Source organism: Mixophyes fleayi, chromosome 7 (genome assembly GCF_038048845.1).
Source record: "Mixophyes fleayi isolate aMixFle1 chromosome 7, aMixFle1.hap1, whole genome shotgun sequence".
Taxonomy (NCBI): domain Eukaryota; kingdom Metazoa; phylum Chordata; class Amphibia; order Anura; family Limnodynastidae; genus Mixophyes; species Mixophyes fleayi.
Window position 1 is genome coordinate 10,752,866 of NC_134408.1, and position 144,179 is coordinate 10,897,044.

The 144,179-nt window shown below is 40.5% G+C and overlaps 1 protein-coding gene across 1 annotated transcript; it reads left to right on the top strand.

The window, feature by feature from the left end:
• Window positions 1–5,785: 5,785 nt before the first annotated feature.
• Window positions 5,786–59,040, top strand: LOC142098452 (uncharacterized). The gene is made up of 9 exons (XM_075181298.1): window positions 5,786–5,968; window positions 13,262–13,591; window positions 18,873–19,172; window positions 23,083–23,382; window positions 23,998–24,105; window positions 31,046–31,117; window positions 33,728–34,075; window positions 49,526–49,873; window positions 58,652–59,040. Exons 1-9 carry the CDS (start codon window positions 5,920–5,922, stop codon window positions 59,038–59,040), a joined length of 2,244 nt encoding a protein of 747 aa, XP_075037399.1. The 5' UTR covers window positions 5,786–5,919.
• The last annotated feature ends 85,139 nt before the right edge of the window (window positions 59,041–144,179 follow it).

The following is a 144,179-nucleotide window of genomic DNA, read 5'->3' on the forward strand; positions in this document are numbered from 1 at the left end:
GCAGCGGATAGCAATGAGCAAACAGTCACATAGATGTAAAATAACGTAGAAGTGGCTTAGAAGACTGTAGTGCACGGAGGCAGCGGATAGGAATCAGCAAACAGTCATGATGATACAGTTGATGGTAGAAGTGGTATGAAACCACAGTAGTAGAAGTGGTTTGGAAACCACAGGAATCAGCAGCGCTGAATACACGAGTAATACAGGAACACCTTCAGAGACTCATGAGGAATGAGACTCCAAGATCAGGCAACGTGGTGTTGACCACAGGTGCTTAATATAGGGAGGTTGCCTGATCTGCCAATTGAGTTAAAGGGGTATACACTGAAGTATAGAAAAGGGCTGCGCATGCGCAGACCCTCAGGATGGTGGACGACCACGGTTCCTAAATGTCCGGGAAGAGGCACTCACGGTCCGGTGAGTGACAGAAGGGTTCCTATATAGATACATTTCAGAAACTAGTAGAGAAATATGTGGTAGAGCTACCTAATAAGATTAAGTTTTAACGCCACTTATCTCAAGGAGAGATGGTAGCTATGCAACAACTTAAAGCCAATAACAACATAATTATAAAACCGGCTGATAAGGGAGGAGGTATAGTCATTATGGATGTTCACAAGTACTCTATGAAATGCCTGAGACTCCTATCTAATGAATGCACCTATAAGAAACTAAGTGGAGATCCTACCCTTCAATACCAGATAGAATTGAAAGAACTACTGGATGAAGAATTACATCTGGGAATTCTGACTAATAAGGAGTATTCATATATCTTTTCTGAATGTCAGAGAATACCTGTATTTTATTGTCTTCCCAAAGTACATAAAGATAATAACAATCCCCCGGGTCGCCCCATAGTTTCTGGCATAAACAGTATCACTGCCAATCTCTCAGGTTTTCTTCTGGGCTACCTCTTTGGTAAGTTAGCTCTCAATTTAAAAACACATATGTATGGCCCAAAATATATATATGGGACTCTCATTGTTTAGAGTAGGACCACCCTATTAGCAAAAGCGCCGTGGAGTGGTGGGTGGCTTTAGCATACATTTGCGAATATGTGCAACTAAGACTTTTGCATTTTTATCTACAGTAGAAATAGCAGATCTGTTGCTGGCTATAGCAGTGTGCTGGGGGATCTTTGTGTGTTTGTTCCTTTTAGGATAACCCTACCCTTTCACGCACCTGCTATAGCCTATAAATTGATTGAGCAATTTCCATTTCTTTATTTGTCTGAGAGGCATGTTGGTGTCAGTAGCTGAGGGGGAGTGCTGACATTGGATTGCTATTTGGAGGCTTCTGGGGTACCTCTTTGGTAAGTTAGCTCTCAATTTAAAATACAGCTCAAGTTAATTTCATTATGAGTGGCATAGAATTTATATTAGAACACAACTATTTTTGGTATGAAGGATCATTCTATAATCAAGTAACAGGCACTGCTATAGGCACTTGTTTTGTGCCTAGCTATGCAAATCTATTTGTAGCCAAATGGGAAGATGACTGCATTTGGTCTAATAATCCATATCAAGAACATCTCATAGTCTGGAAAATATATATTGATGATCTCTTCTTCATTTGGGAAGGAGATGCACCAACTTTGGAGAAGATTATTCAGTATATCAATAGGAATCAACTGAATATGGGATTTACGGTGGAAAACAAGTCAACAGCAAGTATCTTTCTTGGATCTGATTATCTATGTAGAGAACCATTAGATTAAGACCAAAACTTATCACAAAGAGGTAGATTGTGATCAATTTGTGCCTCCCTATAGTAATCATTTAGGGAGGTGGATTTACAACATTCCGGGTAGCCAATTTAGACGTATTAAACGCAATTGTTCAGATATGGAATTGTTTGACACACAAAGTAAAACACTCAAGGAAAAATTCCGGAAACAGAATTATGAGGAAAATAGAGTATCAAGGGCCTTGGGGGAAGTAAAAACAATAGAAAGGAATACCCTATTGAAGTATAAAGAGAAAGTCCATTCTGAAACTGAGGATGTCAGATTCATTATCCAATGTAACAGCAATATAGGTATCTTCAAATCCAGCATTCAAAAGCACTGGCATGTGTTGAAGATGGATGAAGATTGTAATAAAATTATTACAGACCAACCCCGTATAGTCTATAAGAAAGCGAGAAATTTGAGGACTATTCTGACCAACAGTTATATTCGCCCTATTGTAGCCAGTCAAGAGACCCTTTATTCAAAAGAGTTTTTGAATTGCAATGTCTGTAAAAATGTAGGCATTAAAGTTACCAAATCTATTAATGAATCTACAAGTAATGGAATTAAATCACACATTCCATGTAATACTGAGGGGGTTATCTATGTATTAGAATGCCCGTGCGGCCCTCAGTATGTCGGGATGACCAAAAGGAAATTAAAGCAAAGAATAACTGAACACATTTACAATATTAAAAAAAGATTGAAAACGCAGTGTGCCAGATCACTTTTGTAAAGTACACAATCAAGACCCAAAGGGTTTTGTGGGAGTAGAGTGCATTCCGCCTGATTGGAGAGGAGCGGATCATGTACAAAAGATTGCAAGGACTGAATCCAGATGGATTTTTAATATGGACTAAATCTGGATTTTGATCTAAGCCATTTTCTCTGATTTTTATACACAAATACAGAATTTTATTTAGTAAATACATTTTAATATTTCCCTTTTTAATATTTTTAATATTTTCCTTCTAATTTCTATTGTTTTTGATAATTGCTCATCATTCTACCTGTCTGCATCAAGTTGCATCAACGCATATAGTGACAAAGTCCTAGAGTGGATGAAACGCATTGAAACTGATTGAACATCTTTTGACCTAACGAGGACACCGTTGTAACAGGAAGCTACCATTGAGAGAAGTTGCAAACACACAGAAGAAGCGTGTGTATCTGCCGATCCTAAGTGGTGCCGAGGAATAGGGTAAGTAAAGTTAGTTCGGTTGAGGGTGAGAGCTATCTGATTGAATTAAGTGGACTCCGGAATCCTGGCAAAAGACTATTGACATTATACATTGTACTGTTCAATACACTGTTTTTTGCATCTCTCTATCATTGTCTATTAGTGCACCTATCCACCTTTACGCTCCTTTTTTTCTTTATTTTGGAATCTGGTACATAGGAGCAGCATTTAGTTCTCTAGAGAGCGCTTACCTGAAGTGTATTATATATAGCTTAGGCATGATGCCAAAGAAAAATACCGAACACTCAGGTACACTGAGCTGGTGGATAACCTGAAGAGAACCCATGCAGTATCAAAGCCTTCTCCAGAATTAGAAGAGGAAAGAGGTTCAGCTAAGTCAAATGGTGAAGGACAAGTCATGGTTGCCAGCAGCTGACTGTGTTAAGATTTCTGCAATGACTGGTTCATTGTTCATGTCTCCACCTTCCATTCTCACTCCTTATTCCAAAAATACCGCCCCACCAAGCAATGCACAGAAATGTCAGTCACTAATGGTGGCTGATGATGCTTGTGCTTTAGAGCACCCTCATTTAAATTCCCCACCACCAGCTACAATTGTTATTCCACTACCATATGTATCAGTTATTCTCCATAATGCTCATTTCTGTTTCATGTCATTGTATGTTATTTGATTGTAACTGATCTCCTCAATGTACAGTGTTGTGTAATACGTTGCCACTTTATAAAGAACGTACAATAATAAAACTAGGTTTCTCATTCACAATAAAAAGAGACACCAGGTTTACAAAAAGGTAAACAATAGTAAATACATACATTAGTAAAATATTGCTTTATAACATTGCACAATGCATTTTTTTTCTCAGTTTGCTTAATAAATATTATGTACATAAAAACACTTAATTCATATTGACAGCCATGTTCTTAGCAGTTGAAGTAGTTGGGCGTTAGTTGGCATTTGACTGCATAACTTAATTATCATGTTTTGAGAATTTCCTCCTGACTAAGATGACGTCTATCCCAGGTACATAGACAAGAAAAATAACATAATATTGCATAGAAAATAAATGGTGCATTTATACATGATGATATAGTATAATGAAGATGAATTGTATATATAGTATTATATTAGAAAAATAAAAGAATGGCACCCATAGAGTAAAGTACCTTTAAATGACCTGGGGCCTAAACCATGCAGAACACAAACCAAATAAATAATGAATAAAGGCTTCTCTGAGAGCGACCATGAACCTCCTCTTTCCAGGATGTTTGTGTGCAGAGTTTCCATTCTATATAGATGGATGTCACCATGGACCAGAATCTCTAAGGAATGTTTATAGGACCTTGTTGTATCCATGCCACAAAGAATTCTGGCTGTTCTTGGTGCAAAGGGGGCTTCCATCCTACTCTATAAAGTTAGCCTAATAAAGTGGCCACTGAGTGTATATTACTACATATAGCTAATAGTGTTAAAATAATATACATACATCAGGGACAATTATGTCAAATATTAATATGGACACTTATTCCACTATACACTTGTCTAACAGCCACTTCTGTTCGCCTTGACTATCAGATTTTTGCCATATATCTGCCTTATTATACTTATTCGGGGTCTGTCAGGTCCCCTCATGCCTGTATTGGTCTAGTCATGATCTCCTTGCTGCATGGCTGTTTAAGAATTGCAATGATCTTGTCCAGCCCCTGTTCATCAAACTTCCCATTCATGCAAATATGAAGAATTTGGATGTGTGTCATTGATAGCATGCTACCAGGGCCCTCTTAACAACATTATGGGCCCCCTGGCAAAGCAGTGCACCGGGGCCCATATATATATATATATATATATATATATATATATATATATATATATATATATTATAGATATAGATGTATAGAGATAGATAGATGTACTTGCTCAGTGACCCTTGAAGGTTTTTTTTGCAGGATTATTTATTCTAATTAAGAGCCCTGCTTATGGGGCCCCCTTGCCCGTGGGGCTCCCGGGCACCTGCCCATTGTGCCCAATGGAAAAGATGGCCCTGCATGCTACCTGTTAAGGAAAGAGTGCCTCATTCTGATTGGAGAAAGCGTCACTGGGCTCTTACAGACATCGGAGCACCGACATGATCAGAATTACTATAGACTCCATGTAAGTAATAATCAGAATTATTGTTTAAATGATTGAACTCTACCCAAAATTGAATGTTCTATTGGGGATATCCTATATTGTTACTGGTATATTGGTTATCATTTATCATAAAGACTAAAGGTTAAGATGAACAACATTCAAATTAACTTCTGCAGCGCGTACGGTAACATGGAGTTACATTCTGAGAAGTATTAGTTCACTGAAACATTAAAATATTTTTGAGCAGCCTGGTGGTCAATTAGGAGTGAAAATACAGCCCCCTCCTACACTTGCCAGTTGACCTCCCCCCTGGGATCTCTCATAGGGGAGAATGGAAAAATTGGCAAGTATGTGGTAATTACATGTACACAAGGATATAAGCTTGTCTTTTGTACAAGGATAAATGTCATATTTGCCAACTTTCTTATATAAAATAATAGACACATTTGGCATACATGTATAGACACAGTTTAATGTAACAATACATATAAATGTACATTCGCACACTATATAAAACATGTCCATACAAACACACAGGTACAGACTGACTTCACATTTCCATATGACTCCTTGCATTGACAATTCAATACAAGAACTACCAGTCTGTTCTTATCAGAAATGTAATGAAGTTACAAGTGTAGATGTTGTCTAAACAGAAAGTGAAATCTAGACATGTTACTCATTACCAGGAAACTGATTAGATGAATCATCAAATCTCAGCCTTTTATGCAGGTGTATTTATTGTGTGAGCAAGTTTACTTTGTCGCTTAAAACAAGCAAGAAATCACAGGTACAGGACAGTGTGTCCTACGGGAAGTGAGTGACCAACGATAGACAGATGACAGACATCTGACTTAGGAGATGACCAGTGGAAAGGAACTTCTCTGCCTCCTGCTCCTGTACCACACAGGTCAGTATGACTTTAATTCCATTTTTATGAACCGCTAAAGTGCAAATATGCAGCCTTAGTGATTTCTTATGATGTCATGCGCCAGTTTTATGGGCAATCACAGTGATTTGCAGACCCAGATGTCTGCATCTGGTGGGGTAGAAAAAAATTCATTATCCAACGTAGGGATGTGCACCGCCACTTTTGGTGTCTCGTGTTTTGTGTTTTGGATTCGGATTTGCTTGATGTTTTGGGTTCGGATTTGTTTCGCAAAACACCTGTCGAAAGGTTTTGGTTCGGATTTAAGGTTTTGGATTCGGATTTATTTTGAAAAAAGCATAAAAAGTTCCAAAATCAAGTTTGTGGGCTTATTTTCACTCCTACGCTATTCTTAACCTCAATAACATTCAATAACAATCATTTCCACTAATTTCCAGTCTATTCTGAACACCCTCACACCTCACAATATTGTTTTTAGTCCAAAACGTTTCACCGAGGTAGCTTTCTGGACTGCATAGTGGAGTGGTCCCGGTACCCAATTTGGTACCGGGGCCACAATATATCACCCTCAACTGGTCTGAATTCCACCAAAAAAGTATCTGGACTGCGTAGTGGAGTGGTCCCCACAATATAATAAAAAATCCATCAACTGGTCTGAATTCCAGCAAACAAGTATCTGGACTGCGTAGTGGAGTGGCCCCGGTACCCAATTTGATACCGGGGCCACAATATAATAATAAAACCCTCAACTGGTCTCAATTCCAGTGCACAGATGGCGGACACCGGATGGATGTCTAAAACCAACATAGCAGTTAAGGGCGCAGTTCCTCTTTTTTGTGACTGCACAAAAAATTAACGTAGTAATAGAAATGACAGTTTTTGTTTTTTAAAATATAGAAAGAAAGAAGGTAGTACTAGAAATGGCAGTTATTCGAATCCCCAGGAGAGTCTAAGTGGGGTGAGCCACAGAGAGATTATTTCCCTCAGTTTCTCTAACAGGTCGTCAGTGTTGTGCGTCTTCTTAAAACCTGTGATACATAACTACACACACTCGGCAAAGCTTTTAAAAATTATATGCGGCACAGGAGAGTACCACTGGACTGGAGTTATACAGCAGTACCACTGCAGAATCAGTGAGATTTGTAATATGGCAGTAACAACAATGGACTTATACTGCAGAATGAGTGAACTTTGTAATATTGCAGTACCAATGGACTTATACTGCAGGATTGTTTTGGGATTTATTTTTTATTTTATTTTTTTTTTATAATTACTTTTTTTGTAATTTTTTTTTATAACTTTTTTGAAATTTTTTATAATTTGAGAATAATGGTGAAATAACAATGCCCTTAGAAGGACAGAGCACAGGACACAGCACCACTGCACTGAACAGGACACAGCACAGGACCCAACAGCACGACTGAACTCAGAAGGACAGAGCACAGGATACAGCACCACTGGACTGAACAGGACACAGCACAGGACCCAGCAGCACCACTGAACTCAGAAGGACAGAGCACAGGACACAGCACCACTGGACTGAACAGGACACAGCACAAGACCCAGCAGCACCACTGAACTCAGAAGGACAGAGCACAGGACACAGCACCACTGGACTGAGCAGAGCACAGCACAGCACAGAACTGAACTGAACAGCACGAGATATAGCAGGACAGAGGACCACCTAACACACCCTCCCTCTACCCTGATCAATGCCTGAGTGAAGATGGCGGCGACTAGCGGTGAATTTATAGGATCCGAGTATCGCGAGATCCGACAGCGGGATTATGACTCAGAGCCTCGATTTCAGTTTTGCAATTGGCGGGAATACCCGGATCTGTCTCGGATCCAGCTCGGATCGGCAACGTTCGGGTGGGCTCGGATTTCAGAAATCCGAGTGCGCTCATCTCGAATCCAATGTAAGAAGCTGGGTGAACCGGGTGTGTTTCTTGCTGAGTGCGATTTATGTATATATCTTATATTTGAACCCAAAACTGGAAAAATATGATTTTGATTTGCAGAACGAGATTATTTGAAGGCGACAAATGGGTAGAGATGGTCCGTTTACAGGGTTGCTTCATCGTTTATAAGGGGATTTACAGCCTTTATCTCCCTGAAGTATCGTATCCCTAACTGTCTCTGGATCATGTACCTATACCTATAACTGGAAGCAGTTAGTACAGGGTTAGACAACCACTGGCTAACTACAAGCCACAGCATGCTTTGCCAGCCAATAGACAGCAGATAACATGCAGGTTAGGCAGGGACTTGTGGTTTCACAAAACCTGGGGAGACACAGGTTGTCCTGGCATGAGTTAGTAGTTTGTACTCTGAGGTGACTTTTCCCTCTTTCCCCCAGAGACAGTTTCAGGTGAATCTGCAAAGATTAACTGCACGGATTGATATTTCAGCTCAAGGTGGATGAGCACTTTGAAGTACACTTGGCAGATTAGTTGTAGAAGTAAGAATGCTGCATACATAGAACACTACACACATAAAGAAGCATTGCGGGTCTGCACTCTATGCAGTTTGTAAATGACCTTTACTCTGCAGAACCTTGAATAGTAATAATCATCTCTGAAAAAACCCTGCCTGTCATTATTTTACTATTTCTTTTCGACAGTAATAACGTTTGAAAGTATATCTATAGTACCTAAATGAACACAAGTCACTTTTTATGCAGAATTTGAAAATGATTTGTAGGGCAGAATTGCTGCAGCACTGCATGCTGGGTATCTATGCCAAGTGGGTCCACAGAACCAGCAATGGTTTTTAACTGTGTAAATAAAGGTTATGTCTTACATAAATGTATCAAATACTCAATCTTTACTCTTCATATTGTATCTCCTAATTTATTTGTCCAAATTATGTATTTCAGTCACAAGCAATGGCATAGATGTTGACATTAAACATTTTTATTTTTTGCCAGGGAGATATTGCTTATTAGTCGATACATGCAAGCATAGCACACTCAATGCTTTCTTGGTAGACCTTGGAGAACTACAATTCCCATCATGTCATATTTGCAGAAGTTTACTACAATGCACTTTTTTATTTTGAAAATTCTACAATAAATAGCAATTTATAAGACCCAGGGAATAATAACACATGGTAAGAGTGGGACCTAACATGCAGAAACAGGCAAGATTTATAATATCCAAGCTCATCCGTGCTGCGTTGATATAGAAAAAAAGTGTCATTAACCCCTTGAGTGCTAAGGACGAGTGAGACACGACCACTGCATGGCCCTCTAAAGTGTTAATGGCAAGTACCACTCGTCCTCTGCATTTAAGAGGTTAAGAATACCCACTGATCTCTTCCCACCATGGTCTGTGGGTATTCTGATTCTGCCAGGAGAAAGGAAACTTTCCTCCATTAGAAATGCGCACAGTCAGGGCTGGTGCTAGGGTCCATGGCGCACTAGGCATTTTGAAAAAATCGGCGCCCCCCCCACGCAAAAATCGGCGCCGCCCCCCCCTCCCCGCAAAAACGGCGCCCTCCTCCCTCCTCACCCCGTCTTTCCTTACCTCACCACCGCCGCCTCTCTGCTCCGTCTCCTCCCCTCCACTCACTGACACTAGTGAGTGGAGGGGAGGAGACGGAGCAGAGGGGCGGCGGTGGTGAGCAATAGCCTCTTCCCCACTCCCCCGTGCATCTGAATGCTGTGCGGCGGCCGTGACAGGTATGGTCAGCGGTTGCCGCACAGTTTTAAAGTGCCTAACCTTGCCTAATGGGAGCGCCGGGCCTGCGCACAGTCAATTAAAGTCTGTAGGGAATGCCATGAACAGGGTTGGCTCTTGTATAGACTCTATTTCCCGATGGAAATTCTGAAAAGAAAACTCATGGGCTACTAGAGTAGATAGTGGTTTCAAGTAAGATATAAAATAAAGGTAAAACAAAAAGTCACCCACAAAAGAGAGATATGGCATCTAACTAATGGCTATCCAGTGTAATCACCAGAAAGGTAAAATGCTTCAAGCATCTGCAAGGAAACACTTCTTTGGTAACAATTGTGTATGATGAGCCCTAAATGTGCCCAGTAATTAGTGCTGGTTTGATTTAATAACAGTGCAGGGAGGGCTGGCAGACAACGACATAAGTGAAGGGGAGAGCTATTCAAGGGTTTGCTGGTGATATAGTAAGTGCAAAGCAAGCAGGAATAATAATATTGTCAGTGCAATGGGGGCTGGCAATATGTTCAACAAAGTGGTCTGAGAATGGGACCAATGCAAGGTAGAAGGCAGGCAATGGAATTAAGGCGAGAACCACTAAAGTATCACCAGAGCTGGAATAAGGCTCCGGAGGGCCCGGGGCACTTAAGACAGGAGGATTATCATATATGACAAATAAACAGGCAAAACTGTGTGCACTACTGTTAGGTATGTGCAGCTCTGCCTTCACCAGTAGTACAGTGTGAAGTGGGACATACCTCCCAACTTTCCTTTCAGTCGGACCAAATCCTAAGGAGACAGTCACCGAAATTCTGGACTGTCCCACCAGATTCAGGACAGTTGGCAGACTGTTCTGCTCTCTCCTACCTGTTCTTTTGTTATTTGCACTTTCACCACCCATGGCTGCTGGATCAGATGCTGCTCATCTGGATCCTGGAATGTTGGAGGCCCTATTTGAAAAAAAAATAAAAAAAAATGGATACATGAAATTTAGAAAATTCCAACCATCCCTGGCATTTAATCAATAGCACCCACATTTACTAATTTGGCCTATTTCCCTCCCTCCAAATAGCCCCAGCAATACATTAATAGCATTTACGTTTAATATAACTATTTTTTACAAACATCACGGCATTAAATAATTAATATTCACATTTAAAAAATAGCTCTCCTCCCCAAATCATCCCAGCATTAAATAAGAGGTCCCTTCACTCCATATTACTTTAATAGGCCCCAGTATTAAATGAAATTATCCCATCAATAAATTAAATTGGGCCAACATCCCCCCACAAATAATAGCACCCATTAAATAATTAGACTCAACCTAAACTCCACCATTAAATTAATACCATACCTCCCACCCATGAACTATTAAGACAGCCCCCTCCCTTCCCTCTTATCACACAATATATTAAGACCCTCCCATTCCAACCTTTATCAGCCCCCACTCCTATCCTACACACCCTTTAGTAGCCCCTCACACCCTTTAGTACACCCCTCACACACACACACACTTTACCAGAGAGACACACACACTTTAGCAGAGAGAGAGACAAACACACACACACACACACACACACACACACACTTTAGCAGAGAGATACACACACACACACTTTAGCAGACATACACTTACCTTGTTCCTTCTGCAGTCCCCCACACTGCACACATGAGATGGCAGCTGTCTGGTGACACATCCCATGTGACCTGTGTAGGAGACTGCAGCAGCCACAGAGGAGGGAGAGACCGATCGGCAGAGGAATTTGCGGCCACACTGCTCCACTCCCCCCCCCCCTTGCTGGGCCAGGGGGGGGGGGAGTGACGGGGCTCTCCAAATTTTTTTTCTTTTAAAAAAACCTTTAAAAAGATACCAGTCGGCCTCCTGAGGCCGTCAGCCTGCCGGGACTTTTCCTGGTAGGTTACATGGCCAATCCGCCCCTGCATGTAAATATATCAGGGTGATTGGCCACGCTGTTTGTAATATCGCTAAAACATATTGAGAAAAATATGGTTGCAGCTCATTATAAGTTCAGTTTCGGAATAGAGAAACTGACATAAGTATATGGAAAGTCAAGTACCCTGGTGAAAAAGGCAAATATCGGGTATTGTACCAATTGCTTCATACCAAAACTAATCATCCAGAGGAACTTTTTTTAGTTCCTAACATATTTTAACAACCGTTATTGATCTGGTTCTCTCTTTAAGACACAGTTGAGGTAATAGCAGTTTTAATTGCCATATACAGTATAAGGTTGGGAACCTATTAACGGTGAGGGAATCCCCAACATGAATACACCGAAGGTGTAATCCCTGACAGAGTGCTATTAGCTGGAAACACACACCTGAAACACTTCAAACCAATGAAGATCCCATCAGGCTGCGCTGACGTCACTTGAAGAGCCACACTATGATTCCAGTTATTAAGCTGGCAATTTAAGGACCCGTTACCTGTACAATATTCCATACTTGCCAACTCTCCCGGAATATCCGGGAGACTCCCGCATTTCGTGGCAATCTCCCTGATGCCCACTTCCTAGTGAAGTGGGCAGAATTTTGTTCAAACGCCGCGATTCACCGCTGTAAAATGATGCGATTTGCGTCATTACGTCGCGGGGCTAATATGACGCAATTTCCGGAGCCCCGCCCCCTACACGCCCACCTTCCTCCCGCAGCTCCCGGAAGCCATATGAAAAAAGTTGGCAAGTATGCAATATTCTTTACAAAGTCTAGTACATTGTACAGGCGGCGCCTCCTTAAATTACCTGCTTAACAGCAGGAATCATAGTGTGGCTCTTCAAAGTGACGTCAGCGCTCATTATCGTTATAATGACTACCACCGACAGTATGTATGTCAGTTTTTATATTCCAATACTGGACCTGTAACAAGGATTTATAATGAGCATTAACATACTAGAGATAATAAATTACATGTTTTGTTTACACTGGTTTCTGCTTACTATAACCTTCTATATATGTTTTAGTTATATTACAATCAGCAGGGCCAATGTTTTTGATGCTTCTATCTCCATGTCCCTGGCACTTTGAAAGTACTTTGTTTGAAGTGGAAAGTCCTCTCTTTTCAAATTAAGGTGCCCCTTTTTTGATCAGCAGGCATTAAATAAATATATGATGAGCCCAAATGTGCTCAGCATAGGGGTGAGAAATGCCTCAGCAATTAAAGGGTTAATATATATATAGAAATCCCTGTAACTAAAACATATGTACACTAGGCTTACATGTTATTATTGCATATTATCTGGTGTTAGTAATGTCATCACTTCACTATTTAATAATATTTCCCTTTACATGATGATAAACCTATTTAGTGACTTTTAAGGGCATATTTAATTATTGGGAAATCCCGCTGCGGAAAAACGAATACATGTAATACGGTAATTTGTAGCTGTATTTCAGCTTGCGGCTCAGGGAGCTGCGAGCTGAAATCCAGCGAGTAAATTACCATATTACATGTTTTTCCGCGCACGATTACCGTAATATCGGTAATCGTGCGCGGACCGTGGGATTTTCGGCAATTCCGCGGACAATTGAATATGCCCCTTAGTGTCCTTGAAATTTACACTAAGCAGTACCTTATCCCATGCTGTATTGTATATAACCATTATATATGTTTCACTATCTACAGGGGGGGCTTTGGAGCTGATTGTTCCTCCCACACATCAGGCCCGGGTGGGGTCCAATACTCAGATTCCCTGTAAGTACAAAGTGGAGAAACTTCCTGTGGATGTTAGGTTTTTTGCAATACATTGGTACAAAGGAAGAAAGATTATCCTGAGCTATGATGATATTGTTACAAAAACTGACCCTAGATATTCATTAGTCCCAAAGACAGCATTAACTGGAGTTGCTGATCTGTCAATATCTAATGTATCTGGATTTGATGTTGGAGTCTACACGTGTTCTGTGATCTACAGCCCATTGAAGGTAGAGAAGAAAATCCAATTGGACATTCAAGGTAATTCAGCTTTTCCCCATTCTTTATTTTTCAAATGCTAGAAATTTCAAAACTTAACAGAATGTGATGCACCATCCAATACACTACTATTATGCTTAATGGTTCATCCACCTTGCTACATTTAAGAGAAAAAGCGTATTTTTGCGTATTTTTACTTGTGACAATAAAATACTTTCTGCTTAATAACTTCTTTTCAAAAACTGTTAGGAACATGAAAACCTATCACAAAGTATGGCAGATTTAAAAGGCCTTATCATTACTGTCAGACCGTGGTTAATTGTCTATAATCAGGTACAATATCAGTTCAGGGAGTGCTGAAGTGCAAATGCCTTCCTTAATCTGCATTTACTGGAAATATTACTTTTCTATAGGCAGGTCCACGTATCTGGAAAGTACAGGGACAGCAAATCTTCTATATTTATCCAAAGGTCAATGGTGACTTCCAAAGTGTCTAGAATAAGCTTCTAAATTACTTCATATTGTTTGTTCCATAACAGATAATTAAATATTCCTGTTTGCAAATTGTGTAATGGGTAGTGTTCAGCAAAATCAGACACAAATGTAAACTATGGACTGAATAGAAAACTTGATGTAATATATGCATATAAAACTAGATACATTATATGTTTCACATTACAGATGTTATATTGATTCTAAAATGTGTTGCTTCTAATATTTACCTGGGTGATTTTCTCCAATTTCCAAGCATATTATATAACTAACTGCGGGTTGATTCTCCCAATAACAGTGAAACCATGAGCAAGGGGTCCCCCTATCATAGTCATATCAAGTACTCAGACTGTTCATCAAAGGGATAGTACCTTAACTACAGTGACAATAGGCATAAAACAGCTTGAACTCCTCTCTGGAGGTCTATCCGCCCTATGCTGAAAAGCTCTGGGGCATTTTTAGACCTCCTTCCTGTGTGATTTACTCTGCATAGTGGTGAATCCACTGTTGCAAATGTTGCCAAACCTATGGTTCATGTATAATGATCCAAAGTTTGTAAAACATAAAACACAGAATAATTTACAGTCAATACATTTCATTTGAATAAAGAAAGCTAATTGCCCAATCCCTCGTGCCAAAAAGTTAAAAGCAAAAACTTCATTTTCTTGATGTACTCAAGCACCAACTGTGACTTTAAACCCACTGAAGTCTTCTGTTTTGATCAAACATTCTCCAATAGAAGTAGGACCCCCCCCCACCACAGAAACATTTTAAAACCCTGAAAACCATATTAAGATCAACCACCAATAAATAGTGCTGTCCAGCTCTGAATAAATGTAACTGAGAGTATCATACACATCTTTTTTGAATTGGCAGATCAGTCAATGAATTGAAAGCATAGGAACATTTTGAAAATGTTTCTTATTGGTTGGTCTGCCCAACAATTTTAAAAGGGGAGTGTATGATACGCACAGTTCCATTCATTCAGCACAGTGTGGTATGAGTGAGATGAGGGAGGGGTAGCTGGGTACCCATTTCCCTTGGCCTACATTGGATCAAGAAAGAAGACTTTAGTGGGTGGCAATGAATATTAGTATAGAAATCACGTTACCAATCTTTGTGAAACATAATACAAACTAAACACAGTAAAGTACAGCCGAGAACTGTGGTAGGGTATAAACAAATAACAAATAGCAGAAGACTTGGTCAGGTAGGCCCAAATGTTGGAGGTCATAACAATTGACAGTCATGTTGGTAGAGGGCTCCAGTACCTGCAGAACAAAGAACAAAAAGACACAGACAAAGAGCACAACATAGGCAATGTATTCAGTAAATACAGGGGGGATTGAGTCGAAAAACTATATTTGCTCTGCCAAGCTGGAATGCCTCCCCTGAGGCCCTTAGAAAACTAGTATCCCCAAAGTGAGTTGTGTTTCTCTGGCGCCTTGTTAGAAGTTAACACAAGTTCTTGAGATGGATTAACGTAGATCACTAGGAATTGTTCAGGTGATAAGAGGGTTGCTTGATTTGGGTGAGACTACGCCAATCTGATCTTGGAGCCCTCTGAGTCCCTGGGGGAAATGAAGAGGTGGGCAATTGTAGGTTCAAGTTCTGCAGAAGCGACCGAGCATCACCATGGGATTTACCTGACAGCACCCGGCCATCTTTTTGGACTTGGAGGGAAAAGTGGAATCCCCACCTATATTTATTGCTATTTTCATGTAGGGCTTCGGTCACTTTTTTCAGTTCTCTACATTTAGTTAAGGTGGTGGAAGCTTGATCTTGGAACTTGAGAATTTTGACGCCATTCATCAGGATCTCAGAGTATCGCCTTGCCTCCTCAAGAATTTGATCCTTCGTCTTATAGTAATGTAGATGGAGGATGACGTCTCTCAAGGTGTTGGAATCTTGAGAGCCGGGATAGAGCGCTCGATACGCTCTATTGAGAATAAACATATCGTCAGATATGGAGGGTTACCAATGGTTTCTGGAATGTTTCTGAGGTTGTTACACTGGCCTCTGTTTTCCGCATCCTCTTGTTTGTCCCTGAGAGCTAGGAGGCCATTTTGTATATGTGCAAACTCTTGTTCGGTTGATTGTAGAAATTGGATGATCTCTTCTTGCGATCTCTATAGTGTGTCAACCCGGGTGCCCAGATCCGCAATTTCTGAGGATAAATTGGACATGGCCTTGGCAACCTCCCCTTTAATGGTTTCTTTGATGTTTTTCATTTCAGAAAGGAGGGTAGCGAAGTCCACTTTAGTAGAGTGAGCAGAGTACCTCCAGTACAGATTCCGGTTCCGAGTAACTGCCATGGGTAGATGTTGAAGATGTCCCTCTAGACAGGGTGGTATGATTTGAAGTTGGATATTTGCCCAAGGGTTGTGAGTTGATCTTTTTGTGCCTAGGCATTTTTGCACGATACATGAGTGAAATTGGTATATCAGTAATGTTCCAAAGGCGGGAGGTCCACACACCAGCCAAAAGGATAGTTTTACAGCATTTTTATAGCCATATTACGCAATAATGGTCTCCTTTTTAGGAGAGAATTTGTAGGGAAAAAAGTCCAACTTTCAAAAATCGAAATGGCCACAGGGTGGTATCAAGTACAGATTTTCAGTATCTTGCTTGCAGTTATGATATTTGATCACAAGATGGCGCAAGATGTAGAGCAGGTGGACAACCTAAAATTAAAGGCCAAAAACAACCTGGTTCCCCATCACAGAGGATGGTGATGGAGGGAACGTGGAGACAACACGTCTCTGTCTGGCATCATATAGTGGTAGTACACCGGCATTTCGGCCACCCGCCTAGTGAGAAGTGCACTAAGCTGCAGGCGTCTTCTGGCGGTGATGACAGCAGACAGCAGTGCAAAATCCTGGGTTTCAGCATAGCCGCTGCATCCAGGGAGCCCAGTAGAGGACAGCAGCCACTGTAGCAGGTAAGTGTAGATAGGAGCCATAAGTGCGTAGCTGGACACCACGGGTAGATAAGGGATCCAAGCAGCACGTCAGTCACCGCTCTTCTTCACTTCTTTGGGTCCCTACTTGCAGCATAGTCCATAGGGGGGGGTCCACACGGCCTGTGCAGTCAGGAGAACATTGGCTCAGGTCCACAGGACAGCACTCAGAGAGCAGGCGCCCACCGAGTCGGCAAGTTTGTTTTGCACCAAAATCGTGCTGCGGCACAGTAAGAGTCTTCAGGGGCAGCAAATCCGGAAATGATCATGGCCAGGTGTAGTATTTGAGTCTCCGCTGCCAGGGCCATCTTAACAACATTATGGGCCCCGGGCAAAGCAGTGCACCGGGGCCCCGAGATATGAATATAAATATAGATATAGATATAGATGTATACAGATACAGATATAAATATAGATATATAGAGATAGAGATAGATAGATGTACTTACTCAGTGACCCTTGAAGGTTTTTATTGCAGGTTTTTTTTTCTTTTGCAGGATTATTTATTCTCATTAAGAGTCGTGCCTATGGGGCCCCCTTGCCCGTGGGGCCCCCGGGCCGCTGCCCATTGTGCCCAATGGAAAAGATTGCCCTGTCTGCTGCCAGGTGGTGGTGAATTATCTTGGTTAAACTCAGATGCGGGCTAGATGTCCGGAGTGGAAGGGCACTTTGCGATCAGCACGGTTAGGAAAGCTGACCAACCATCTTGACTGCCAAGCCATACTCCCTTTAAAGTAGTTTTTAATTTTATAATATCTGACTAATTTGTTTCTTCGTCTGCAAGCTTGTTATAATACTGATGAGAGAAATAATGTGCGCTGAGGCAACATTTTAAATGTAAACTCTGCTGACAGAATTATCTCATACTTACCAACTTTCTGTTGGTGAAATCCGGGAGCCTGCAGAGGAGGTGGGCGTAACGGGGAAGGCGGGGCTCCAAGTGACGTCATTTCGGACCTGCCCCCATGACGTGATGACGCAAAATGCGTCATTTGACAGCGGGGGGCGGGGCCAAACGCCGCGATTCACCGGGAATCGCGGCGTTTGGGACTTAATTCTGCCCACTTCACTAGGAAGTGGGCAGAATTATCCAGATGCGGGGGATTGCCACACTCGCCCGGGAGCCCGGGAGACTCTCGCAAAATGCGGGAGTCTCCCGGATATTTCGGGAGAGTTGGCAAGTCTGAATTATCTGTATGCTGAGGCACAATTTTAAAGTACACACTGCTGAGAGAGAATCTGCTGTATAAAGCTTGGAAAGGTTTGGCTACAGACCATTTAAGAAACTACTGATCCCAGCCAGGAGAGCTGTGCGGGATCTGGGAAGCTAAGTGAGTAAATCCTGTCTGTAATGTGAACTGCTTTGAACTGTATCTGCACCTTAAAGGTAATGTGCAGGAGAAGGGGAGCAAACTTGCCTTTACAAGCCATCGCCACTTTAAATTTTAGCTGCAGAGACGCCGATCTCCCGCGAGATGAAAAAAACGGAGTTTGATACATTTACCCCCAGGTCTCCTGTCAGACTCGTCCAACAGTGGATACATGTCTAGACAGAGACAGGGTTACAGATATTTTAAATGACAACAGGTGTTATCATATGCTGAACATACTGCTGTCCTTACCATCCTGACAGTAAACCTGGACACTTGATTTAGCCATCCTGGGGTGAAGTTTTATTATTTATTTATTTTAATTGTTGCTCCAAAGACCACAATCATTAATAAAATATTTGTAGACGATAGAAAATAGAATAGAAAGAATATCTTGTACACTTTTATGTTGTGCTGTTTTAGACAGTCTTTAAACACCTTATCATCAATGTAAGAACAGATGACAGGAACCAGATATCACGTTTATTATGATCTGTTACAGCTCCTCCACAGATCCAGATCACTAATAAAGTCATTGCTGCAAATGAAGAGAGTGTTCTGCGTAGCTCCATCACCGGATTCTACCCAGAGGACATTGACATTAAATGGTTCAGGGATGGAGAGATACTGAATAAGGTCACAGTGGACAAACCTCAGAGAAACCCGGATGGGACGTACAGTGTGAACAGCTCAGTAGTAATAACACCCACTGAGGAGGACAGAGAGCGGATCTTCTCATGTAGAGTCCAACATCAGTCTCTAAATGTACCTCTCCAGGAAGACTTCCAGCTGGTGTATGGAGGTAATAATACTATTAATATCCCTTTACACATGGAAATATTCTTGTATGTAATTAGTGTTCCACCTCTTGGGGAAAATGTTAAACAAATGTACTTTGCTGCAACTAGACACATATCTACACTATTACACAAAAAACACACAATATCTATAATTATATTATTAAATCTATTTTGCCGAATGCTTCTGACTTATATGACAAAAATATATTTCTAAAAATTGCCTGTTCTTCCTCCTCCCCTGACATTTCCCTCCCATTTAGGCATTCTTTTTTTAATGTTTGTAGTCACCTTTATCGTGTTCTTCACAAAAACACAAAACAATTTTGGATATTTATATCAGAGATCGTTGTTTTTCCTCGTTTTCCTGACATTTCAGATTTTCACATGAAAACACATCAAAGTAAATAAAACATTTATATTTCTTCTATTTGTCAAAGAGCGTACTCATATTTACAAATGTGCAACGGATTTTACAAGGAAAAACTTTGACAACCCACAATTACTCTTTTTTTAAAAGCAGACAAATGATACAAACAGACACCTCATAAAAATTCAATAATTGTATAAAATGGGCAATGTTACAAAAATTACAAAACCCTTTCAGTGTACGCCGTAACCTGGCATATGGGAGCAGCCGGACGCATGTGCAAATGATCAATCAATTAATTACAGCACTTTGAGGCTGATTGTCTCTGCTATGCCCGCTGGTTCTTATTGGTCCCACTATGTACACTATATGGACAAAAGTTTTCGGATGCTTGACCATTACACCAACAGGGACTGTAATGACATTGTATTCAAATACATATACTTTAAAATGGAGTTGGTCCCCCTTTTGCAGTGATAACAGCTTACACTCTTCTTGGAAGGCTTTCCACAAGATGTTGGAGTGTTTCTGTGGGATTTTGTGCCCATTCATTCTGTAGAGTATGTATGAGGTCAGGCACTGATGTTGAACGAGAAGGCCTGGCTCACAATCTCCATTCCAGTTCATCCCATAGATGATCAATGGGGTTGAGGTCAGGACTCTGTGTGGGCCAGTCCTACCAAAACTTCACAGTTTGCATCATGCAGTCTGGCACGTAATGTTCTCCTAGTATCAGCCAAACCCAGACTCACCCATCTGACTGCCAAACAGAGAAGCGTCATTCGTCATTCCACAGAACACGTTTTCACTGCTCCACAGTCCAGTTCAGTGTGCTTTACACAGCTCCATCTGATGCTTGGCATTGGTCTTGGTGATGTGAGGCTTGCTTGCAGCTGCTTGGCTATGGATACCCATTCCATTAAGCTACTGACGCACAGGTTTTCTACTTGCAAATGGAGACTGCGTGGATAGGTGCTTGATTTTATACACCTCTGGCAATGGGTCTGATTGAAACACCTCAATTTAATCATTACCAGGTGTGGCCAAATGCTTTTGTCTATATAGTGTATATAAGGCAGGGAGTTCTTAGCCTCCATGACAGTCATAGCATTCAGTTCTGTGGATTTGCTGACCTGATTATTTAGTTCTCTGTCTCCTGATTGACCCTGTGTATGACCCTTGGCTTGATTTTAGACTTTGATTCTATGCTGATTGCCCTGACCTCTGGCTTGTAATTTGGATATTCTTGCTCGCTGTCAACCCTGAACCTGACCTCGTTACCCACTATGGATGCCTGACCTCGCCCTCCTCCTGACTACCTGCTATCATCCTGCTCACTACCTCATATTTCTTGTTGCACTACGGTTGCCAATGATAAATTTCTACTACGCTAGAGCTTAAGACCTGGGGCATCTGAGTTCCTGCGAGTGTATTATGCTCTACGGAAAGGTGGTTGCTAAAGGTGAAGACCTCTATTCCACCAGTTTTAAAAGTTTATCCTGATAACCATGAGACTTAACAATATCTAGCTATAATGTGACAACTTACATACAATAGCCACTTTATTCGGTACACCTTTTTAGTACTGGGCAGGAGCCCCCAGAACAGCCTACATGTTTTTGTGGCATGGTTTCAACAAGATGCTGGAAACATTCCTTAGAGATTCTGATCCATGGTGACATGTTGGAAACTGTCATTTGTACATTATTGCTGCAAATCTCCCGTTCCACCACATCACAGTGGTATGCTATTGGATAGAAATCTGGTGACTGTGGAGGCTGTTGAAGTACACTGAACTCATTGTCATGTTTGTGGAACCAGCTTGAAATGACATTTGCTTTGTGACATGGTGCTTCGTGACATGCTGAAATAAGCCAATAGAACGTGGGTTGACTGAGATCATAAAGACATTCACATGGAAAGCAACAATACTCAATAGGCTGTGGCACTTTAATAATGCTCAATTGGCATTAAGGGGCCTAATGTGTGCCAAGAAAACATTCCCCATGCATACACCACCACCAGCCTGCACCATTCACACAAGGCAGTATTGATGCATAGGTTCATGTTGTTTAGGCCAAATTCTGACTCTAACATCTTCAGGCTACAGAAGAAAATATGGTTTGTCAGACCAGGTGATGTTTTTCAATATTCAACTGTGCAGTCAGAGATGCTATTCCGCATACCACTGTTGTAACACATTGTTATTTGAGTTACTGAACCCCATCCTGTCAGCTTGATTCAGTCTGGCCATGCTTCTATGACCTCTTTAATTAACAAGGTGTTTTAGCCCACAGAACTGCCACTCATGGAATGATGTTTGCTTTGCCCACCATTCTCTGTAAACTCTAGAGACTACTGAGCATAGAAAACCCAGGAGATCGACAGTTTCTGAGAAACTGAATCCACCCCATCTGGAACGAACAATAATTCTAAGGTTAAGGCCAATTAGATCATATTTCTTCCCCAGTCTGGTGTTTAGTCTGAACAACAAATTAACCTCTTGACTATGTCTGCATGTGTTTATGCATTGAGTGGCTGCCACATAATTGGCTGATTAGATATTTGCATTAACAAGCAGGTGTCCAGGTGTACCTAATAAAGTGGTCACTGAGTGTAGATATCTAACCTTATAATGTCTGAGTTAAACATTACACTAATATACCAGATATAATCCTAAAAAGTTTGTCTCATATCTAATCCTAATATTCCTTACTTATTTGAAACCCTAATATGGACACATTTGAGCACATAGAGATTCATTGCATTTCATAAAAGTCCCTCAATTGTAGGAGGAGACACTTGGTGATCATGTCTCTGTACATGAGATTATCAATGAGCACCAGTGATTATTTATACATTTTTTTCTTTCTGTTTTTTGAAACTTTCTGGATAATGGCTTTCAAGAAATAGAATCTCATACCAGAAGAAAGACAGGATGATTTGGGTGATCAAGACAAAGAGTAGAATGTGTAATATTACTTTTGTCATGGGATCAGAATGCTGGGAGACTCGAGACCTCAAGTGTGAGGAGCTTCTTCCTCAGGAAAACATTGAGTTTCCCTGCGGATGAGGAAATGAGTAATGAAGGCATCACTAATTGGATGGCCATATTAATTGTCTATTTTCAATACGCTCCTCCCAACTATATTGAATGTTCCATCTGATTTATGGTCTTACCAACCTGGTCACTAGGTTTCCAGTACTTTGTACACAGTGACAATAAAGCACCTGTGGGAAATGAATCCCCAGCTACCAGCTACACAGAAGATATAATGGTGATATTCAAAAGTGGAGTTTCCCTTTAAGTAAGCTATTTGCTGTCATATATTTCATACAGATAACATAATTTTATTTATATGTTTAATTGTTGTTCTAAAGATCACAATCTATAATAAAATATTTGTAATAGTGCAGAAAGAATATTTGGTATATGGCATGATCTAGTGTTTCATGCTTGTGTTCTGCTGTTTTGAAGCTCCTGATCATCAATGCAAGAACAGTGTAAGGTAACCACATAACATGTCTACTCTGATCTGTTACAGTTTCTCCACAGATTGTGATCACTAATAATATCATTAGTGTAAATAAAGAGAGTGTTCTACGTAGTTCCATCAGTGGATTCTACCCAAAGGACATAGACATTAAATGGTTCAGAGATGGAGAGATACTGGATAAGATCATAGTAGATAAACCTGAGAGAAACCCAGATGGGATGTACAGTGTGAACAGTTCAGTAATAATAACACCCACTGAGGAGGACAGAGAGCGGATCTTCTCATGTAGAGTCCAACATCAGTCTCTATGTGAACCTCTTCAGAATGACTTCTATCTGATGTATAAAGGTAATGATACTATAAATATCGCTCTACCCATGGGTTCAAAACCCAAGTAATGCAATAGTGTTGTTTTGAGTTTAGTGCACAGTATATCATTATGTATTACTATACAGTGCAAAATGCCAGCTCTAATTGTATTTATACCCTAATCCACTTGAATTCTATATTTTGCACTATTAGACTCTATCTCAGTATTTTAAACTTTCCCTAAAAACCCAGTTCCAGAAATAGATACACACCTTTATCAACCTATCTGGGAATGTATGATGATTACTTACAGCCATGCCTCTGACACAGTTTGTAAATATATATTCTGTGGATGATCGGCTGATAAAAGTGAATGTGATAGAGGTGTCCTGATTTTTATGTAGTAGAGGGAGAGTTGTCACTTTAATGTACATTACATATGGTTTACCTGTTTACACTGCGTCAAATTAAAGTAGGAAAATCTATTCCTGGGGTCTACTGCTGAGTGGAAATAGATGTATGATCTATACAGTTCTGTGATTTAAATAAACAATGCAATATGTTATACGGGGGATTTTCAGTATGATTTCAAAGTAGCTCTCATATGTACATAATAGTTACTGTGATTTATATTTATCTTATTTATTTCAACAGATGTAACGGATAATTCTACACTGATAATTACTGTGGTTATTTTCTCTGTGTTTGTCATTGGATTAGTAATTGCTTTGATATTGCTTCATTCCTTGCACAAGCGACAATGTAAGTACTTTCTCTGCTTTCATATCTGAAGTAGGAAAATATTAGTAAGTCAAATCCATAATAACTATTAATACAGTTGGTAATTATTGGGTTATAATTCAAGTTGCAAATTTCACGCTATTTCAAATTGCATTAAATACACGTTACCGGTGACTACACTGTACAGATGTCCTAAGAGGCATCTTCTATGCAACCTTCCTAAACTTTCATTTAGTATCATTACCAATAATAGACAGATAGTCTTTACTATTACGCATAATGGGTCATAAGGAGAAGTCAATGGTAGTTACTACACAGCTTCCTTCTTTGACCAGGCCCACCACTACCCAAATATCACACATCTCTTAGCCAATCTGTTAAGTAACTCAACATTACCTGTTAATCACTCGAGGAACACAAATCTGTCATGACCAAAAAGTACAATTACTGAAGACAAATTATTTATAAATTACATACAGTGATGTAGTTCATACACTTCATATAATACTGTACATTTCAACAGGTAAGACAATATATGATACCACTATGTCACACTCAGATTAGAGTTTCCAGTTTATATTCTGTTGCTAAGTTAATGCTTGTATTTCAATTATCCTTTCTTTTATATAACTCATTTATCATGAATTCTTGTGTGAGTATGGGTGTATATGTGGGTGTGTGCACAGGAGAGCATGACCGTGATAGAAATTGTGTGAGTGTACTATCAGGTGTGCCTCTCTGTGTGAGTGTGTCTATGTATGTGGAGAGAGAGAGAGAGAGAGAGAGAGAGAGAGAGAGAGAGAGAGAGAGTGAAGGACCACCAGGAGTGTAGTGTAGAGAGAGTAGACATAAGTATGCATGATTTTTTGTTATACCACATTACTGTGTGTTGAGTAAATCTTATTGGAATTCATGTATAGATCTGTGTGTGCTGGCTTGGCTTGGGATGGCCTTTATAATATGTATAAGCAGAGTTAGCGTAAAAGTATATATATATAAATTGTGGCATATTTGCCACAGTTCCCCTATAAGGGAACTGGTAAAAACACAGCTAGTCTGAAACAGCAGGCTGCAGACATGGTTAAAGGTTCCCTGGGATCCTCTTTTAGCACATACACACATAGGTGTTCCACCTGGGTGTGTTTGGTTTGCTTTGCTGTCATTTGTTTGTAGTGCTTGGGGTGGAGGATAAAGACACTGGGCCTGATTCATTAGTGATTTTATCTGCCGTTTTTTGCTTATCTTAAGCAAATTCACTCTGTGCATGCTCAGAAAAGGGAGATAAGAAGCAAAACCCACTGTGTAAGTGAAGAATTTCTTAAGTTAAGATGAAAATCCATCTTAACTTCACTCTTATCTCCCCATTTCTTCTTAAAAATAAGCATCTTAACTTTTGCACAAGATAAGATCACTAATGAATCAGGCCCACTGTCTGTATGTGTGGGTGGGACCGCCGATGCCAGTAAGTGAACCATCGCTGGAACTGTTTACCATTCTGACAACTGCTAATAAACAGTTAAATGGTTCAGCATATCTGTGTCGGATTCCTGTGAAGGCTGTACTTTCTCACAATATATATATATATATCAGAGATGGGAATAGGGTTATTTACGGAAAAAATTATGCATTTTACACTCCTAGAGTCCTTTGCACTGACGTGTGCGTGATGACATTAACACACACATTAACGTTCTCTTAATCTTACCAGGTGAGTTGACTCATTGTATCTGGCCTGGCATGTTCATTGTGTAGAGGTCTGCTCTAGCTGGCTTACACTATGACATTGCACATGCACCGAGATCTTGATCTTTTTATGGTTTAACATGGTTATTAAAAATAAAGTACAGGAGACTTAATTAATTAAGATTAATTGGTTAATTCTGTTGTTAAACTGGCTGCTATTTTAGTGAATAAGGATCTTGTAACATATTACAACTATTTGAAGCCATCAATTATTTAGTGAAACTGTATGGTGCTTCCCCAACTCTCTGCAGTTCCTGCTGATGGTCCTTTGATAACATCTTGTAGAAACAAGGTGGACACTGATTTCACTGTCCAAACTTTTGAATATTTAGGTGTACTTAAAAGGAAAAGATTGAAATATTTATATTTAACACACTATTTATATAATCTTGTACAATCTGTATCCAGGGAGGGAGGGTGCTGAGTTGTTCGTCCGTGAAGTTCTGCTTTGCACTTTATTGCATGTGCACGGAAGAGGCTTCACTGTGCATGTGCTGCTCACCCAATCCCCACACTTGCTCCGATGGGTGGAAAGTGGAACTGCATCCGAAGAGACTCGCACACCAAAGTAAAACTAATTTCAGAGCAGGTGGACTGACAGGGTGCCCTGAAAGTGTGGCAAGCTCCAGCCACACTTACCATACTTGTTGTATTCTACCGGCCCTTATATGTATCAATATTTCTGAAATATCGCAAGTGGAACATGGAATGCAAATGGGAGATAAAATCAATCAGAAGTTAGATCAATGTAATGTGTATAATTATATTTAATTTGCACAAAGAAAGATTTGTCTCACTATTTTTCCAGCCAGACAGAAGCTGTTCTGCAAGGAGGAACTTCCTCTCTGGTAAATAACAGTAAAAAAGGGGGATTGATTTAACAGATTTTGAAACATGTCCAAAACTGGATTTAATGTCTGCAAATTATTTTGCAAATCGATCCTAAAATTGCTAAAAATTTGGGAAATAAATACCTACTATCCTTATTAAAAAAAGCTTTCAGACCCTAACTACAACATATGGACTGCTGCAAATCAAAATAGTTTTCTGTATTTGTCATTAGCATGATTATCTATATAGATACAAAAAAGGCAATAAATTGGAATATCAACCTGTTTTTTTAATCCTCTTTGGTCGCGCCTGAGTTTGTGAAGAAAGATGGCTGCATTTGTGGAGGTGCAGAAGTTTGCATCAGCTGATTTGAGGAGTTGGATAGAGTTAGAGCGGTCCTTGTGCTACAACTGTGAGGCTAGTTTTGCAGACAAGTGCAGAAACAAGACTGAGAGTATTAAAATAGGTTAAAGGGGTAGATAGGCACAGTTTGGGGAGCATTCCTTCTTATGTGGATGACTACAAAGCCGTTTTCAATGGCAGAAAAAATATTTGATTTTTGTATAAGCTCTGAGCTCTTTAGAAGCTCATTTTACATATAAAACAAACCTTCAAACACATAAAAATGCCAAGTGACCTTGGATGTGACATTTGAACATATTGGGCCTGATTCAATAAGGACAGTAAAGCAGAAAAAAAGGTGTACATTTTCTCCTGAACAAACCACTTTACAATGCAAGGGGAGCAAATGAGTTTATTATTTTGCACACAAGTTAAATAATGTCTGTTTTTTCAAGTAACACACCAATACTTTTACCTGCCCCAAATATAAATCTGTCCCTACATTTTAAATTTACCTCCCCCTCCAAATCAACATGGTTTTGTCAAGGTGCAAAGTTACTCCTTTTTTGCTTTACTTTCCTATCTCCGCCTACCCACAAAACAAAGTTCACTTCTGTCTGTGTCTCCTGAGAGTGGAAAATAGACGTGAACCTTAATGTGCGCAGGGAGGACCATGTAGGTGCACCTATATGCTTTTTCATAGGTGCACGTCTTTCAGTACTCACCAAGTGCACCTCGTTAATGAAGTTTATGTCACTGGTAATGAATGTAATGCAAAAAAATCAGCAAACTGTGCAATGAGCTTCCTCCCAGGAAAAGAGAAAATCTAATAACAATCAAAAAATATATTTTGAGGAGAATTATGCAGAATGTTTTTTTGAATATTCCTTTAACTTATGTACAGGAAATTGTGTAAACGTACCAGAAATATCCAGAATTGCCCTATATTACTTCCTGATAGTGATCCACTGGAATATTGGCAGAAGAAGCTTGACCGGTGTCCAAAATTCTAAAAATGGCACTTGAACGTGTTAACTGGCAATGTTCTAGTGCAGTAGCTGAATGTGTATTTAGTGCTGCTCATAAAAAGCTAACCAAAAAGTGTAGACAGTTATTCCCCTAATATTTTATAGCACTTACATTTATAATAACATTTATTATTATTCACAATAAATGTTATTGTAATATGTAAATCATTTACTATGCTTTGATAGGTGTCACCCTTCATTGATAAATTACATGTTCAGCAACCAGTAAAAGCAATATTCCAGGCAATTGACTCAGCTGGATTGCCCTTGATCCAGCCCTGACAGTTTGTGTCTTACACTCATATTGTATTTGGGCAACACATATGTAATGTAAAGCATTATATACTTGTATCTGAAAGTGGACACTGTGAAGGAATGGAATAGAGTAAAGCAGTGAGAAACAACACAGTGGGGTAAGGTAGAAGTAATGCCGAACCAGGGAATAGAAACAACAACAACAGCTGTGAGAAAAATATTTCCCCAGGTAACTAAAGAGAGGAATGTAATAGCAGTACAAATACAAACAAATAAAAAAGTCCCCCTTAGGGTTCCTTCTTGCCTGACAGCTGATAAATAGCTACACCAAACAACTTACACTGGTTAAAAAATTATGTGTAATTTACGTTTAAAAAGGTGAAAGTAAAAATATCATATTTACACCCATATGGTGAGTCATGCATATATGCATCTTATTCCAGTCTTCATCAGTTCATATTGCTCAAGCACACCCTTACTGCACTCAACCTATAATAGAACTCCCTTGTCCTGCCTCTCCAGGTTCAGGCTAGCAGTATCATGTAAATCTTCATGGGCTCACATGCATGGGTCTCTCAGGACAGTGCTTACTTGGATTAATTATTCCTGTCAGACTGGTCCAGAATTGTGCCTGTGTGGACATAGGTGCCTCCACGTACATGCTTTATTTGTGGACCTGTAAAAAACAGGAGGACATTGAGCTCTATCCTTACGACGTGGGTAGACCAGTGAAAAGTCTGGCTCAGCAGCTGGGATTGTGCATTGAAGTGACTGAGACAAAGTCATCAATGTAGTATAGGAGTGAACAGTGAGCAGTGTGGTGAACCCTCTGGCATTGTCCAAAATTTACAATTATTTTGTGTGCTGTGTGTTTTACATATATAATAAAAATGGTGTTTCTTTTACCCACTATTTCCTTGTACTTGACACTGAGAAAAAGAGTAGTCACGTAGTTGAGTACTGTTGCTATGGTGTAATTAAGATGTGGGACTGCCAGATCAGGACAGGGAGATGTATAAATTTGGGAAAAAGTACTTGAAGAAAGATAGAAAGCAGATGAAAATTAATAGAACTGAAACTTCTGCGGGTATAAGGAGGCTTCGTGGAGTTAGGCACAGTATATCTCTCCAGGCACATCTAGAGATCTCATTTTATGCACAAATAGTAAATTAACCATATTATATAGCCCATCTGCTAATCTCAAAGAAAGGATGCCAAAGATTAATAGCAATAAAGACAGCACCAGGTAGTATAAGTTGCCATTTAAAAATATCTAGAAAATAATGCATAAAACCCAAGACTTTACAACCAAGTATGGCAAAGTTTAGGCAAGCAAAGATGTGGTTCCAGCATGCTAAAGTTAAAAAGTATTTATTAAAACACAATTGACACAAAAGAATACAAACTATTATTCTGATTAAATCTTCAATGAGGAAATTGCCTTTATAGGAAATTATAAAGTTCAATATTTTTAGCTCATACTGACAGGACTGCTGCTCAATTAAATGGACAAGTTTTCCTGATTTGCTCATTGAAATACAGGAACCAGCAAGAGATCATTTACACAAATAGGGAAAAGTATTTGACAGAAATGATTTTGGTAAGCTTGTTGTTCCAAGGGAGATCACGAAGCGCTTACAACAAGAAGCTGTACTAACATAAGAAAAGTAGAAGCAATGAAAGAGGTAAATATGACATAAGTACCAGAAAAGTCTTATAATGTGTGTTTTGATACTACAAAACGCATTCACTATTAGGTTTGATTTAAATTAAAAACACCTCAATAACACAGCAGGTAACATCTTCCTTCTTGTGTATGAATGAACGTTGTAAAACTTTCATTCCAAAACGTTCCCACAAAATCATATAATATAGGCACAAAGATAAAAACATTATCAGCTTGAGGTAAACAATCAGACAGTTAGAAGTGGGTAGCTAGTGCTGGCAAGTGACATGGCTACCGGCAGGTGTATCTGCATCTCGGTGTGGGTCTGCCTCAGTCACAATTACGCAAACACGCCCATAATGTACTGTGTGTGACTGTCCCTTTCCTCCCACATTCAGCTTCTCCAGTCATAAAAAGGTGCAAGTGTCACATGCGACCAAATCTGCATATGGAAGTGTGTGTATGCTTTTTTTGGTAGTGTGGCATGCAGAGGAAAAATGTATATACTTTATGCTAAACAAACAGGCACACGCCCAGCTCAGCGTCAGTGGGCTTGATTCATTAAGGAATGTTAAGTAATTAAGTAAGGCAAAACCATGTTGCATTGAAGGGGGATGTAAATTTAAAATGTGATGGCAGATTTATAGTTGGGGTAGGGCATGTCCTAGATCAACATTACATTTCAGTGTACAAATAAGCTATTAAGTGTTTGTGTGCTACATGAAAAAATAGACAGTATTTAACTTATGTGCAAAATAATAAACTAATTTGAACCCCTTACTTTGTGACATGGCTTTGTCCGGAAAACTTGAGTAAGAAAAGTTACTGAATTTTTTGCTTAATTTTCCTTAATGAATGAGGCTCAGTGAGTGCATAGAACACTTTTAAAGTATCTTCAAACTGACAAAAGACAGATTATATGATTGAGGTTTTGCTGGATTTCCATAGTATGAAGAATCAAAATGTATTATGCATCACCATATCTATCTATCTATCTATCTATCTATCTATCTATCTATCTATCTATCTATCTATCTGTCTCATATCTATCTCATATCTATGTATCTAAATTCCTTTTTCCTCTATTTATTTACAGCAGCAACAAGAGAAACAAGAGAAAACTCAGAGATGACAAGTTTGATAAACAGTAACAAATCTAAGACTAAAGGTAATAATATCCAAAAGCCAAATGTCAATAAAAATTAAAAAACAATAAAACACCCCCGAACAAATGTAAATAAAAATGATCAATTCATCACTTTGACCAAGTAGATTAAATAGTTGTGAAGATGACAGCCCATGCAGGGCATTTTCCATCCAAATTAGTGGCCACACCTGATGATGATCCCATAGAATATTATCAGACCCATTATTGACACACAGTCTGTGATGTTAGGGTAATTGCAGCATGTTTGGTCCCTTTCAGTGATACTCTGTCTTAATGGTGATTGTCTGATAGTGATATGTGACCAGTTCAACCAAACAGAGGTCAAAGTGACACATTGTGGAATCTTGCGGGTATATGTACTGTTAATATGGCTTAATTAAAAGCATAGAGACAGTGGGGTACATTACAAAATGAAAAAAATAAAAAAAATGTGAAGACTGTGGACCTTTATTTTTAAAAAATAATTGACTTTACACTTGTGCCATGCACATATACTGGTGTGCATCCCCATTCCACTGTTATTTGATCGTCCATACAGATCCTATCCATAACATTGTGTGGGCTTACAGTCCTTGATGGGGAGTCACATTTGGAAAAAGTAAACATTATCTGTGAAAGTAGCATCTTCTATGACCACCCTTTATAATTTAGAACTAACCCTTTCCATCCCCATCGGGGCTGTCTTTATATTAAATGTCTCAGTTGTGCATTTTGATTTACAAATTGTACTCGCTACTATAAATTTAGTGTTGGGGTTGGGGTTTGAAGTACTGTTAGGCTAACAGTACCGTAACTTAGAATTCTAGCGCCCTGGGCGAGAAAGACAAATGCCACCCCCCTAGCCCTCAATTTTAACCAAATTAACCTAAATTATTCCTAAATTGCACCCCCCTTCAGCCTTGCGCCCTGGGCGGTCACCCCTGTCGCACAGCCCTAGTTACGGCCCTGCTGTTAGCACACTAATATTCTGTCCCCTTAGAACACCAGAGAACTAGTAATTATATAACTGTAGATTAGCTGTAATTAGATGCATTGATCGATTGTGTAGCGCTATAGCAAGGTGGTTTAATTTCACTGGTTATTATATTCAGAGTCAAAAGTCTTTCCAGAATTAGCACAGATAAGCATTTAATACCGAAGCTGATGCATTTCACCAATGTGAAAGGTTTCTGCAGAGGGTCTCAGACCCTGTAGCGTTATACAATGTATCTAATTCCATCAGCCGTACCTAAGAGCTGAATTGCGCTATATGGAACATCAAGACATCTATTTACAGTAGTAGCAGCAGAAGCTATCCGGTTATCATCTCATGGATGTGCCAATTACCTGGCTGAGCTCCATACTGAAGAGCCACACTGGTAGGAGATTTCTTCTATTTGTTTTTTGGGCAACATCATTTCAGTAAACATCACTTTCATTTGTGTTGTTATAACCGGCCGGTGTTTGCAAAATAAGGAGGGAGTTTTGAATGAACTATAAGTCCTGCTGATTGGAGACTTTTTGTTCTTACTGGGTAATAAACACAGGGACGATTGTACAGATTAAAATTGGTTTATTGGATTACTGCTTCCCCAGATGAGGTTAGGATTAGTAGTCTCCTAGGGACTTTATATCTGATATAATTTCAGACTATAGTTATATGTATTGATGAGCAATTATGAGCATTTGATATATGGTGACCATGCTAATGGTTTTATATATTGTTCAAGTTTTTATTTTGCAATATATATTTTATCTTGTTATTGGTATTGATTTAGCTCTCCTTATATTATTTTTTTTGTGTTGATAATACAAGGGGTCAATTTCCCCTAATTAGGAGATGCTTTGTCTATACCTATATTGTATTTAGTAGTGTGTTTTAAAAAGCGCCTGATTAAGTTTGTCTTTGTTATTTACATTTCCTAAATACAAGAGGGAAACAGTGACTGCAATGTAAATGGTATTAAAAAAACTAAAACATGAATACAAGTGGTTTATTGTATGAAATGACTGTATACCCAAGTTATCTAATACACACACATCTCTCTCTCTCTCTCTCTCTCTCTCTCTCTCTCTCTCTCTCTATATATATATATATATATATATATATATATATTCAATAAAATTCTTCTGAAAAATTACAGCAACTGTCAAATACAGGCAAAATGTAACATATTTCTTTGGGGTAGTAGTGCTTAGCACAATAATATTCTGCCCCCCTGTGACAGTAGAACCTTTATAGGGGAAATCATGTTTCCACATTGAGAAACGATGTCTCTCTCATCTATAACACACACTAACGGAAATGTGTAGTTGTGTAATCTACAATATAGCACATAAATATTGAACCTTTAATCACTATAACTATCACTATGAATATGTGCATTTTTACATTTTCAACCCCCCCACAATGCCCAAAAACCTGCTGATAGACAGCAAGGGAGGACCTCTGTCCATTAGTTATAAAATGTCCTCAGAGTGGAGATCTACTTAAAAAGCTAACTGTTCTGTGAGATTCTGTGCTGTATACCTCAGTACACGTGTACGCTGAGTAACTGTATTAGAAATAGCCGTGTATATGTATAGTATATACTATATTTACTCCTAACCTCAATGTCTGCACTTTTATAGGAAATCTGCCTCATAAAAAAATTGGAAAAATAGAACTTGAAACTCTGGTTCTGGACAAGAATGCCACATTGAGGTGTAATATTTCTAATTATATTGCTGTTAAACACACTGTAAAGTGGTTTACGAGACAGGAATGCACAGGTAAACTAATTCCTGTTAGTTCTGACTGCAAAAAGTACGCTGATGTAAGGATATATGAACAGCCTGGACACCGACCCATCTACACAGCTTGTCTGACCTTCTCTCCAGTACTAAGATCAGATGATGGAACAGAATTCCTCTGCAGAGTCAAACTTTTGGACTCTGAGCACATGATACAGAGTAGTACAGGACCGCTCCATGTGACCGGTGAGTAGTACTGAAAAATGTATGGAAATAAGTGAACTTACATACAAATACAGTACAGTGTTTCATGCTGTAGATAATTGTAACATTATAAAGAATAGTTAAAAACATATTGAGGTGAGATATTTTAACTCACTTTTCTGACGAAAACAAACTGTTACTATTGATATTATTTCTCTAATATTACTAAAATATATTATTATTATCATTATCATAGATTTATCGTAGTAGGGAAAACAGGACATACATAAAACACAGACATACAAGGCAGACAAAATATATGCAGTCATGAAAACAAAAGGTATGGAGGACCATGCTCCTTAGAGAGCTACATTTTAGGTGGAGGAGGGCACAGCTGAAACATGAGGAGTGAGTGTGGCTTAGAGTGGCGATTGGGACAACTGTGAGGGTGTATTAGAAAGCATTAAAAAAGTGTTTGGTTTTTAGAGAACGTCTAAACGATCTAAAGGCTGTGGGAAAGTCTGATTTTTAAGCGTGGTGGGGAGAGTGGCGAGGCAGCATGGGAGAAGTTTTGTAGGCGGGAGTGAATGGCGGTTACCAGAGACGAGACAAGATGTGGGTCAGGGTTAGATCTAAGATGGCGGGAGGGAGAGTAGTTTAATATGAGATTTGAAATGTAAGAAGGAGTGGTGTTGTTGAGGGCTTTGTAGGTAAGGGTGAGTGATTTGAATGGGAGTCTGGAGGACAAAGGAGGCCACTGTAGGGATTTGCAAATTGATGCAGCAGATGTGGAACGGTGAGAGGAAGATCAGTTTTGCAGCAGCATTTAGGATGGATTGAAGTGTGGATATATGGTTGTCAGGAATGCCAGATAGCATAAGGTTGCAATAGTCAAAATGGGAGACGAGATAATGGATAAGAGTTTTGGTAGCATGTTGAGTAAGAAAAGAGCATATTCTGGCAATGTTTTTAAGATGGAGTTGACAGGACTGGGAGAGAGTCTGGATGTGATGAATAAAGCAGATGGTGGAGTCAAGTGTGACACCAATGCAGCAGGCTTGGGAGACTGATGAAATTGTGGTATTGTTGACAGTGAGGGAGATTTGAGTGCATGTGGTGACTCTGGCATGAGGGAAGATAATAAGCTCTGTTTTGGATATGTTGAGCTTTAGGTAGCGTTGGGAGATGCATGTGGAAGTAGCTTAAACACAGCTGGTTACACGAGATAGTAAAGAAGGGGAGAGGTCAGGGAAAGAGATATATATTTGGGTGTCATCAGCGTAGAGGTGGTATTGAAGGTCAAATGTGTGAATTAGTGCTTCAAGAGAAGAGGTGTACAATGAAAAAGTAAAGGGCCAAGGACAGAGCCTTGTGGGACCCCAACAGATAGTGGAAGTGGAGGAAAGGATGTGCCGGAGGTAGAAACACTAAAGGTACGGTTCGATAGGTAAGAAGTGAACCAGGAAACAACTGTGTCATGAGAGGTGTAGGAGAAGAGGGTGAACAACAGTGACAAAAGCAGCAGAGAGGTCCAGGAGATTGAGTGTGGAGAACTGACCCTAAGACTTTGCATTAAGTAGATCATTGATCACTATTGTGAGAACAGTATTATTGGAATGTTGAGAATGGAAGCCTGTTTGCAGAGAGTCAATAATGGAATGAGAGGAGAGAAAAAGGAAGTGAGACAGGTGTTTGTACACTAATCGCTCAAGTAGTTTGTAGGCAAAGGGGAGAAGAGAAATAAGGCAGTAGTTGGAGATAGAGGCTTGATTGAGAGGTGATTTATTAGAATTGGTGAGATTAGACCATGTTTAAAGGAGGATGGAAATGTGCAAGTGAAGAGAGTGGTGAGCTAGAGATGGGCATGCAGTGCAGTAGATGGAGCGCGGAAAAGTTGGGAGGGAATGGGGTCGAGGGGACAGGTTGTAGGGTGAGATGATGAGATGAAGAGTAGAGACTTTGTCTTCAGTTACTGGAGAGAAAGAATTAAGAGTGGATTGGAGAGTGTGGGGGAAGGTGGGTAGACTGGGTGGAGTGTGTGGAATTTGGCATGAGGAAATATCTTGTCGAATGGTGTCAATTTTTTCTTTCAAATAGGTGGCAAAATTATGGGCTGTATGGGAAAAAGCAAGAGGAAGTGCAGTCGGACAGAGAAGTGAGTTGAGTTGAAGGTGGCAAAGAGGTGACGTGGGTTACAAGACTGGGTGGATATTAGAGATTTCAAGAATGTTTGTTAGGCAAATGAAAGGGCAGTGCTCTAAGATAAAAGGATGGATTTATAGTGGAGGAAATCCTCCGCCATTGGTGGGGCTTGGATCATCGGAGACTGTATGTGGTTACTGGAGCTGTATTGTCTAGAGCTGAAGTGAGTGTTTTGTTGTAGAAAGAGACAGCCGGATTAGGGCAGGACAATGCAAACATAGGAGAACATAGTTGTTTTAGTGAAGATGAGAATTGGATTATGAGTACTTAGGTGTCGTTGTGTACTTGTGGATTTGGGTGCAGGGGACAGGGCATGAGGTAAGGTGAGGCTGAAGGAAAAAAAGTTTTGGTTAGAGAGTGGGAATGCTAAGTTGGTGAAACTAGAGATGAGCAGTAGTGGAAGAAGACAAGGTCAAGGGAATGTCCATCATATTGGGTGGGAGATGAGGTCCACTGGGCGAGACCAAATTAGGAAGTAAGTGAAAGTAGTTTAGTGGTAGAAGAGACAGTGGGATTATCTATGGGAATATTGAAATCACCTAGTATGAGAGTAGGCAGGTCAAAGGATAGGAAATAAGTGAGCCGGCTGCAAAATTGTCAAGAAATTGGGAAACTCGACCTGTGGACATGGGTGGTGATAAATGATAGCAACATGAAGGTGGAGAGGAAAAATAGGCGGATAGTTCAAAGGAAGTGAATGAGAGTGTAGTTTCAAAGGGTATGACTTGGAAAGTGGAACTTGGAAAAAGTAGAATGCCTACTCTACCAGTCCATTTCTGGGTCTAGGGGTATGGCTGAGGGAGAGTTCCCCATAGGAGAGAGCTGCTGGGGATGTAGTGTCAGAGAAGGTGAGCCAAGTTTATGTAATGGAAAGGAGGTTGAGGGATTTAAAAACTAATAGATCATGAATGGTTGCAAACAGATCTGGAGTTGCTTAGTGCACATGAGAAGGGAATAGAGGGTTTTGGAAATATGTGTATAGGCTTATCAGGATTTCAAGTACGGGGTGAATGGAAAGGAGTGGAATGAGGAGAATGAACAGAGAGTGGGGATTGTACAGGGTCCAGGATTAGGTGAGATGTCACCAATAGCTATGAAAAGGAGAAGAGTGAGGAAGAGAACATGCGAGGAAGATTTGTGAGTGTGAGGTTTATTTCTGTCTGTTGTGAACATAGAGAACTTACAGTTATTTATAAGGGTTAACCGATCACATAATTGTGGGGTATATGGCCTAAATCATAACTGCAGTGTAAATATGGTATATCATATGAATCCATTGATAAGTTGAGTTACTAAATGGTAAAATTTGAGTCTGTTGTGCATGTATTTGGTGGCTCTGCACATCCCAGAAGATAGCAGTATCATCTGTAGCAGCTTCAAAGGGCCCCTGCGGTGAGCTATATCTTGAGACAAGTTAGCTTTTTGGACACCTTAATAGACTTCGTGGGGCCGTTCACAATTTGACATCCTTGCAGGCAAAGACAGCATTTGATGTCTGCCTATACAGGTATATAGAAATATGAAGTTCAAAGTAAATGTCCTCATACTTCATATTTTGGGAAATCTGTGTGGCACTCCATACTGAGGCGCAGAAATCACACCAGGGTTGTGAATGACAGGTACTGGTGGTATCCAGGAACAGCTACATGTCTATGAAATTAATAAGTGGCATCCTTGATACTCTAACGAATCCATTAGCCTGCTAAGAAGAATATAGCTCGAACAAGTTAACCCTTTGAATGCCGGTGTGTGATTTGTTAATACATTTGACTAACAAGCCTAGTGTATGCTTGCATTTACATTTAAGTAACAGTCTGGAGGTTTGATGAGTTAACCCTTTGATTGCTGGTATGGGCTTTGTTAACCTGTGAACAGCTATTATCACATGTCTTTGGGAAAGGTATGTCACATTGTCATAATTCCATCATGTTTGGTATTTAAATGTGTGGGAGATTATGACCGGTTTATTGAAGGGGGAAATACGTCTCTGGGATATATCTGTGAAAAATTACCAAAGGTCAAAACTTTTGGACTATTTATGAGGAAACTATAGTGACACCCAGGGGACATCTCTGCCCCCCTATTAGCATTAACACTGCCCCTCTGAAGGACGTCCTATTTAATTTTGCTTAAAAAACCTGTGTTGAGAAGGGGCAAATTGTCAGTCTTTTGCGAAAAATCAATCCACATTGATAAACTGTCCATCTTCCAAGCCAATTTACCATTACACAATTTATACAACTCATGTAAATAATCTGAATGTAATTCCTTTTATTTTAAACTTTTTTGCTTGTGTATGTTATGTCCATTGTTTATTAATTGTTTTTTATATCTGAATGCCCTGTATCGTCTATAACCTGTGTAATAGGTAGAGAGTGACTGAGTGCTGGAATCATGTATAACCTCATGCAGTAAACAGCCATAGTCACGGAAGCTGGGAGTGTGTTCGTGACAAATTGGCGGCATAGCGGTGGGATTATTTAATTTCTTAGAGTATTAAGTGCATGGCTTAAGCAATTAACCCTTGCACTTATAAACTGATTGTAACCTTGCGAGGAATACAATAGTTTTACAAGGACAAAACTCAGGGCTTATTTTTTAAGAGATACGTGCAAAACAGTTTTCCATTCCCTATTTTTCTTTTCTATCTCTTATTTTGCAACTTAACTGAAGAGATGGCTGCACCATATAAACGCATGACAAAGGAAGCGCTGATGGTACAATGTGAGGAGGGAGGAATTTCCAATAGTGTCAAAAGCAAGGAGCAATTGATTGAAGCCCTAGTGCAGAGAGATCAGCACCAAGTTGTGGATGTGTCACAGGAAGGGCACATCCAGGATTCAGAAAAGGACCTTACTGTGGATATTGTTCAAAACCGGAGACTGTTAATTTTTGATAATTCTAATAGTTCATGTTGGACACTTCTGTGGACGATTATTTTCCAAACTGCACTAAAAGTTTTTGGCCCAGCGGACATTACAACAAAAATGCAATTTATACAGCAATTCCAGGATTAGGAAGCTGCAGTGCACCAGGTTGCGGAGAGGCGTGCTGCTATGGAGGCAGCGGAGCTCCAGGCAGAGCCTGGAGCCCTGGAACTTCTCTTTCTCTGGAGCTGCGCCTGGCAGAAAGAGAAGCTGTGGAGCGAGAGGCAGAGAGGAGATACCAGCTGGAGCTTGCCAAGCTCCAACGTCAGCTAGAAGCCAGAGACACTGGTATCAGCAGACCCCGTCCAGAGAATTTCCCTGTATTGGAAAAAGACAGGGATTTGGATGCTTTTTTGCGAGGATTTAAAAAGACTTGCTGACAGTATGGACTGCCCAAAGTTGGTGCAGTATTTAACCCCTGGTTTGCGAGGGAAAGCATTAGAGGCCTTTGCAGATCTCCACTTGAGATGGACGGAGATTATGAGGCTATCAAAGTGCCCTGTTGCAGCGATTTAATATCATGCCGGAGGCGCACAGAAAACAGTTCTGGGATTTAAAACACAGTGCCTCCCCTCCGACACTTATTCAGGACTTGTGTCCCAACTGTCTTCTTCCTTCAAACAGTGGATTGGGTGGTTAAAGATCACCACCTTTGATGCTCTATAAGATTTAATAATTCAGGAGAAGTTTCTCACTTTGTGCCCAGCTGATGTGAAGGAATGGGTAGTGGATCGGGACCCTGAATCATCTGTGGAAGCAGATAGACTGGCTGACAAGTATACTGTCACCCAGGCACCTGCAGCTTAAAGAGAGACTTTTGCACCAGGGCAGTCTGCCCGGAAAGGGGGATGGCCAGGAGGATCAATGCCTCACCCCTCAACGCAATCACCCACTGTGGTGGGGTTGGGGCAAAGCCTGTTTTGGGAGACACCCGCCGATGTTTTGTGTGCAACCAGGTGGGGAACATCAGTACCGCCTGTCCAGAAAAAAAAGAACACTTCTGGGGGGGGGGGGGGGGAACCTTCCCTGCAATCTTATTCAGCTGCCCTGTGTGTTGCTGGACCACAAGGGAGCAAGAAGGACAACCTACAACCAGTCACTATGGGTGACAAGGTAACTGTGGGGTTAAGAGACACGAGGGCTGATGTTACACTGGTGCATTCAGAACTGTTGGGGGTTAGTGGACTTCATTCCAGGAAAATTTATTTCTGTGCAAGGCATGGGTGAAATTCACCTTACTGTGCCTATGGCCAAGGTTTACCTTGATTGGGGTGCAGGAAAGGGCCTAAGAGAAGTAGTTCTATTGGACAATATTACTGCCAATGTGTTACTTGGGACTGATTTAGGTAGAATGCTCTCTTAGTATGTTTCCACTGATGATGTTGTAGAATCAGCTGGATGTAACAAGGTTTTTTTCAGGTACCAAGAGGTGACAGGGAAAAGGTCTATTCAGCTAACCCTGAAATGTGTAACCAGAATGTGACAGGGAAAAGGTTTGTTTTACTGTACCTGAAGAATGTAAGGATGTTAAAGTCACCCATGTTACTGTGTTGTAATCAGCTGAGAGTAACAACGTTTTTTCCCTGGTACAAGGAGGTGACAAGGAAAAGGTCTGTTTAGTTGCACCTGAAATGTGTAAACCAGGATGTGGCAGGGAAAGGGTATATTCTATTGTATCTGATGTGTGTAAGGATGCTAATGCCACACCTGTTACTGTGTTAGAATCTACTGAGAGTACCCATGGTTCTTCCCAGGTGCCAGGATGGGACAAGGAAAGAGAATGTCATATTGTACCTGATGCGTGTAATGATGATAATTCCAAAAATAGTATTACATTAGAATCTAAACCTGTTTTTACACTGACATCTTGTCATGAGGTAGGGACAGATGACCCTGTTACTGCAAATATTGGCATTGATGCAGGTGTAGATAATATGCTTGCTAGAAATTAAATATATGACAATGCGATTAATTCTTTTGGGTTAGATAACAGCAACATTCTTAACCAGGTAATGTGTTCAGAAGTGAGGGTACAGTGTCAATGGGAGGGAGGGCAGAGTGAAACTGTGTGTTCTGTGCTTGAACCAGCCGTACCCAGGGGTGTTGAGAATGTGGGGGAGACACATAGACATGACCAACGGGAAATAGCGAGTGACAGCAATCATTACATTGCTGCTGTGACCTGTAGTTCAAATGTTCACCAGTCAGATCTCCACCTGAGTTCTGAACAGTGGAGAGGTGAAGCGTAAGCTCTTGGAGCCAGCGGCACAGTGGAGAGATGGAGCATAAGCTCTTAGAGCCAGCTACACAGTGGAGAGTGTCGGACCTCGGTTGTAGAAACCGAAGGACCGCCATGTGACACTCAGGCAGCACTCACAAAGAGACCCAGGCAGTGAGAGGTACAGAGAGTGTAGCTAAGAATGCAGAGGTTAGCCCACAGCTATTGAAGGATCAGAAGTCCCAGCCGAATGAGGTATTTATCCCCTTCTTAACACTTCTTACCAAAGACCCTGGTGAGACCCAGCTAACAGCTATCCCAGTGGAACCTGGAGGAATCTGTGGGAGATGGCCTGGGCAATGACCTGTCAGTCAATCCCCATGCCATCACTTAAAAAGGGGAGGTGTCATGAACATAGAGAATTTACAGTTATTTATAAGGGTTAACCCATCACATAATTATGGGAAATAAGGCCTAAATCGTAACTGCAGTGTAAATATGGTATATCAAATGAATCCATTGATAAGTTGAGCTACTAAAGTGCAAAATATGAAGCCAAAGCGTCTGTTGTGTGTGTATTTGGTGGCTCTGCACATCCCAGTGTTAGAAGATAACAGTGTCACCTGTAGCAGCTTCAAAGGGCCCCTGCGGTGAGCTATATCCTGACACAAGTTAGTTTTTTGGACACCTGAATACACTTTGTGGGGCCGTTGACAACTTGACATCCTTGCAAACAAAGGCAGCGTATGAAGGCTGCCTATACAGGTATATAGAAATATGACATTCAAAGTAAATGTCCTCATACTTCATATTTTGGGAAATCTGTGTGGCACTCCATACTGAGGAGCAGAAATCACACCAAGGTTGTGAATGAGAGCTACAGGTGGTATCCAGGAACAGCTACATGTCTATGAAATTAATAAGTGGCGTCCTTGATACTCTAACGAATCCATTAGCCTGCTAAGAAGAATATAGCTTGAACAAGTTAACCCTTTGAATGCCGGTGTGTGATTTGTTAATACATTTGACTAACAAGCCTAGTGTATGCTTGCATTTACATTTGAGTAACAGTCTGGAGGTTTGATGAGTTAACCCTTTGATTGCTGGTATGGGCTTTGTTAACCTGTGGACAGCCAGAAGCCTTGTGTGGCAGTGTGGGACAGTATATTGGGGTCCTATTGCCCATATTCAATAGGTGGTGGCAAACCTGAAGTTTTTCGGGGGTGTGAGAGCGCTGTTGTGGGGCGAATCTGCAGGTCTATAACCTGTGTGATAGATAGAGAGTGACTGAGTGCTGGAATCATGTAAACTCATACAGTAAACACCCAAAGTCACAGAAGCTGTTCGTGACACTGTCTATGTAAGCTGGTGAGTGTGGTGAGTGCAGGAGACATAACACCTCATGTGTGCAGACTAGTGACAAAGAATGTAATGAAGGGTAAATCATAATAGGGTAGGGAGACTTAGGAGGATGGAGAAAGCGAAGTTGGTGACAGTGAATAGGAGAGAGTGTAAATTGAGCAGGTGCATGATGGAGAGACTCTATTAACCCATGCCACCTGGTATGAGTTAATAGAGTAGGCAGTTTCTGCTGCTCTGACATGACAAGGTCCATGAGGATGCTGACAGTTTGGTGCAGAAGGTCCATCAGCCAAACAGAGATGGTAACTGCAATCACAACTGAGGTCAGCGAGCAGCTAAACAGATGTTAATACAGCAATGACAGTTGAGCTCTGTGGGTCCCACAGCTGAACAGAGATAGTAGTTCAGTAGATCCAAATACAGCCTTGTTTTTTTGGTATGAAGTCAATCCTCAGCGCTGCTGTGACATTTGTCAACAGTGTTCAGAAATACCCAATGCTTTTTATTTGTGAGAATAAGGAAAAGTGGGAGCTTGGGCAAAGAGCTGAGCCAGTGTACAGCTTACTCCAACTACCATCTGTATGCCATATATATACTTTAAAATATAGAAAATATAAATATAAATAAAATATAAAATATACTATTTATATTATTACTATTAGTATTGAAATCACCTCTTTGTATTTTCTCCCCGGTGAAAACAATATTATATGTGTAGACAGATTTGCGATTGCTTAAAACTGTATTAATAGCACAAATTGGCTTTATTCTCAGGGACGGACCAATCTCAGCAGCCAGGTAACTGATGCACCAAATAAATTACTGCTGGCCTCTAAGTTTTGGGAGTAATTTCCCTTGTTGTCAATTTCTGTACATCTTGACCAGCTCTTAAACTAATTCTGCTGACTCCTAGATTAGACTGACTGTCTCCTGAATTCTACATCACTTTGTCCAGTGGACAAAGTAACACTTAGTAAAGGGGGATCACAGCTATAGGAAAAGGTGATTCAGGTAAGCACTGTCAGCTGACATGTGGATAGGTATTGTCGTGGAAATATCACACTGGAAACATTTGGGGCATGAATTGATCAGACTTTGCTTTATTCTATGGTTCAAATGAATTAATGTAGGATGGAACATATGACAGTTAGCAGACGTGACAACGAGGAATTCTTCTCCATCCAGTCATCACACACAATACTTTCAATAACAGAGAGATGTAGTGGGCTTCTGGGCTTTGTCATATATCACCAGCTAAAAGGAATAGAAGGATTGAGATGTAGAGAAGATGATTGAAAGATTTCAACGGTCTTATTTCTTGCAGATATACTGAGAATTTTGTGGTTGAGGAACAAAGATAAGAAAGAAGTTCATGAATGTAAATTAGAGGGGAATGTAGTAGTAAGGGGACAATATGGACAGAGATGTGCCATTCAGGGGGTGAATAATGTAGTAATTCTAAGTCTAAAGCCATAGAGTGATAGAAAACAAACACAATTGTTAAACATATTGGGGATTGATAATGGGTAACAAGGATCCAAGACACATAAATAACGAAAATAGTGAAAAAAGTTCAGCAAGTTTCACTGTTTAGGGCAAAGATGGAGAATGGATGTAGATTTTGGATGTAGCAGATGAAGATTTTTACTGGTGATCCTCAAGTTCTTCAATGGTTGTGTAACTGTGTTTATCCATATCACTTTGTTAGTAAATCCCTTAAATAGGAAATAACAATTGCACCCTTCCTCCAGCAATTGCATCCCCCTAGAGAGATTTGCAAGGTATAGTGGAATGTAACTACAAGACCAGGGCCATATTCTAACCATTCATGGCTTCAGTGATTTTACTTTGCTATCTATGGTCTGTGATTTCTCTATACAGTGGGGTGTTAAGTCTCTAATCTGATCACCGTATAAACAGTACTTTAGTTTTATACATCACTGTAAAAGGGTGATACTAGGGGATGTATGGGTCCTAATATTCCGGCAAATGTATGGATGACCATTTAATAATGTTATTTATGACTATTACTGTTAACCAACTCCTCGCAAAGGTAATTCTGATTTAACCTAAGGAATAGAGTTTTTATTTTCCTAAATACACAGGACCAATATTTATATAATAACTTATACTTATATATTCAAGAAAAACTGCACACAAGGTGTAGATTCATTTAAAATGTTTTGTATTCTTAATTAGCATTCTAATTGTAAAACTTATATATATTTTAAAACAGTATAAGAGTATATTATACAAACGCAACAGATTTTGTTTGCTTTATTAACATAGGTGGTATAGCATAGATGTTTATACAATACATTACATTCATTGACTGTTTTATAAATATACAAGTTATTGTGTGTGTGTGTGTGTGTTTCCCAGCTATTGTGTAATGTAGAGTTGTGTGAAGCTTGCACTATGTGGTGGAAGGGCATAGTATAAATCAGTAGGTGTCAAAATTATAAATTATAAAAAAATAATATATATTATGTTAAATCAGATATTAGTTTCTATCAAGAAACCAAGGCAGAATACATAAAACGGTCACTCCAGACATGTTATAAAATACATTTTAATAATCCATCACAATAAAATGAATCTCTATAAAAAGAACACACAATACCAGCCGATAGATATAAAATTAATAAATAGCTCAAAATAAAAATGAAATTGCTGTAAATTGGTCAGTGATGATTGCCTTATATATATATATATATATATATATATATATTATATTATATTAGACGGATGTGACCCTCAGAAGTGCTGGGTAATAGAAAATCAATGTTAATTGATATAAGGGAGTTCTCTCCCAATTCCACTTATCTCCTATGAATTGAATGCTTCTCCAAATGGAATCAACAGCAAACAAATAAATAGATGTTGTTCAGATTAGCAAGCCTGCTTATGTCCAGATGTAATATATATGGAGGGCCGAATTAGTAAACACTTACAACCACCCTGGTATTTTCATCCTCCCACCGCTCTCCGGCTGTAGCTCTACTCAGTGGAGTGGTGCGCACAGAGTTATTCTGCCTGGACAGAAAAAGAATTGGAGTCTACTGGTTCTTCATGAAATCAGTTCCCAGCAGTATAGTAACCATATATACGAGGGTCCTCAAATCCGTAGTGTGTCAGAAAGGCAAAACTGGCTGAAGAATTTCATCTCTTGAAATGAGACTTTCTCAAAGCGAAAGTGGATGCATTCTCACTGTTTAGATTATCTTTAAATAGGGGAAGGAATCCCAAAACGCATCAATCAATCAATTTCACTTTTGGACAGCTGGTGTTAAATTAAAAGTACATAAACAAAAAACAATTCATACTAAAATGAAGTAACTAATTCTGGTAATGACCGAAGCTAGAGAAGAGAAGAACAACAGTATGTAAAAAAAAAAGGAAATTAATTAAAATCTATAGTGCTCAGTAATCAGTAATGCCGGTATCAATAATACTGTTATAAAGTTAACTTGCTAGTGCCCTCCTATTAAAAAAGCGACGCATACTCAAAGAATTATATTATATGTATAAACACATACAAAATACAAAATAGAAATTTCTTATAAATAGTGAGTAGGTAAATACTGAAAATAGATATATCTAAACCTTAATAGTAGTAACAGTGTCATCTTCAGACACAGTTATGGCCAAATCCAATATAAATTTGTCAAAAAATATAATAAAATACTACACAATTAAATAAATATATACGCCTAACTAAATGTTTTATCATAGATGGCCTGGGTTGGCTGGGACTTGTAGTTCCACAAGAGGGAAAGAGGGCACCCCTGACGTGTGCATCTAGACATAGTCAGAGGCAGACCCGTGATGCCATTAACCAACAGTGATGTAGTAAGGGAAGCATAGAAGAAAGCAATCAAAGCTCTAAAATCATTGTTAAAATGTATATGTGAGAGGACCTCGTGGAGGAATGGCCAGGCCACAAATTCAAACACCTTCTGAACATCTCCGCTGAGAAGCATATTAGATGTGGAGCTAGAAGTGGATGCCACAACCACCGAGATCACCGATCGCACGCCTTTGACCAAGTGTCAGCCATTAACAAACCCCAGCTGATGGGGGGAGTGAGCAGGTGTGGGAGGATAGTCTGCAGCCTTTCAGCCATAATCTTGGCCATCAACTTGTAGTCTAGATTTAAAAGGGGTAATTAGACAGTACAACCCCTCCATTTGGGAATCCTTACCACGTTTGGGGATAAGGCCTATTTGAGCCATGTTGAAGGAGGGATAGGATGGGCGGTCTCTATGGAGCATGCAATATAATTCCTACAGAATGGGGACCACATCTCCCCCCGAATGATATACTGCGATAAGACCGTCCGGGGCTGGTGCTTTATGAAGCTTCAAGTTTTTAATTGCGAGCTCTACCTCTTGAGGCGTAATATCCCTCCCACCAAGAGTTCTCTGATCTGGTGTTAAGGGGAGTTTTGCTTTCGCTTAGAGTTTAGATATTATTTGATGGCTACCTCTATATTGTTCAAAATAATAATCCTGAAAAGCTGCAAGTATCTTTTCCGAGTTGGTGAGGAGCCCTGGAGCAGATGATAATTTAAGGGCTACTATATGGCCTCTTTGCTTTTGGGTTTGGGCAGATTGGTTAACAACTTACCAGCCTTATTGCCCCACCAAAATAATTTGTTTTTCCATGAAGTCGTTCTGCAGCTTGGCTTGTCTAACTATGCATTCTACCACTGTCCATCAAATGACCTCTGCCTGTTTCTGTAGTATCAGTGTGTATCCCCTGCTAGGTCTCTCTTTTGCAGTTATTTAGTGCTGTGTCCTAGTCATCTGTGCCACACATGAATACAGTCATTGTGTCTGTGTGTGTTTAATCTCACCTGCTGTGTTGCAATGTCAAGATGATACAGGTGTTCTTCCGCTTTGGCTGTAGCTAATACTTTCCATCCATTCTGGATGATGCACATGTTATCTTGGAAGTTGATAACATGGCCTTTAGCCGCCATGCACCTTACAGACAATAGTCCGCCTTCCAATCTGGGATCATATAATACATCTGTTACTGGTATTGGTAAATTACTGCCATTTGCATTGGAACATATTAGCAGACCGTGCCATATACCCTTCGCAGTGACATCTGCAAGATAGATTTCATATCAAGTTCAGTAAAGAAATCTGTCACTTGTCATGTGGCTTGTTGCTCCTGACTCTATATATCAACCATTGGTCAAATGAGTTACTATCACTTTAAAAGTTCCACTACACTTTTTTTGTGCATAGGCACCTTGGGCTCCAAACACCAAGGAGACCCACCCTTTCAGGGCGTCCAGAACCAACCACACTAGTTCATATTCTACACTTGAGCTTAGCCATAAAGACCTATCGAGATTGACATTTTAAACTCAAAACACATGTAGATACTTTATGCACACTGCAGTGCTACTAGGGATTGTATCTTTTATTAAACTATCATGTATTTTGGATTCTACTCTGTCAATAATTTTAGACAGCCAGTTTGCTGCAGACTTTGGCCAAAATTGGTGAAAATTTGGATAGTTGTGAAGAGATTATTAGACTGCAAATGAATGTTGGTGCTATAAATAGAAATATAGGAGAAAAACATTGAATGAACTCCGATTACTGCCTCTTAATTTTCCATGAGGCTTGCTATCTAACATTCAAAATATTGTGTGCGTGGGTACCCCTTTTAGGTCTATCTACTTGTCTAAAATGACCAAACTGTCAGCCAGTCCTCTGTCACTATGTTTCATAGGGATTGTAGCATGCTTTGCATACAAAACTTGGTTGGTTGTTATCCTCCTCCTCATCCTTTCAGCATAGTAGTAGTACTAGGACACAATGCCAGGTCATTTCACAGGCAAGCTAGACTTTGTATCATTGCTTTACTAAAAAATATACTGGTGTCAATCTGTTTGAAAAACTCAGGAATGTCATTTCCGGTATTCAGCGACCGCATGAAGATAATTTATGCCCACTGCTGTGTCTCTAGGTATTGTGTCTTTTATTAAATTGCCATGTATTTGTGTCGTTGCTCTGTCACTAATTTTAGCCAGTCAGCTTGCTGCAGCCTTTGGCCAAAATTGGTGAAAATGTAGACAGTTGTGAAGAGATCATTAGAAACTAGATTGCAAATGGCTGTATATGAATGTTAATAATATACATAATAATGTAGGAGCAAAAACAGCTAAAAATCACTACATTTAACCTATTTTTCAAAAATTTTAATTAAATCCAGATCCAAAACCAAAACCTTTCATCTTAAGCTTAAAACCACATCCAAAACCAAAGCACGTTGGTCAGCGCCAATCTCTACTTTAAACAGTGATTTAAAACTGGAGATTGGAGGTGGGGGAAGTATTGTTATTGTTAATTATATTATGTCCCCTTGTGACAGTAGAACCATGATTAGGGGACAATCATGTTTGCACTACCACGCTGAGAAACTATGTATTTATCATTTGTCTCACAAACTAAAAGAACTGTGTATTTGTGTAGTGTACTATATAGCACATACAGACTGAACCTTTAATCACTATAAATTGATTTTCCACTCCCACACAATCCCCAAAATCCTTCAGAAAGACAGCATGGGCGGACCCAGGGGAATTATTTAAAATATGACTTCAGCACGAAGATCTACTTGAATAGCTAAATGATCAGTGAGATTCTGTGCTGTACACCTCCTGTACACATGTGCACTGAGTAACTGTGCTAGAAATGACCATGTACATGTGTAGTATATATACAATACTTACTTCTTACACCAATGTCTGCACATTTATAGGAAATCTGCCTGATCCAGAAATTGGAGAAATAGAAGTGGAAGATCTGATTCTGGATGAGAAAGCCACATTCAGGTGTAATATTTCTAATTATATTGTTGGCAAACACACAGTGAAATGGTTTAAACAAGAGAAAGACTCGGATGAACCCATTGCTGGGAGTTATGACAGGAGCAAGTGCGTAGATGTAATAACACATGAGCAGTCTGGAGACCAGCACATCTACACAGCTTGTCTGACTTTTGCTCCAGTAAAGAAATCAGATGATGGAGCAGAATTCATCTGCAGAGTGGAACATCCGGGCTCTGAGAACCCGATAGAGAGCAGCATAGGACCGGTACATGTGACTGGTGAGTAATACTGAATATTACATGGATGTAAGTGAACTTATATACAAATACAGTACACTGCTCCAAGCTGTAGCTAATTGTAACATTATGAAGAATTTTTATACATCAGACCATTCTGGGCTTCTCTGATTTTACTTAGCCAACTAAAATCATTGATTTCTCTGTAGCAGAGTGGTATTAGATAGTCATGGATGGGAGCGGGTACATCTATTAAAAACAATCTGGTGGAAGGCAATGCTTTAGCGTTCTGATCACCATGGCATTCATATACACGTAAAAAAATATAAAATAATATTCAATAAAATAGATACACAATATTCATAATGAAAATGAAGATTATGACTTACTAAGCTGTATTACAGTATTTGAAAGGAAACATAATATGATATAAGTATATCCCCTACATACTGTTATTTGATCACTATATATAGATGATTTAACTGTAGCAATGGGGTTCCTGGGGAAGGACAGAAGTGGGAGAAGTTACTTTTGTTACAACTATTCTGGGGCTAGGGGATGCTTTAAACTTCTCGTCTCTGTGACAGCCTTATACACAGAAATATATAAATATTATCCATTACAATAGATGTACAATACTTATAATTATGGATGAAGACTTACTAAGCTATATTTTTTGCTAGCAAAGATTGAAGTCATTGCTGAGCAAGGTGGTCAAACTAGTTCCAGAAAGCACAGGTTCACATTCTTTTTCGGACAAATAAATTACATTTTGGACAATTTTGATGAATGAATGAAAAAGTGTATAATTTTGTGTGCTATTTTATTTTTCTTTATCTATTTTTATAACTTTCATTAAGATCTGAACACACTTAATGTCAAATTTATGCAGAAATAAAGAAAATTCTGAAGGTTTCACAAACTTACTAGCAACATCTGAAAACATTAGTGAAGAATTTACTATCTTTTTAAAAATATTTCTCTTTTAAAAGATGAACATATATAAGATTATTATCTCTGATTTTAGTTTTCTAACAATGATCAGTGACTTCTCTGTAGCAGAGAGGTCTCGGAAAGGTGTGGACAGGAGTAGGTACATTTGTTATTAACAATGTGGGGAAGGCAATGCTTTAGAGTTCTGATCTCCATGATAGTCATTATCAAGGAAAAAAATATAAAATAGTATTCAATAAAATAGATAAATAACATTCATAATGTCAAATAATGAAAATTTACTGACCTGAATTGCATTATTCATAGGAAACAAAATACGGTAAGTATATATGTGTATCTATAGCAGTGGGGGTACCGGGAAAGGGCAGGAGTGGGAACAGATACTTGTGTCATATATAATCTGGGCTTCAGCTATGCTTTAAAGTTCTGGTCTATATATATATATATATATATATATATATATATATATATATATATAAATATTTTTCAATATTAATTGTTCAATAATTCAAAACAAAGCTGAAAAACCCGAATGGATTACTGTGAATACAGATAGCTTCCTCAGTGACACACATCCATTCATTTCTACTTTAATCATTTTTCAATGACACATGAAAGTCTTTTTAGGGACCATTGGATGCCCCATTGTTATTGGAAATGTCTGGATCACTGAAGCTTTATCCAAATATCTGGACATACAATGGTGCTGGAAAGAGTGTGAATCTTTAGAAATTTCTGTATTTCTGCATGTGACCATAAATGTGATTAGATCTTCATCTAAGCCATAAAATAAATAAAGAGAATATAATGCATCAAAAAATATTTTTGGTCATTTTCTAAGTATGTAGGGGAAAAATTATTCCAAGGGCTGCAATGTAAGTGGTATTTTGCAGAAAAATATGATTACATGGGGTTTATTGTATCCATTTATACATATGTTTTTTTTTAGATAACTCATCTGAAAAATTACAGCAACTGCCAAATACAGGTAAAATTGAGCATAAGTGAGAACTAAGCTTAGACTGCGCCCCTATCAATTGGCTGCTGCACTTATCTAAAAGGAATGCACACTTTTCAAAACAAATATAGTCATAAGAAAAAAAGTAGAATTTTTAGCGCTACTTGTCTTGTGAACTTAAACATCCAAAGTATGTAAAAAACAAAATACTTATATGATTAACCGAGTCCTCAAACTCTTCTTCAGTCAGCAATGAAGTGTTTCAATTAGTGCTTTGTGTTCTAATATATACCATATGTGAAAACAAAAAACAAACAAAAAAACATAGCTTGATACTGTATCTCTGTTCATTGATTTTCTGCATATTGTGTGCCACAAAACAAAACTTCCTCCAGTAAAATACTTTTCCTGATTACCCCCCTTAGGGAGTGCACTTACTAAACACAAATGTGAATGGTGCCTTATGCAGACATGTTGAATTCAGTGCTACTGTAATCTTCCGCCTTCACCATATCTTACCCTTTAAAAATGTACTTACAAATGTTAAAGTAAGTATATAATAGTTGTATATAAAATCTTTTGCAGTTCCTTTCCTTATTGGTGTACTGATGCATTCATATCTGTTGTGACGTTAAAACATAAAAGATAAAACAATATCTAGTGTGATATCATTTAAATATATTTTAATACAGCAGTAATGAAAACAAATGAATACAACTTGTTAAAAGACTTCTTGGGCATAGTCAAATACAGGCGGAATCCTTCCAGATTGGAAAGATGTGACACGTGACACATGACTTTGTGGTTCCCAGAATATTCACAAAGTTGTATCCTTCAGATGGAACATCAACCTTGGTGGTAGTATTGCTATATGCCTTCTGAAGCCCACAGGCCTTCTCAACCAATGCGTTTCAACCTTTTAGTCTTGGTCTTTTTCATAGATAAAGGCCCTCATGCGAAATCACTTCCTTGTATACTCAAGAACTCCAGATATTGCAGTTGAAAGGTCAGAGTATCATAATTATCAAATTGATCAATTGTACATTGAATACTATCCCAATATTCACTTATGAATATTCAATATTGTCATGATGGTACTGACACCAAATTATATTAATGATGCAAAATTCCAATTTATTCAAGCTCATAATTCGGTTATTCCATTGATGCCATTTTTATACATCAATCCCTATAAAAAATGTATTCAGGGACCGCCAAACTTATCCAAAGATAAAACGTACCAAATATTGCTTTTAAAATAGGATGTTCATTAATACTATTCGGAAAGCCTCGATGTATGTGTTCCATTGCTACTGTGACACACTTCCGGTTTGCGGTCCATAGTCGCAATATGTAACTTCCGGTTTGCATTCCATCTGAAATACAGCGTGGAGATTTCTGTGTCTGTGGGAATTAATAATTCCGCTATCTATTTGTATTCCAATTGGCCAGTGACTTCAAATGGCATAAATAAAACCACCATAATAAATAACATATAGGACATAGATATATTCAATGCATAACAAATAATACTGAGACATGTATTACAAGAATGTATAAACAGATAACATAAGGACAATCAAATAGGGTGCAGTCGTAGAAAGAGTACAAAATCCATTAATGATACATACTAGAAATTATCTTTTCCAGGATGTCCTTTTCCAATGGGATGGAGTTACAAAAAAAGGGGGGAGAGGGGGGGGGGACATATGCAGCACAGTTAATTTAGAAATCATTTTACTTCAAAATTTTTGTTTAGTCCATATGGGACTAAAGTATTAACTTTATAAATCCATGTCATTTCAGTGGTAGCTAACATTTTTTCTGTATCTCTATATCTCCAATTGGAAATATAACAGTTTGTATGCCCCACAAATTAACTATACTTTTCATGGAACAATTATGTATAAGTTTCAATTGGATCATACAGAATGGGTTTCTTTTCCCGTTTTAATATTATGTAGATGTTCTGATACTCTTTTCTTTAGAGGTCTTGAAGTTTTCCCTACATATAATAACCCACAACAATATAACCAAGATATAAATCCAACTTTTAGTATCACACGTCATAAACTGTTTGATTTTGTACGTGATGCCATTGTGGATAAATTGAGATAATTTGGGGTGATTTGTTTTTATAGTTTTACATCCCATACAGTCGGAAAAAAACTTGTATGTTAATATGCTTTTTTGCCTCACATACTTTAAGTGGCCCTTTGACTTTTTTTTCCTTTAAAGTAGTGGCTCTTCTATAAATGAACTTCACTTCACTTTACATGGTAAAATCTATGCAAAACCGGATCCTGATGTAACTGTCCCCAATATTTTTTTTACTACCTTCTCCATTTGTTTTTGATGGTGACTATATTGTGTAATGAAGGTGAATTCCTTTTCACCATAAAATGTTGTCCTTACGGTACACTCTTGAGGAAATTCTCATGCTGTTCACTATCTCTCATCAGATAGAAATTGACATCTGTGTTAGCATTGAGGTCCACACTTGGGACTGATGAAAAATGTAAATTGAATGTTGTCTTCATTAGAATTTAAATAAATGAAAAAAGAATTGAGAAAGTTTTTATCTCCACTCCAAATAAAAAAAACAGTTGGATGAAATGAAAGGAGAATTTTTATAAAAGGGTTACAGTAAAAAAGAATTAGATTAAGCTAAAGAAAAAGTCATTAAAATTGATGATCAGATTTATTGATCCCCAAAAAGAATACATCACAGAACTTGAATAATGAGAATTCTAAGGATTATGTATTCACCTTCATTACACAATATAGTCACCACCATAAAAAAATGGAAATGATAGTGAAAAAATATTGGGACCCTTACATAACGATCCAGTTTTGCATAGATTTTACCAGCTGTGGAACGCAAACCGGAAGTGCATCACAGTAACGATGGAACACATCCATCGAGGCATTTCCTGTTTGGTTTCCAAGTAATATTAATGAACATCCTATTTTAAAAGCAATATTTGGTACGTTTTATTTTTGGATAAGTTTGGCGGTCCCTGAATAACATTTTTACAGGGATTGATGTTTAAAAATGGCATGAATGGAATAACTGAACTACGGGCCGGAATAAATTTGAATTCTATATCATTAATATATTTTGGTGTCAGCAACATCATGGCAATGTTGAATATTCATACAAGTAGGTTAATTGGCTGCTATCAATTTGACCCTAGTCTCTGTGTGTGTATGTTAGGGAATTTAGACTGTAAGCTCCAATGGGGCAGGGACTGGTGATTGAGTCCTCTGTACTGCGCTGCAGAATTAGTGGTGCTATATAAACAAACGGTGATGATGATGACGATGATGATGATATTCATAAGTGAAAATTGGGATAGTATTCAATGTATAATCAATCAATTTGATATTAATGATACTCTGACCTTTCAACTGCAATATTTGGAGTTCATGAGTATATAAGGAAGTGATTTCGTATGAGGGCCTTTATCCTTGAAAAAGACCAAGACTAAAAGGTTGAAACGCATTGGTTGAGAAGGCCTGTGGGCTTCAGAAGGCATATAGCAATACTACCACCAAGGTTGATGTTCCATCTGAAGGATACAACTTTGTGAATATTCTGGGAACCACAAAGTTATGTGTCACGTGTCACATCTTTCCAATCTGGAAGGATTCCGCCTGTATTTGACTATGCCCAAGAAGTCTTTTAACAAGTTGTATTCATTTGTTTTCATTACTGCTGTATTAAAATATATTTAAATGATATCACACTAGATATTGTTTTATCTTTTATGTTTTAACGTCACAACAGATATGAATGCATCAGTACACCAATAAGGAAGGAACTGCTAAAGATTTTATATACAACTATTATATACTTACTTTAACATTTTTAAGTACAATTTTAATAGGTGAGGTGCGGTGAAGGCAGAAAGATTACAGCAGCACTGAATCCATCCACATATTTAAACATGTTTCTTTATACAATTATTTAGTAGTGCAATACCTACAAACAAAAACAGAAGAGTATGAGAGCGACATAAGCAAAATATAGACTTAAGAAATAGACAGAGAAGATTTCCGAAACACCTTTTACTCCTCTTCTATTAATTGCGACTAAAGAAAATGCCTGCACTTCAAACTGTTGTCAGTTACCATAGCGACATTACCATTTCCTCTTTTAAAGCGCCAATGCCAGGACTCAGTATTCCAAACTAAGGGTTAGCGTTACTGTTAGCGTTAGGGTTAGGGTTAGGGCTAGGATTAGGTTTAAAATTAGGGTTACGGTTAATATTACGATGTGGCAATAGGTTCTGGCGCTGACGCTTTTAAACAGAAAATGTTAATTTGCAATTCATAGAAGACAAGTAAAAGGTGGATATACAATGGTGTTAGAAATTGATCCTTTAGAAATTCCTGTATTTGACCTTAAATGTGTTTAGATCTTTATCTAAGCCATAAAATAGATAAAGAGAATCCAATAGATCAAAGAAAATTCATAGGCATTGTCTAAGTATGGAGGGGAAACAATGACTCCCAGGGCTGCAATGTAAATGGTATTAGGGAATAAATTATGAATACAAGGGGTTTATGTATGAAGTGACTATGTACATTCATACATATATGTTTTTTTTTGATAAGTCATCTGAAAAATTACAGCAACTTCCAAATACAGGTAAAATTGAACATGTTTCTTTATACAGTTATTTAGTACTGAAGTTTGGGGGCAGGATGGGGAGTATTTATAACACAATAATATTCTGTATCATTAGAAATCTACTACTGCAAGGGGCAATGTTGGTTCTACTGCTACAATGGGAAACTAACTGTATCTCTCTCATCTCTTACACAAACTAACAGAAACTTGTATTATTAGTGTAGTATACAATGTAGCACATAAATATTGCACCTTTAATCACTATCACATCTATAACTAAGAAGAGTTGCATTTTATAAATTGATTTTATCTCCCCCACCACCTCAAGCACCTGCTGAAAGGCAGTATGGGATGACCCCTGTCAGTTGTTTCAAATATGTCTTTAGTGTTGACAACTATTTGAATAGCTAACTGATCTGTGAGATTCTGTGCTGTACACCTCAGTACACATGTGCACTGAGCAACTGTGTTAGAAATTACCATGTATATGTGTAGTATATACAACCCTTACTCCATACACCAATGTATGTACATTTATAGGAACTCTGTCTGATCCAGAAATTGGAGAAATAGAAGTAGAAGACCTGATTCTGGACAAGAGATCCACATTGAGGTGTAATATTTCTAATTATACTGTTGGTAAACACACCGTGAAGTGGTTTAAGCGACAGAAAGACTCAGATGAACCCATTCCTGTGAGTTCTGACAAGAACAAGTACATAGATATAAGGATACATGAGCAGTCTGGAGAACAAACCATCTACACAGCTTGTCTGACCTTCACTCCGGTACTGAGATCAGATGATGGAGCAGAATTCATCTGCAGACTGGAACATCCTGGCTCTGAGAAACCGATAGAGAGAAGCACAGGACCTGTACATGTGACTGGTGAGTGTTACTGAATATTATATGGAAATAACTGAACTTATCTACAAATATAGCACAGGGCTCCAAGCTGTAGATAATTGTAACATTATAAAGTATAGTTATCTGTATTGAGCTATGATAGTTTAATTCACTTTCCTGAAGAAAACATACTGTTACTATTTATATTATTTCTATAATATTACTATAATATACTATTTATATTACAACTATTACTATTAAAATCACCTCTTTGCATATTCTCTTCAGTGAAAACAATATTATAGGTGTGGATAGATTTTACATTTGCTTAAAACTGTATTAAGTAAACAAACTGGCTTTATTCTCAGGGATGGACCAATCCCAGCAGCCAGGCAGCTTATGCACCAACATAAATTACCGCTGTCTCCTAAAGTTTGGGAGTCATTTCTATTATTGTCAAATGAATTAATTTAGTATGGAATATATGACAGGTATCAAACATGACAATGAGGAATTCCTTTCCACCCAGTCATCAAACACAATACTTTTAATAACAGAGAGATGTGGTGGGATTTGGACTTTGTCATGTATCACTGGCTGCAATTAACAGAATAGAAGACAATTTGAAGATTTCAAAGATCTTATTTCTTGTGAACATGTTGAGAATAATATAGTTAAGGAGCAAGGACAGGAATAATTTTAATAAGTGTAAATCAGAAGGGAATGGAGTAGCAAGGGGTATAGAGAAGAGAGATGTAGGGGCTGAAGGCTGTAGTAATTCCAAGTATTAAGCATTAGAGGGATAGTAAGCAACAGTACTAGACAATAGTTAAAGTGGAATTTGATAGTGGTTTGAGAACCAGTGGAAAGGACCAAGGCAAATAAACAAAATGAAGTAGTAAAAAATATAATCAGCACAATACATTGTCAAGAGAAATCAGATGGTAAATGCAGTTTTGTATGTAGCAGATGAAGATTGTTGCTGGCGGTCTTCAGATGTTTTTTTTTCAGTTTTGTTCAACTGTGAATTCCAATCACTTTGTCACTCATCAATTCTTGGATAGAATTTCAAGATGTTGCATAGCTTATCTCCAAGACCAAACCCCCTAGAACCCGGCAACCTAGGCAGCTGCCTAAAGGCCCTGGAGTAATACCTTCTTATGTTTTACTTGGTTTTCTTATGTCTTTAATATATACTGACACAGCTCATGCTGACAGCTCAACTTGAAGACTGTGCTGCATATGTGTTTTCTCGTGGACAATCGTGGATATGGTGATAAGTAATGATAAGTAGGAGATAGCGCAGTATATAATAAATACATTCAAAAATGTAAAACCTAATGACAGGTATTCCTTAATATTCTGATGATTATGCTTTTGTTATCCAATTTATATTACTGACTACATTTTAACAATATTGTTTCAGATACGCCAGAAACTACAAAAAGACAAAATGCTTCACAAAATGAGCAATGTCCACCCCAACAAAATCCAACTGCACTGCAAGAAGAAGACAACACCTTTGGATTTCCTAAAAATGTGATTCCAGAAGGATCAGCAGTGAGTTTGGAATTACAATCATCTGTCCTGAAACAGGTGCAGGTCCAGACTCTACAAGAAAGAGATACAGAGAGCCTGGGGGAAAACAATGGAATCTTAAGTCCAGAAAATGAATCCCCTGAACAGGAGTATAATGCAGAGGTGGAAGCACAGAGCAATGAGTTATCTGTCGGACAAGACTCAGATAAAGGGCATGGCGCTTCTATCAATGATGATTTAGAGGCAGAAATTCAGACACCTGATAAAACTATATAGAAAGTGAAATAGTTCATTTAAATTAACACTGTGCACATAAAAGGAGGAAGAATCTACCAGACTGGAAGTGGGAGGTCCTATAACAAGTTTGTGTCGGGAGAGTGAAGCGGTTAATTGAATTAGTGTACAGGGAATTGTTATACTGTTGCAGCTAGCACAAAAGATTAAACACAAACACTAAGTAATCTATCACTTCAAATAACAAAAAACATGCAGAGCTTAAATTTATCTGCCTCATAAACTCTCACTTACATTTGTTAATTTTCATTACGTAACGTTGTGAGGGATAATGTAGGTATGTTCCATGTCAACAAAATAGCTTTACCTTTTATGTATAAATTTCTGCTGCAACAAATTGGTATAATAAAGTTTTAATATTTTAAATATACCTCAGTGCTAAACCTTCTTGTCTAAATGTTGATTCTCCCTTCTCATGAGAATTGTCCTACAGGGGGTGAAATAAATTTATAAACAGACAGAGACAGATCAAGGAATTACTACACAACAGGATATTCTTCTAATTGTAGCAGAAGGAGACAGTAGAGAGAATTCAAGATGTGTCCTCAGGCAATCTTCACAGCTTGAGATCATAGTGTCGAAGTCAGCATATTGGATAAAGTCATTTCAAATAAAATCGAGCAAACTTGGTTGTCTTTGTCTGAAAAGATGCGTACGGCACGCTACGGCGTAAAAGGGCACGCTACGGCGTAAAAGGGCGTACGCAGTTGCAACACGTGGCAACAACAGTATTTAGTCTTTTACATACATTCGCACAAACACGCACACTTGTAAAATAGTACACATTAATGGTAGTTGCAACACATAGTCATTTATGTTGAAATATAGTAGTATTTATATGTAATATTATAAGTTATATGCATATCAGTAAAACAAATGGTACATGTTAAAGGAATCTAGTCATGTGTGGTATCATACTAATCCTCTTCGCATTTGCAACTGTCCGGTTCACTCTGCGAAGGAATCGCAGAGTGCATACGCAAGTTATTAATGTTAAGGAATTATGGACTATTATGACTAAGTAATCTTGGCGGGAAGATCGGAGCTCATCCCCTGGAGAGATGACCCCCTCCTTTGGATTCCTGAGCTTAAACTAGCCAATAATTGACAACCCCTTGGAGCTTCCTGAAACCTGGACCAATAGAAGCAAGCTATACCATCTGCATTGTTTTACTGTATTTCTGTGTGCATATAAGCAGCAGCTTCACATCTAATGTTCAGACATCTTGTCCCCAGACTTCAGGATTCAATGACTGCACACTGGATCCAGAGCGCCTGCGATAAGTAACGGCTGTACTTATTATTACTTTGCTTGAATATATTCTGCTACCTTTTGAGAATAAATCTTTGAGCTTTGGAAACACAAATCGAGATTCGACAATCGTTATTGGTTAGCGACAATACGCACTTAACAATAGGAAGATACTTTTTTGTGGGTACAATCTAGGAAACACAACTCCTATACAGTAGAAGTCTCTTCAGGAAAATACAATTTATATGGCAGCCTTTGGTGTCAATCACATACAAATACATTTTGCGTGTGTTACATAGGACTTTTTTCAGCGTGTGAACTTATCTCAGTAGCCTTACTGAAACAACGTAATGATTATGTCACTTCTGGTATCATGCAGTGGCTGCCTTTGGGCGAATGTTTCACCTAGCGAGTATTCAGGACAATACCCAGACCAATGCTGAGACAGAATTCCACATGCGTACAGTCCCTTATGGGGCTCATCGGTGTAGGGTGGAAAGTTTTTTGCTCAGCTTGTAAAGTGCTATAGAGACAATATTGTAGTATCTCTGTATTTCAATAGTGTTACTATGGAGTAACTTAAAACTCTCCCTAACTCTATTAATTGTTTCACAAAACAACAATCACACCACATTAGTAAATGTGATATATGAGGTGTAAAATATATAGTTTCATTGAATTAGAGGTCTAAGTCAGCAATATGTAATAGCCTGGTTATGTTGCACCATATTCCCACTGTCTCAAATGTGGATCAGCAGTCAACCCCAAAGGAACATAAATTATAAAGCGCTGTTTCTCTTTTTGAACTGTGGCTATTGTCTGAGCATGTTATTGTATTTACTATTCATCCCCTTGTCATCCAGTAACTCCCTGATTTTCATGTAGGTGGAGATCGAACAATCTGTAATAATAAGATCATCAGAATGCTCACAGAAGCTACTATTCAAAAAAGATCTTGTGGAAGACAATGATCCATCCATTCATGTGATTATGTCAGTAAGGACAGGGCTGCATGCGACAGAGGCAGTGACATGATGTGAGGAGGGGAATGGAAGCAGCAGTAATCCACAGACTGAGAGTTATATGGTGGAAGGAGCAGGGTCCTCCAGCAGCACAGAGTATATCAGGAGATGAGTGATGTGTTAGTGGGGACAGGGCTGCATGTGACAGGGGCAGTTACATGATGTGAGGAGGGGAATGGAGACAGCAGGAAGCCACAGACTGAGAGTTATATGGTGGAAGGAGTAGGGTCCTCCAGCAGCACAGAGTATATCAGGAGATGAGTGATGTGTTAGTGAGGACAGGGCTGCATGTGACAGGGGCAGTGACATGATGTGAGGAGGGGAATGGAGGCAGCAGGAAGCCACAGACTGAGAGTTATATAGTGGAAGGAGCAGGGTCCCCCAGCAGCACAGAGTATATCAGGAGATGAGTGATGTGTTAGTGAGGACAGGGCTGCATGTGACAGGGGCAGTGACATGATGTGAGGAGGGGAATGGAAGCAGCAGTAATCCACAGACTGAGAGTTATATGGTGGAAGGAGCAGGGTCCTCCAGCAGCACAGAGTATATCAGGAGATGAGTGATGTGTTAGTGGGGACAGGGCTGCATGTGACAGGGGCAGTTACATGATGTGAGGAGGGGAATGGAGGCAGCAGGAAGCCACAGACTGAGAGTTATATGGTGGAAGGAGTAGGGTCCTCCAGCAGCACAGAGTATATCAGGAGATGAGTGATGTGTTAGTGAGGACAGGGCTGCATGTGACAGGGGCAGTGACATGATGTGAGGAGGGGAATGGAGGCAGCAGGAAGCCACAGACTGAGAGTTATATAGTGGAAGGAGCAGGGTCCCCCAGCAGCACAGAGTATATCAGGAGATGAGTGATGTGTTAGTGAGGACAGGGCTGCATGTGACAGGGGCAGTGACATGATGTGAGGAGGGGAATGGAAGCAGCAGTAATCCACAGACTGAGAGTTATATGGTGGAAGGAGCAGGGTCCTCCAGCAGCACAGAGTATATCAGGAGATGAGTGATGTGTTAGTGGGGACAGGGCTGCATGTGACAGGGGCAGTTACATGATGTGAGGAGGGGAATGGAGGCAGCAGGAAGCCACAGACTGAGAGTTATATGGTGGAAGGAGTAGGGTCCTCCAGCAGCACAGAGTATATCAGGAGATGAGTGATGTGTTAGTGAGGACAGGGCTGCATGTGACAGGGGCAGTGACATGATGTGAGGAGGGGAATGGAGGCAGCAGGAAGCCACAGACTGAGAGTTATATAGTGGAAGGAGCAGGGTCCCCCAGCAGCACAGAGTATATCAGGAGATGAGTGATGTGTTAGTGAGGACAGGGCTGCATGTGACAGGGGCAGTGACATGATGTAATGATCCATCTTTCTTCTTCACGAAGAAGAACCCAGCTCCAGCGGGAGAAGTAGAAGGTCAAATAAATCCTCGCTGGAGATTCTCTTGGATGTATTCAGCAGTAGCCTGAGTCTCAGGTAATGAAAGTGGATACACACGACCCCTAGGTTGAGTCTTGCCAGGTAACAGGTCAATCGGACAATCCCATGAACGATGAGGGGGAAGACGTTCAGACTGAGCTTTATCAAAGACGTCGGCAAATGAAGCATACTGAGGAGGAAGTCCCGGTGAGGAAGGTGAAATGGAGGTTTGCTGTATTTTACGAGGGACAACACGAGAAAGACAATGTTGATGACATTCAGGTCCCCAAGACGTAACTTGAGGAGTGCGCCAGTCAATCTGGGGAGAATGACATTGAAGCCATGGAAGGCCTAAAACAATCGGACTTGTAGTAACAGGAAGGATTAAAAACGAAATTTCTTCTCGGTGTAGAACACCAATCTGAAGGGTCACTGAAGATGTACTTTGGGTGATGAGACCGTTGATAATACGTGATCCATCGATAGCAGTCACCGTAACAGGAGTCTTCAGGGTAATCATTGGTAGGGACCATTGATTTACAAGGGATTCAGAAATGAAATTTCCCGCAGCTCCTGAATCAATTAGAGCTTGGGACTCAAAAGATTTAGTAGCAAATGAAATGGTAACATCAAATGCACAGATTTTTGATTTCGTAGAAGATGGAGAGGACTCCAGGGACCCTAACTTCACCTCTCCAGAACTAGTTAGGGCCTGGCATTTCCTGATTTTTTGGGGCATGACTGGAGCATATGTGTGGCATCAGCACAATAGATACAAAGTCTATTCTTAATTCTTCGATTCCTCTCTGCAGAGGTTAGTTTGGTACGTCCAATCTCCATTGGTATTACCGTAGGTGAAGCAGGACGAATTTGAGAAGTGGAACGAAGAGATGTTTTAGCTGAAGTAGTTCTCCCAGAGTCCCTCTCACGAAATTTGAGATCCACATGATGACAAAGAGAAATCAAATCTTCTAAAGACGTAGGGAGTTCTTGAGTAGTCAGTGCATCTTTAATTTTATCTGAGAGCCCCTGCCAGAAGGCGGCAATTAACGCTTCAGTGTTCCACTGAAGCTCAGAGGCTAAGATCCTAAATTGAATGACGTACTGTCCTACTGTACGAGAATCCTGTCATAAACAAAGAATGCTGGAGGCAGCGGAAATAACACGACCTGCTTCATTGAATACATTACGAAACATGGAAATAAATTTGGCACTATCCTGTAACAACGGATCATTTCTTTCCCAGAGAGGGGAAGCCCATGCGAGAGCTTGTCCGGAAAATAATGAGATGAGATAGGCCACTCTGGAACGATGAGTAGAAAAGTTTTGAGGTTGGAGCTTAAAATGTACTGAGCATTGGTTGAGGAAACCTCTACATGTTTTGGGATCTCCATCATACTTTGACGGAGTTGGCAGGTGAAGCGTGGAAGCCGTAGACACCTGGGATGGCACTGGGGAAACGGAGGAAAGCACAGGAGCATCAACAGAAGCTGTAATATTCTGCCCAGACGTTCTTTGGGAGACTAACGTCTGGTAACATTGTAGTAATAGTTGTTGACGAACATCCTGTTGTTCCACACGGGTGACCAGATGCTGCAGCATCTCTTTAGCTGTGGGTTCCGAATCTGGGTCTGTCATGGCCTGATCTTACTGTCACGGGCACTAGGAGTCTTTACCCAGTATCACCCGCTGATGGTCTTATCAGAGCAGTAGAGTTGGTATATGATACTCTGGTGGCAGGGTGATAATGGAACTGGAAACAGATGATGGTTAGAGAATGCTCAGAAAGTCTATGACTAGCAGCACTGGTAAACAATAGGTAACTGAACACGAGGATCTGGATGGACAAGGACACGTGAGGGTAGTCAGTGGTCTGCGCACGGCAAGTTGTACCACTGCTATAGTGAGAAGGAATGTCCAGGAGTAATAAGGAGGTGGAAGTCAGCGGTCTGCGTATAGCAAGTTGTACCGCTGTCTGTAGTGAAGGAATGGAATCCAGGTGAAGGTAACGGGGAAGTCAGTGGTCTGCGTGTAGCAAGTTGTACCACTGCTTATGTGAGAGGATATATGCAACTGGTGACACAGGGAAACAGGAATCAGTGGTCTGCCTCTAGCAAGTTGTACCACTGAATATATATGTGAGGAAGGACACGAGGAGATAAATGCAATGCAGAGTCTACACGGGTACACTGAACTTGATCCCACGTTGAACTGCACACAATAATAATAATGAATGAACAGCACTGCACAGATAAACAAAGTCACTAGAATAGTCCAGCAAAAGGAAACACAGTCAATAATAGCAATAGTCTCAGAGGATGGAAACTCCGGAGGAGAACAACTCAGTCCAGATGGATATGCAATACACCAGCACAGTCAATGAGAAGTATGCATACCGTGGTTCAGATGAGCAGGCTGTTAGAGATAGCTGCAGGGATACCTGAGCGGCAGGGAACTGACGAGATGAGAAGTCCTTGCAGAATGGAAGCGGCAGGTAGGTGCAGCGCACTGTAGGTAGGCCAGCAAGGACGACCAAATACTCAGGAAGCAGTAGTATATCGAATTGAAAAGCAGGAGACCACGGGAGAGCTGAAGCGATGTAGCAGAGCTGGAAGCCGAGGAGCGTAGACTCGATGCTTAACAGGCAAGTTGACACGAATGGACACACTGTAGAAGCAGTAGGCAGCGGGTCAGCTGACGGCAGGTAGAATGCAGACTGGAGCGCTGGGACGAGCAGGACTCTGTAGACACGCTGAAGTAGCTAACAGGAATCAGCTGGAACAGTAGTGATGTAACACAGGAGAGTGGAGAGATCTGTAACTTGTTAGACACACGGAGGCAGCGGATAGGAATCAGCTGCTGGAGTCACGATGAAACACAGGAGAGTTTGCAGTAATCTGTAACTGTAGATATGCGGAGGCAGCGGATAGGAATCAGCTGCTGGAGTCACGATGAAACACAGGAGAGTTTGCAGTAATCTGTAACTGTAGATACACAGAGGCAGCGGATAGGAATCAGCTGCTGAAGTCACTAGGAACACGAGGAGTAGAAGTGGTCTGGAAACCGCAAACAGGAATCAGCATAAGCCGAACACACGAGGAGGCACTGGAACACCTTCAGAGACTCATGAGGAATGAGACTCCAAGATCAGGCAACGTGGTATTGACCACAGGTGCTTAATATAGGGAGTGTTGCCTGATCAGCCAATTAAGTTAAAGGAACAGAACTGAAGGTTAAAAGGGACTGCACATGCGCAGTACCTCATTATAATGGACGGACACGGTTCCTAGCTACCTTAGAAGTAGCACTCACAGTCCGGTGAGTGACAGCAGCTTTAAATTTAATCGCTGAAGACGCTGAACACGTCGCAGTTGAAGAATCGGGGCATTAATACATTTACCCCCAGGAGGTAAATGTATTAAGTAGCGGTTTCTGCAAGTCGCCGATATTTGGCAACTTTGCAGAGTTTTGCCATTTTAAATTTACTCTGCAAAGTCGCCGAATAAACTTGCAGAAACTGCTATTTAATACATTTATCCCCTTTTATTAATAAGACACTTCTTTCTCTCTTGTTAATATGACACTAGTGTACAAATAGGCAATGCAACTTTAGCATTTACTGCTAATACTATCAAGCCAGATCTCTATGCTAGACGTAGAATCTTGTCGGCGTAAATACACACTTGCTGTTTGTGACATACATCTGGTGTAAATTCTACTGGTTTCAACTGATCTATGAAATTCTGTGCAATACACATGTGCACTGGGTAATTGTGAAATATGGCCATGTTCATGTATAGTATATACTACACTGTCCTTACACTGATTCAATGTCTGCACTTTTATAGGAAATTTGCTTTATCCAAAAATTGGAGAAATAGAAGTAGAAAAACTTATTCAGGACAAGATTGCCACATTGAGGTGTAATCTCTATAATTATATTGTTGGAAGACACAGCGTGAAATGGCTGATAAGAGCGAAAGAAAGAAATAAACCCACTCCTGTGAGTTCTGACAAGTATAAGTCTGTAGATGTAAGGGTAGCTGAGCATTCTGGACACCAACACATCTGCACAGTTTTGTCTTTAACTCCAGTACAAGGATAAGACAATGGAGCAGAATTCATCTGCAGAGTGGAACTTCCTGGCTCTGTGCACCGGATACAGAGAAGCACAGGACCGGTACATGTGACTGGTGAGTGATACTGAATATTAATTGGTAAAAACTGAAGTGTGTTTATTTATACATACAGTACAGCGCTTCATGCTGCAATTAACAGTAATATTATAAAGAAAAATTATCAATATTGAGCTGATATGTTTTAATGCACTGTTGTGAAGGAAACAAACCTGAAAGTGGATGGTGCAGTTTAATATAACTAATGCAATCAATAATATATTTATTACTATTAAACATTGCCTCCTCTGTATTGTTTCTGGGTGAAAACACTATTCTATTTGCAGGTAGATTTTACTATTGTTAAAATTGTTTTAAAAAAAATTACTTATATTCAGGAATGAACAAATCCCGGCATCCAGGTAGCCAATTTACCTAATACATTACTGCTGGTGCCTAATTTTTGTCAGTCATTTCCATTGTTGTCAAGGGATGCACAACTTATCTGGCTCTTAAATCAAGATTCTTGACTTGACTGACTGGTTCCTAAATTCTATGTTATTTGTCCATCCTGTTTATAATGTACAATGGAAGTGATGAGCACAGTTATGAAAAAGGGGAAAAGCTTCAGTCAAGCGGTGTTAGATGGAATGAGCATAGGTACTATCATGGGGTTATCACACAGATGGAAATGTATGCAAGTTTATCAGAATTTGCTTTATTCCATGGATAAATTAATTAATTTAGGAGACCACGTTTGACCTGTATAAACATCACAATGAGGCAGAGCTTTCAGCTCAGATGTAGCCACTAGCCTGCCGGGTACCACTGTGTGTGTCCACATACGTCCACATACCTGGTGAGGGAATCTGACAGTCTCACAGTTAGATAAGTCTTACCTCAAATACAGTGCCTCCACCTGAGTTGTGTTCTCTCTTGGGGTTGTAGCTTTTGCAAGGTCTAACCCTGCCCAACTCACAGTAAATGGGTGATGATGGCTCATACACACCAGGTAAGAAAGGGAATGCCACTTGACACATTTAGTAAAAAGCCCAGAACATGAATAGAGAATGAATAAAGAAAAGAGGAACTTGTCTCCACATAAGAGGCTTAATTTAATGTAACTATGAAATGCAAGTTGCATATAAAAGGAAAATAGCATAAATTTGAGGGAAGATGTTTGCATAAATAGAAACAAAATTGCAAGACATTCATTAATGGCATAGTGCAAGGAATAAATAAACATTGATGACAATGGTATCATTATAGAAGATGAGGGGAGGAGTAGTCCCAGCAGTGTTAAGCTGTCAAGGCCAGAGCTCTAACTCAGGTGGGCTGCTGTACTGGTGCAATATTAAGTGGGCTACTCACACTTGTCATGGACACTGACCAGTTCTGTTACCTGGTTGGCTCTTGTTGTATGGATTAATGGCCTGTAAGGGTCTCCAATGACTCTCCTCACTAGGTCAAAGAAAAAAGTAGTATAACAGTAGGAGTAAACGCAGGCAATTGGATCAATTGGACTAAATCAGGAAACCCTGCAGACAACTGTAACAATTCAGGACTACCTCTCTGAATTAAATCCAGACAGCCTCTGCACCTGTGGCAGCTTGTTTTCTGACACAGGCAGCTTACTCTCTGACACTGGCAGATTCCACTAAGTAACTGTGTGAGATATGGCCATGTACATGTACAGTATATATGTAACCCCTGGGGATGCTGCAGTTGGACTTGAGCACCCAGGGGCTAATAATCACAATTGCATCAGTAAGAAAAGAGATGCATATAGCTATTTACCAGTCAAGGAGAAGGAACTACATCTCCCAGAAAGCTGTTATGAAGAGGGGGCGGAGCCTAAGAAGACTGAGAAACCTGAGGGCGGAGAGAGAGAGGGAGAGAGGAGCATCCTGGGAGAGACTGAGCTGTGTGACCAGTTCAGATAGGTGACCCTAGGCAGAAGGGCACTGGAGTAGTGATCTGAGCAGAGAGAGCAGTCTGCAGAGATATCAAAGCTCGGTGCAGTTCTGAACAGAACCTGCTGGAAGCCACAGTTTGAAGCTGTAGGAGGAGGTTTGCATGCATCTCTGAAGAAGGACATTTTACAAGTCAGCCATTTTGGAGATAATCAAGTTCAGACCTGTGACACACTGGTGCAGATAAGTTACTGGTTATTTTTATCTATCTGTTGTTGTTCAAGTGGGGTTTGGACTATATCTGGCCACAAGGGCTGAAGAGTTAGGGATAGATGGGTGGGCAGGTAAATATGCACCAAGTGTGTGTCTAATCAGCACTTGTGGAACTACAAGTCCCAGGATACAAATTAGAAAGGATTTTACAGTTGTTGCTAGAGGAGGGTCTGCATACTGTGACTGCTGTACCTCACTGCAAGTGATTTAAAGACCTCCAACATCTGCAAACTGGACACATGATGTTTCCATGCCATGCTGCATACATACAGAAGGGCCCCAACTTGCAGTGCACTGCTCTATTTGTGTGGTGTGTTTGAATACTGCTGTGTGTGTTTGGCAGTACATTGTAGGGCTATAAGGGAAAATATATAAATTCACCCTGCAAGATATTCACAGTATCAGGAGCAAGTAAGATATCTGATATATTTTTTCATGTGTATAAAGCTGTGACAGTTAATGGTTATATTGTTATATATTATATTATATTGTATGCTGTTATTGATTTATTGCGAGTTTTTGTGTTAACTTGGTGTGCATAGTAAGAAGTGGTGCGCCACTTTCATCCACACTGTTTTATTACTGTATTGTATTGTTTGCACTATTATTTCAAATTATACCAAAGTATATTTTTCTATAAAATTACAAAGCTGCATTTAGGATTTCCATTTAAATAAATGTGCCTGGCTGGCTTTTGCAGCACACATTTTGTCACAGAGTGTTAATACTGGGCAGGGGGTTTCCCGAATCTCCCCCTGGTGTATCTTTTGAACACCCCCCAGAAGAGAAAGCAGAGATTCGGGTGGAGGCACTGAAAACCAAGTACCAAGGTGAGAAGCATCTGCGTGGTTCAATATATATATATACCCTCACAACGCTTAATACACAAGGGGGTGTTACAGTGGAGGCACTGCTGAGATACTGAAGACACACTCAGTGAAACCCATCAGCACAGACGTCATGGATAGTATAAGAGAAGAAGTGTTTCTGTGGTGTGAACAACAGACTGTGGCCCCAACTCGATGTTTAGGGATCTATGGTGACTCTCAGGGAGTGACAGATGAGGAAGTCCTGCATGTGCTCCACAGGATTTATGGGGTAGAACATCCTAAAATCCTTGGATGGAAAGGTAGAGATCAGCATAAGACCAGTCTGATCCTCTGTGAGACGCAAGCAGAATTGGATAAAGATTTTCTTCCCTCCCTCGTTTCTGGGCCACAAAAACAACAATGGCATATTGTGATACCGTTAAAGCCAAAACAGCTAGTCGCAGCACCTCTTAATGCTGAACTTCCAGATGGAGATATTAACCGACAAGTATTCCCTCAGGCCCGGGAAGAGAATTCTCAGTCACCCTCCAGTACTAGGAAAACTGATGAGGATCAAAGCGAACTGTTCCTCACTGCTGTACAGAAACTGGTAGACCAGTTAGGAAAGTCACAGCATAAAGGGGGCTACAGAAGGCTCCGGCTCTTCTCAGGAATAAAACCAGTCCCTACTGGGGAAGAAACTTATGAGGCATGGAAAGAGATGGCTTCCCAATACCTGGAGGAATGGCATTGCTCCGAACCCTATAAGAGACAGCGGATCGTTGAAAGTCTGCGAGGTCCCGCTGGAGAACTAATCCAAGCTGTACGGAGAAGTGACCCCCAAGCCACTGCATGACACTACTTAGCGACTCTAGATCAGGAATATGGAATGGCAGAGGATGCAACAGATCTGCTCTATCAGCTACGCCACACCTATCAGGAGTCAGGGGAGACATTGTCCAATTATATCTATCGGCTGGACAAGCTGATCCACCTTATTGTGTCAAAGAAAGGAATACCCCTAGCAGAAGTAGACGACAGGCGTATGCAACAGTTGTTACGGGGTGCTCTGTCCCATGACCCAGTAGCGATGAAGATAAGAAATGCTCAACTGGGACAACCATCACCTACTTTTCTTCAGTTGATACAAGATGCTAAACAAGAGGAAGCTATAGTTAAATCCCGAGAGAGGGTGACCAAGAAAGTCAAGGTCGTACAGTCAAAGCCCGAGGCTGACCTTCCCAGCACTGAGTTAATGAAGATTGTGGAGAAACAAGGTGAGCAGATTGCTCAGTTGTTGGAGATGCAGAAGCAGATTCAAGCACAGATGCTGAAATACCACACTACCGAGCAACTGCACCCGAACATCCACCCCCGGCAAGTTCTCGAAGCTAACACTACTCGGAAACAGAACAATTGTTTCACTTGTGGAGAAGTTGGGCATCTCGCTAGACAATGTCCTCAGAGGAAGGGAGGAAGGTGGTCACCCTCACCATCCCACCGGGATAGGAAGCTTTCGGAAAACTGAAAGGGAGGACCAGGAACCCCCACACTGGCCCTCTAAAGAAAACTGACATTAACACTGTGGGGAACTCTCACCTGGAATGGGGTCTTTTGCCCAAAGGATTGCTGGGACCCTCTCCTCACGTGCCGGCATGTCTAAATGGGAGACCTTGTATGGCCTTGCTAGATAGTGGTTCACAGGTGTCCATTGTGTTCGAGAAGTGGTACCGAGATAATCTATCTGACTTGCCCATAAAGCCATTGTGTGGACTGACCATCTGGGGTCTGAGTGACAAGAATTATCCCTACCTTGGGTACATCACTGTACCTTTGAAGTTCCCACGGGAAGTAGCTGGAATAGAAGAAGAGGTGAACGTGCTTGCACTTGTCTGTCCTGAGGCCGAAGGAGAACCTCGAGATGTCTCAGTGATTATTGGAACTAACTCCCATTTGTTCGAGATACTGGCCAACTGGTGCCAAGAGGTGGGAGGAGCAAGTTATAGTAAAACACTTAAGATTCATCCTATGTGCCTTGCTGCTTATAAGAAGAAAGAGAAAAAAAAATCTCAGAAAGAAACCACATTACAAATAGGAAGTTTTGATCAATGCTTTAATGGTAGTGATGCTAGTCAAGAAGACCGACACTGGCTAGTTATGCAAATGCTACAAAGAGAGGCTGCCTTCTCTTCGGGGGACTGGGATTTAGGTCTAGCGACAGGAGTGGAGCACCACATAAGGCTAACGGACGACAGACCTTTCCGAGAACGGTCAAGACGCCTAGCCCCTGCTGATTTGGATGATATTAGGGAACATTTAAGGGAGATGCTAGAGAATGATGTGATTGAGAGATCTGAGAGTCCCTATGCTTCTCCTATTGTGGTGGCTAGAAAGAAGACGGGAAAAATACGGATGTGCGTGGACTACCGGACATTAAACAAGCGCACGATTCCTGATCAGTACACTGTCCCTAGGATAGACGAAGCCCTTGATTGTCTTCAGGGAAGCAAGTGGTTTTCTGTGCTAGATCTACGCAGCGGGTACTATCAGATATTGATGAGTCAGAAGGATGCTGAGAAAACCGCCTTCATCTGCCCGGTTGGATTCTTTCAGTTCAAAAGATTGCCACAAGGATTATCAGGGGCTCCAGCCACTTTCCAACGATGCATGGATGATGTTGTGGGTGACATGAATTTCAGGGAAGTGCTGGTATACTTGGATGATTTGATAGTATTTGGCCAAACATTGAATGAGCACAACGAAAGACTCCTCAAGGTATTGGATCGCTTAATAAAGAAAGGGTTGAAGTTGTCCCTTGACAAGTGTAGCTTCTGTAAAACCCAGGTCAAGTATGTGGGATATGTTGTGGATCGGGAAGGAATTTCTACAGATTCAGCGAAGATAGAAGCGGTGAAAGAATGGCCTCGACCAACAATACTGAAGGAATTAAGGTCTTTTTTGGGGTTCTGTGGCTATTACAGAAGGTTTGTCCCAAACTACAGTAAACTTGTCAAGCCTCTTACAGATCTAACTCGAGGTTATCCTGCTCCAAGAGGTTCCCATCGGAAAGAGAAACCATTGTTCCGGGTAAATGATGCGTTCGGGGAAAGGTGGAGTGAGGCTTGCGAACAAGCTTTTGAAGGATTGAAAACCTGCCTGATTCAAGCGCCTGTTCTGGCATATGCCGATCCAGAGTTACCATACATTCTGCATCTAGATGCCTCCTTTGAGGGACTTGGGGGAGTGCTATACCAAGTGCAAGAAGGAAGGTTAAGACCAGTCTATTACATCAGTCGAGGTCTCTCACCCAGTGAACGGAACTACCCGGTGCATAGGTTGGAGTTCCTGGCCCTTAAGTGGGCAGTTGTTGACAAACTTCACGACTACTTGTATGGAGTACCATTCGAAGTGCATACAGACAACAATCCCCTCACATATGTGCAGACCACAGCAAAGCTAGATGCAACTGGGCACAGATGGTTGGCGGCGCTGGCCATTTACAATTTCACAATAAAGTACAGGCCTGGGAGAAGAAATGTAGATGCCGATGCTTTGTCAAGATTACCGGGAAGGTTTGTGGAATCTCAGGAAGAAGAATGGATAGAGTTGCCAGCTCCAGAGGTGAAGGGGATGTGTCACGAGGGACGTGTGGTCGTGCCTCCAGTCAAAGAATGCTTAACAGCTCTAGGGGCAACGACAGATGCACTACCAAGACAATATTGCTGGCTGAGTCAAATGGAGCTCAGTGATCTTCAGAAGTTGAGTTCAAGCCAAGTCAAAGAAGATCAGCAGAATGACTCCTCTATAGCAGCAGTTAGGTGGTCTGTTAAACACAGACAAAGAATCCACCCGAGTAGTTTGAAAACGGAGGAAGCTATTTTGCTAAGCAGACAGAGAGAGTCATTGGTGGTGAAGCAGGGGCTACTGTATAGAGAAACCAGCCGCAGAGATGGCAGAGAGAGGAAACAGCTAGTATTGCCAAAGAAGCACCGTCCCATGGTTCTCCGTGAGTTGCATGATAAACACGGCCACCTGGATATAGAGAAGACCATGAGTTTAATTTCAGATAGATTCTACTTGCCGAAAATGGAGATAGACATTGAGAGTTATTGTAAATCTTGTGGGACATGCATACTTCGAAAATCCCTCCCAGAAAAGGCTGCCCCCTTAAAGAATATATCCAGCAATGGGCCTTTAGAGTTAGTCTGTATTGACTTTCTATCAGTGGAACCGGATGAAAGCAACAAGTGTAACATTCTAGTGGTGACAGATCATTACACCCGTTATGCTCAAGCCTACCAGACAAAAGACCAGAGAGCTGTGACCGTGGCAAAAATCCTATGGGAAAAGTTCTTTGTCCACTATGGACTGCCTGCCCGCATTCATTCAGATCAGGGTCGGGATTTTGAGAGCAAGCTAATAAAAGAACTGTGCGAGGTCTGCGGGATAAAGAAGTCCAGGACTACTCCTTTCCATCCCCAAGGAGATCCGCAGCCGGAGAGATTTAATCGGACCCTTCTCAGCATGATGGGCACTTTGGACACTAAAAAAAAGGCACATTGGAGTAGGCACATCAGCCATTTGGTCCACGTCTACAATTGCACGAAAAAACTCCCCATATCTCTTAATGTTCGGAAGGGAGGCTAGATTACCAATCGATATCTGTTTTGGAGTGGACACTGCTAATCCCGAAAAAAAAGCCCCATTTGAAATATGTGGAGCAGCTGAAGCAAGAACTAAAGGAGGCCTACAGACTAGCGGAAGCAGCTGCATCAAAAGCTGGACAACGAAACAAGGGTCGTTACGATCTACAGGTCAAGGAGCATATTCTGGAGCCAGGTGATAGGGTTTTACTTAGACACTTGGGCCTCCCGGGGAAACACAAGTTAGCCAATCGTTGGCGAAAGGATCCTCATGTTGTGGTTGCGAAATTGCCAGACATCCCAGCCTATCGAATTGGGCCCGAGGGGCTGACAGGCCCTATAAAGACATACCATCGACAACATTTGCTTCCCATCAGAGATGGTGTTCGGTTCTGGGAGGAGCCTGAAACAGATGAGCCAAAAGTGTCCACACCCAGAAGATCACGACGATTCAGAGAACCGATCACAGAAGAAGATGAGGAAGGAGATGATTGGGGTATGATGCTCCAGGGAAATTGGGAGAAATAGATTGGAGACAAGATATCAGAAGGCTCACGAGGTCTACCGAGGGGGCCGCTGTAAGACCTCCACAAGTAGAAGGAAGGAGAACTATGGCTGCCATTTCAGATGAAGGTGTCAACCCAAGAGTAGCTGGACGGTTGGATTCTCAGTGTTCAGTGGAAGAAGGATCTAACCAGAGAGTTGACATTGATGGGGACGTCGTTCATCCAGATGGAGGATACACTGAACGCCCCAAAAGGGTGTTGGGGGGAGAGGGAGAGAACCCACCAGTTCAGGGTCGGCCCAAAAGGACCCCTAGAGCCCCAATGATGTTGACTTATGATAGTCTAGGTCATATGACTGAGATTCCTAAGGTGATTCATCCTTGCTGGGTATATCAGTGGCCATATCTGACTCCCATATCTGTTATGCCAGGGCCTATTGTGTATGGGTGTGAGAGTGTGTATAGACAGGTTGTCTTAACCCCTTTAAATTTGCAGGATGTGGGACAAGCCTCATCGTTTGTTCATTGTGGACTTGCCCCACAGGGGGAGTGTGTAACCCCTGGGGATGCTGCAGTTGGACTTGAGCACCCAGGGGCTAATAATCACAATTGCATCAGTAAAAAAAGAGATGGCTATAGCTATTTATCAGTCCAAGAAAAAAACCTACATTTCCCACAATGCTATTGTGGAGAGGGGGCTGAGCCTAAGAAGACTGAGAAACCAGGGGGCGGAGAGAGAGGGAGAGAGAGGAGCATCCTGGGAGAGACTGAGCTGTGTGACCAGTCCAGATAGGTGACCCTAGGCAGAAGGGCACTGAATTGGTGGTCTGAGGAGAGAGAGCAGACAGTCTGCAGAGATATCAGAGCTCAGTGCAATCCTGAACAGAACCTGCTGGAAGTCACAGTGTGAAGCTGTAGGAGGAGGTTTGCGTGCACCTCTGAAGAAGGACATCTTACAAGTCAGCCATTTTGGAATCAAAGTTCAGACCTGTGACACACACAGGTAAAAATAACCAGTTACTTATCTGCACCAATCTGTTATTATTCAAGTGGGGTTTGGACTATATCTGGCCACAAGGGCTGAAGAGTTAGGGATAGATGGGTGGGCAGGTAAAATTGCAACAAGTGTTTGTCTAATCAGCATTTGTGGAACTACAAGTCCCAGAATACAAATAAGAAATGATTTTACAGTTGTTGCTACAGGAGGATTTGCATACTGTGACTGCTGTACCTCACTGCAAGTGATTTAAAGACATCTAAAAGCTGCAATCGGGACACATGATGCTTCCATGCCATGCTGCATCCATACAGAAGGGCCCCAACTTGCGGTGCACTGCTCCATTTGTGTGGCATGTTTGAATACTGTTGATGTGTTTGATTGGCAGTACATTGTAGAGCTATAAGGAAAATATATATACATTCACCCCGCAAGATATTCCTAGTATCAGGAGCCAGTAAGGTATCTGATATATTTTTGTATAAGGCTGTGACAGTTAATGTTCATATTGTATGCTGTTAATGTTATTGATTTATTGCGAATTATTGTGTTAACTGGGTGTTCATAGTAAGAAGTGGTGCTCCACTTTCATCCACACTGTCTTATTACTGTATTGTATTGTTTGCACTATTATTTCAAATCAGTATATTTTTCTATAAAATTACAAAGCTGCATTAAGGGTTTCCATTTCAATAAATGTGCCTGGATGGCTTTTGCAGCACACAGTTTGTCACAGAGTGTTAATACTGGGCAGGGGATTTCCCGAATCTCCCCCTGGTGTATCTTTTGAACACCCCCCAGAAGAGAAAGCAGTGATTCGGGTGGAGGCACTGAAAATCAAGTACCGAGGTGAGAAGCATCTGCATTGTTCAATATATATACATCCTCACAATGCATAATACAGAAGGGGGTGTTACACATATTAGGGCTCCTATGTGTCTTTCAGTTGGAACACTAGTAGTCACGCTGACAGAGCCAGCTAGGATTCAGAATCGATAGCACACACTGGTATGAAATCTGATATCAAGTTGCAAATGTAATTATACAGACAAGTTTATCCACCAGTACGTCTGCAAAACTCTGTGATAGTTGTCCTGTTCCTATTGATGTGTTCCTATTGATGAGGCTTATTGGACCCAACTATTGAATCCTGGTTCGACGGCACTAGAGGCATATATACATCCACCTCAAATGAAACCATTCGTAAATAGCCTGTAGTTGCCTGGCAGGATATGGACAAACCCGCCGAATAGACGGCTAGAGATTATAACACTGCTTGGCATAAAATGACTTAGCTTTGTTGATCATTCATAGCTTGAACTTGATGCCCTGGCAGTAGTAAATCATGTAAAAGTCACGAGGAGGTAATCCAAGCAGTCACTCGAGCGATACCATGGGGTAGGCAGGGCAGAGTCAGCTAGTCAGCTGATGTCAAAGGCAACCAATCCTGATGCGTTTCTCCGTTCAGTACGGCTTCATCGGAGGACTAATGAGTTCATCAAAGGCATATTTATTCATAGTCAAACAATGTCACATGACCATAATTAGTGTATCAACACATGATCCAGATCGATCCTGCATAAGTATGGCTGCTTGTAATCAAACCTTCAGTAGTAGTGTAGATTATTTGCAGTGGCTATAAGATCATGAATTATGACCCCATTCAAAGCTACCCAACCGAACTTAACAGCACATTATCAAAACAATATAATAAATAATAAAACGATAGTAGTAAAATCATAAAAATAAATGATAAATAAAAACCATCTATAATAAAAAAATGAAATAATAGATGAAATACACAGAATAAGTTGCAGAGATGTTAACAATATAGGTCACATTCCCAAAGATTCCCAAATATGCCCATAAAGATATTAGTGAACTGCTATAGACAGAGGCACAAGTGGATGTATGTACTGCATCTAACATGCACTACAATGAATTAATTGTTATCATGAAGAGGCAATTGATCAAAATATTAATTTAACTAAAGATGAAGACATTAAATAATAATGGGAGCACCAATCCCATAGAATTATAATATAGACAGACATTTGAACAGGATATTGGTCTGTCAATAATGAGAAAACATCAAATGGTATTGAGTTCAAAATTCTCATTCAGACCATAAGGTACAAGAGTGTTCAATCTGAAAATCCAGTGGAGTAGCGCTTACTTGTTCGATTGCTCTTACTCAAAGTTTATCTAGACCACCTGTCTTACATGAATTCACATGAGCTGATAAATTGTGTAGTTTCAAATTCTTTAGAATGTTCCTGCGCAGTGAAACGTAAGGCTAAAGGATGAATAGTGCGTCCTACATATTGTAGTCCGCAACCACAATTAATAAGATATATAACAAAGCTAAACTGCCAATTTAAAAATTGCTCAATGATGAATCTATCACCGGAAAAATGAGATACAAATGACATACACCTATGTTCTACAAAACTGCAGGTAAGGCATCTTGTTCTACCACATTTGTAAAAACCCTTAGGTTTATTCATCAACCAATTATTAGTTAATATGTCGTCAGGTGGACAAATGGATTTTTTGTATCTAAAGAAACTTGGTGCCAAATGTTACTTCAGATTACAGGCTCTTCTAAAGAGAACACTATTTCCTTGACATATCAGCAGACCTATCAAATAATCAGTCTCAAGCATCACAGAATTCTTTTTAATAATATTCTTGATTTGGCGAGCATAACTATTATGCTGGGTGATAAAGGCAGGAGGTCTATCTTTTGAATTTACTTTCTCAGAGGGTTGTATCAAAAGATCTTTTCTATTAAGTGAACTAACTTCATTAATAGCTTTATGGAGTACCTCATTTGGATACCCTTGTTCTACAAATGAATGATAGAGGGTCGCTGCATGTTTCACAAATCATCATGAGTAGAGCAATTCCTTTTCATTCTTAGAAATTGACCTGTTGTAATATTATTCCGCCAGGCCTTAGAGTGGTCACTCTCATAATGAAGAAAACTATCAGAATCTACCGGTTTTGAAAATGTTTCTGTATGAATAGTATTGTCTATTATTTTAAGTGTAACATCCAGATAATCAATGGATGTGTAACTATGATTACTCGTAAAGCAGATACCAAAAGTATTAGTCTTAAGATGAGTGAGGAAGGAAGAAATAGAAAAATCATCCCCATCCCAAAAAAAAAACAGGTTGTCAATATACCTGCCATAGAGGACCAGGTTCGCCCCGAACATGGAATTCCACACAAATTGATCTTCAAATTGCCCCATATAAAGATTCACAAAACTCGGGGCAAACCTGGTCCCCATGGCTGTGCCCAGTGTCTGCAAAAAATTTTTTGTATTAAATAAAAAATAGTTGTGTTGCAAAATGAACTTGATCGACGACAAAATAAAATCACATAGCAGGCGATCCATGTCTGAAGTCAAAAGAAAACTGGACACTGCTTCAATTCCTTTATCGTGTGGAATGTTAGAGTATAATGACTCAACATCACACGTTAAAAATTGATATGACTTTTTCCAACAGACTCCATTTAGGAGTTTCAAAAATGACATTGTATCCCAGATATGTGATTTAAGAGAACAAACAAAGGGTTGAAGGTGTGAATCAACAAAATAGGATAGGTTACTTGTCAGAGAACCAACACCAGAAATAATAGGTCTGCCTGGGGGTTTGTGTAGGGATTTGTGAATTTTGGGTAAATGATAATAGGTTGGCATCACCGGATGGTGTGGAAAAAGAAACCAAACTATAAAAATGTATCCTTTGAAATCACATGATCAGTCAATGCTGAGTCCAGGAGATCACATAGATCCCGTTAAAACTTCAATGTAAGGGTTTTCAAATAATAGAGTGTAAAATCTAGTGTCTGTAAATTGTCTCATAGCCTCAGTCATATAATCATCTATATAATCTTGAATGACGACCCCACCCCCTTATCAACCGGCTTAATTATAATATCTGGATCTCATATTAGATCTTTAATGACCTTTCTTTCTGGGGGGGATAGATTGTCCCTCAGATGATCAATATTTGCTTTATCACATAGTTTCTTATAATTCTCCATGGTAGCTTTGTAGAAACTTTCTACAAAGGAACCCTTAAATTGTAAGGTATAGAAATTAGAAGGATTTTTGAAAGAGTTTGTTAATGAGCTCGCAGCATGGGAATCTTCAACATCAAATTTTTTTTTAAAGATCATGGGCTCCTCTATGGAATTGTCACAATCAAGAGACTCCAAAATCTATAAAGCTGGCATGTTATCAGTATTGAGGATTATTGGTGATCCGTCCTCTCTAGATCTCTTTAAAGTACCATTTCCTACTAAGAGTCCTCATGTATTTATTTAAATCTACAAATAGATTAAAGAGATTAGGCTTTGAGGCTGGGGCAAATTTGAGTCCCTTATTGAGTAACCGAAGCTCAGATTCTGACAGTTTTTTTAGATAAATTAAAAATACCTTAATTATTTATGATCGACACATGTTTCTTATTCGCCTTGGTGAATCCTCCTCTACATCCTCTAGTTCTGCTTCTCTGTATCTTTTTTTGGTAGTGGTAATCCCCTCCCTTCTATAATTTGGGCATATGTTAGAGGTTTTGAACGATCCCCTAAAAAAGAGGATGATGACGTGGAGGGTGGAGCAGAACAGGTATTGCTTGATCTGGGAGACAATTTGTTCCTAGTGTCCTCAGATTCTAAAGAAAATTCTCCAGTCAGTCTCTTAAGCTGGGTACACACTACATGAAATGCTAACGATTAGTGATTTATGAAGGACAGACAAAAAAAAAAAAAAAAAGACACGATCAGCATGCCGATTCATGTGTACACACTACACACGATTTACCTTTAGATTTACAGCCTGTCACAGTCAGCCTGGAAGATGTTATGGGGAGTAACTGAAGCATGCAAATGTCCTGCAGTGTCCGCTCTGCCCTTGAAGACCACTCTTCGTTTATTTAGCTAACCTAGTGAAGTGAACATCAAAGACTTGTGCTGCAGCAGAATGAATGAAACGGCCGGCATTTCTCACCATCTGTAACGCTGACCATGTGCCTGCTCGCTGTCTCCGTTCTCCTTCACTCGGGTGCAGAATTACATTGAACTTTCAGCAGCTGCTGACAGTACACTAGCTGCTAAACGACAAAAATCTAACAAGTACGACCAACCAGATGAAGCGATGGTCGGCACTTTGGGACGACTTTGGACCATTGGGTAAGTATACACACTCACAGATATCTGGCCAATCAGTCGTATATCGTCTGATTGGCCCGATAATCAGTGTAGTGTGTACCCAGCTTAAGGTCTAGCTCCCTCGTGATCTCTATCTCTTGTATCCAAATCCGATAAGTTCTTCCGGAATCCATTCGATCTAATCGGTTCTACCAGACTATTTCTATAAATACTTAGTTGAAAGAGATTTTTAGTGTGGTTTAAAAATCAGCCGTCCTGTATGGCGTGCATACACTATGTACCACTGGTGCTCGTTCTGGGGATTATATAATGTTACTTGTTTTGCCTATGATATTTATCATGAGTTGTGGTGTTTGGGGACCAGAAAAAAACACTTTACAAACACTGCTTGAGAGAGTGTGCAGCTGCTACATTAACCGTTACTGTATACAAACAGGAAGATATCAATGCATCTGTAGTTAAAGTATTTTCTTGGGAGTAAATGTATTAAGTAGCGGTTTCTGCAAGTCGCCGATATTCGGCCACTTTGAGAGTAAATTTAAAATGGCAAAACTTGCCTTGAAAGTTATTGCTGTTTTAAAATTTCTCTCCAAGTCGCCAAATATCGGCGACTTGCAGAAACCGCTACGTAATACATTTACCCCCTGGTGTCTACATCTGCCAGGGAATCAAAAATTACCTCAAATACACCACAATTTTTTTTTCCAGATAATTTTGCAGAAACTAAACAAAATATTTTTAAAAGAAAAGGAAACCGAGATATTTGAGACGTGTGAATTCTAACAACTGGGTTTTATCTTCTGTGTTTGAAGTCATAGTCAAAATTGCATAAGAGACCTTAACTAGTGCATAAGCAGTTGAGAAAATTAAAAAGTGAAATTCTAAAAGCGACAGACCTTTGTGCCAGATAGGCTAAAATACTTAAAGACAGAAAAATCAAATTAGTACTCAAAGTACGTAGGAAAAACTATGGGCCTGAGTGAAGGAGAAAAAGCATAAAAAAAGGAGTAACTTTGCACCTGGACAAAACCCTGTTGTATTGGTGGGGGAGATACATTTTAATTGTGGTGGCAGATTTATAGTTGGGGTAGGGCATGTCCTTGATCAACTTTAAATTTCAGTGTAAAAATAAAACTATCAGCTATTTGTGCGCTAGATTAAAAAACAGCCAATATTTAACTTATATGCAAAATAATAAACTAATCTGCAATCCCTTGTATTGTACCATGGTTTGTCCTGGAGAACATTTACTCCATATTTGCCTTACTTACCTTAATGACTCAGGCCCTATAAGAGCAAAACTGATCACTATTAAGAAATATAAGCATACTCATAAGAATAAAGATAATATAGTATAAATGGTTAGGTAGAAAAAGAGTAATAGATGAGATGTGTAACTGAAATGGCAGAGTGAGAAAGTAAAGGGGAAAAGGGGACAAATTATTTTTTATATAAATAAGTAAAATGAGAAAAACACAAGAGGATTAATAAAACTAGTTGGATGATAAAAGTCTTATGGAGGCAGACCAAGGATAAGAAAATAGACATTAGTTAGGTAAGATTTTTAATGTTCAAAGAAGGTAGACATGGGTCCATTTATAGACCATAGGATCTTAACAGAATTCTCATAACCGAAAGACAGATTGGTTATACCCTAGAAAACAAAAAGAGTTTTAAGGGTTGAGGGTTATGCTATTAACTTAATTATTCAACAAGTCACTAATAACAGGAGTATCCCAAATTTGGTTCTCTTTACAAAAGTGGAAGTAGAAAATAGTTTGCAACAACAGACCGGTGAGCCTGATACCAGTAGTTGGGAAATTAATTTAAACTGGGCTGAAATAAAGATCTAAAAACTAGAAACTTACATGCATTTACTGGAGGGAGATAATGTCAAATAAATCAATTTTTTTTTTGGAGCTTGGTGACTAAAGTAAACAATGAAGGTGGACAAATAGATGTAGCTTATCTAGATTTTAGTAATACATTTGACACTGTCCACATCAAACACTGATCAATGTATTGGAATGCTTGGGATTGGATTCAAATGTGGTTGAATGGATACAATACTGGTCGATGCATAACAGAGTGAAATGAGTTGTAGAAAGAGGAGAGGCTACCAATTGGTGTATGCCAATTATCTGTACTTAGACCAGACTCCCTTAATATTTTTTGGTTACAGGACATGAAATAGAGTAGACACCTTAGGGGATGTGACCAAAAAGAAAGATAGATAGATAGATTGATAGATAGATAGATAGATAGAATGAATGGTGAAGAGTGTGGCAAACACAGTTCAATCCCCCCACACACACAGACACACACACAAAAAGTAAAAAAATCATACGCTTTGGTCTTATAAATGCAGATACTAGATATATTATTAATGGGAGAACAAGACAACTATTGAGGAGGAAAGGGATCTCCGAGTCACTATTTCATGTGACTGATAGGTAGGCAGTCAATGTAGCAAAGCAACAGAGAAGGCCAGTTGGATTTTAGAAGCTTTCATTTATATCAAGGGTTTTAGCAAGGTACAGGAGGACAGCAATGTATATTGTAAGAGAAGTATTAGAACAAGAGGACATAAACTAAAACTATAGGTTTGTAGGTTTAGGGGAAATTTGAGAAAGATAGACTTTATCAAATGTGTAGTTAAGGTGTAGTAGCATTCCAATAGATATAGTGGAGGATAATATGATAGAGGAATTTAAACAGGATATACATAAGAATATTAGAATGCCCCGGGTAGGGAAGGGGCTTTCTAATGTTGGCTGAGTATACTAAAATCCTGCTTATGCAGATCTGCAGAAAGACACATATATATGCCCCATTAGCTCACTAGCTATAGGACAGGGGCAAATACTCACTGACAGTGATGGCTTTACATAAACCAGGAGCATAAGCGGTGGACGCATCTCGAAATGTGTGCAGCTCTACATAAGGCCAGAAATATACTATTTAATATGCTACCATTTTGTGGCCACCTCGGCATAACTCTCATTATAATTATTCTTTAAAATATTGCATTAAATTACAGCATTCAGCACCTTAACTATATTTGTATACAGGGCCATCTTAACAACATTATGGGCCCCCGGGCAAAGCAGTGCACCGGGGCCCCTAGATATAGATATAGATATATAGCTGTATACAGATACAGATATAGATATAGATATATAGAGATAGAGATAGATAGATGTACTTGCTCAGTGACCCTTGTAGGTTTTTTTTGCAGGTTTTTTTTCTTTTGCAGGATTCTTTATTCTCATTAAGAGCTGTGCCTATGGGGCCCCCTTGCCCGTGGGGCCCCCGGGCAGCTGCCCATCGTGCCCAATGGAAAAGATGGCCCTGTTTGTATATAAACACACCTGTTTTCCATAAAATATTCAGTATTACTCACCATATACATGAACTGGTCCTGTGCTTCTCTCTATCGTGTGCACAGAGCCAGGATGTTCCACTCTGCAGATGAATTCTGCTTCATGGTCTGATTGCTTTACTGGACTGAAAAACAGACTAGCTGAGTAGAAGCTTTGGTCTCCAGACTGCTGAGTTTTTCCACCACCTTCTATCTTGAATCTATCACATTTTACAGGGATGAGCTCATCTGTGTGTTTCTCTCTTCTAAACCATTCCACAGTGTGTCTACCAACAATATAATTAGAAATATTACACCTCAATGTGGCTTTTCTGTCCAGAATCAGTTCTTCTACTTCTATTTCTCCCATTTCCGGATCAGGCAGATATTCTATAAAAGTGCAGATATTGTATCAGTGTAAGGAGTAAATGTAATATACTATATGTAACACCCCCTTGTGTATTAAGCGTTGTGAGGGTATATATATATATTGAACCACGCAGATGCTTCTCACCTTGGTACTTGGTTTTCAGTGCCTCCACCCGAATCTCTGCTTTCTCTTCTGGGGGGTGTTCAAAAGATACACCCGGGGGAGATTCGGGAAACCCCCTGCCCAGTATTAACACTCTGTGACAAAATGTGTGCTGCAAAAGCCAGCCAGGCACATTTATTTAAATGGAAATCCTAAATGCAGCTTTGTAATTTTATAGAAAAATATACTTTGGTATAATTTGAAATAATAGTGCAAACAATACAATACAGTAATAAAACAGTGTGGATGAAAGTGGCGCACCACTTCTTACTATGCACACCAAGTTAACACAAAAACTCGCAATAAATCAATAACAGCATACAATATAATATAATATATAACACATACTTACCTACTTTCTTCAGCTCTCTTCCGGGAGCCAGCCAGTGGAGGGGGGCGTGAGGGGGCGGGGCGGCCAAAATTGCGTCATTTCGGCCCCGCCCCCTGTGACGTCATGACGCAAATTGCGTCATTTGACAGCGGGGGGCGGGGCTAAACGCCGCGATTCATCGGGAATCGCGGCGTTTGGGATCTAATTCTGCCCACTTCACTAGGAAGTGGGCACTTCCTAGTGAAGTGGGCAGAATTCGGGAGATTGCCACACTCGCCCGGGAGTCCGGGAGACTCTCGCAAAATGCGGGAGTCTCCCGGACATTCCGGGAGAGTTGGCAAGTATGATATAACAATATAACCATTAACTGTCACAGCTTTATACACATGAAAAAATATATCAGATATCTTACTTGCTCCTGATACTGTGAATATCTTGCAGGGTGAATTTATATATTTTCCCTTATAGCCCTACAATGTACTGCCAAACACACACAGCAGTATTCAAACACACCACACAAATAGAGCAGTGCACTGCAAGTTGGGGCCCTTCTGTATGTATGCAGCATGGCATGGAAACATCATGTGTCCAGTTTGCAGATGTTGGAGGTCTTTAAATCACTTGCAGTGAGGTACAGCAGTCACAGTATGCAGACCCTCCTCTAGCAACAACTGTAAAATCCTTTCTAATTTGTATCCTGGGACTTGTAGTTCCACAAGTGCTGATTAGACACACACTTGGTGCATATTTACCTGCCCACCCATCTATCCCTAACTCTTCAGCCCTTGTGGCCAGATATAGTCCAAACCCCACTTGAACAACAACAGATAGATAAAAATAACCAGTGTGTCACAGGTCTGAACTTGATTATCTCCAAAATGGCTGACTTGTAAAATGTCCTTCTTCAGAGATGCATGCAAACCTCCTCCTACAGCTTCAAACTGTGGCTTCCAGCAGGTTCTGTTCAGAACTGCACCGAGCTTTGATATCTCTGCAGACTGCTCTCTCTGCTCAGATCACTACTCCAGTGCCCTTCTGCCTAGGGTCACCTATCTGAACTGGTCACACAGCTCAGTCTCTCCCAGGATGCTCCTCTCTCCCTCTCTCTCTCCGCCCTCAGGTTTCTCAGTCTTCTTAGGCTCCGCCCCCTCTTCATAACAGCTTTCTGGGAGATGTAGTTCCTTCTCCTTGACTGGTAAATAGCTATATGCATCTCTTTTCTTACTGATGCAATTGTGATTATTAGCCCCTGGGTGCTCAAGTCCAACTGCAGCATCCCCAGGGGTTACACACTCCCCCTATGGGGCAAGTCCACAAGGAACAAATGATGAGGCTTGTCCCACATCCTGCAAATTTAAAGGGGTTAAGACATCCTGTCTAAATACACTTTCACATCCATACACAACAGGCCCTGGCATAACAGATATGGGAGTCAGATATGGCCACTGATAGACCCAGCTAGGATGAATCACCTTAGGAATCTCAGTCATATGACCTAGACTATCATAAGTCAACATCATTGGGGCTCTAGGGGTCCTTTTAGGCCGACCCTGGACTGGTGGGTTCCCTTCCTCTCCCCCCAACACCCTGTTGGGGCGTTCAGTGCATCCTCCATCTGGATCAACGACGTCCCCATCCATGTCAACTTCCTGGTTAGAGCCTTCCTCTACTGAACACTGAGAATCCAACCGTCCAGCTACTCTTGGGTTGACACTTTCATCTGAAATGGCAGGCATAGTTCTCCTTTCTTCTACTTGTGGAGGTCTTACAGCGGCCCCCTCGGTAGACCTAGTGAGCCTTCTGATATCTTGTCTCCAATCTATTTCTCCCAATTTACCTGGAGCATCATACCCCCAATCATCTCCATCATCTTCTTCTGTGGTCGGTTCTCTGATTCGCCGTGATCTTCTGGGTGTGGACACTTTTGGCTCATCTGTTTCAGGCTCCTCCCAAAACCGGACACCATCTCTGATGGGAAGCAAATGTTGTCGATGGTATGTCTTTATAGGGCCTGTTAGCCCCTCGGGCCTAATTCGATAGGCTGGGATGTCTGGCAATTTTGCAACCACAACATGAGGATCCTTTCGCCAACGATTGGCTAACTTGTGTTTCCCCGGGAGGCCCAAGTGTCTAAGTAAAACCCTGTCACCTGGCTCCAGAATATGCTCCTTGACCTGTAGATCATAACGACCCTTGTTTCGTTGTCCAGCTTTTGATGCAGCTGCTTCCGCTAGTCTGTAGGCCTCCTTTAGTTCTTGTTTCAGCTGCTCCACATATTTCAAATGGGGCTTTTCTTGGGGATCAGCAGTGTCCATTCCAAAACAGATATCGATTGGTAATCTAGCCTCCCTTCCAAACATTAAGAGATATGGGGAGTACCCCGTGGACTCGTTTTTCGTGCAATTGTAGGCGTGGACCAAATGGCTGATGTGCCTACTCCAATGTGCCTTTTTTTTAGTGTCCAAAGTGCCCATCATGCTGAGAAGGGTCCGATTAAATCTCTCCGGCTGCGGATCTCCTTGGGGATGGAAAGGAGTAGTCCTGGACTTCTTTATCCCGCAGACCTCGCACAGTTCTTTTATTAGCTTGCTCTCAAAATCCCGACCCTGATCTGAATGAATGCGGGCAGGCAGTCCATAGTGGACAAAGAACTTTTCCCATAGGATTTTTGCCACGGTCACAGCTCTCTGGTCTTTTGTCTGGTAGGCTTGAGCATAACGGGTGTAATGATCTGTCACCACTAGAATGTTACACTTGTTGCTTTCATCCGGTTCCACCGATAGAAAGTCAATACAGACTAACTCTAAAGGCCCATTGCTGGATATATTCTTTAAGGGGGCAGCCTTCTCTGGGAGAGATTTCCGAAGTACGCATGTCCCACAAGATTTACAATAACTTTCAATGTCTTTCTCCATTTTCGGCCAGTAGAATCTATCTGAAATTAAACTCATGGTCTTCTCTATTCCCAGGTGGCCGTGTTTATCATGCAATGCACGGAGAACCATGGGACGGTGCTTCTTTGGCAATACTAGCTGTTTCCTCCCTCTGCCATCTTTGCGGCTGGTTTCTCTATACAGTAGCCCCTGCTTCACCACCAATGACTCTCTCTGTCTGTTTAGCAAAATAGCTTCCTCCATTTTCAAATTATCCTGGTGGATTCTTTGTCTGTGTTTAACAGACCACCTAACTGCTGCTATAGAGGAGTCATTCTGCTGATCTTCTTTGACTTGGCTCGAACTCAACTTCTGAAGGTCACTGAGCTCCATTTGACTCAGCCAGCAATATTGTCTTGGTAGCGCATCTGTCATTGCCCCTAGAGCTGTCAAGCATTCTTTGACTGGAGGCACGACCACACTTCCCTCGTGACACATCCCCTTTACCTCTGGAGCTGGCAACTCTATCCATTCTTCTTCCTGAGATTCCACAAATCTTCCCGGTAATCTTGACAAAGCATCGGCATCTACATTTCTTTTCCCAGGCCTGTACTTTATTGTGAAATTGTAAATGGCCAGCGCCGCCAACCATCTGTGCCCAGTTGCATCTAGCTTCGCTGTGGTCTGCACATATGTGAGGGGATTGTTGTCTGTATGCACTTCGAACGGTACTCCATACAAGTAGTCGTGAAGTTTGTCAACAACTGCCCACTTAAGGGCCAGGAACTCCAACTTATGCACCGGGTAGTTCCGTTCACTGGGTGAGAGAACTCGACTGATGTAATAGACTGGTCTTAACCTTCCTTCTTGCACTTGGTATAGCACTCCCCCAAGTCCCTCAAAGGAGGCATCTACATGCAGAATGTATGACAACTCTGGATCGGCATATGCCAGAACAGGCGCTTGAATCAGGCAGGTTTTCAATCCCTCAAAAGCTTGTTCACAAGCCTCATTCCACCTTTCCTCGAACGCATCATTTACCCGGAACAATGGTTTCTCTTTCCGATGGGGACCTCTTGGAGCATGGTAACCTCGAGTTAGATCTGTAAGAGGCTTGACAAGTTTACTGTAGTTTGGGACAAACCTTCTGTAATAGCCACAGAACCCCAAAAACGACCTTAATTCCTTCAGTATTGCTGGTCGAGGCCATTCTTTCACCACTTCTATCTTCCCTGAATCTGTAGAAATTCCTTCCCGATCCACAACATATCCCACATACTTGACCTGGGTTTTACAGAAGCTACACTTGTCAAGGGAAAACTTCAACCCTTTCTTTATTAAGCAATCCAATACCTTGAGGAGTCTTTCGTTGTGCTCATTCAGTGTTCGGCCAAATACTATCAAATCGTCCAAGTATACCAGCACTTCCCTGAAATTCATGTCACCCACAACATCGTCCATGCATCTTTGGAAAGTGGCTGGAGCCCCTGATAATCCTTGTGGCAATCTTTTGAACTGAAAGAATCCAGCCGGGCAGATGAAGGCGGTTTTCTCAGCATCTTTCTGACTCATCAATATCTGATAGTACCCGCTGCGTAGATCTAGCACAGAAAACCACTTGCTTCCCTGAAGACAATCAAGGGCTTTGTCTATCTTAGGGACAGTGTACTGATCAGGAATAGTGCGCTTGTTTAATGTCCGGTAGTCCACGCACATCCGTATTTTTCCCGTCTTCTTTCTAGCCACCACAATAGGAGAAGCATAGGGGCTCTCAGATTTCTCAATCACATCATTCTCTAGCATCTCCCTTAAATGCTCCCGAATATCATCCAAATCAGCAGGGGCTAGGCGTCTTGACCGTTCTCGGAAAGGCCTGTCGTCCGTTAGCCTTATGTGGTGCTTCACCCCTGTCACTAGGCCTAAATCCCAGTCCCCCAAAGAGAAGGCAGCCTCTCTTTGTAGCATTTGCATAACTAGCCAGTGCCGGTCTTCTTTACTAGCATCACTACCATTAAAGCATTGATCAAAACTTCCTAATTGTAAAGTGGTTTCTTTCGGAGAAATCTTTCCCTCTTTCTTCTTATAAGCAGCCAGACACATAGGATGAATCTTAAGTGTTTTACTATAACTTGTTTCTCCCACCTCTTGGCACCAGTTGGCCAGTATCTCGAACAAGTGGGAGTTAGTTCCAATAATCACTGGGACATCTCGAGGTTCTCCTTCGGCCTCAGGACAGACAAGTGCAACCATCTTCACCTCTTCTTCTATTCCAGCTACTTACCGTGGGAACTTCAAAGGTACAGTGATGTACCCAAGGTAGGGATAATTCTTGTCGCTCAGACCCCAGATGGTCAGTCCACACAATGGCTTGATGGGCAAGTTAGATAGATTCTCTCTGTACCACTTCTCGAACACAATGGACACCTGTGAACCACTATCTAGCAAAGCTATACAAGGTCTTCCATTTAGGCATGCAGGCACGTGAGGAGTGGGTCCCAGCAATCCTTTGGGCAAATGACTATATCCCAGGTAAGAGTTCCCCACAGTGTTAGTGTCAGCTTTCTTTAGAGGGCCAGTGTGAGGGTTAATGATCCTCCCTTTCAGTTTTCCGAAAGCTTCCCATCCCTGTGGGGTGGTGTGGGTGACCACCTTTCTTCTCTTCCTCTGAGGACATTGTCTAGCGAAATGCCCAACTTCTCCACAAGTGAAACAATCGCTCTGCTTCTGAGTCGTGTTAGCTTTGAGAACTTGTCGGGGGCGGATGTTCGGGTGCAGTTGCTCGGTAGTGTGGTTTTTCAGCATCTGTGCTTGAATCTGCTTCTGCATCTCCAACAACTGAGCAATCTGTTCACCTTGTTTCTCCACAATCTTCATTAACTCAGTGCTGGGAAGGTCAGCCTCAAGCTTTGACTGTACGACCTTGACTTTCTTGGTCACCCTCTCTCGGGACTTAACTATAGCTTCCTCTTGTTTAACATCCTGTATCAACTGAAGAAAAGTAAGTGATGTTTATCCCAGATGAGCATTTCTTATCTTCATCGCTACTGGGTCAAGGGACAGAGCTCCCCGTAACAACTGCTGCATACGCCTGTCGTCTACTTCTGCTAGGGGTATTCCTTTCTTTGACACAATAAGATGGATCAGCTTTTCCAGGTGATGGATATAACTGGACAATGTCTCCCCTGACTCCTGATAGGTGTGGTGTAGCTGATAGAGAAAATCTATAGCATCCTCTTCCATTCCATATTCCTGATCTAGAGTCGCTAAGTAGTGTCGCGCAGTGGCTTGGGGGTCATTTCTCCTTACGGCTTGGATTAGTTCTCCAGCGGGACCTCGCAGGCTTTCAACAATCCGCTGTCTCTTATAGGATTCGGAGCAATGCCATTCCTCCAGGTATTGGGAAGCCATCTCTTTCCATGCCTCGTAAGTTTCTTCCCCAGTAGGGACTGGTTTTATTCCTGAGAAAAGTCGGAGCCTTCTGTAGTTCCCTTCATGCTGTGACTTTTCTAACTGCTCTACCAGTTTCTGTACAGCAGTGAGGAACAGTTCGCTTTGAGCCTCATCAGTTTTCCTAGTACTGGAGGGTGACTGAGAATTTTCTTCCCTGGCCTGAGGGAATACTTGTCTGTTAATATCTCCATCCGGAAGTTTAGCGTTAAGAGGTGCTGCGGCTAGCTGTTTTGGCTTCAATGGAATCACATTGTTTTTGCGGCCCAGAAACGACAGAGGGAAGAAAATCTCTATTCAATTCTGCTTGCGTCTCGCATAGGATCAGACTGGTCTTATCCATATCTCTATCTTTCCATCCAAGGATTTTAGGATGCTCTACCCCATAAATCTTATGGAGCATATGCAGGACTTCCTCATCTGTCACTCCCTGAGAGTCACCATAGATCCCTAAACATCGAGTTGGGGCCACAGTCTGCTGTTCACACCACAGAAACACTTCTTCTCTTAGATTATCCATGACGTCTGTGCTGATGGGTTTCACTGAGTGTGTCTTCAGGATCTCAGCAGTGCCTCCACTGTAACACCCCCTTCTGTATTATGCATTGTGAGGATGTATATATATTGAACAATGCAGATGCTTCTCACCTCGGTACTTGATTTTCAGTGCCTCCACCCGAATCGCTGCTTTCTCTTCTGGGGGGTGTTCAAAAGATACACCAGGGGGAGATTCGGGAAACCCCCTGCCCAGTATTAACACTCTGTGACAAACTGTGTGCTGCAAAAGCCATACAGGCACATTTATTGAAATGGAAACCCTAAATGCAGCTTTGTAATTTTATAGAAAAATATACTGATTTGAAATAATAGTGCAAACAATACAATACAGTAATAAGACAGTGTGGATAAAAGTGGAGCACCACTTCTTACTATGAACACCCAGTTAACACAATAATTCGCAATAAATCAATAACATTAACAGCATACAATATGAACATTAACTGTCAGAGCCTTATACAAAAATATATCAGATACCTTACTGGCTCCTGATAGTAGGAATATCTTGCGGGGTGAATGTATATATATTTTCCTTATAGCTCTACAATGTACTGCCAATCACACACATCAACAGTATTCAAACATGCCACACAAATGGAGCAGTGCACTGCAAGTTGGGGCCCTTCTGTATGGATGCAGCATGGCATGGAAGCATCATGTGTCCCGATTGCAGCTTTTAGATGTCTTTAAATCACTTGCAGTGAGGTACAGCAGTCACAGTATGCAAATCCTCCTGTAGCAACAACTGTAAAATCATTTCTTATTTGTATTCTGGGACTTGTAGTTCCACAAATGCTGATTAGACAAACACTTGTTGCAATTTTACCTGCCCACCCATCTATCCCTAACTCTTCAGCCCTTGTGGCCAGATATAGTCCAAACCCCACTTGAATAATAACAGATAGGTAAAAATAACCAGTTACTTAACTGCACCAGTGTGTGTCACAGGTCTGAACTTTGATTTCAAAATGGCTGACTTGTAAGATGTCCTTCTTCAGAGGTGCATGCAAACCTCCTCCTACAGCTTCACACTGTGACTTCCAGCAGGTTCTGTTCAGGACTGCACTGAGCTCTGATATCTCTGCAGACTGTCTGCTCTCTCTCCTTAGACCACCAATTCAGTGCCCCTCTGCCTAGGGTCACCTATCTGGACTGGTCACACAGCTCAGTTTCTCCCAGGATGCTCCTCTCTCTCCCTCTCTCTCCGCCTCCTGGTTTCTCAGTCTTCTTAGGCTCAGCCCCCTCTCCACAATAGCATTGTGGGAAATGTAGGTTTTTGTTCCTGGACTGATAAATAGCTATAGCCATCTCTTTTTTTACTGATGCAATTGTGATTATTAGCCCCTGGGTGCTCAAGTCCAACTGCAGCATCCCCAGGGGTTACATATGTATTTGTGCATGGACAAGGAGTCTCTCCAGCAGCAAGGAGCTGATTTTGTCTACTGATTCTCAGTAGAGTCTGGGAGATTATATATCTCTTTACACAAACTATTATGGTTTACATTATCACCTGCTTTATTGGCTGCATTTGTGTGGTCCAGACCACAGTGTGATTGCTAGATATTATCACACACCTAATGCTGTTATTGAATGCTACAAGCTATGTATAGTGTGTAATTATTTCATTTCATTTTAAATTGTCCAATTCTAATGTTGATCTAGGCCTGATTTTAAATTTTGGTTTATTACACTGTGCGGGCGTTTAGTCAGCATTGGTTTTTAGATGTATATTGCCTAATCAAGGCTATTTATTGTTTATTAATAAATTATATACAGTTGTACCAGCGCTCCTTATTACTCTCTATAACTATGGAACGATGTTGTCAGGCGGCGCCTCCACGCTGACATTAAATGCGAGAGGCGGCTGCTTATGATGCCCCGATCTTCGCGTCTCATTGCCTAGCAATGGAACGCTTTCCACTGTTTCCGGCCGCTGTGCGCATGCGCAGTTAGACTTGGCAATGGGATGCCATTCGTCTTCCGGTCGGCGGTCAGTGTCTCTGACTGCCGGCTACCCAGCCACCTATCAGAGCTTACCTCGGGACATAGATAGGAGCCTCTGACAACATTATGGTGCCAGAGTATTTACTTGTTTGTAACCTGTATGTATTCCTGTTATGACCTGGCTATCTCCTCTGACCTTCCTTTTGGACTTTGTTTTGGTACCATGCTGCTAGTTCTGGTTTCCTGGCCTGCCTCTGACTATTCTTCAGACCATCCTTTATACCTCGCTGTCCGGTTGGTTCTGACCCGGATTGCTTAACTACACTCCGTCCACTCTGTTACTACGCTGGTGGCAGACCTGGAGAACTGCGATCTGCGCACCCTCTTGCAGCAAAGCCCATACTCCCTTGCTCACAGATTGTGACAGACGTCCTTCCAATTCTGCAGTGTGTATGCACTCACGACCAGCAGTGTCCATAGATCTCTATGGAGTGTGCAGAGTCACAATCTTTTCAGCAGATGGTTATGACATATAAAGAGCACTGGCCTGAAGGTAAATCTTTTAAAATGTGCATAGTAACATCTACATCTCTTCTCCTGACCCCCCTCCTCTCTTGTGTTTCTGACTGCCTTTCCGCCATCTCCTCCTGGATGTCTTCATGTTTTCTGAAAATCAACATTGCTAAAACTGAACTCATTGTTTTCCCTCTTTCTAAATCTCCACCCCACCATGATCCATTACCATTAAAAACACCACCATCTCTGCTGTTCCCCAACCATGCTGCTTGGTTGTCACCCTTGACTGCTCCCTCTCTTTTGCCCTCCACATTCAATCTGTTGCCGAGCCTGTCACTTCCAACTACGGAATTTGGCCCGCATCCAGCCCTTCCTCTCTCAGGATGCTGCCAAATCTATCATCCAAACTCTCATCATTTCCCATCTTGATTACTGTAACCTTCTCACTGGCCTCCCCCTCTTCCATCTCGCCCCCCTTCGTTCTATCCTTGATGCGGCTGCGAGACTTATTTTTCTTTCACAACACTCTTCCTCTGCCTCCCCTCTCTGCCTTGCCTTACACTGGCTCCCATTCCCCTACAGAATCCTCTTTAAACTCCTCACTATCACCTGCAAGACCCTCTCCCATTCCACTGCCCTTTATATTTCTAACCTTTTCTCCATACTCATTTCTGCTCGTTCCCTGTGTACGGCCAATGACCATCGCCTTTCCTTCCAACTGATCACTTCATCCCACACAATAATTCAAGACTTCTCCTGTGCTGCCCCCTCAACTGAAACAACCTTCCTCTATCCATCCGTCTGTCTCCTAATCTTAACACCTTCAAACGGGCTCTCAAACCCATCTGTTCTTCAAGGCCTACCAGCCATCCACATAAACTTTTCCTTCCTTGTTCTCAACTCTAACTTTGCTGTCTCCTCTTGAGCTTGATCCCCTCTACTGACTCCTCTCGTGCCTACTGTCTGTTTCCCCTCCCCTTAGTATGTAAGCTCTTATGAGCAGGGCCCTCTTCCCTTCTGTCTCAATACAATATCTTCTTCTCCTACCCCTCTGTACTTGCTATGCTTGGAGATATTGAAGTCTTTGTTATACTTGTTTTACTCTGTATTGTTGTACCCTGGTATATTGTCTGTACTGTATTTCTGTATTTTTGTATTATGTATGGTGCTGCGCATACCTTGTGAAACAATATAAATAAATAAATTAATAATAATAATAATAGTAGTACACATGATTCTGCATGCTGATCTGGACTTTTTTGTTACACATATGACATTGGGAGAAATTTTCTGCAGTACCCAGCTTTAGTCCTGTTTAGTGTAATGCGAGCAAATATATACAGTTTATTACACAACTTGCTAACACCATAAAGCCTGCATACAAAGGGCTGTACCCTTTATACTCAACCACTATTGGCCCCTGTACTTACCTCTGTTTCCTGTTATACTGGACTCATCTAAACTCCTGACACTTTTGTTGCTGCATCAATATACCAGAACTTGTGGAGACTAAATATCTGTCTTCTAGCATTCTATCTGTTCTGTCTGGTATTGTACTCATTGATGGTTTACCTAAATTTTGTTATTACCATGCTACTACTGTTCTGATTCATAGCCTATTGATGCTTCTTGTCTGTCTCTAAACTATGATATCTCATTTTGTTGGCCTTTACCTAGTCACTACCTGACTCATCTGCTATTTACTCTCATAACCTCTTTCTTTTTTCTCCCTCTCCCTCTCATATACCGCTCGTCTACTCTCTGCTAGCCCTTCCACTCTCCTCCCATCCATCTACCCTCTAATCACTTGTCTCTCACCATGTCTCCTCACTACAGTCCAATACCTATCCTCAAACCCTGCCCCAATCCCCGCCCCAAACACAAACCACCCCCATGCACAAGCAACCCTGCTAATCTCATCCATATCTCTCCAATTCCCTCCTTCCCTTTTTCCTGTGTTCTCTGGAACTCCAGATCCATCCACATTAAACTGCTCTCTATGCATGACTTTTTATTTCCAACTCTCATAACCTTCTTGCCATCCCTGAAACCTGGCACTCCTCCACTTACACTGCTTCCCCTGCTGCTCTCTCCCATGGGGGACACTATTTCACCCACTCCGCCAGACCGGATGACAGTCCAGGAAGTGGAGTGGACAGCCTCCTATCCCCCAACTGTACATTTCAAGTCATATCCCCTGAGTCCTCCTCTCATTCTCCTCCTTTGAAGTTAACTCTAATGTCTTTTCTCCCCATCCACCTCTGCATCTCAGTTATCTACCAGCCCCCAAGCTCCACTTCCCAATTTCTTGATAATTTTGCAGCCTGACTTCCACATTACTTCTCCTTTGACCTCCCCTCCATAATACTAGGTGATTTTAATATTCCCATTGACAATTCCACTAACCCAGCCTCTATCAATCTTCTTGACCTTTCTTCCTCCTTTGGCCTCACTCAGTGAACTCATCCCCGACCCACTGTCTTGTTCATTCCCATGACCTTGTCTTCCCACATCAATGTGCTCTCTCTGACTTCTGTGAATCTCCCTTTCCACTCTCTGACCTCCATCTTCTATCCCTCACTCTTTCCTCATATCCTGTCCCCCCCTCCATGCCAAAATCTACCATTACTAGGCACAATCTAGATGCTCTTTACTATTTTCTGCCCGTCTCTTGAAACTTTCCTCTCATCTTTTTTCACCCTGGTCTGCCCCAACCAGGCAACCTCCCTCTACAACCATACCCTCACCACTGCCCTTAATGCTGTTGCCACCACCTCTTCTGTTCACCAATGCACTCAAAACCACAACCATGGCCCTCCAAATTGACCCGCTTTCTTCAAAAGTGCACTCGCACTGCAGAACACCTCTGGAGGAAATCTTGCTTCCTTTACTTCAAATTTATCCTTTCATCCTATAGTTCCGCCCTCTCTGCCGCTAAACAATCCTTCTTTAACTCCCTCATTTCTTCTCAGTCCTCCAGTTCCCACTCCTCTTGGCCATGTTCAACTCACCCCCCCTCCCACCCTCCCTTTCTGCCTCTCCTCCCCTCTGATCACCATATCCCACTCCCGAATCCAAGATTTCTCCTGTGCTGCCCCACTACACTGGAACAATCTCCCTCTCTATAATCAGACTTTATCCTAGTCTGTGCACCTTCAAACAGGCACTGAAAACTCAACTATTCTTGAAAGCCTATCAAACATCCACTTAATCATCTCTCTATGCTTGGTTACCTCACCCTTTCTCATCATCCATCTCTCATATATGTTCCTCTTGCCCCAGATCTCCTTCACCAATTCCCTCTTGTGCCTTCTATCTGTTTACCCTCCCTTTAGGTTGTAAGCACTTCCGAGCAGGGCCCTCTACCTTCCCGTCTCACTACCTATAACATCTGCTCCAACTGCACTGCCCACCTCCTCCTTGGGCTTTCTGCCCTTGACTCCACTTCTGCATATCTTTGCACCTCTTTCGGTAGCTTCTTACCTGTTATCTGCACACACACACTTTTCGGCACTGGTTCTCAGCTTGTGCAGAATTTACCCTGCTCCCCCCTCACCTTCCAGCCTTCCTGTAGTTGGATATTATTAGCTGTGCTTGGAGCATTAGGAGTTATAGGGGGGAATTCAATTGGCCGCATTACTTGAAAAAGTAATGCGGTCTGCGCACTATTACTGTTACTAAGGGTTATAGAGCACGTACATACCGTTTTTACGGTAGTTTTAGTGCCGGCTTAAAAAAAAGAAAGCCGGGTTAATATTACGCGGCAGTACTTCGGGGGGAATTGAATTGCTCCCATAGTGTTACTCGTTTATTGTTCTGTGCTGATATATCTTGTACAGTCTTATTGTTTGTAATCTGTAAGGTGCAGTGGACATCTTGTGGTGCCTTATAAATAAATAGCTAATAATAATAATAATATTAATTCAAAGACAGTGTGACACCCTGCAGAATCATTTCAATCCGAAATCTTTAGTAGTTGCGAAAAATTCAGGTGACACAAAAGGAAATCCAAAAGTCCAAAGGTAAACGCATTTCAGAATACACTGCTGAACTGAGGTGGCTATTGGAACATTGCCACTTTGGAGAGGGATTCTCAGATGCATTAAGGGACAGGCAGGTGTCTGCCATTGATAGTAAACCAGTTAAAAAAGGCTGTTGTCAGAATCCGGACTGACCTTAAATCGTGCATCGGCCATTGCATTTTGGAAACAGCAGGGAGGGTGCTTCAGAGTTCCAACAAGAAGAGCATAAATGCGTGACACCCAAATGTATTTTAAATGGAGATGCTCCTGTCTTCACTGTGGGCAGTCTTCTCATGATGTGAACCATTGCTGGTTCAAATACAAGTAATGTAGAGAGAGTATATAGATTTGGCAAAATTTACGACCACACCAAGCAAACTAACAACTGTGACCAAAGTAACAAGTTGGACTCCACCAGCAGTCAAGAGACAGAGAAGGACCTCTCCTGTCATTAAATTCACAGCATTACAGTGACAGATCATCACATAACCTGAGTTTCTCTGGAAGTAGCGGTAGTGAAGTTAAAAATGAAGCTAGACACCCGTTCTGCCCTGTCAGTAATTAATGCAAAGGAGTATCAAAGACTGTTTGCTGAGATTCTGTTACAGCAAACATCTGTATTGCTGAAGACTTACACCAGAGAACAACTGTCTCCCTTAGGTAAAATTAAAATAAATTGGAAGACAAAATGCAGAAATGAGACTTATATGTGTTACAACAAGATGGACTAGCTTTGCTTGGTCGCAAATGATTAAGAAAGATTCATCTGGATTGGCAGGCCATTAATACACTAAAATCATCAATGTCAAAGAAACCAATCAGACTGCTGTCTTATCAGAATTGACCATTAAAGCAATTCCTTGTGAGACATCATCATCAGAGAGGGCTATGTGAGCAGAGCATTTGGTGATAGTTGTCTCAAAGGATAACAGATTAGCACTTATTAGTAAGTTCATATGAGGACCAACCTTAATCTGCAATACTGTTAATGGGAGGAATCATTTGTTTCCAGAGCTCTCCAAAATCTTAAACAGCACTAAAGGCATATTTGGAGTCAGTAAAAATATTCACTAGCTTTCCCTTTGCAAACCCACATGCATGTGTCATGGCTATAAGCCCTGTGCTGAGTAGACAGAGGATAAGTAACCACTCTCAATTACTTTGGACTGGAAACAGACACCATAATCAGAAAGAAGGGTACAAGAGCCATCGAAATAGAAAATATTGTTTGCATTTTGCAAAGGTAAGTGAGGTAAGATGAGAAGTGACTTGGACACAATCATGTTTCCCTTGTTAACCAGTAGATGGTAGCAGAGAAGCAGGATTAAGTACAGAACATTTGTTCAAAGAGATGAAGTGAAACAGCTTTCATACATGGGCGAAGACTTGAGCTACTATGTCAAGTAATATGCTGTAATAGCTACTGTGCACTGTTGTTCTTGGATGCTTCTGTGTTATTACCACTAATGCAAAATTATATTTTTATGACGGAGCAATGTAAAGGGTTAGATAAATCAGGCAATCCTAATTTTCAAAAAGAAATTATTTCATGTATGTCGTGAACCTTAGGTGGGTGTTATTGCACTTTTCTGTGTATGATTTAGAGCTGCACATAAGTGAATTTGTGAAATGTAAAGATGTGTCTTAGTCACTCCCCGAACAACCGCCACTTCAAGGGGTGCAGTTGTTTTGGGGGTGAAAATTCTGTGTCACCCTCCTAATGTCCCTGCTCTGCTCCTAGATGAGGAGATCATAAGCCTCTTGCCAGAGCCACACATGCTCTGAAGAGCGGGGAGCTTTTCTGAGCATGCGCAGGTTCTGAGAGGGTTCTGAAAGCAGAGAGGGGCCCTGGAAGTTCCGAGCGGCATTTATGGAACCTTCTCAAACTTCTGCTATGGGGCCAAACGATACCACCCCTTGGTCCCAGTGCCTGGTGCTGAGGAGAGAAGTGACCCAGAGCTAACGAGGAGCATGGGAGTCCAAGGAGTAGGGATAGAGGAAGTGCAGGATTGGAATAGAGAGAAGTAACCTTAAAGAGAGTTGGAGACCAACAAACATGACATTAAAAACTGAAAAATGGCACACAAATTTTCCACCTACATAAACGAGGTGCAAGTCTTCTCTTTGCTACATTTACAGAGTTGGTTATAAAGGTACAGTGATAAGTTGTAGTGACAGTGTCAGCTGAGGGTGTGGCTGTATAATGAACACATAATTGGCTTACAAATCATAAACTGCAGACTGACAAGTTCTTAACTTACTATACCCCCTATAAACAAACTTAACCAAAACCAAAACTTAACATTAAAAATAACAACACCAGACAACTGGGAAATATGGCTATAATCATTATATGGTCTCACTCAGCATAAGGAGTAAATCCAAAAATAACCACTGCACAAGGAAAAAAACCCTACATTATTGTAAATTTACAAGGTTCAACCACTCTCTTTATAGTTCTTGAATAGTTCCTTATAATGCAGTAATTCAATTTTATTGCCCTGTTTGTTCAGTGTATGTTTAACTTTAGTCAGACTTTACCCATTCAATAAATATCTTCCTGCATGTACATACAAGGATAGGGCCTGACTCATCTTCGAACACAATGTGAACGCAACTTGTATTTAAAAAAAAATGGATGTAACTTGTACGCACGTACGCCTGTATTCAAATACAAGCGGATCTCAAGAAATGTTTCTATTTGAATCTGGGTATAATTGCGCTCTGGCTATACGTTACTTGCCATATGTAGACAGATAGAACAGACTGCAAATTATGCACATGTGTATGTGTAATATCAAGTCCCATGAGAACATATGCAAAAAAATATTATAAAAAGTTAATTTACAACTATTAATACTATAATAATTAATAACAATATATGTTACTTTATTTAACGTGTTCTTATTGTGTACTATGCATAAAATGCATTTTTATAGTTTTTCTTACTTGCAAACACATGTTCTGGCATGCATACTATCAGCCGGCACTTCCACTTGCCCTGTAGCTCGTGCAAATGATAGGACTAAGAAACACGTACCTAAGAGATGCGTGTGTGCATTTGACCTCAGCATGCCCTTACTATACATTGCCTATGTGCGTCCGCCTCTTCCCACTCCTTTTCCGCTCTTCAAGTCATAGGCAGTAGGAAGTGTAAAAGCAAATGGACATGAATTGCATACAATTGCGTTCACTGGTGTAAAGCTACTGCACACAATGGGACTTATGTCCAAAGATGAATCATCATCATCTTCAACATTTATTTATATAGCGCCACTAATTCTGATGCACTGTACAAAGAACTCATTCACATCAGTCCCTGCCCAATTGGGGCTTACAGTCTAAATTCCCTAACACACACACACACACACACACACACAGACAGAGACACAGACTAGATCACAGACTAGGGTCAATTTGATTGCAGTCAATTAATCTACTAGTATGTTTTTCGAGTGTGGGAGGAAACTGGAGCACCCGGAGGAAACCCACGCAAACACTGGGAGAAGATACAAACTCCTCACAGATAAGGCCATGGTCGGGAATTGAACTCATGACCCCAGTGCTGTAAGGCAGAAGTGCTAACCACTAAGCAAGCATGAATCAGGCCCACATTGTGTCTAATTATCTCATTATGGAGATTTCTGAGCTATTGTAACGACTGGAATTCTTAGTACTGTAGTTGATGCTTGTCCAGATGTGATCTGTTTTTCTATAGGTATTTATGGGATACTTCTGGGTGGTCGTGCTTAAAAGTTAAAAAGAATACTGAGTACAGTGATGTCCTACATAAGTTTATTAATAGTAGTTAGTAGGTTGCACTTACATCTTAGCAATAGTTTGCGGTCGTAACAGTAGTATAGAACATGAATTTTATACATTAATGGGAATAAAGAAATAAACATTTGAAAAAAAACCTTTATTATAAGACATTTACCCTAATCGTTTGATGAATTATCCCTGGAAAGGAAGTACGAGAGAGTGCGACAGTATCTACATTGGTCTTGATATAGACTTCGTAGAGCACCAAGGACTCGAATACCCAACCTGGGATTCCTCTATATGCAAAAATAGATTGCACCTGGGCAAGCATTGAATACAGTACTAAGGATTGCAGTCATTACAAGAGCTCAGAAATCTCCTTAATGAGGTAATTAGCCACACTGTATTTGTATGTATATGCAAGATGACATGGGTGAAGTCTGACTACAATGAAACATATACAGAACAAACAGCGCATACCATTTAATCACTGTAATGTCTAAGGAACTATTAAGGAACTGTACAGAGAGTGGTTAAACCTTGTAAACCTACACTGAGCTGTTTTTCCCCTGTGCAGTGGTATTCTTTGGATTGCTCAATATGCACAATTCAAATAAGTATTTGTTAGTCACTTATATGTGTTTATTACACAGCCGCACCATTGGTTGACACTGGCACTACAAATAATCACTATAACCAACTGTACTATATATTAAAGAATCCTTTATCTGACAGAAATATGTTTTACTGAAAATTTTCTACTCATATATCCGGAAATTCCTACTGAGGATGGATCTGAATGCAGGTGATACTAGCTGTATTAGCTTTTGTAGCAGATGTGTATAGGAGCAATGCCTTCTTATGTATTATGCATAATTTAATAATATTATTTTATTTAGGCAATAGGAATGTTTTGAATTTCGTCTTTGCTTCTTCAGTTTGATGTTATATTGAGCTTTGTATTGTACTGTATATAACCAAATAATGTTGGGGAGGCTTAGCTTGGTAAGAAAAAAACACATAAAAAAAGATTTCCTTATTAAGGCAAAGCTACATTGGGTTTGACACTGTCCCATTGTCTTTCATTCCCATGAGAAGCACCCCCCCCCCTCAACCCCCACCTCAGGAAGGTAAAGAAGAATCCAGAGAGGAACTTATCAAACCACCACCACCAATGCCAAGCCTTAGGGGTATATTTACTAAACAGCAGGTTTGAAAAAGTGGAGATGTTGCCAATAAGATTCTAGTTATCATTTATTTAGTACAATCCACAAAAAAATTACAGCTAGAATCTGATTGGTTGCTATAGGCAACATCTCCACTTTTTCAATCCCGCAGTTTAGTAAATATACCCCTTAGAGTTTAACCAAGTTGTACTTTCCACATTATCTAAATGCTACTTACATTCCGAATGTAGTAAAAGATTGTTTACATTTTTACTATGTTTATAACAAACACATGGATGTTTATCAGTTAAAGCTGTAAACTTGCTTTCCTTCGTCAAATTATGCCAATGCTTATGTATTATGGCATCAACATGTTTAGATACACTTAGATAAGTGGACACAAAGGTAAAACAATTATCATTCCTCTTCCATCACAAAATCTGAAATGTATCATCAATTTGAGGTATAGTTGAATTTAGTAAATGAAGTTCTAAACCCCTGTGTCCTATCATGTTGATATTTGTTTATATTCATCCTATTAGATTTGTTGAACAAAAGGAGGAATGATGTAACGTGTATTTTAATGTAAAGGTTTACAATACAAAGCAGTCATATACTGCCACTCAACGTAATGCATTCTGGGTATGGAGGAGAGAAAATCTTTTGTATGAGAGAAGATCTCTCCTCCCGCACCCCCCCTCCCCTACCCCAAAAGAGAAAATTGAAAATTTTAGTATGTGCTTTGGAAACAAGAGACAGAATATAAGTTTTTAAACAATCTCTTAAAAGTAACAAAACAAGTCTAAAATACAGTATTTAACCTAACTGATACATGAATCAATCCAATAGAGCAACAGGAACACTCTTCAACAAAATGTATTTTTGTCAGACTATTTATTGTGTGTAAGAAATAAACTGCAACTTTATTTGCATTTTAATGAGTTGCGAGTGGGGTTTAAGGAGATGCTTAATTTGTCAGTCATACATGCTAAAAGAAAGGGTATGTGTGTGGGGTGGGGTTATATATTTATTTGTTGTACATGTTTATAACATCTGCTAAACATGTGTCTTGTATTTTGTATCTTGCCTTAGCTCACATTAGAAGCAATATTTTTTCTTCTTGAGAACCAGTCATCAGAAAGTACTTTATTCTCTTGTGTCTTTAATATATATATGGGCACAGCTAATGCTGATGGCTCATTTTGAAGAGTCTGCTGCATTGGTGTTTTGTTGTGGACAATCGTGGGTTTGGAGGAACCTATTATTTTGATAAATAGTAGATGGTGCAAAAGGCTCTACATAATCAATGCATACAGAAATGTAAATCCTAATGACAGGTATTCTTAAATATTCTGATGGCTATGCTATGGTTATACAATTTATATTACTGACTACATTTTAACAATTTTGTTTAAGATCCTCCAGAAACTCCAAAGAGACAAAATGCTTCAAAGAAATGAGCAATGTTCATCTCACAAAATCCAACTACACTACAAGAAGAAGACAACACCTTTGTATCTCTCCAGAACACAGGGACGGAAATACAGAGGAATAAAATATGTGCTGGACAAGACTCCGATAAAGGGCATGATGCCTCTATCGATGACAATATAGAGTCAAAAGTTCAGGTATAAAAATTGAGCACAACCCCTAGTAAACAGAAGAACTTTGTATCTTTATGCAAAACTTGCTTCTCGAACAAACTGGTATAATAAACTTTTAGTGTTCTAAATATATCTCAGATTCAAACCTTCTTGTCTACACATTCTCCTTCCTTATAAGAATTGTTCTACATTGAATATGTAAATATAGTATAATTTAACAACCACCATAAATTTTATCTGAGAGGTGGCAACACAGCAGAGACAGATCAAGGAATTTCTACATAACAGGATATTCTTCTAATTGTAGCAAAATGAGAGAGTACAGAGCATACAGGATGTGTCCTCAAGATTGATAGAAGGAGGCAATCTTAATAGCTTGAGACCATATGAAGATACTTCTTTATAGATACTGAAAGGTCTTTTTAAAAATGATAGAGAGAGAAAAATCTGGGGATCTAAGCTGATAAGAACATTCCAGTCATTGACTTAAGGACTCAATCAATCACCTGGATTTATGACCCACTACATGGACACACTTCACACCCCACAGCAAAGTGACTCTAGATCTCTGAACTCATAGGAATTTGCGCCTCCATCCATAACAAAAACCTCAGTTTTATTACTTTAACTTATCTTAACGATATATCCCCCCTGTACAAATTTCTTGATGTAACAGCTCCTAAATGTTGTGCCTGTTTCTTAGTCATTTATTTGTAAAGTTGCCTGATGAAGGGGCCTCTGTGCTCTGAAAGCTAGTAAATATAATTAAAAAAAATTTGATTAGCTAAAAAAGGTATCAAACCTATAATACGTTTGTCTTTTTTGACACTAAAGTATTTAACACATATCACATAGGTACTATCTAGGAAACCCATGGAAAGCTATAAATAAAGTAATTGACACACAGATAAAGGAATGATGCAATATTTACTACAAACCAAATAAGCATCTCCTATACAATAGGGGCCTGAGTCATTAAGGAGAGTAAAGCATAAAAAGTAGTAACTTTGGGCAAAACCATGTTGCAATGTGCATTGGAGGGGAGGTAAATTTCAAATGTGGGGACAGATTTATAGTTGGGGTAGGGCATGTCCTAGATCAACTTTCAATGTCAGTGTAAAAATAAAGATAGCAAGTATTTGTATGTTAGATTAAAAAACAGCCAGTATTTTACTTATCTGCAAAATAACAAATTCATTTTCACCCCTTGCAATGCAACATGGTTTGTCCCAGAGTATATTTACTCCCTTTTTTGCCTTACTTTCCTTATTGACTCAGGCCCTAGATGTCTCTCTGGAGAGATACAATTTGTATGGTAGCATTTTCAGTCAATGCTTTTGCACTGGGTATCTAAATTATGATAAACGGCAGAATCTCACCTAGAGATTGTTTCACACATTTTGCGTGTGTTGCATAGGGGTTTTATCCTCAGTATGTGAACTTTTCTAAATAGCCTTACTGAAATAATGTAATGATTATGTCACTTCTGGTATCATGCAGTAGCAGCCTTTGGATCAATGTTTCACCTAGCGAGTATTCAGGGCAATACATAGACCATTGCTCAGACAGAATTCCACATGCGTAGAGCCCTTTATGGGGCTCATCAGTGTAGGGTGGAGAGCTTTATGCTCAGCTTGTAAAGTGCTATAGAGAAGGAGCCAGCGTTATTTGGCGCCAACACCAACTACAGATAGGGATGCAGTAATAGCTTCCATTTAGTGGCAGGCAGAAAAAAACGTTTTTTTAGCTACAATAGGGGATCTTTTGTTAGCCAGATAAAAATAGCTCAGCTGCTGAGACTAGTGTCTTTCACGGAGACTACACATAAGCTCACTCATATCAGGTAACTCTTTCAGTACCACAGAGCTGCTACTGGTAATGAGCTAATTACATGTGGTATAGCTGACAAGGTCATACATTGCAGGAATTGCACCAGCCTTATCATAGATGCACCTGAATGTATAATTGCTGTGAACAGTGTCTACTATAGAGACTGTCATTTGTTTTACATCAGGGACTTTTTCTGGTAACATAGAGCCATTACTGGCAATAAGCTATCTGCCTTTATTATTGCTGACAATATTACACAGTGCAGGAAGCACACCAGCCTCAGAATAGATGTGCTATGGTGTAGTGCTTCATACTGCCAATAATCCAGATTAAGCCTTGTATTTAAAACTTACCAATAGCATCACACAAGCTAAGACCTTTTTTAACTAGGGGGTTCCCCTTATTAAATTCACCAAGATCCAGTACCTTACTCCGTTATCTGCCTGCTACATTTGTTATAGTGGTGACTAGAAGGCTTGTAACACCAACACAATAAGAGACACGGTTCTCAATTACTCTTTAAATCATTTTTGTCTTCTTACCAACCACCACTTACCAGTAAATGGTTTGCTAAAAAAGGTTTTATACAAGATACTCTTTGTATCCACCAGACTATTTCCTTATATAATAGATCCCTATCAGTTGGTGTTTTTGTTTTTATCACACGTGTGTATGTGTGTATTTGTAAGTTATTTTAATATATTTCACCTTGTTTTCCGGGAGGATGTCATTATTAAACAATAATCATTAAAAGTTATATTTTAAATAACATAAGGAGTGCTAATCTGTCCTTCTAACATGAACCTCTGTTCATTATTCGTTCTGTCCAAATATAACAGGACCAGCACCCCCACAAGCTATACGCTATAGATTTATATCTTGACATACATTGCATGTGGATGTTTTCTTCTAATCCCTGTGCAGAGCATTTCCCCCTTTAGTCAAAGTGCTATAGAGACAATACTTTAGGAGCAGTGGCAGTCATATTAACGGCATTTATAATGGCATCAAAGTTTTCACCTACAAAAAAATAACTAGGGATGTGCACCGGCGACTTTTGAGGTCTCGTGTTTTGTGTTTTGGATCCGGATTTTCGTTATTTTTGGGGTTCGGATTTGTCTCGCAAAACACTTGACGAAAGGTCTCGGTTCGGATTTAAGGTTTTGGATTCGGATTTTTTTTGAAAAAAACATAAAAAGTTTAAAAATCAAGTTTTTGGGCTTATTTTCACTCCTAGGCTATTATTAACCTCAATAACATTCAATAACAAGCATTTCCACTAATTTACAGTGTATTCTGAACACCTCACAATATAGTTATTAGTCCAAAACGTTGCAACAAGGTATCTTTCTGGACTGCGTAGAGGAGTGGGTCACCACAATATATATTAAAAACCCTGAACTTTTATGATTCGCACCAATAAATGTACCTGGACTGCGTAGAGGAGTGGGTCACCACAATATATATTAAAAACCCTGAACTTTTATGAATCGCACCAATAAATGTACCTGGACTGCGTAGAGGAGTGGGTCACCACAATATATATTAAAAACCCTGAACTTTTATGAATCGCACCAATAAATGTACCTGGACTGCGTAGAGGAGTGGGTCACCACAATATATTAAAAACCCTGAACTTTTATGAATCGCACCAATAAATGTACCTGGACTGCGTAGAGGAGTGGGTCACCACAATATATATTAAAAACCCTGAACTTTTATGATTCGCACCAATAAATGTACCTGGACTGCCTAGAGGAGTGGGTCACCACAATATATATAATAAGAAAACCATCAACTTGTATGATTCGCACCAATAAATGTACCTGGACTGCGTAGAGGAGTGGGTCACCACAATATATATTAAAAACCCTGAACTTTTATGATTCGCACCAATAAATGTACCTGGACTGCCTAGAGGAGTGGGTCACCACAATATATATAATAAGAAAACCATCAACTTGTTTGATTCGCACCAATAAATGTACCTGGACTGCGTAGAGGAGTGGGTCACCACAATATATATTAAAAACCCTGAACTTTTATGAATCGCACCAATAAATGTACCTGGACTGCGTAGAGGAGTGGGTCACCACAATATATATAATAAGAAAACCCTGAACTTTTATGAATCGCACCAATAAATGTACCTGGACTGCGTAGAGGAGTGGGTCACCACAATATATATTAAAAACCCTGAACTTTTATGAATCGCACCAATAAATGTACCTGGACTGCGTAGAGGAGTGGGTCACCACAATATATATAATAAGAAAACCATCAACTTGTATGATTCGCACCAATAAATGTACCTGGACTGCGTAGAGGAGTGGGTCACCACAATATATATTAAAAACCCTGAACTTTTATGAATCGCACCAATAAATGTACCTGGACTGCGTAGAGGAGTGGGTCACCACAATATATATATAAAACCCTGAACTTTTATGAATCGCACCAATAAATGTACCTGGACTGCGTAGAGGAGTGGGTCACCACAATATATATAATAAGAAAACCATCAACTTGTATGATTCGCACCAATAAATGTACCTGGACTGCGTAGAGGAGTGGGTCACCACAATATATTAAAAACCCTGAACTTTTATGAATCGCACCAATAAATGTACCTGGACTGCGTAGAGGAGTGGGTCACCACAATATATATTAAAAACCCTGAACTTTTATGATTCGCACCAATAAATGTACCTGGACTGCGTAGAGGAGTGGGTCACCACAATATATATAATAAGAAAACCATCAACTTGTATGATTCGCACCAATAAATGTACCTGGACTGCCTAGAGGAGTGGGCACTGGGCACCACAATAAAATATATAAAAAACCTTCAACAGGTCTGCATTACACTACACATACGGCTGCTCCTCCATCCTCTCCATCATATACATGTCAGTGCATTTTGAATATTTTTCAATTTGCCCCACACCACTGAATGTACTTTATCTATGATACGCATCTATCTATCTTGACTGCGTAGTGTGGTGGCCCCGGTACACAATTTGGTACCGAGGCCACAATATAATTAAAAAACCCTCCACGTGTCAGAATTCCACCAAAAAAGGGTATGGACTGCGTAGTGTGGTGGCCCCGGTACACAATTTGGTACCGAGGCCACAATATAATTAAAAAATTGGGCATCAACTGTCACCGTTGTTTAATATCTGATACACCTAAATATGGACTGCACAGTGGAGTGGCCCCGGTAGTAAATTTGGTGCCGGGGCCACAATAAAATAAATACACCCTCAACTGGTCTGAATTCCACCAAACAAGTATCTGGACTGCGTAGTGGGGTGGCCCCGGTACCCAATTTGATACCGGGGCCACAATATCTCCTCCAAACATGGTACAGACAATTCGTCATTGAGATCCCATCAAGTATGTTAAAGACAGACAGGGTCGAAGTGTTATTGGTTGACTTTGTAAACCAAAAAACTGTCCCTGTTGCACATAGTCGTGCAATGAAGACTGACTTTTTCATTTAAAGGCACCATCTTTCAAGTGTAGTGTTTGTAAGTCTAAGTCATATTATACTTTTGGTAAAATTGGTTTATTTTGTTCCTCTTTATGGTAACTACTAATAGAATTAAAGTATTAAATAGAAGCGGCAGTTCCTATTTATGGTAATTAGTAATAGAATTAAAGTATTAAATAGAATTAAAGTATTAAATAGAATTAAAGTATTAAATAGAGTGGTATAGAGTTGTAGTGTGGTATAGATAGAGTGGTCCCCACAATATAATAATAAAACCCTCAACTGGTCTGAATTCCACCAAACAAGTATCTGGACTACGTAGTGTGGTGGCCCCAGTACACAATTTGGTACCGAGGCCACAATATAATTAAAAAACCCTCCACGTGTCAGAATTCCACCAAAAAAGGGTATGGACTGCGTAGTGTGGTGGCCCCGGTACACAATTTGGTACCGAGGCCACAATATAATTAAAAAATTGGGCATCAACTGTCACCGTTGTTTAATATCTGATACATCTAAATATGGACTGCACAGTGGAGTGGCCCCGGTAGTAAATTTGGTGCCGGGGCCACAATACCTCCTCCAACTTCCAAGTGTAGTGTTTATAAAGACACACAGCGTCGAAGTGTTATTAGTTGACTTTCTTAACCCTAAAATTGTCCCTGTTGCAAATATTCGTGCAATGGACAGTTACTTTTTTATTGAAAGACTCAAGCTTTCAAGTGTAGTGTTTATAAAATATAAACAACAATACAGTAGTTTTAGAGCACGTCAATACCTCTTGTTTTAAATTATGACAGGGCATTTTACTTTTGGTTTAATTTCTTGAATTTTTTTAAATTTGGTTTTACTTTTTGAACATGGCAAACGACTGTTGATTGGTCATATAATGCAAAAAAAAAAGGTCCAAGATGGAATTGTCCTTGGGACCTCACACCCACCCTTACGTTGTTGAAATAGGACATGCACACTTTAACAAACCAATCATTTCAGCGACAGGGCCTACCAAACAACTTTGGCTGAAATGATTGGTTTGTTTGGGCCCCCACACCAAAAAAGCTATTCATCTCTCCCTGTACAGACTAAACAGGCTCTACTGAGGCAAGATGTCGTCCTCATCCTCAACCTCTGATTCCTCTCCCCCTACAGTGTGTACTTCCTCCTCATCACACATTATTAATTCGTCCCCGCTGGACTCCACAACCACAGGTCCCTCTGTAGTATCTGGAGGGCAGTGCTGTACTTCATTGAGGAATTGATTATTCATTTTTATAAACATCATTTTTTCAACGTTGTGAGGAAGCAACCTCCTTCGCCGCTCACTGACCAGGTTCCCCGCTGCACTAAAAACTCTTTCCGAGTACACACTGGAGGGGGGACAACTCAGGTAAAATAGAGCCAGTTTGTACAGGGGCTTCCAAACTGCCTTTTTTTCCTGCCAGTAACAATATGGACTGTCTGACATGTCTACTTGGATGGTGTCAGCAAAGTAATCATCCACAATTTTTTCTATTGTGACAGCATCCAATGCAGCGAGAGTAGACATGTCTGCAATGGTTGGCAGGTCCTTCAGTCCGGACCAGATGTTATCAGCATCCCCGCCAGTGCCTCTTTTGGGAAAACTGAGCTTTTTCCTCGCAGCCATAGATGTGGAAGAAAATGAGGGTGGAGCTGTTGGCATGTCACGGTCCTCTTCAGAGGACAATCTCCTGACCAGCAGGTCTTTGCACCGCTGTAGACTTGTGTCCGCCGGAAACAGAGACACAACATACGCTTTAAACCGAGGATCGAGCACGGTGGCCAGAATGTATTCCTCTGACTTTAAAAGAGTGACCACCCTCGGATCCTGGCAAAGTGTACGAAGGGCTACATCCACAAGAGCTACATGCTTGGTGTAATCGCAATGGCTTACCAGCTCCTCCCTCACTTTCTCCAGCTGCTTCTGCAACAGCCTGATCAGGGGAATGACCTGACTCAAGCTGGCAGTGTCGGAACTGACTTCTCGTGTGGCAAGTTCAAATGGCTGCAGAACCTTGCACAACACGGAAATCAGTCTCCACTGCGCTTGACTGAGGCGCATCCCCACTCCTTTGCCTATGTCGTAGGTGGCTGTGTAGGCCTGAATGGCCTTTTGCTGCTCCTCCATCCTCTGTAGCATATAGAGGGTGGAGTTCCAGCGCGTCACAACCTCTTGTTTGAGGTGATGGCAGGGCAGGTTCATGCTTTTTTGATGTGCCTCTAGTCTGCGGTAGGCACTGGCTGAATGCCGAAAGTGTCCAGCAATTTTGCGCGCCACCGCAAGCATCTCCTGCACACCCCTGTCACTCTTGAGGTAATGCTGCACCACCAAATTAATGGTGTGGGCAAAACATGGGACGTGCTGGAAATTGCCCATATTTAATGCCCGCACAATGTTACTGGCATTGTCTGACACCACAAATCCCCATGAGAGTCTAAGTGGGGTAAGCCACTGGGAGATAATTTCCCTCATTTTCTCTAATATGTTGTCAGCGTTGTGCCTCTTATTAAAGCCTGTAATACACAATGTTGCCTGCCTTTGCACGAGCCGCCATTTTGTAGTTGCTGCTACTGATGCAGCTGTTGCTGTTGCTGCGGAAGGGGATGCATCTACCCAGTGGGCTGTCACAGTCATATAGTCCTTCGTTTGCCCAGAACCACTTGTCCACATGTCCGTGGTTAAGTGGACAGTGGGTACAACTGCATTTTTTAGAGCACTGAGGACACTTGATCGTACTTCTCTGTACATTTTTGGTATCGCCTGCCTAGTGAAGTGGAATCTCGACGGGATTTGGTACCGGGGACACAATACCTCCATCAACCCTCTAAATCCCACTCCACTGATGGCGGACACCGGGCGCACGTCTAACACCAACATTGCAGTTACAGCCGCAGTTATACGCTTTGCAATAGGGTGACTACTATCGTATTTTGTGGTCATGGCAAACGACTGTTGGACGGTCAATTGTTTTGTGAAAGACTTAGCGGTCTTACGACTTCCCCTCTGGGAAGATGACCGACTAACAGCAGCAACAGCAGCAGTGGCAGTAGTAGGCGTACCGCTGCAGGATTCCTCGGATGAATCCCGTATTGAGGAGGACTCAGTCTGGCTGCTGACTTGGGCTGCAGGACTGAATCTGATGGAGATTGTGGAGGAAGTTGACGAGGAGGGTGTTGCTGGTGTGTATCCAACTGGACCACGGGATTTAGGTGTCCCTGTACCGATGAGGGTCCTAGCCCCAGTTCCTGAACTAACCACTGAACTATGAAGGTTATTCAGGTGACGTATAAGGGAGGATGTTCCTAGGTGGGCAAGATCCTTACCCCTGCTTATTTGAGCTTTACATAAGCTACATATGACCATACATTGGTTGTCTGGATTTGGATAAAAATAACTCCAGACCGAAGAGGTGCATTTTTTGGTCTTCTGACCAGGCATGACGATGGGCTTTTTCATCCCATGGACATCAGCTGTTTCCCCCCCTGGTGCCTCATTTACAATAACCACATCACCATCCTCATCATCAAGTTCCTCCACAGCGCCAGCTACATCATCAATAGCCTCCTCCCGAGCCACCTCTTCCCGTACAGTGATGGGAAGGTCAGGCTTGACAACCACCAACATCCTTGGACTCGCCTTGTGGATTTGTGATAATTTCTCTTTAGAAGGCAGAGTTGTTTGCTGTTTTGTTGCTGACAGCATAACTCTCTTCAATTTTTTGTAGGGGGGGGGGAGGAGAAGGGGTAAGATCCGTGGGTGAAGCTGAACCACTAGTCATGAACACGGGCCAGGGCCTAAGCCGTTCCTTGCCACTCCGTGTCGTAAATGGCATATTGGCAACTTTATGTTTCTCCTCAGATGATTTTAAGTTTCTCTTTTTGCTACTTTTTCTTAACTTGGGCTTTTTGGATTTTACATGCCCGGTACTACGAGATTGGGCATCGGGCTTGGAAGACGACGTTGATGGCATTTCATCGTCTATGTCATGACTAGTGGCAGCAGCTTCAGCATTAGGAGGAAGTGGGTCTTGATCTTTCCCTACTTTATCCTCCAAATTTTTGGTCTCCATTATATGTAGCACAAGATACTGCAGAATGTGTGAACTTGGTAATATTGCAGTACCAATGGACTTATACTGCTGTATTGGTTTTGCAAATTTGGTTATAATTATTATATATTTATTTTTTTTAAAAAAATTTTTATTCTTTTTTACTTTTTTTTTATTTTTTAAAAACTTGGGAATAATGGGGAAATAACTATGCCCTTAGAAGCACAGAGCACAGGACACAGCACCACTGGACTGAACAGGACACGGCACAGGACCCAGCAGCACTACGGAACTCAGCAGGACAGAGCACAGGACACAGCACCACTGGACTGATACTGCAGAATGTGTGAACTTTGTAATATTGCAGTACCAATGGACTTATACTGCTGATTTGGTTTTGCAAATTTGGTTATAATTATTATATTTTTTTTTTTTTTTTTAAATTTTTTTTTTTTTTTTACTTTTTTTTTATTTTTTAAAAACTTGGGAATAATGGGGAAATAACTATGCCCTTAGAAGCACAGAGCACAGGACACAGCACCACTGGACTGAACAGGACACGGCACAGGACCCAGCAGCACTACGGAACTCAGCAGGACAGAGCACAGGACACAGCACCACTGGACTGATACTGCAGAATGTGTGAACTTTGTAATATTGCAGTACCAATGGACTTATACTGCTGGATTGGTTTTGCAAATTTGGTTATAATTATTATATATTTTTTTTTTTTTTTTAATTTTTTTTTTTTTTTTTACTTTTTTTTTATTTTTTAAAAACTTGGGAATAATGGGGAAATAACTATGCCCTTAGAAGCACAGAGCACAGGACACAGCACCACTGGACTGAACAGGACACGGCACAGGACCCAGCAGCACTACGGAACTCAGCAGGACAGAGCACAGGACACAGCACCACTGGACTGATACTGCAGAATGTGTGAACTTTGTAATATTGCAGTACCAATGGACTTATACTGCTGGATTGGTTTTGCAAATTTGGTTATAATTATTATATATTTTTTTTAATTTTTTATTTTTTTTTACTTTTTTTTTATTTTTTAAAAACTTGGGAATAATGGGGAAATAACTATGCCCTTAGAAGCACAGAGCACAGGACACAGCACCACTGGACTGAACAGGACACGGCACAGGACCCAGCAGCACTACGGAACTCAGCAGGACAGAGCACAGGACACAGCACCACTGGACTGATACTGCAGAATGTGTGAACTTTGTAATATTGCAGTACCAATGGACTTATACTGCTGGATTGGTTTTGCAAATTTGGTTATAATTATATATATATTTTTTTTAATTTTTAATTGTAATTTTTTTTTTTACTTTTTTTTTATTTTTTAAAAACTTGGGAATAATGGGGAAATAACTATGCCCTTAGAAGCACAGAGCACAGGACACAGCACCACTGGACTGAACAGGACACGGCACAGGACCCAGCAGCACTACGGAACTCAGCAGGACAGAGCACAGGACACAGCACCACTGGACTGATACTGCAGAATGTGTAAACTTTGTAATATTGCAGTACCACTGGACTTTTACTGCTGAATGTGTGAACTTGGTAATATTGCAGTACCAATGGGCTTATACTGCAGGATTGGTTGTGCAAATTTTGTGGTAATTAAAAAAAATTAAAGTAGTTTTTGGTATTTTTTTAAATAACTTTTTTTTATTTTTTAAACACAGGGGAATATTGGGGAAATAACTATGCCCTTAGAAGCACAGAGCACAGGACACAGCACCACTGGACTGAACAGGACACAGCACAGGACCCAGCAGCACCACTGACCTCAGAAGGACAGAGCACAGCACACAGCACCACTGGACTGATACTGCAGAACACAGCACAGCACAGCACAGCACAGAACTAAACAGCACAGCACAGAACTAAACAGCACAGCACGAGATCTACCAGGACAGAGGACCACCTAACACACCCTCCCTCTACCCTGATCAATGCCCGAGTGAAGATGGCGGCGACTAGCGGGGAATTTATAGGATCCGAGTATCGCGAGATCCGACAACGGGATTATGAGTCAGAGCCTCAGTTTCAGATTTAAATTTGCCGCCAATACCCGGATCTGTCTCGGATCCGACTCGGATCGGCAACGTTCGGGTGGGCTCGGATTTCATAAATCCGAGTGCGCTCATCCCTAAAAATAACGATCATTATAATCGTGACAAGATGGAAATCTCCACTTACCATATAACAGACATTGACTATTTTCGGCAGTTTCTATCAGCTCCATATGTAAACAGCGACTTATTATAATTATATTTATAATGAACATTATTATTTTGTAGGTGAAAACTTTGCCACCACAGCCCTTTAGGAGATCCTTATTTCAGTAGTGTCACTATGGAGTGACTTAAAACTCTCCTTAACTCTATTAATTGTTTTAGAAAACAACAATCATACCACATTAGTAAATGTGATATATGAGGTGTGACAGTGCCGTAACGAGGGTGGTGCGGGCGGTGCAGTCGCCCAGGGCGCAAGGCCAAGGGGGCGCCGCAGCCGCCCGCTACCTGCCTCCATACCTGCCTCCAAGAGAGAGAGAGACATTCACATTCACTTACAAGACTTTGAAGCTTCAACCCTTAAGTCCCGCAGTGGCAGAAAGTTTGGCATTTGAAACGCAAATGCCGAACTTCCTGTCAGTGGGACGCACATGCGTTCCACTGCGGGACTTATGGGTTGAAGCTTCAAAGTCTTGTAAGTGAATCTCTCACTTACAAGACTGCGGGCGGGAGCAGAGGGGGAGGGAGTCACCTGTCCACACACACGAGCCGTCACACCTGTCACTACAGGGTGTGGAATATAATGCACTCCCCGAGCATGCACAGAGCAGCTGAGAGATCTCTGATCAGCGATACTCACCTGTGTCCTCCTGCCCGGCTCCACGGACACTGAGCGGCCTACTATATGTGATCTGTAATGTATGTACCATAGGATATAGATCATGATGATTACTTTAAATAGGTTCCTGCACTGTCTATACTACATGGGGCTGTACCTTATATTCTGTACTGCATCAGATGTTACCATGTATCCCAGTCTATGCACTGTATTATGTAAGGATGGGCCATATATCACAGTCTATACGTGCTCAGTGGTTGGCTATAAATCACCTGTCATGTAGATCATGATGTTAACTTAATATAGGTTCCAGCCCTGTATATATCTTACCATTCTGGACCATATATCACTTTATGCATTGTGTTAGGATGGACTAATCAGGGGCTAATACGTGATTTTTAAAGGGGGATTTCCAAATGGTTTTACATATAATGTCATAAGGGATATTCAATTAAAGCTTGTTCACTATATTTTATTTATACATATGCGATCTCTCCCTCTCTCTCTCTCACCCCCAGTGAAACATATCACAATATATTAAACTCACTTAAACCTACACATATTAACTGCATAAAATATTACAATACCTATCGCTATATATTTTTGAAATATACCACTGTGTGTGTGCATATAACAATTCCTTCACTAAAGTGCTAGCCACACCAACTTGTCAAATGCCACTCCCACTTAGATGGGGAGCGCCGGTGCCCTGTCTCGCCCAGGGCACCAAAATTTCTAGTTACGGCACTGAGGTGTGATAGATATAATTTGGTTGAATTAGAGGTCTAAGTGAGCAATATGTAATAACCTGGTTATGTTAGCATATTTCCACTGTCTCTGATGGGTCAGCAGTGAAACCCACAGGAACGTAAATTATACTATGCTGTGACTAGTATCTGAGCATGTTATTGTACTTATTATTCATCCCCTTTTCATCCAGTAAGTACCTGCTTTTCATGTAGGTGGAGATCAAACAATCTGTAGTAATAACATCATCAGAATGCTCACAGAAGCTACTATTCCAGAAGTAAGTGCAAAGATCTTGTGGAAGACAATAATCCATCCACTCATGATTATATTCGTGAGGACAGGGCTGCATGTGACAGGGGCAGTGACATGATGTGAGGAGGGGAATGGAGGCAGCAGGAAGTCACAGACTGAGAGTTATATAGTGGAAGGAGCAGGGTCTCCCAGCAGCACAGAGTATATCAGGAGATTAGTGATGTGTTAGTGAGGACAGGGCTGCATGTGACAGAGGCAGTGACATGATGTGAGGAGGGGAATGGAGGCAGCAGGAAGTCACAGACTGAGAGTTATATAGTGGAAGGAGCAGGGTCCCCAGCAGCACAGAGTAAATCAGGAGATGAGTGATGTGTTAGTGAGGACAGGGCTGCATGTGACAGGGGTAGTGACATGATGTGAGGAGGGGAATGGAGGCAGCAGGAAGTCACAGACTGAGAGTTATATAGAGGAAGGAGCAGGGTCCCCCAGCAGCACAGAGTATATCAGGAGATGAGTGATGTGTTAGTGAGGACAGGGCTGCATGTGACAGGGGCAGTGACATGATATGAGGAGGGGAATGGAGGCAGCAGGAAGTCACAGACTGAGCATTATATAGTGGAAGGAGCAGGGTCCCCTGCATCCTACTTGTTCTTTGCATTTGTTTGTGCTATGTTCGTTGTTTTACAGTGCAAATGTCATAACTATAATGACAAGCTACATTTAAAGTAAAAAATGCTCCAATCTTATTAGATTCATCTTGATCTGATTGCTTTTAGGGAGATATATTCTTCAAATTGCCAATGTGACAGGATGGACCTCCTATGCCAAACTGTCTGTTGTTGCTGGTGTCGGTTGGGCTCGCCTTGCCAGTGTCTCCATTTCTTTATCCCAAATGCGCCCTTTAACCATAGTAGGAGGGGCTTAAGCTGTTGCCACCACTGGAATCCCGAACCGCGTTTCTCTGGGTAACTCTCACTGCTAGTGTACCCCCTTGCTGGATACCTGGGCTGGTACCCCTGACCTCTTACCTCAGATCAGGTTTGCTGTGGATGGTACACTAAAGTAATAAAAACTCTACAAAAACTTTCTCGTAAAGTAGAACTTCACTGACATAAATCTTGTACCTCTAATGATTTCAGCACATATACTGGTATCTACCACTCCTATAGAAATGCTCTGGACACTACAAAACAAACATACTTCCAATCTCTCATCTATGCTCAGGCTTCTAACCCCAAACGCCTTTTTAACACATTTAAATCTTTTATGAATCCTCCCACCGCAAATCCTCCAACTACCACAAGTGCCCAGGATCTTGCTTCCTTTTTCAATGACAAAATAGATAAGATCAGACTTGAAATGGTATCATCTCCCTCAACATGCAATCAGCTCAATTTCTTTGTAGCACCCTCTGACACTTTCTCTTCATTTGATCCCACAAATGAAGAGGAAGTTTCTACTTTCTTCTCATCTTCCTACTCTACCTCCTGTCCTCTTGATGCCACTCCCTCACAAATTAGTATGTTCCTGTCTCCTGTGCTCATCCTCCCTCTAACTAAAATCTGTAATCTATCTCTTTCTACTGGTATGTTTTCATCACTATTCAAGCATGCAGTGATTACTCCCATTTTAAAAAAGAAAAAATTCTGACCAAAACTCTCTCTCAAATTACCCCATATCTCAGCTCTCATGCCCCTCCAAGCTTCTCGAGAGAATTGCCTACAATCGCCTTACATTCTTTCTTACAGCAAACAACCTATTGGATCCTCTTCAGTCAGGCTTTCGCTCTCAACACTCCACAGAGACTGCGCTGACTAAGGTTGTCAATGATTTGATCACAGCAAAAAGTAAAAACTATTACTCTGTTTTAATTCTCCTGTATCTCTCTGCTGCATTTGACACTGTTGACAACTCTCTCTTCAAATAAACGCTACAATCCCTAGGTCTTGAAGGCACTGTCCTGCCCTTGTTCTCCTCCTACCTATCTAATCACTCTTTCAGTGTTCATTTCTCTGGATCCATATCTGCTCTGCTTCCTTTATCAGTTGGAGTACCACAGGGCTCAGTCTTAGGTCCTCTGCTATTCTCTATCTACACCACTTCTCTTGGAAAACTAATAAGATCCTTTGGATTACAATATCAACTCTATGCGGATGATACACAAATCTTTCTATCCTCTCCCGAACTTTCACTATCTGTGTTGTCTCGTGTTACTGATTGTCTTTCTGCCATTTCATCTTGGATGTCTTTTCGCCTACTCAAACTCAATCTTTCAAAAACTGAATTAATAATATTGGCACCCAAAAACAGAAGCTTAATGCCTGATATTTCTATTTCTGTTGATAACATGACTATAAATCCCACCCCGCAAGCTCGCTGCCTAGGTGTAATACTTGACTCACAACTATCATTTATTCCCCACATCGACTCTATATCTAAATCATGTTACATACATCTATAGAACATTTCCAGAATACGCACATATCTCACACAAGACACGGCAAAAACCTTAATTCATGCACTCATCATCTCCCGCATCGACTATTGCAATTCCCTCCTTACTGGTCTTCCCAAAGAATCTATTTTTCACACAGCGGCTAGATTGCTTTTCCTTGCAAACCGTTCTTCCTCTGCTGAGCCACTCTGTCAATCTCTATATTGGTTACCTGTATTTCAACTAATCCAATATAAAATTCTTCTACTAACATACAAGGCCGTCAACAAAACAGCACCGACATACATTTTCTCACTTGTCTCAAAATATCTCCCAACTCGACACCTCTGTTCTGCACAAGATTTGCGTCTCTCTTCCACTCTCATCACATCCTTCCATTCTCGGTTACAGGACTTTTTTCGGGCTGCACCCACTTTGTGGAATTCCCTCCATTGCACAGTAAGACTTTCCTCTAGTCTTCACACCTTCAAGCATTCTCTGAAAACCCATCTCTTCAGACAAGGTTATTATATTCCTCAACCACCATCTTAATCTCCCTAGGTTACGCTATTACCACCCTCTACACAGCTAACACAAGACAACATCCCTCTGACTAACATTGCTAAACACACAGCCCACTCAATACTTTTACCTTTGCATTCTAGCTGGTTCAGTGTGCAATATGATGTAGCACATGCCCTTGTGTTTCAAGCTCCCATTGTCCTATAGATTGTAAACTTGCGAGCAGGATTCTCTTACCTCTCTGTCTGTATGTAATACCCTGTATTGTTTTATTAATGTTTGTTCCCAATTGTAAATTATGGTACTCCTGGCCTATCACAGTGGCAGGTAACGGGCTAAGTGTTGGTACTGGAAAGCTGGCATCCAACCTCAGAACAGCCGGAGGACGGATTAGATTTGGTCTAGTCTGTGGTCTCAGGAATTACAGCAGGGTAAGTAGTCATCAAAGCAGGTTCTTGGAGCAGTGATTTTTTATTATCTCAAGTATCCTAAAAAGGACAGTTAAACGCTAGTTTGTGGTACCAGCGGTCTTTCAAGAGTTACAGATGGATTGATACATTACATGGTCATGCTTTTTTATTCAGTTTTGGACACAGCCTGACATGTGGTAACACCGCCCCAGATCCTAGATGATTCCACACTGTCTAAGCTATTATTAGTATCAGGATGCAATATGTTTTCCAAACATGGTTACCAAAATTTTCACTAATCTATTACATCCTAAAACTTGCTGGTTGCATTATTCAGACAGGATCTGAGATACCGGACGAAAAAAGCCACACAAGACAGAAAGCATTCAAAGTGGATCTCAGACTAATCAATTTCTTTGTTCATTTTGTAAAGGTTAAATTGTTCCTTTTTCACCTTCACCACCACATTAATCAGCCATTGTGCATAGTCACTGTGATAATACCCAGATCTTCCCTAGTTTTCAGGTTCCTGACAGTGCTTCCTATATGTTGCAGTCCACTCGCACCTTGGAGTAAATAACCCCATTGTGACACACGTGTTTCAGTATGTCCACATATACTTGTGAGGGATAAATAGTGGAGAGGACATTTCCTAGAAATGAAAAATGAATTGTACATTTTCTAAATGAGCAAGGTATGACAATCAAGGTAACACGAAAGAGTTATCCAGAAGAATAGGGGAAGCATGATGTATTGGAGTATATACAACAAATTTTATCAACACATCTCAATATATTAATTATACTTTAATTAGTGAGCATGTATAACATAAATATAGAGCAATTATGTACACCAATTAGCACAATTCACCATTAATTATATTGGAATAATTCTTCCATACTTGCCAACTTTGGAGATCACCACTCCGGAAGATCTCCAAAGTTGGCTGTGTCTTGGGGGCACGGTAATACTAATCACGTCATTAGGCCCCACCCCTTGCTATACAATACCAATTTTGGCTTTTTATAGCAGGGGGCGGGTCCAGGATGATGTGATTAGCCCCGCCACCACCCACTTCACCACCGTTAACTTAACTTTTATTTCAGTCACCATTAATCAGGTTATTGGACCCATGGTCTGCAGGTGCAACACTTTGGCAGAAGGGTTTTCCACATATACAGCAATAATTTGATCAGATGTGCTCAGATATGCCTCAGAAGTTTCACAGAGGCAAGATGGAGAAGTGTGACTATTCGGTAATAATGTTTATTGCTGGTGAAGAGTATAATTGCCATAACATTTTGGAACATGACTTTGTCTATGTTAGAATTAATAACTATAAAGCACTATAGTTGTCACAATGCTCCATGCAGAGCCGTAACTAGGCAGGTGCGGGCGGTACCTGCCTCTGTGAGACTGTTAAAAAAAAGTGACAGATCTCAGATTCAGACTGCCGGCCAGCTGGCACATCCAAAATGGCGCCCGGCACACGGCTCTGACCTCTGTCCTCTGCAGCATCTGATACCATGACGCTGACCCTGCCAGAGGAGAGGAGCCAACAGCTGCCAGTTCAGTAAAGAAGGAAGAAGCAGTGGAGAAGCGTAAAGAAGAAAGAAGATAGGGTAATTATGTATGAAATAATAGGGGAAGAGGTGGCTGGAGACAACTGGGGAGAGGGGGCTAAAAAGAAGTGGGGGCTTTATAAATCACGCTGGACAGGGGGCTGTGGGAAAGATGGCTAAGAAGGGGGTGTGGGGCTGTATAAATCATATTGGAGAGGAGGCAGGGGGCTAAGAAAGGGGTGCGGGGCTTTATAAATCACGCTGGAGAGGGGGCTGGGGAAAGGTGGCTAAGAAGGGGATGAGAGACTGTATAAATCATGTTGGAAACTAGGCTGGGGGAAAGGGGGCTAAGAAGGGGATGAGGGTCTGTATAAATCATGTTGGAGAGGAGGTAGGGGCTAAGAAGGGGGTGAGGAGCTATATAAATCATGTTGGAGAGGAGGCAGAGGGAAGGAGGGCTAAGAAGGGGGTGAGGGGCTGCATATATCATACGGGATAGGGGGCTGGGGGAAGGAGGGCTAAAAGGGGGTGAAGGGGCTGCATAAATCATACTGGACAGGGGGCTGGGGGAAAGGGGGCCAAGAAGGGGGTGAGGGTGCTGTATAAATCATGTTGGAGAGGAGACAAGGGACTAAGAAGGGGGTGAGGGGCTGTATAAATCATGTTGGAGAGGAGGCAGGGGGCTAAGAAGGGGGTGAGGGGCTGTATAAATCATGTTGGAGAGGAGGCAGGGGGCTAAGAACGGGGTGAGGGGCTATATAAATCATGTTGGAGAGGAGGCAGGGCGAAGGAGGGGGTGAGGGTCTGTATAAATCATGTTGGAGAGGAGGCAGGGCGAAGGAGGGCTAAGAAGGGGGTGAGGAGGCTGTATAAATCACGCCAGAAAAGGGATTAAAAAGGAGGAGTTTAGAGGGGGCTAGAGAAAATGGGTAAAGAGGGCTAGAGAGAAGGAGGGTTAGGATGGAAAAAACATGGAAAGGGGACTGGAGAGAAGGGGAGGATAAGTAAAACAGGGGTTACAGGAGGCTGTAGAAAACAGGTTAGAGGGAGCTGGAAAGAAAGGGGAGGGGGAGGGAGAAAACAGAAGGGAGAGGTAGTTGGAGAAAATAGGAGGCTAGAGGGGGCTGGAGAGAAGAAGGGGTTTGGGGGGCTTCAGGTTGGAGAACATTTTATGTATGCCACATAAATACCACACAATATAAGTAATTAATTATAACTATAAAAAAACAATCAGTAATATATTCAAAAGAAGATGATCTCTGTATTAGCAATAATAGTCTCTATTAAATGTGTGGGGGATTTGTAAGATATTAATTGATTTTGGGGCTTGTGGGGAAATAGTATTTTGTATTAAATGCCTAGCCCTTTAGAAGCACTGCTATTAATTTAATGCCGGGCATGGCGGAAGTAGGGTGGGGTAGGAGGTGGATTATGTCTTGTTTATTAAATAGGACTGCTATTAATTTTTTGTTTATGCTGCTGGTGGTGGGAGAATATGTGAACTTATTAAATAGGAATGCTATCAATTTAATGTTAGGGTGGTGGGGGTAACAGATCTACATAATAAATAGGAATGCTATTAATTAAATGTCAGGAGTAGTGGGTTGAAATAGATTTTCATAATAAATAGGAATGCTGTTAATTTAATGTGGGGGCTGATTGGGGAGAAAGAGGCTTACTTTTTAAACGTAAACACTATTAATTTAATGTTGTGCTGGGTAGGTTTTTAAACATGGGTGTTATTGATTTAATGTCAAGACTGTATGGGGGGGATAGGCATATTTATTAAATGGGAATGTTTTCAACTAAATACTGGGGCTGGTTGCGTGGAAGGAGGCCTGTTTGTTAAATAACAAAAAATAACTGGTTTAATGTCCGGCTGGTTGAAGGTGAGGGAGGCCTAGATTGTTCTCAGCTTTCCAGGAAGTAAATAATCACTATCTCTTTTCCAAACAGGAACCCAACAATCCAGGATCTGGCCAAGCAGCAAGTGAGCTTAAGATACTAGCAGCAGCTCCATGTGGTCAAACTACAAGAACAGGTAAGAGAGAGCTGGACAGGGTTGGAGAACCGTCTAGTACTTGCATAAGGCTCGGCATGTTCCCCCTCCGCAATAGGATGGCTACTTCTCCTCCAGCAGTGCACACCTTGGTAGTGTCGAAGTCGTATAATTGGATGAACGAAAATATATTGGTTAATACTGTTTTGCCGTGCGATTGCGATGCGTACGCCACGTAACAGATCCGTACGCCACCTAACACAACGCGTGGTGCGATCGCACGGTAAAGTACGCACGCACACACTCGCATTACAACATTTAGTTATTTATATAATTCATATTCATATTGGTTCCGTTACACTGTAATTTATGAGCTAACAGTATTTGGTTTATTATTAGTTTATATATTATGATTATATGCACACTTTAGTGTTATCTAAGGTTCAGGTTATAGGAAAGGTGTCATGCCTGATATCATATTGATCCCCTATTCATCAGCAGCTGTTCGGTGCAGTCGGCGAAGAGATCGCACATTGCATACTTTAGTTATTGATATTAGGGAATAAACCTTTGTATGATGCTGGCTATGAAAGGAGCAGACCCCCTGGAGAGACGAACCCCACCTTTGGATTCCTTAGATTGAATCAGCCTATGACCTGTTTACCCTGGAGCCACCCTTTGTCTGGACCTATAGAAGCAAGCTACGTCATCTCTATTGTTCACAATGAAACACTGACTGTATATATAATAGCTGCAACCCCACCAGCCTCAGATCTCACTGATCACAGTATTCAAAGGTGAATCACTGTCCAGGGGTGCCCGTGGTTAGCGCAGCGAGCGCAATGCGATAAGAACGCGGTATGTATGTAACTTTTGGTATTGGCTGTACTGTACTGTATCTTAATGTAATAATGTATTGAATTGTTAACTGTTTACATCTGCTAAAATAAAATCACTTTGTGCTTTGGAAACACATACAATTGATTGGGCAATGCTTATTTGAAAAAGATATAATTACTTTAAAAATTTGGGGGCTCGTGAGTTTAGGAGGTTACGTTATCTGAAGGTACGCAATGCTTGCGGACTTCGGTTGCTCAACAAAGGGTGGATATTGACGGACGCGTCTCATATGGGAAAGAACGCAATGTGTTCAAAACCTGTTGTCCATTTTGTGTTGATAAAGCCGAATGTCCGCAGTTGCGTAAACTGAAGGAACGCTAACTAGAATCTAGGGCAAGAAAGAAAAATGTTTCTTTTTATTGTCGTTTTACGTTTTAAAGTGTATTGCATTGCTTAGCGTATGTGTATTTCCTGCTGTGCGTACGCGGACTTCCGGTAGATTTGCCACGTGGTTAAACAATTGTTTTGATAGTTATTATATATGCATAGTATAATTACTTGTGAAAGCCTCCGAGACATTAATACTGTTGTTGGGAACTTTTAGTTTTCTGCGCAGAAAAGGTGTATAGTGTGTGATTTTGTAACGTAGATACACTGTTTATTATTCACTGTGCTCAGTTGCTGTCTGACGAAGCGGGTTGCCCAACTGAAGGACGGTATACAGGGCAGGTATACCGAATGCGAAAACTGGATTCTCGCAAAGCGCTACCAATAGATCGCGAAGTTTGCTAATAACTAGTATTGGTAAGCAGTGCGATCTAACCGCACGACAACCGTTAGTGCGAATTGGTAAAGCAGCTAGGAGGAATTATACTGGAAAGGTAGGTTAATTGTATCAACTTGCGCTCCCAGCGATAATAAACTCAGCAGATTTTGTGGTGAGCCAGGGTATCGAGGAGCTGATAGCCCTTGGGGCCCACAGTGATATTTCTGTATTAGGGGTCCTCGCCTGGTGCGAGAAATAAGCGAGTGGACGCGGCTAATGGATCTCTAGAGTGTTTATATATATAGCAACAAGGTTGAAATTGTTTGCTGGAAGGAACAGAGTATTGTGGTATATCTGTGTTCCGCATATAAAGTATTGTTTGCTGGAAGGAACAGAGCATTGCAGTGTATCTGTGTTCCGCATAAAAGGTACTGTTCAACATGGGTGCTAAGCATACGCTAGAGATGGCCAATGTACTGCCTAAGGAAGGCCTTAGTGATTCAGCAAGGTTTCGTATGTGTAAGAAATATGGTGCATACGCGGCGGCTAATTGCGACACAGGGGTCGAGATGACCAAAGAGTGTGTTAGGCCTTTCCCAACAATAGGGAGTTTTAATGCAAAATGCACTAAATAATGTAAAAGATAAAGTACGGTTGATTCAGTCAACCAAAGTGAGAAATAGACATAATCATTGTTTAAAATTGTGGCAAATGGAAGGTAACACGTGGCAGAGCAGCGAATGCACAGCGGAAGTGAGTGTGGCGAAAAGCGCGTGTTCAGCGGAAGTAAGCGTACCGGAAACAAGCATTCCGGAAGTGTGCGTTGCAAAGCGTGGCGAACTGAGCGTAAACACGCCCCCGACAAATTCAGTCGGGGCGGGAAGTACAGCCAATACCAAAAATATAAAAACTGTAACTAGTAACTTGTATGTTGTCTTAAGTACTGTTAAAAGTAATGTTTCAGGACAAAGAAGAGGAACGATCCCACCAGCAGGGGCAACGGCTGAAAGTGGTGAGAATAATGTAAGGGTTAACACAGGGGAAGACATCCATTGTACTGCAGCAGCAATTTCAGCAACTAGTTATAGTGATTTGGTAGACTCGCATCCTGTCTGCACAACAGCAGTTCCCAATGGGAAAGCGGACAGAGATAGTGATGTTCCCTTAAAACATGTAGCAAAGCATAATCCATGCACTAGATCTGAAACATTTTCAATTTTGTCTGATTTCCCTGATCCTAGGAAAGATTTGACCAAATGTCAGCAGTTTATTAGATATTATGGTAATGTGTACGAGCCAAATAATAACGATTGGCGAATATTATTGAAGACCTGTCTTCCTCTTAATACTGATATACAAACGTTCATTAAGGATTGTATGTTGGAGGAGGATGAATCCTTAACCGAGGATGATAATCAGGAAAATATTAGACATATAATCACACAGTTGGCCATATATTTTCCAGTGATAGTGGACTGGAGTAAAATTTTTACTATCAAGCAAAAAGATAGTGAAAATGCAACAGACTATTTTTGCAGGGCTCTGATTGCGATGGCCAAATATACTGGGGTATCAGACATAAAGGATAATGTACAATACCGCGAGGTTGCTGTTAAAGTTCTAATGGATGGCCTCAGGGAACACTTGAAAAGAAGGGTGCAAACTTCATTACCAAACTGGAAAGGAATCACTGTAAGTGCTCTCAGGGAGTCAGTTATAGGACATGATAAAAGTATAAATAAACAGAAAGAGCCACTAAGTGATAGGGTAATGATGGTAAGTATCCCAGCACTAGAGGGACTGCACACACGACCACCAGCATACAACCCACATAACAGGAAACCTAGAATAGTGATATGTTACAATTGCAGAGAAGAAGGACACATTAGGAGAGATTGTAAAAAGGAAAAGAAACAACATGAGTTGAGGAAGTGTTTTCAATGCAATAAAATAGAACACCTAGCAAAATATTGTGCAGACATGACAGGGACGTGTTTTTACTGCCGTAAGAAGGGACACATGAGTAGGAACTGTGTAGAGAGAAGAATGGATACCTGGGTTGGAAATCACATAGACATCCACAAAGGAGGCGTACACTTCTATCAGAGGTTCCCCAACAATTGATTGCACACCCTGTAAGAACTAATACTTTGGGGGAGAACTATAACCAACTCTAGGTTCAGGTCAGACCTGTAATCCTACAACCAGGTGGGGTTTAATCTATGGTAAGTATTAGTGTGTACTTTTAGGAAGAAACTGAGTTTAAAAGGTAAGCTTTATTGATTTTGTTTGTTTGTTTTATGTTGTCGAATGCTTGTTTTCCTAATTCGCTGGCCGATGGTAAAGAATGGAAATGTCTGTTTTGTTTGCTGTTTTAAGATAACTATTTTGTTTTTCTTCTCACAGATAAAGGGGACACAAAAGGAGTATAGACTTAGTGATTAGAGGGGTGGGATAGAGAAATAGAAAAAAATCACTCTTGAAAGACAAATTAACAATAGACAATTGGAACACTCTTTGTTTTAGGCTGCAGTGACGCATGATAATTTGTTTGGCTGAGAATCATTATACAAAAATGAAGTATGTACATACTTTGCTCCAAAATAAAGTTTTATGTATTTCAGAGAAAATACGAGTCACTAAGAGTAAATTTTTACATTTCTCTATCATAAGTTAGGAAAGTCCGTTGAAAAGGTATGTAGTTAATGTGATACCGAGTTCTTAATGAACAAATGACGGACGACACTGGATTGCACGGTTGGTTTAAGACCCCCTAGTCAAGTATGGGGAGGGGTCATAGTTAGCAAATAGCTAAGGGGATTAGTGGAATGAATTCAGCCATTTCCCCATAGAGTCCAATCCAGCTGTCATTTTTGCTGTAAAATCTCCCTTTCTACATGTATGTTTGTATTCAAATCTTTGTATTCCTATTATTCATTGCTTTCTTATTTCTCATTCTTTACACAAATGCTAGTACCCCTCTATCTTTCTCTCTCTCTCTCTCTCTCTCTCTCTGCTCTGGTAGAGATAAAATCAGACACAGTCTCATCAATGGGGCTCAGACATATTTTTATTTTTTTACATAAGACAAATTCAGAGATACACACACTAGATTGACATGAGTTACAGAAACAGTCAGGGGTTTTGTTTTCATGTGTATAGAAACTGCTGATTTTTAAGCAGTAAGGTTCTGTTGTGGAAATATGATTCATGTGTTATAGATTGCATATCTGTTTTGATTTTTTGTTTTGGTTCGTGCCTCCTGTACAAAAATATGCCTTTATATGGATGCACAAAGGGTGGATAGGAGATTGCTGGAGGTTAGGCATACAGATATGCATCTCTGTATAGAACATTGGAGTAGGATTTTTACCACAAGATACGACATAATGTGAAACCCTAGAAAATGTAGAATTTTCACGTTTTATATTTTTTCACTGTTAGATAGACATGTACTGGATACTGTTATATTTGAAGAAAGTGTTATAGAAATAGACCCCTTTGCCTCTCCCACTTAGTCAAGTAGCTGAATGTGAGGTACTGAGAATGGCATGTGAGTTGGCAGAGGGAAAATCGATTGATATACATTGGTCTTCAGCATTTTTCTAGTCTAGGGGGCGATGTTGAGTAGACTGAAAAATCGTTTTATAGCAAAACCAGCACATGATTAGGACACTACATAGAGGACTTTATACAGTGACACAGTTACCAACTGAAGTAGCTGCTAGTAAGGTCCACACTTACACGCACAACCATACATGGCTGTCACACCAGGGAGAACATAGCTGTCAAATAGACAGCAGGGTTTTATGTGACAGCTAACAAATCTATGTTTTGTTTTGTTTTTCGTTGTATTGTTTTAGTTTTAAAATGTGAACACACACACAAACATGCACACATACACATATTGGTTAATGAAGATTTGTGTTACCTGAAGAATTAACTATCTGGAAGGTGAAGAGATGTGGTGAGGAGTCTGACAGACCCTGGAGAGATGGACATGGTAGACCAGTAGCTCCCAGAGTGTATCTCCCAGACCCAGAGGAGGCAGCAAATGGTCTGGCTCAGCTGGGTGCAGAAGGTATGTGCAAACTGGTAAGAGTATATTGGGGCGCACCAGACATTTTGTCTCAAGCTAGTAGGACGGCAACGTCCTATCTTGATTAAGAGAATGTCAGAAAAATGATACCAATAGAGCCATCCCATATCCCTTCTGCAGATGGGTTTTCCTCCAGGTAAAACAAATACACGTCATCCAATTACCACCATGCAGGATCCTCAAGTATACACTGGTGTACCAATGAAATATGTCTGGGTAAAGGTGTACTGAAATGTGTCTAATGTATTACTGTGTCATACTCAAAGCTTTTGTTATTCAATGTGATAGTCCTAGAGTTATAATAGATTATAGTGGTATTCATGTTATTGATAATAGAGGTATAATGTATGAGTAGTGGTAACAAATCACATACTTTCAATTAGCCATAAACGAGTGTGAACATAAAGTAGTGGTACTAGGTAGAACGAATTGAATAGAATAAGAGTTGGAACTTGATTGAAGTGACTGATAGCTTCAGCCATTAGTCCTTCCCCGTTACCAAAAGATCACTCCTGGGTAGCCTCTTAACCTGACGTTTTTTGAAATATTATTGACCCCCCTTGAGATGAGATTGTAACTGGGAGGCTAGGTTAGACCTTCAGAGAAGGTAAATAGTGAGACAGCAGCCGAGAATGTCCAAAACACTGTTTCCTGAAAAGTCACACAAACTGTCAGGATGTTGGATAGGGAGAGTAAGTTGTGGAGCAGTAATTTCTTAGGCTCAGGTTATTTGACAGACAGGTACCAGGTGTAGGCTACCAGCATCACGGCTTCAAGGGTAGCAGAGAAACACTGGTGCCCATTCTACCCACTGCAGAGGGGCCAACACTCAGAGAAGGGTCCAAGGGCACTCATGAGTCTGTTCTGGAAGGCCTCGAATGCAGTTAGTAGCACCTGAGCCAAAGGCTAAGACAGTTGTCCAGCATGGTTGCAGTTTTTCCTGTTTTGTGTTCTCTGATTTCATTCTCTTCTCAGGACGGTTAATTCTTTTGATTATTAAAAGGTGACAGAGGCTGGTTCAGGTAATTATAAGGAGGTATTGGGGATGAAGGAGAAATTAGTAGCATAATCAGTCCAGCCAATTACTATATTCAATTAAGGGGTAAAGGAAAATTTGGAAACCCTGGAGCTTGGAGAAAGTGCGAGGGGCTATTGTCTGAGTAGCATTACGTCTGTAAGTACGGCGACCCCATGGTTAAAAAGAGATACACCCAGCGATGCCAGTCCAGTAATATCCGGACTTGAGCAGGCATCCTTGAGAATGATTATCATTCTTGGGAGGGTAAGGTTTTAGACCAAAGTGCTGGGCGTGCTCTCACATACCTCAGTGATTATATCAAGTAGGACTAGTTCTCTTCCCACTAAATATTCTTGAGGTACCCGAACTATGGGTGGGAGGTCACTAGGGGAAAAGTACGACACCTAGGTCCCTTAGTCTGAAGTCTCCCAATGCTTTGCAAGCCGATCACTGTTAAATCTGAGTATTGGGAGACTGAGAAGAACGAACAGACAATAGCCCGCCCACAAGTGTTGATGAAAAGAACTGATGACATTATTAGAAGTGTGTATATTAACGCAGGCTGAAGGAGATTGTACATGACATTATTGATAGACATAGGATGATGCTATTGATGAACATGAAATGTTTAAATGTATTCTCAGCTTAAAGACATGCGTTGGACAGATGAACCTGTTAAACTTGAAGAACTGTAGTAGAGAATTCTGTATAGCTGATACATGTTCTATTGTACTTTGTACCTTTCCAAATAATGTATTAAGTGTTTTATTGCACCCTTGAAGGGCATACAAAAGGTTATCTCCAAGCTCCAGAAGTGTACGGTTTATAGTAAAGGAAGAAGTCGTTTAGAGGATTAAGACTTTCTCTCTTATGGTAACTTGTTTAGATCTACAAACAGCGTGGTCATACACCAAGGGGGACTTGTATTACATAACAATGAAACGTGGTACTGAGATCCTGCATAAAACATCTTTAAGGTGATAGTTTATTGTACTATCAAAGGGTGTCAAAGTCGTATAATTGGATGAACGAAAATATATTGGTTAATACTGTTTTGCCGTGTGATTGCGATGCGTACGCCACGTAACAGATCCGTACGCCACCTAACACAGAGCGTGGTGCGATCGCACGGTAAAGTACGCACGCACACACTCGCATTACAACATTTAGTTATTTATATAATTCATATTCATATTGGTTTCGTTACACTGTAATTTATGAGCTGACAGTATTTGGTTTATTATTAGTTTATATATTATGATTATATGCACACTTTAGTGTTATCTAAGGTTCAGGTTATAGGAAAGGTGTCATGCCTGATATCATATTGATATCCTATTCATCAGCAGCTGTCCGGTGCAGTCGGCGGAGAGATCGCACATTGCATACTTTAGTTATTGATATTAGGGAATAAACCTTTGTATGATGCTGGCTATGAAAGGAGCAGACCCCCTGGAGAGACGAACCCCACCTTTGGATTCCTTAGATTGAATCAGCCTATGACCTGTTTACCCTGGAGCCACCCTTTGTCTGGACCTATAGAAGCAAGCTACGTCATCTCTATTGTTCACAATGAAACACTGACTGTATATATAATAGCTGCACCCCCACCAGCCTCAGATCTCACTGATCACAGTATTCAAAGGTGAATCACTGTCCAGGGGTGCCCGTGTTTAGCGCAGCGAGCGCAATGCGATAAGAACGCGGTATGTATGTAACTTTTGGTATTGGCTGTACTGTACTGTATCTTAATATAATAATGTATTGAATTGTTAACTGTTTACATCTGCTAAAATAAAATCACTTTGTGCTTTGGAAACACATACAATTGATTGGGCAATGTTTATTTGAAAACGATATAATTACTTTAATAGTAGGCAGCATCTACTACCCACTAAAATTGATGGGGGGGTGACCAGTGGTTTATCTCACCCAGGGCACTAAAATCTCTAGTTATGGCTCTGGCTCCATGTATTTTAACATTATTTTCACTATGCAGCTAACCTTTGGAGAATCATGGGCTTTTTAAAATATATTGTACCGAAATGGCCCATCTGTAAATCTACACATTTATGAGACTGTCAAGTGTCTGTATTAACAGAACATTCAAGCACATAAATAGGTTGGTTGCATGTTCTATAATGTGTTTCTTCTACTTTTAGGAGGCAGCGCCTACCCTTTCCACCTTGGCTCCTCACTCCTATATTACAGAGCAAGAGGAGGCATACAATTCCACACATGCTACCACCATGTTGGTTATTGAATAGGTCTTTGGGCTTCTGAAAGTCTGTTTCTATCCTCTTGACCAGTTTGGAGGAGCTCTCATATGTACGTCGGATATTATCTGAGACATTATTGCTTCTGTGTGCCATTCTTCTTTCTTTCATCATAATTTTTATTGAACTATTACATTTAAAACATACATATTCAAAAAGAAAGACATATAAATCCAATGATGTTATTATAAGACATGGAAAAAAAATGAAAGATAAATAAAACAATACAAAACCGGATACCCTTCACTAGTATCAAGAATTAAAATACAAGTTATCTTTATATTACTGTAAAATTTCTAATAGGTATCAGGTCTCATTATTTCGATGTGGCCTCTTTGCAAACAATTGTTCACCAATCAATAGGCAAATCGTTATTTTGAATTCTAGTCTCATACCATTGTGTATTTCTAAAGCAGTTATATATTAAGCTTTTAGTTTAATTCGGAAGTGAATTTATGTAACTTTCCCATATATTAAATAATTTTTTAACCCGTTTATCTTTGTATATTGATGCCTCAATCCAATCCATCTTGAATACATTTGCCAACTTGTCTTTGAATAACATTAAGGAGGCTGAGATTGCATCCAAAATTGTAAAATACATTTTTTTGCAACTGCAGAAATAATAAGTAGATTCTTAGCCCCTTTCGTACATTTAAAATATTTATCCAAAACCCCCAATACCGCCCATTATGGGGATAAGGGTACAAAAATTTCCATAGCATATTCTTTAATTTGATATATATATATATATATATATATATATATATGTACAATCCCATAAACAGTGTAATAAAGATACCTCAGATTTACTACATTTTGGACATTTTGAGCCCCCACTCATCCTTATATTGTGAGCTCTTTTAGGTGACTAATATCCCCTATAGAATCGTTTAAAAAACATTTCAGTATATATGCTAGCCCTTAAAGTACGATTAGGGTATACTAATGTCTCCTGAATAATAGATAATATAAATGTGGAAAATTAACCGTCCATTTAGATATACAGTACCTGTTTCTCTATTTATGTTAGAATGTAGTATGCGCAAAATGTTGTAAAATTTTAATAAAGCCTTATTTGTGAGTTTATAATTTATCATTGCCAAGTCAAAGGGATTCTCCCAATTTTTCAAAACAAATCTAGACTCCACTGAAATCAAATAGTGTTGTGCCTTAAATATTGCTAAAGTAGAAGTGCTTGTAAAGTCAAATTTAGAACAAATCTCAGAAAAGCTTAACAATCTTTTATGTGTTAAATTAACAAAATCGCTTGTCATATTAATACTCCTCTGTGCCCATGTACAAAATGGGCTATTACTTCCTTGTCCTGGCTCTCCCCCCCAATTAGTACCACCCTTTTTGTGTCTCCCCCTTCCCTTTAGGATGTAAGCTCTCATGAGCAGGGCCCTCTTTCCTTGTGTGCTCCTTCTACTGTTCCTTCACCCTCTGTACCTCTTGGCCTGCTTCCCTAGCCCTGGTTTCCCTGTTTTCTTAAGCTTTGGCCTTCTTCTCGCTGATTTCTACCATCCCTTTCACTATCTGTCCTAGAGTTAATCTGATTTAATGAATATTTATCGTGAAGTCCCCATTGTTTTCGCATTTTATGCCAAATCCTCCAAATATTCAATAATAGAGGATTATTCAGTATTTCTAAAGGTATATATAGGCGATTCATATGCAAAAAAAAATCTAAGGTCAAATTGTGGAATAAATTGTTGTTTCACTATTAAGTTTGTAAAAACATTGACATTGTCTAATCCAATCTCCAATATATCTGCAAATCGCTGATTGATTATATAGCTTTATATCTGGAAAATGTAAACCCTGTTTTGTTTTTTGTAAGATTTTCAAATTTATATATTATATATTATATAATATATAATTATATTATATTTTCTAGCTTTTTTTCCGTTCCAAATAAATCTTTGGAACATTAAATTCAAGTATTTTTCATCTCTTATAGATAAAAGTACTGGTAAAACCTGTAAAGGGTACAGTATTTTGGGAAAAGTAATCATTTTAATTAGATTTACTCTACCTATAAAAGAAAGATGTAAGTGTTGCACAATTTTAAATCCAATTCTACAGCATGGATTATACGTTCGACATTCAGTTTATATTGATCTTCTATTTTTTTTGGTAAATATATCCCTAAAAATTTATTATATGATTTAGCCTATTTCAGGGCAATATTTAGCCCATTTCAGGACAATATTTCTGCTCCATAAGGTCCCAATGACATTGCCACTAATTTATCTATATTAATCGAAAATCCAGACAACAATCCAAATTGATTAATTTTATCTAAAAGATTATGTAAACAATCCTGGGGATTAGAAATATATAATTGCAAATCATTGCCAAATGCTGTTAAATTAATAGTAGTTTCTTCAATCTTTATGCCTTGAAACTCTTCCCATTGCTGCAATATTTGAATAATAGGATCAATAGATAAATTAAAAAGTAATAGAGACAGGGGACACCCTTGTCTGGTTCCCTACAACATATAAATAGGTTTTCCTCTCTTATTATTGTTCATTAGTTCTGTACATGGTTTATTATACATATATTGTATAATTTTTGAAAAAGAGGCCCAAACACCCGTACCTTAAAAATCCTCTGCAAAAAAATCCATGAGATTTTATCAAAAGCCTTTTCTGCATAATTATATTAAAGAGGAGGTTGCCCGTGAGAAAGCAATCAATGTCAACTTAGAGCCTGGGGCCTCTCAATAGTATCTCCCCTTCAGTGATTATATGATTCACCAAAACTTCAGTTGTAAGTGCAATTTAGTAATATATATTATAAATATACAATAGTTCATATTGTTTCATTTGATAGGTCTAAAACATATTATATATATGATTAGTCAAACCATGAAAATTTGAGAACTGAGAACCAGAAAGGCAACAGGAAGGACAATGCATGTGACAATGTGGATCACACAGATCACATGACTCAGAAGATTCAAACAGACATCACTTCTACTACACGTTTTCATCTCCACAACGACTTTTCACTAGGTGCGAGCAAAAAAGTTTCACTTACAAAACATAATAATAAATAATATATGTTCACAAAAGTTCAAAGTACTTCAGGAGATGAGTGGAACAAGCTTGTTGCTGTCAGTGACCTGTTCACGTGTGGTTAAATGGGAGTGGCTCACAGGCACGTGAAGGATTTTCAAAGAGGGATTTCATCATGATCTTACATGAAAATAATCAAATTCTATATACAGTATATGTTTTGCGACACTGGCATCAGTAGCTGATGGGGAGTGCTGCTGCTGTATTCCTATTTGGAGGAGTTTGGGGGACCTCTCCTTAAATTTGCTCTCAATTTAAAAACACATATGGCCCAAAAATAGGAACTCTCACTGTTTAGAGTTAGGACCACCCTATTAGCATAAATGCCTTGATGGGGCGGGTGGCTTACTATACATTTGCAAATGTGTGCACCTGCGAATTCTGCATTTTTATGTACAAATAGAAATAGCAGCTTCTTTACTGGTTATAGCAGTGTGCTGGGGATTTTTTCTCTGTGTCTCTTCCTTTCAGGATAACCCCACCCTTTTAAGCACCTGCTATGAACCTATAAATTCCTTTAGCAGCTTCCACTTCTGTTTTGACACTGACACCCATCAGATGACAAACACAAAGCCCTCTTTCTTGTATAAAGGTGCTTTTATTGTACACATCACCAATAACACAGCACACTCTTGTCAGGATGACACCTGGTGACCCTAGCTCTGGCTAGACATAGACCTCCTGTCTCGTTACCAGCCAACTACGTCGGCATCGATCACCCTGCACAATACATGTAAAATACTTTACACCCCCCCTCTTAGATTAATGAACAGGTGACACTCCGACCTGGCCTTTATAGAGGAGGTCTTTTCACATGCTCTGTTTGATCAGTCTCACTGAAGATATACCCTGTCAGCTGGTGTTAGCTGTGAAAAATGCATCCACACCACCTCAAAACATGTAAGTTAAATTACACTCTATACTTTTACTTTGTCACACATATGTCCTCAGACTGAAAGTTATATAATATAAGGAGCAGGGTGATCTTAGAGAATATGTATAGAGAAATAAATTGAAAAATAATCGTAGGCATAGAATCAGTGTACTTGTAAAGCTGCTGCCAATAAAAGAGAGTCTGTAGATAGCAAATCCAAAAAAGTGTTGGCTATACTAAACAAACACCTGAATTATTTAATCATATATTATAAACCACTGTAATAATAATTTAAAAAAAAAAACATCACAGAAACCAACATGAAAAATATATAAAAAAAATCTAAAATCAACACATTTATTTAAGGAAATAAAAACACAATTAAAATACACTTGAAATAAAAGCACCATTGTTTATACATAATGGCAAGAAGACAGAATGGTAAATGGGAATGTAAAAACAAATGGTGGGTCAATAGAACAAATCTATATGGAGATGTTCAATCCCAATACATTTTTAAAACTCAGGGCTAGATTTACTAAACTGCGGGTTTGGAAAAGTGGAGATGTTGCCTATAGCAACCAATCAGATTCTAGCTGTAATTTTGTAGAATGTACTAAATAAATGACAGCTAGAATCTGATTGGTTGCTATAGGCAACATCCCCACTTTTTCAAACCCGCAGTTTAGTAAATATATCCCTCAATCTGTATTTCAGATCTATAAGGAAAACTGAGTCCCATTTGTTATAAACTCTGTGATGCAGCCCTGAACAGCAAAGATATGTGATGTGAGTTTGTTAATATAGGAAGGTTGTGGTTTATATGAAATAAAGTTTATAAATTAAATGTGTTCTTTTTGTTAATTGGGGCACTGCTTATTGTTTTTTCATGATAGTGCTATAATGGTAAGCCACATTCCAAAGTAAAGAATGTCTAATCATTTTACATTCATCCTTGTCTGATTGCAATACAAATGTTTCAAATGAAGTTATTCTTCAAATAACTTTGAGGCACCAGCCACTTTATCAGGGATCACAATGGCACGGTATATCACAGGAAACTGATCATAAACATATTCTCTTCAACTGATGAGGGTGCAATTTTTATCAGCTAAGTGAGGCATGTCATAGAGCTCATGATCCTTCTGGTCATGCTCAATTGCACCAGTGATTTCACTTACTGCAGGGTCCAAATAATGGCATGATACATAACCCCATGCTTTTGATGCCTGGATGCACATTTGCTGTCACAATTGAAAATGTGGTAATTGTATACTCTCACTTGGGTTAACCTCACATTATAATAGTGATAAACTGATAGCTATGGGTTTTAGAAATGAGGAAATGCAAAAATAAAAAACTGAACTATAACAGCTCCATCCAGCAACTAGCAGAACAGCAGTTGTCTGATGTTTGGGACCCCCTACATTTCATACATAGTAACATAGTTGTTGAGGTTAAAAACAGACACCAGTCCATCAAGTTCAACCTATTTTGGGTCTCCTGTGTTCCCTTTCTTATATTTGAAATTGATTCAGATGAAGCAACCGTCAATCTGTTTTAATCTGGAAATATCCCTCCTGACCCAATATTGAAGTCCTATTTCTCCCTGAATCCACTACTGTGCTTTGAATTAACAGTTGTAGTCCTGGAAATCTTTTTCCACCAAAAATGTGTCTAACCCTTTCTTAAACATAACAATTGAATCTTCCATCACAACCTTCCCTGGCACTGAATTTCATATCTTGACTGCCCTTACTGTAAAGAACCATTTGTCCTCTAACCTTAGCGTGTCCTGTGTACAGTGCTTAGGGTAAAAAGTTCCCATATAAGTTCTCTGTATTGAACGTTAAAGTATTTGTGCATAGTAATCATGTCCCCTCTTAGATGCCTTTTTTCTAAAGTAAACATGCCTTAAATGGTTAACCTTTTCTCATAACTTAATGACTCCATACTCTTTATCAATTTTGTTGCCCTTCTCTGAACCCTTTCAAGTTCCAAAATGTCTTTTTATGGAGAGGTGCCCAGAACTGTACTTTGTATACAAGATGAAGTCTTGCCAATGATTTATATAGTGGCAAAACTATGCCACTTTTTATGCATGCCAATACTATAGACTCACAGCCATCTTAGGTTGATCAACAGTTAATTCTTCTACCAAAGGAAGTAGGAAAAGTTTGAAATACAAACTCTAAAACACCTCAGTATCTTTCATGTGTCAAGAGCATTGAGTGATAGGCTGGGGAGCTGTCCAATCACAGCTCTCAAAACATGTGGCATCTCAATACTGAAAAATAATAATTTCAGGCAATAGCCCTTGGTGGAACGGATCCGAACAATGTCCACTATCACTGGCACTTAGTTTGGGGATATGCACCATAAGGTCTGCTTGTTCACAGATGTTGTGTTCTGTTCCTGACTGAGCCTGAGACCTCCTTGCCTATACTACATGAAGTCCTCCGAGCATACTCTGAGTCTTCCTATTAGAAAATAAACCTTACCAAATCCAAGGCTACAGGGGAGGGGCTACAGCAACATAGAATTCTCCTTATCCAGTCCACTTACAAATTTCACTGGTGTACCTATTCTCTTAAATACCTGGGTATCTATATCCCATCCCACCCTAAAGACCTAATAGACTGTAACTATACCCCGATCCTGCATCACTTTATAACTCTTACTACCTCATGAGTGGAATTTGAGGTGTCATGGCTCGGTAGATAGTCGTGCTCAAAATTATGCTTTTTTTCCTTGATTCCCCACCAAATATTCAATAAGTTTTAAACAAGTCTCTTACGATTTGTGAGGAGAGGCAAGCGTCCTAGGATGGCCTGTTCACGTCTGTTCCGCTCTAAGCTAAGAGGTTGCCTTGCAGCCCCCTACCTGGAAGTCTGCCAACAAGCTCCAAGATTAGACCAAATTAAAGATTGGACAGCTCCCAAACCTAGTAAATCATGGGTCTCTTTTGAAGCCCATGTACTATCCCTGCTCCCGATAGAGGATTTGCTCTGGTTAGATGGTAGGTCTAGGCTGCCCACAGTGTCCATTTTACATAGTGTTAGGGCCTCTTTAACATGCTGGGATAAGATGGCAAAGGTGGTCCAGGTCTTTTCCTTTCCCTCCTCTCACCTCTCTCATCTCGCGGTGGCATCTTTAATCCCGACCTGTGTCTGGATTCTTGGATAGCCTGGGGAGTCACTAAGATCTCAGACCTTGTTGAGCAGGACGTTTTGATTCTGTTCTCCTCTCTTTGGGAGCATTTCCAGATTCCAGAATACCTCCAGGCACATTATTGGATCCAGGTGCAGCAACCCTGTCAGTCCCCACTGCGACCCTTCCCCCCCACTGCTTATGAAGCTTCTGATATACTCACATTCCCATGCTGGGGGCATATCTGCATGTCTCCTGACAGAGTCCGAGCACTGTAAGTTGCAAGTCCAAGAGCAATGGGAATCTATGTTTTCAAAAATGTCTACACTATGTCGAGATGTATCAATCACTCGTAAATGCTTATTAAAATGATTCACAGATTGTATTACACCCCAGTAAAATTGCATAAAATCTGGCCAACGTTTCCCAAGTCCTGTTGGAGGGAGTGTGGGGAAGCTGGATTCTTCTTCCATGTTTTCTAGTCCTGTCCCAAAATCAGGCCTCTATGGGACAATGTTTTTGGTTTAATTCAACAAGTAACCTCACTGGCCCTCACACCGCAACCATCTCTGGCCCTTCACCAACTCTACTCACCAGATTTTCTGGCTCACCACTGGTATGTTGTGGGACATATCCTAATTACTGCTAGAGCTGCTATCGCCCAACACTGGAAGAACCCAGCTCCCCCACCTCTCTCCAACTCATAGCAAAAACTCAGCATAGTTATGTGATGGAAACTATAGGCATCAAATATTCCACCTCAGCCTCTTTCCCCCTGACAAAGTGGTTCACTTGGTATGATTACAAAGCTACTCAAATGACTGTGGCCTCACTCTCTGGAGCCAGTTAGGGTTCAGGATTCCCCTTCTTGACTGACCATGCAAAAGCCCCTCTATGTACTCTATTGACTTGCTACCTAGAAACCCCCCAATTTAAAAGCAATGGCTTTTAAAGGCAAAACTTGCCTTTAAAAGCCATTGCCGCGTTATATTCCCCCTGCAAAGTCGCCGATATTTGGTGACATGCAAAATGTGCAGTTTCATACATTTATCCTCGGGTTTGGTTATGTGGTTGACAATGCAGTCTGTGCACCGGGGTTTGGGTAATGTAGATGGCCAATGCTCGCACATATACACACATAGACACGAGTATAGAAGCCTGCACAAAGACAAGGATAAATGTTATATTTACTTGGAGAGAAACAAACCAAACCAGATAAACTTCACATTCCATAAGTTTCCTTTTATTGCCAATTCCACAAGAATTTATAACAGTAATCATAAAGTAACAAGAAGAGAAGGCGTCTATAAAGAAAGTGTACTCTGGACATGTTACTCATTACCAGAACATATATTTCAAAGATCAGCAGTTATTACCGTTTAGACTAGTACCAGGTGTGATACTTTTACAGAGTACTGTGCTGTGTGTAGATGAACAGAAAGTCAGTTAATTGTCTCAAAATCTAGTTTGAAATATCAGTTACTGGAAAGTGTTTCTTATGGGAAGTGAGAGATCAGCAAGCAATGTACGAAAGATTTCTGTTTAATTTACAGCAGTGTGTAAAGGGATTTCTCTGCCTCCTGCTCCTGTATCACACAGGTCAGTATGATTTAATCTGTTAACTAAGTGCAAAAGTCCAAACCCATGGCCAAACTGTCTGTCATGATGTAAAGTGGGCGCATGCAGTTGTATCCAGATTTAGAGGGTACTGTATGAATTTACTGGTCAATATGGCTGCATCTGAGGGGGTGAAATGGTTTGTACCTTCCAATGGAAGAAGTCTGTTAGCTGGTAGTATGGACTAAGCAATTACAGTTTATCTGCACCAATCTGTAAAAAATAGATTTTGTGGAAAAATAGCAAAAATTATATAAATGGGTGGAGATCAATTTAAGGTAGATTAGTGCTTTGTGGGGCGGTGCACATCATCTTTTCTCTCCGCAAAATGACATTGATATCAATGGGAAGACCATTTCTAGGCGCATTTTAACTTATGTAATAAAACTTTCGCTCCCATTAATATTCATACTTGCTTATCTTCCCTGGACAGTTGTTGATGACATCAGACTAGTTCACAGGTTGCACTAGTCTGTTCTATTGGTGGTGTCTGCAGGCAGCTAACATACACTATTTTATTATAAGGGCATAGTCATGCACTTTATATTAAGGCTGAATCTAAAAAAATCTCATTCTGCTATTTCATTTTGCAAAGTGGAAGGCATGGAGTTTGAAGGGCTACATCTTAAAAAGTATCCAACATATTGAGCTGCAATTTGGTATGTCAACAGAGAACCATCTGTTGGTGTCTCTACTGGATGTAGTGAGTAGCTACACAAGAGGCACAAAATGGCTGATTTTACTCCACTTAGAGTTGAATTAGCCATATTTGCAGACTACAAGGTGCTAGGTGGTTTGAGACTGTGGGGGGCTCACTGTACCATTATTAGCCCTTGAACCAACAGAGTTGCCAGAGGTGGGTAGCCACACTGGCAAATGGAGCCAGTCACTGATCCGGCTTTTTAAACTGTCTCTGCACTGGTATGCTTTCTGTTTGATGAAA

What these genes read in the sequence shown, in the direction of transcription:
- LOC142098452 (XM_075181298.1), top strand. Translation starts at nt 5,920, where the DNA reads ATGACCAGTGGAAAGGAACTTCTCTGCCTCCTGCTCCTGTACCACACA. An exon ending in AATCCAATTGGACATTCAAG is followed by an intron (nt 13,592 to 18,872) that starts GTAATTCAGCTT and finishes GATCTGTTACAG; the next exon opens with CTCCTCCACAGATCCAGATC. An exon ending in AGGACCGCTCCATGTGACCG is followed by an intron (nt 34,076 to 49,525) that starts GTGAGTAGTACT and finishes GCACATTTATAG; the next exon opens with GAAATCTGCCTGATCCAGAA.